We start from the raw sequence: 144179 nt of genomic DNA on the forward strand, positions 1-144179 counted from the left end.
CCACTCTGGTGACAAATCCAGGCCACTAGTTTCCTTCAATTCTTCAAACAAGTCATCAGACTCCATGAGCTCACCCTCTTCCATCTCTTCAACCTGGTACCTTTGCTCCTCCAGGACTCTGAGCTTCTCGCCTGGACCTAGTCCTCAGGACCGGCATCGGCAGTGCCGCAACCGACTCAGACGGCGCCGAACACAGATCCGGAGGAGCAGCCGGAGTCGAACGAGGTGGAGATGGAGCCGGAGAAGATGGAAGCGGCGTCGATGTCCTCGGCGCCGAGAAATGCCAAGACGGCGTCGCTGGGAAAAAAGGCATAAATGGAGCCTGAGCGTAGGCTTGAGGAACCCCCAGATTAAAAGCCATTGGACCCGAAGGTGCTCCAGAGGGGTACATCGCTCTCGTGAAGACGCCATACATTGCATTCAAATAATGCGATGGGTCTTGTCCCGGGCCTGGAAAGGGGGGGAATAGGGCTCAGATTGAGGCATAACTGGACTCGGGCCAATCGGCGCCGACGGTGGACCCAGCGGAGTGGAAGACTCATCAGGAGCCGGAGTTTCTTCAACTGGAGCCGGAGAATGTGTCCGCGTCGGAGATGGAGCCGGAGAGTGCTCCAGTGAAGCCGCTGGCGAGGTGAGGCAAACAGGAGAAGCAGGATTTGAGACAGGAGAGGGAGAAACATAGTCCTTACGACGTAGAGTAGGCGAAGTTGATCTTTGAGCCGCTTCCTTATCCGAACAGTGTCGAGAACCATGCCTCCTCTTCTTTATATGCTTCTTGGACTTAGAAGCATGTCCCGACGTCGACGCCGACCTCTATCTGGAGCGCCTTCAACCTCTTCTCTTTTTTCATCCTTGCTATAAACAACTTGGCTTCTCTTTCTTTTAAGGCCTTAGTACTCCTCTTTAGGCAGCAAGAGCATACCTAGACGTCGTGATCCGACGAGAGGCACCAAACAGTCCTCGTGCGGATCCGTGATGGACATGTGCTTACCGCACTATCTACATGGCTTGAATCCGGACTTTTTTTTGTCAACATCTTTAAACAAGAAGAAAGAGAAACACCAGCAGAAACATAAAGTAACTAGCCAAAGCTACGGAGAGTCCCAGAAAACAGTTAGCGCCGACGGCACGGAAAAAAGGGAACGGACGTCATCACGCCGATGAGGTCCTCTTATGGATGCAGTGACGTCAGATGAGCTGCGAGCGGAGCAGTGCTTCTGTGACGTCGTCCTCATCGGCGTGGAGAGCTACAAAAGATTTCGAATGTTGCTGGCGCAGGGGATATTTACAAGGTGAGGAATCCACTGGCAGATGTATCCATCAGAAATATAAAACAAAAATTTAAGTTTTGAACATGTGGACCCTTTCCAGTGTGTTGATGTTTCCTGAGCATTGCGTTGCAATTCGGCCCTGAAAATTTTGTGCTGATTAATTGCTCGTAGGTAGTGCCACATCTCCATTGTCCCATGGGTGTACTTGATGGGTGTCCCCCATGAAAAAATGTTGTTGCTTACATAAACATGCTTTGATTACACTTTTGTAACCTGGTAGCAGATTTGAAAAATTGCCACACCAGGGACTCTTTACCTGTAGGAAGAGTATCCTTTTCTCTGTCCTTTCTCTCCTCTCTAGCACCTCCTGATAACATTTCCCAATTATGAATTGGAAAATATAAGCAAATAAAAGACCCGCAACAGTAAAGGACAGAATAAAAATTACTTTCTGCATTGAACTGAACCACAGGTATGACAAAAGCTGTGGGGTCTTCCTGTAAATATATATTGACAGTCATTCCAACCAAACACAATGCAATGCGGATTCATGAGAGACACCCGCGGACAGCTTGCAGGGGTGCAAATTAGTACTACAGTTTGAATATTAGTAAAGAAAAGGGCAGAAAAAGTGTCTTGGTCGGATAACCTTTGAACTGATAGTGCAATTTAAAGCAGTTATATGAATTTCAAGAAAATAAAAGTTAAAAAAAACAAAAAACAAAAAAAAAAAAAAAGATCTTGCGAGTGTCCCTTGAGAGTTGAAACCACAAGTACAGCTCGCTCTCTGATCCCACAGAAGCCTGTCATTGGCTGTAAATGCTTGCGGGTCTCTCATGAAAGTACAGCGAGATCGGCGAAGTTCAGAAGCAATCAATTATTAACAAAACACACTTCAATTATCATAAGCCCATTGCTTTATAAAAGGTCAATCAAAGTTAAGCAGAAAACACTATTTCATAAAAAACTAAACGCTTACTAATTTTGCTTTTTTTTCCTCCTGCAAGTCACCTGTGAGAGTCTTGCGAGAGATGCTACCTACAACATACTGCCTTGGTGTTTGTATAATCTCCTACGAGGTTCCAGTGGGAGTTAATCAAATTAAAATAAATTAACTAATAGCTTCCGTAAAAAACAAATTTAAAAGACGACCACTACTTTGCCAAATCCTACTATGGAAACAGAGTGACCAGTGCAGAGGTCTTCGCACAGAGGCTACTCCCTGATCTAAACCTACTATGCAAAGAGTTCACCCACTGTAGTGGTGCTTATAGAGGGAACTTACTCACCAAACACTAGCAGAAAAAGCTTTCACCCAGTGCACTAGTCTTCATGGAGAGCAGTTTCTCTACACACTGAAGCTTTTTTACAATGTAATATTATCTTACTTTGTTACAAAAAGCATAACAGTTTAATGTTCTAGTTAGGTGTGTAGGTGTGCGAATAAGATGGTACTTTATGTTAGAAGAATCTTAGAAATTCACCCCCCTGACAGAAAAAGGTTAAAGTGATGTGTTGGCTGGGAAAATGATGGGAAGGTTATACTTTACTTTTTTTCTTTTTACTCAGAATTTCAGTGAAAAAAACTAAAGGGTACTGTGAAGTTATGGGTATGTAAACATTTTAGGTGAAAGGTCAGGCAAAATCTAACATTTGAAGCAAAGAAATCATTCATGTTTAGTTATCAGAGTTAACTAGAACGTATGCCCCTGCCATGCACAGCTTATGACCTTACATCCTCGTGACCTGTTCAAGTATTTCACTATTAACATACGAGCGTCTGCTGGGCCATATATTCCATAAATCAGTACAGAAATGCAGATATGAAAGTACTAAACTGCATTGATTTATATACAGAATATATTACCATTCACACAATCCCCCATTAGGTGAACCAAGCTGCTCTTATGCACAACCTTGGTGCTATACTGAACAAATTTATGAATAGGCAACCTTATGTGGGCAATCAACCACACTAAGATGAGTAAGCACCTGCTTCAGGTAGTATTCACAATGTGCACAACTCTTAGCGTTAATCTCCTTCCAGACACTGAAGCCTCATCAGGTGACCAAGCCCCTACTATGCAGACCTTCCCCCCTGTATGAAAATTAGAGGTCGGCTATCTGTGAGAGTTAAGTAATAAACCACACATGGATAGAAAAGTAGCTAACGGTGTTAAAGGATTTTGCACACTGTAAACAGAGAGCTCACTCACTCTAAACACCCAAGGCCTCTTAGGTGGTGATGGCCTCATTACCCACATCCTTCACCTTCTACTAAACCCTTTAAAAATAGCAAACCTTCTGTGGGCAATCAGGCATACATGAGTTGTCAAGTACCTGGTGTGTACTGTGTTAAGTCCTACACAGAAATGTTCATGCAAAGACCACTCCCTCAAGACATTCAAGGCCCCGATACAAGAGTAAGCATCTACAATATACAAACTTCTCCCTGTTGGAAAGATTTTACAAACAAACGTCTTGCAGGCAATCTATTAGACACAAGTCACTAAATGTCACTTGAACACATTGTTAGTCCTGTACATAACTTCATGAAGAGGTCACTCCCTCAAAACACCCAAGACCCATTAGGAGGGCAAGCATGTTGGAAAAGCTCATACTAATTAGCAGTAAAGACACTAAAGAAAATTAAGTGTAAATGTACCTTGATGTATACCTGCCACTCTAATAGTTTGTTAAACACTTATCAAATTAATTTATTGTCATCTGGGATGCCATCAATTATGCCATTTGAGAGGTCAGTGATGTCACTGAAGAGGCCATGAGTGATGCAATGGGAGGTCATAAGCAGTGCATGGTGGGGGCACAAGTTATAATGTGCTCTGATAACTATAGCTGGTAAAACATAGTTTTTTTAAAAATGTTATGTTTTAACTGACATTTTCCCCTAAATATAACACCACTTTAAACTTTTTATTCCGTGAATTTGAGGTTTTAACCCAATGTATAACCTTCCCATCATACCCAACGGTAATGTCACTTTAATCATGGTTTCTTTCAGTGAAGATAAAATCGATACATAAATAAAAGGCCTTTGGGTCATCCCTCTGTCAGTCCATTTGGTATCATTAACACTTCTATTGTCCCATGCAATATGGTCTCCTGAATGGAAGTGTTCAGTCCACATCAGTGACTGACTCTTGCTCTGTGAAAGTTGCTATTTTATGATCCCATGTGCACATCAACATGAAAATGAGTGCATTTCAGTGCCAGGGACGGTTTGACAGTCTATTAGTTTCCATTTATTTTTTATCCCCCCCCCTCTTCCATTCAGATTACTTTTTCTTAAAAGGATGCTACAGCCCCTGGCAATGTTAATGGTCCCCTTGCTTGTAGCCCATTTCATCTGCAGTGTGCCGCTTGCTACATTGACACTTCCACTAAACCAGCCAATCATTACAGAAAGCTGTTGTACGTACAGTCTCATTTTTTTACCATTCCAAGATGTCCAACACAGTGGAAGCCATGCTGGTACTATAAAATAACATACTATGTACTATACCATTACAAGACCGAAATCCACTCCAATGTTTAGCACAGTCGTTGTGTGTTGTAAATAGCAAGTTTTCTTTTTTCTACTTATATTTATTGTGCATATGCTGTGCCGTTTGTGTTCGTGGTTATGTCAGAGGGCTAATGCAAGAATGAGTCAGTGGCTGGATAAATGGGTGCAAGAGTGCAAAGAGGAGTGATTGGAAAATGATTTACTCAGTGCCTCAACCAATCAATAACAAAATACACTTTCATTCACTTCATCAATCTTTTGCCTGATGAATGTTGATCGATAAAAAGCCAATTCAGCTCGGGGCAAAATTTGCACTGCAGTCACTTGATAACATTTCTATTGGGGAAGTCTCTCCAGCTGATACATGGTGATTGGCACAATGATAGCTTTGATTCTAATGCAAAACAAGAGTTGGGCTGAATTAGAAAACTGACCACACACTCCCCCCCCCCCCCGCCAAATATTGACCTGCAGCAGGAGTCGAATAAATTCGTTTTGCGAAAGCCCAACCCAGCCAAAGAAATGCGAGTAAAGTCAATGCATAAGCCCATTCCTCTTCAAGCAGAGAAGGGACACGGTACCAGGCAGAAAGGCTGGGATCCGATACCAATTGGGCTGTTTATTGGAGGAAGCTTTCAAATTAACCTGTATGCTGTGCAAAATATACTTCCATCTACTTGCCTAGGACTATGGACTGTGCAAAAGTCTGAAGTAAGGAAAGTGTGCGGCCTAATTCATATCAACCCAAATAAGGAGACAATCTGAATTCCCTTTATCTCCCGCTAGACCTGTTTTAACTACACCGATGTAGCGGTTAGTGACGGGTTGTTATCCAAAATGCCATACTCAAGGCAGCTAGGCACAAAGTTTGTGCATAACATTGGATTTTAACTCCTTCCTGTAATGCCAGTTCCAAACAAGTTTTCAGACTTGAGGAGACACAATGAAATTCAATACTGTACTTCAAAGATTGAGACCCAGCCCAGAGAAATTAAGTCATCTTGGTTTCTATTTCCACCACATACAAACGTTCAACTTAATTCTTGGGCGTACAGTAAATAAGGAAAAAAAAAAGAACACGAACAATCGACACAGTATTGTTGTAGTGTACTTTATTTCCACACAGAATTTACCAGCCCTCCAAACAGAAAATATCCTGCAGTGCTGTTCATCCAAGCAGGACAGAGAATGTAGTTCCTAAAAAGAAGAAAACATACTACTCTAATAGGAAACTAATCAGTCTGTGGAAGCAGATAGAGACCTTTACACGTGTGTGCAATCTTGTGCAAAGTGGCAACAGAAGTCATCTGCAACAATTAGTTACATATGTATAACCTGTTAAAAATATCCCAAAAGTTAAATGCTACATTTCAACAGTTCTTATCGTGAATGGTGTATCCAACAGATTTAAAAAACCTGCAATATATGTATAACATCCCAGCTTCTGAATAGCAAGGAGTCTTAAAACATGCGAAAAAAGAACCACCAGGGCAGTTTTTTCCTACTACCAGTACCACAATGCAACAGGGTACTATTCGTGTCCTACAGAAGCAATAAAAACCTATTTTGAGAGAAATTAGTTTGACATTTTCCGATTGAGTAATTGTGTGGTGGAACGATTGTTAGAAGGGTGGTGAGTTCCATTGCAAGCAAAGTTCAAAACATGTGAGGCCTCTTTCACGGCGACATGCTGCAAGATGCTTCGGGAGAGTGCAGTGCCCCGCAGGACATTTCAGCCGTCCCCGTCATGAACTGCTCGGCCAAGGTGAAGGAAGCAAAGACGAACTGAACTGTGGGGCGAGAAATAAAGGTATTGCCATTACACAAAATCATAGTTGTTGCGGGTGTGACGTCACATGCTTTAAGTCCCACCTTTGGGGAGAACATAGCACCTTCAGCTCTCAATTTAGAATGCTAGACAGGTCTTTGTTTTTAAACAACTTAGGTTTTATAGTACATACTACATACTTTTAATTTGATGCACAACACAAATGAACTTACCAACTTGCATCTTCACTTACGAAGCTTAACTTTAAGGAGCATATATTCACGTTTTACATGAAGAAAGGTTTAACCTCTGATCCTGCCTCTTCCTCCTGTGTATTGTGCTATTCTGCCACAGATTCATCAAAGAGGCGCGAGAGATGGGCCACTTTCAGCATGAAATACAGGCCCTTTACAAGGGCTCCCTCCCTTTTTAGAGCGAGTCTTAAACGGCTGCCATGTTCTTCCAAATGTGTTCGGTCTATAAGGTACCCGTGCAGTAAGCCTCAACATGGCATAGAACTACTCCCTATTTAAACCCAGCTTTGACCCACGGGTGGCGGGTGCGGATAGCCCAATAATAAATGAGACCAATTTGTCTAATGATGTGGTCATTGGGTAATTGTGTTCCCGCACCTGGGGCTCTAAACAGTATTATGGTAGGATTGAGCAGCAACTCCACTCCAGTTATCTTTAATTCTGGCTAATACTTCTTTCCGACAAACTTGTATTTGATCTGAGCGCATGACCACCATATATGGATCATCGTTCCCACCTCTCCAGAGCCCCTTCAACACAGGTCCCAAATGCCAAACATAGCTGTCAGTCTCACTGGCGTGAAGCACCGTCGGGTCGTAAATTGGTATACATTCTTTTTATGCTGTGTACAAATTGACGAGCTGCAGCTGAGCCATCTGTTTAGTCAAACCATTGAGATTTTACTACATTGATCTCTTATCAAGCTTCTATGTTTGTGAGTTTCCTTATTAGTAGTGAGTCATGGATTCCATTATATAAACCTGAATGTCCCCTTCTTTGGTTATTATAAAAAAAAAAAAATCTCTCTTCATCATCTTTCAAACCGCTCTAGTTCCCAGCCCATGTGACCCAAATTAAGCTCCAAGTGGAAGCTGCTGTTTGTCTAAACATTGTTCCTTACCGAGTAGTTATCCTGCTTGAACATTTTTCCCCTTCTGGACGGAATGTTATTATTCCATTTTCTGAAGTCTCTATCAGCCATACCTGGCTTGAAGTAAAAGTTAAAAAATACTGGTGTCATAGGAGGAGATGTAAATGTTACTGCATCGTTCCATCCAAGCGACAGACCGATCTAAAAGAACCCTTGTGGCTGTTAGAATAGCAGGCTATGGTAGATTAGTGAATGGTAACCACATTTTGTATTGAAACGGAGTAGTTGAATAAGCCTGGTCCATCTTGGCCCACTGATTTGAAGGGGGCGGGGCTTGTGGTCTATTATACCAATCCAGAACCAGGCAGAGATGTGCCGCTAACTAATATCGACCTATGTTGGGAAACAGAAGACCCCCTCATTTTCGGATTTCATAAGCGTAGTTGTATGCAGTTGTGCCTTATTCCAAATAAACGTTTATAGTTGAAGTATTTGAATTTGTCTTTTTGGGACATTTCTCTGGCAACGTTAGAGTTTTATATAACAACTGAGGTAGGAAAGTGATTGAGAGTTAAGCCTGCAAGAGCATGCACTAGCGCCAGAGTCTCGTTTGGGAGACTCTGTAGTTAACAAAAAGGGCTTAGAGCCCGCCAGTTGCTTACTATTTGTGGGTTTTTACAGCCTTGTAGTTCATCAAGGCAGGCCTAACATCATTACTATTCCTATCAGTGGAGCAGGGTTTAAGCACTGATTGATTCAACTTAATCAGTGTCCGTCCACTGCTCCAAAGCACCTTTTTTTTTTTATAGGCCGAGCCCTGAAAACAGAAGGCGTATCACTAGTAAAAACATGTTCAGGTGAACAAACAAAATTGCTAATATTTTCTATCGTTAACTCTTATCTACCGGAAGAAGCCAAAGGATCAGACTCCCACCCTTCCTCTCTGACCCCATGAAAATCACCTGCGGAGTGCCACAGGGTTCATCCCTAAGTCCCACCCTCGTCTACACCTACATGCCCCCCCCCTCACCCAACAACACTGCCTCAACATCGTATCCTACGCCGACGACACCCAGCTCATCCTCTCCCTCACCAAAGACCCCACCACTGCCAAACTCAACTTCCAGAAAGGAATGCAAGACGTCGCAGTCTGGATGATCAACAGCTGCCTGAAGCTCAACACCGAGAAGACAAGTCCTTGTCACCACCACTTCTGCATAGGACAGCACCTGGTGGCCGACCGCCATCGGAAGCCCACCTACCCCCTCAGACCATGCCAAGAACCTCTGCATCGTACTCGACTCACTCACCATGAACAGACAGGTCAACGCCGTCACCACCAGCTGCTTCAACACCCTCCGCAAGACCTTTTTAGAGGATCTCCCCAGAGTCAAGGAAGACAGTCACCCACGCACTCATCAATAGCAGACTGGACTATGGAAACGCACTCTACGCCGGCATCAACAAGTCCCTACTCCGCTAACTCCAGACAATACAGAACACCGCCGCCAGACTCGTCCTCGGCATCCCCCGACACGAACACATCAGTCAACACCTACAAAGTCTCCCACTGGCTCCCCGTGGAGAAGAGAGTCACTTTCAAAATCCTCACTCACGCCTACAAATCCCTAAACAGACCCAAATACCTCAAACGACAGAATCGACTTCCACATACCCAAAAGAAACCTCTGATCTTCCAACCTCGCATTGGCCGAAACCCCGTGCATCCACAGAGCCAGAGCAGGCGGAAGATCCTTCTCTCACATTGCAGGCAAGACCTGGAACGAGCTACCGGCAGACATCAGACGCGTCCCCTCCCTGAACACCTTCAGGAAGGCCCTCAAGACCTGGCTCTTTGGCTAAACAGATCTGCGGACCTCCCCCCACCTCACCTTGAGACCCTCACGGGTGAGTAGCTCGCTTACAATTTCCCGATTCATTGATATTTTGCCAAGTCTTCTTCTTTTACTTTGCACCCACGTTTCCTATTGTTTTTACTTATGGCCACTGTTCTCAAAAGAGGAGGATTAGCTTATTGGAAAGCAAAATGGCTTATTTCTTCTGTGTAATTTCTTAAATGATGCATTTACACAATTGCTCAGTGCACCCAAATCCAATCCGACCCACTCCAATCCACCCAACCGCACCCCAATTCGCCCGCAGGTGAGACCTAATGGCTTTGTAAATGCTTGTCATACTTTTGAGCTTGCCAAGCTGGAAGATTCCTAGTGTGCCCAGTCCATACAAAGCCTTGCATAGAATATCTAGAATTTGTGGTAAATTCTGTTAAAAGATCTTTTATTGAAAGTGTGAGAAAGACTGCTAAATTATTTAATCAGCCCCATCGTCCATTCAAACCCCTTCTGTAATAGCAGGAGTTTTCCCTCTGTTGCTGTCCGTTACTTTCATCCCCTGTGACTTATTATACATTTTAAAGACTGAAACCTTCGGAAAGTGATAGAGTTCCTCAATTAATGCCAGAAGCGATATAAGGAAATTCCGCTTTCTGCAGGATCACCACCAAAGTTTTGGGCTGATGCTACTGGTATTTTGACACAGGGCACTGAGAAAGGCTAACCAGACCTCCAAGTCAGTATGATGACCTTTAGAAGTATGCATTTAATTGGGTTATACCCAATTCGTATAACTTGACTTACAAGTCCCTAGTATTTAGTACCTATGGTTCCCAGGGCCTGCAAGTCAAAGTGTACCACTAGGACTGCAGCCCTTCTAGTGCAACCCTCAGACAACGTGCAAACAGCTCCTAGTCTGCCACTGCAGACTGGCACAACAGCTTTAACACTGCTAACTCAACTTTTCCATTTAAACTAATGGCAAAGCCCAAATCTTCCTTTTTAATATATACAAGTTTCCCCTGATGGAACAAGAATTAAAGAAAACAAAACTTGCTCGGAGCAATCCCTCAACAGTACTAATCGTTTGAATTATAGATAAAACTAAAACTAATATACACGCAATATCGACATTTGAGGAGAAAAGCTTTATGCATGCGTAAGTACCGAAGAATAAAATGCAAAGCGACTAAAACCTGCTTTAAACTGGAAAAATATTTTGCGCATGTGCCAACTAGGATTGCATAGATCGTAACATGACTAACCCGTTTTGAGAGGGAAAACTCACGCGCAAGAACTATTAACATGAAGTCTTGAGGCACTGCATGCCCGGCACATGCTTGCCTGAATTTAAAGAGCTATTGCTGCGAATGCTTTTGCTTAAAGAAAGAAATAATAACATGGGATAGAGTAGAAGTGGGTGGTGAACAGTGAAAATCATGCGTTTGAGAAATTAACATTTGTTTACGATTCCTTTATTAATAGTGTACGTGTGGGCCCATTATTACACATAATGAAAGAAAGATGGCAGCGAGATGGAGGCAAGCTACGCATGCGCAGTGAAGCCATGATGTGACCCGATAACCGTGTGGCTGAACGGCTGCCAAGATTCAAGGACAAGAGTCGTGTGAAAAGTATTCGACTGTGGAACTGCACTTAAAAATGTTATTTGATTAGCAACATTAGATATATGGGAATGAAGAAGAATTAAGTTATGAATGAGCTAAAGAAGAAGGGTTTGTCAAACAAAAGAGGATTATTAAGAAAGAATGTCAGCATCAGGTGACGACAACTCCCCTGCCCAATCAAAGTCCGTATCCCATCGATATTTGCAACTTTTGAGGGTGGGACATGCAGAAATTAAGACTTTAACTAGAGTGGGAGACGAGGAAGGCATGTGAGCGAGCTAATAGAGATTGACATCGATGAGAGAGAAAGAGGCGAGAGTTGCTGCTGCTGAGGAAAGGAGAGAACAGACTGGGAAGATTCACTCCTGAAAGACAACCTGATTAGATTGAAGATTCCAGTAGAATAGCGAGGAGGGACAGAGTGTGAGAGGGATGCGCCCAGGTACGTCGGGTTTGTAGAGAAGTTTATTAAGTTTTGCCCTGTCCTGATCCTGTCCTATAGTCTGTCTCCCGATTCTTAATCAGGGGACCTCCACCAGTCCTTTGGCCAGAGGGTTGGTTTTCCGTTATCACCATTGGGTAACTATTATTGTGTCTTAAATTTGCATATCCTTTTCAAATGTATGATTTTGACTTTTGTCTCTTCATCTATCCACTCTTAATGCATTGATTTGTTGAATGAGTGTGAATTTGAACGTATTTGTGAAATTAATTTTCTCTCCCATGAAAGCTGGAGTTGGCACTGTGAATTTGTACTAATGAGCGTTCAATTACAACTGAGATTAGATAAAATTCATTGAATCTTACCTGGAGTCTGTGGTTATTTCACTTATGATTTGTAAATTAGTTAGTTGATTGTTAATATCACCATCAAGTACTCAACTAATGGTCCATCGACCAGAGGAAAGAGTGTTGATCGGTGAAGATTAGTTAGGTATTGAAATAATTTCCTTAAATGATTGAGGTTACAGTGAATTAACTAATCAGAGTTGAAGTGGAATTATAAAACTTGACCCCAGCGAAAACAGGCAGGATATTTGAATGTATATATGGGGCCACTGAAATTTTCCTTGACTGAACTGTTCATCCCTGGCCTTTCGCTGGATCACCCCATAAGCAAGCCTATCATCTCCTAAGTCAGGGTGCTATATATTATTAAGTAGTACAAATATTCACATCAATCATGACATGTTCTATAACATCATTGATGACATCATCCAATTAGTTAGTTTGTTTCATAGTTTACATAGTAGCAGGTGGGTACCATAATACTTCTCTACCTAATTATTTACAGCAGGTGTCCAGCTAATAGATGCATTTAGAAAACACATATGCTTCTAATGCGTCATATGTGTAGATATACTGAAAATGTTCTAAATCTTTATATTCAGGAGTAACTGTGTACAGGTGACATTTGACTTGTAACAAATATGTTCGCCACGTTTTTGGGTCTACAGAAAACGTTTAACAGGGCAAAGACATCATCCAATGAGTGTTAGTTTGTTTTATACTTTGCATAGGGCAAGCAGGTATCATCCTAGGTCTCTACCTAGTTTTGTACAGCCACTTTGCTGCCAACAGGTGCAAGTGCTTACAAAAGGTTTATGCTCCAAATGTGTCACAGGGATGAGAATGTATTGAGCACGTTATGAATGTCTGTGTACAGGACTAACCTTGTGTGTAGTTGACCGATGACTCGCACACAAGTCTTTTGCTTTTGAATTTCTTTTTGTAACAGTGCATTGAGTGTATGTAGTAAATACTAAGTATTGTAAACACCCTTGAGTATTTTGAGGGAATCATCACAGCATGATCATTTCTATATAGGAGAGACAACTGGTTGCACCAGGTACTTACACATTTACATAATCTTGCTAAGTCACCAAAGTGGATCTCTCTATAACGCTTTCCGCAGAGTATAAAGGGTGAGGGTAGTAGGACATTTAGCACCCTCAGTTTGGGTGTTTAAGGTGAGCAGTCTCTTCGATGGGGTTTTGCATAGAGTTAACACTGTTCTTAGTAGATACTGTTTAATAATCTGTGGTATATTCCTCATGAGAGTTTTGTTGCCTGCAAGCACTGTGGTACAGGGTAAACTGTCTGCAAAGTGCACACACGGTTTATCGTTCCCACTTTTCTACTCATGTCGGTTTCATTCCTCACGAGAGGTTCGTCAACTTTGAAGGGTTTGATAAACGCTAAAGGCTGTCCGTAATAGGGTATTAGTTATGTAACAAGACTTGAAAGTCTGGAGGAAGTTGGTTTTCTCTAAATAGTTGTATATAGATTGAACACTGTGTGGCATAGGGGTTACGCATCTAAATGTTGTTGCTTGTCACCATGAGCTTTGTTACCCATGAAGTGTACTGTGTAGTGCCAATGCAGCACATTGCAGGAATATGCTTCTCCTGAGGGGTTGTATGTGATATGGCATTAATTATGCTTCATATTATTGGGAGGTATTTTGTACTTCCTTTCATACCTCTAATGACAAACTCCTTTATGGAGTAATGTGTACAAAAGTAGTTTAGATGATTTAATCAGTAATATCATAGAACAGGTCATGTGTGATGTAATATCACAAGCAGTGCATGGTTGGGGTGCAAGTTAAAGTTAGCTCGAACTGTAACTTGTGAATTTGTATGGGGTTTTTTTTTTAGGTCCAAAATGTATTTTGGCACAGACGCTCACCTAATTAAAACGTCACTTTAACCTTTGTTTTTTCATTGATCTGAAAATAAGTTACTTACCTATAACTGTGTTCTCCAGTATTGGAATCTTTCATAAATTAAAATCCTTGAATCAATTCCCACTATTGACGTGGGAAACCCACAGTACATTAAAAGCAGTAAGTAATGACTAACATTGAAGTTCATGGAGAAAATGTTTTACTAATATCTCATCCAAGTCATTAGGAATGGTCCAAAGTCCAGCAAACCAGGCGACATCATCCTCTAGAACCCTCTCCACAGAGGCTCCAGACTGACTTTCTAGCACAAGTAAAATTTAAAGCGTATTTAGATAGCTAGGGGAGCCTCTATAGGGAGGAGGGTAGGTCGCATGTGAATCTATGAAAGATACCAATACTGGAGAACCACAGTTACAGGTAAGTAACTTATTTTCTTCTCCAGCACTGGATCTTTCAAAGATTCATATGCTTGAATCAGAATAGATGGCAGTTTTACTTTAGGAATATATTCATATACGAGCCAAAAAACATACTTAACCCATGTATGATATATATATCTATAGATTTATCCACATACCAACATCAATGCAAATTCATTTATATTATTTCACAAAATGTTAATTCTGTTGTAAACATAAAAAAACCATAAGTATAATTCAACCATATAGGAAGGTTGGAAGTAAAAGAGGCTCACCTTATTGAAAGATATTATGGGCAATTGCTCCTCCTACAGCTGCATCAGCGTTGCTTACGGCTTCCAAACAGTAAAGCAGTGTAAACGTGTGCCTGCCGGACAAGATTGCTGCTCTGCAGATCTGTTGTATGTGCACACCGGCAAAGAGGGCTGTTGAAGAGGAAACAGCTCTAGCTGAGTGGGCTTTACGCTGTAGAAGATAGTGGTTTGCCTGCTTGCAGATGGCATGACTGTATGGCTGCTGATTTCCAATCGCGCTAGTCTATTTAGTAACAGGGTATCCTTTCCTGACATTTCCAAATGCTACTAACAGTTGGTATGCTTTGCAAATGCTGACTGTCTTCTGTAAATAGAATTTAATAAATCTCTTGAGATCCAAGGAGTGTAATGATCTCTCTGCTGGTGTTTGCATATTTGGGAGAAAAAGTCTTTAAGATGACTGGCTCATTTAGATGAAAATCCGATGGGACCTTCGGGATGAAAATTGGATTGGTACTAAGTATTAGAGTCCCCAGTAAATTGAAAGAAAGGGCGACAGTGAAAGCTTGCAACTCACTAACTCGTCTAGCAGATGTAAGTGCCAGCAGAAGGGCCATTTTCCATGTGATACATTTTAGCTCCGCTCTATGTACGGGCAAATGGTCCTTTCATAAGTTGAGCAAGCACAATGTTGAGATGTCAAGGCGGATGTGGCCGCTTGATTGGTGGGAACATCCTAAATAATCCCCCTAGATTTTTTTTTATGATCCTTGAAGAGCAAAACGATTGAGAACCTTCATGCACTTGAAAACTGGATACTGTGGTAAGGTGGACTTTTATGGAAGAATAAAAGAGACCAGATTTTACCAACTGGAGGAAAAAAAGAAAGTAGCTGCTCTGGTGGTGACTGAATAGGATGCACCTTGGAGCTCGAACACCAGTGACAGAATCCTTTCCATTTGAGCTTGTATATTTGAACAGTGGACTGTGCCTTAGCATTAGCAAGGACTTACCGACAATCAGCTGGGATGGTTATACCAGCAAACTCCTAGTGTTCAGGAGCAAGGCCGACAATCTAAGATGTCGGATCTGGATGATGGACCTGGCCGTGATTCATCGTCAACGGATTCGGTATTCGTCGTAACTGAATGGGTTTGCATTCAGAGAGAAGGAGGAGCTACGTGAACCAGAACTGGCGGGGCCACCTCGTTGCTATGAGCAATATCCGACAAGGTTCTTTCTTCATTTTCCGGAGCACCCCTGGAATTAACTGAATCGGAGGAAAAGCTTAGGCATACATCTTTAACCATTTGATCAAAAACGCATTCCCCCACTATCCCAGTTGGGGTAGCCAACTGGTGAAGCACTGGCATTTGCGGGTCTGGCTGGTTTCAAACAGATCCAAACTTGGTTTGTCCCACAATTGAAAGAGGTGGTCCAACATTGGTTATTGCAGTCCACACTCGTGGCTGACAGAGCTTGCCCTGCTCAGGGAATCTGCAAGAATATTGGCCACTCCCGGAACATGTTCCGCTGTTCAGTTTCTCGTGTTGAATTGTCCATTTCCATATTTGCTGAGCTTACAGAGACAGCACAGTCGATCTTGTTCCTCCCGGTTTGATTATATAGTGCATACTTGTAGTATTGTCTGTCCAAAATAGCACTGATGCTCCTGAGATTTTTGAAAGAAAAGACTTAAGAGCCAGGAAAACAGCCTTGAGTTCCAACAGACTGATATGTAGGGACCGTTGTTGGCGGTCACATTTGCCGTGGACTGTTAAACTCTGCAGATGTGCTACCCAGCCTTCGAGGTAGGAGTCTGTCGTAATTACATATTGCGGAGAGTGTCAAGAAGGAGAGGTCTGTGGCTACGTTTGGGACGAGAGTCCACCATTGAAGCGCATCTTTCACCTGTGGTGTTATCTGAATAATAACCTCAAAGTACCCAGAGATCTGTAACCACTATCTAGTTCTTCCTGCAGAGGCCTCATGCACAAGCAGCAGTTGGGAATGAGGGGAATGCAGGAGGGAAGCATTCCCAGTAGCTATTTGTACCTTCGTACTGAAATGGACATTTTTCTTTTTACGAAGAGCAGAGCTGCCAGCCTGCATATCTTTTCTTGCCTTACCTGTGAGGCGAAGGCCTTTGCCTGCAGTGTGTCTATAGTTGCTCCTAAGAACGTTCTGACCTTTGAGGGAATTCGTTCAGACTTTGGAACGTTGATGGACAGCCCTTGAGGCTGGAAAAATGATAGGCACTCCTGTGTATGTCTGCTTGCCATTGTAGAGGAGTTTGCCTTTACAAAGCAATCGTCCAGTAGGGGAATATTTGAATCCCTGCTTGTTGAAGATGAGCCGCCACTAGTGCCAATACCTTGGTGAACACTCGAGGTGCCGAATGAAGGCCAAAGGGCAGAACCCGGATAAATTGATAGTCCGTGCCGGCCACTCTGAAGCGTAAAAATTTCCTGTGTTTGGGGTGAATGGGAATGTGGAAATAGGAGTCTTGATGATGCAAGGTAGTCATGTGATCTCCTTGATTCAAGAGCTGTAGCATCTCCTGAAGAGACAACATACAACATTTTTCAGGAATTTGTTGTGGTGACAGAGGTCCAAGATGGGTCTCCATTTCCCAGATTTTTCTTATGAGGCAAAATCTTGAATAAAATCCTGCCCCTCGTTGTGCACTTGGTACCATTTCGATCGATCCCTTGCGCAACATGCTGTTTATCTGAGACAGTAGTTCTGTTAGATGAGAAGGCAAAGGGATCCAAGGTGGACAATTTGGAGGAATCTGTTGAAATTCCACTGTGGGAACATTGTAAACTATATCTAGGATCCAACAGTCCATTGTTATCGTAGATGTAAAGAAAGGTGGGGACCAGGAGCTGTATTTAAACAGGTCCTGCACACTAGCTACAGTGTAGGACTGTATAACAAGGGTGTGCAGTTCCTAGAGGGGGAGGGGAGGTCTCTTCTTCATGATTCCCTCACACACCCTGAAGGATGTCATGCTTCATCATTAGGCCAAGCTCCTAGTCAGGCAGGCGCTGTAATGCCTGACCGGGTTCCCGTAAACGGGGCTCTTTGGCGGAGATCTTTTGAAGAAGTCGTAGGGTGAGTGGGAGGGCAGGGCAGTGCACAGGCTAGTGGGTTAAAATAAATCTAAAGTGGTCCTATTCTTTTATGTCCCCCTCTAGGAACTGCACACCCTTCTGTTATACGTTGTTATCGTAGACCATTTGGGGAGGAAACAGGAAATCTTCCTACCAACTTTTAGGGAAGTGGTGCGATTTGTGCCCGACACCAGGGATTCGTCACAGCTTCTTGGAGCGGTCTCTGCCTCTGAAGGACTTCTTTCCTCTATAGTGATTGCTGGAGCAAGCAGGCGGTTGTTTGCATGATTGTTGATGCTGTTCTGCTGATGAGTATCGGGATTGTGCCTGATACGGCTCAAAGTGCTTGTACTGGTTGTAACCTCCATGAAAGGAAGACTAGCTGCAGCCTCAAACTCCACGAAAAGATGGTCTTTTAAATTGCAGGGTGCCTAATGCCTTTGCTGTGTCCGTATCCTTTTTTTATTGCTTGCAGAGCACCAATGTGTTGGCCAAACAGGGATTTGCCATCGTAAGTTATTTCAATGTCCTTAGTTTGCACCTCCTGGCGAAAAGAAGTAGCTCTCAGCCATCCCCGTTGTCTTAGTACTGCAGCCCCAGCCAAATCACAGAAACCGGTCGATAGAAAAGTCTACAGCACAATCAATTATCCCCGCTGAGATCCTTTCTTCTTCCTGAAGGATCTTCCTTGCTTCTGCGTTTGACTCCTCAGGCAGATCAATAACCAGCAAAATGTCAAAGCACATTTGGCAGTCATATCTACCTAATATTGCAAGCTAGTTTGCTGCACTAACTGTGGTTGCTGTCATACTGAAGAATTTCTTGCCAACAGTGTCAAGACGTCTCCCATCCCGGTCAGGAGGGGCAGACAGGGGTGAAGCAGGATTTCTGACAACGTTGAGCCGCCTGGGAAGTCACTGAATCCAGTTTTGGCTGCCCGATTAGGCAGGCAGGCGAGTTGTTAGGTGCCTTGCATTTCTTTTCCAGCTTAGGTAAGACTGCTAGAATGAAAGCGGTGTTCACATTACCTTCATGCTTACTCCCATATGAAATCCACTATGGGGATTGACCCAACCTGTCTCTTAGCTTGTTCCTTGAAATCGTATAGGAAACAGATGGTTTAGTAATCACGGGGAGCTGAATTCTCTTTGCTACCCTTTCCATTAGAGTATGAAAGCCTCCTATGTCTTCCAGTGGCGAATCTACCAGAGGTGGGATTGCCGAAGATAGTTTCTGTATCTGGTAATCATTCCATTCGTTGGAAAGGGAAACTTCTTCCAGTTCTCCTTCCTCTTTCATTATCAGTAGTGTGATGTACCTCCACCTCTGGATGCGGTGTTGTATGTGGTGAAGATAGAGGAGGTGAGCCTGCGATCAAAGATGACTTGGTAATCTGAGTTTGAGGAAGCCGGTTCTGATGGTGGAAATCTGTGGTAGTAATCTTCAACCATATGTTGCAGATTTGACACTAGGGACACAGGCATCTGAATAGTTTTCCCCCTCGGACTATTATGTTGGTTGGGGTCATGAGAGTAATCATAATATTCAAAGTCATCCTCTTGATATTTTTTCGGAGATCTGAAGGGTTGTGTGCCACACCAAACATGCTCTCTTCATCAAAGTCCCCATCCTCTTCATCCCCATAATCAAAAAGTTCCTCTGGAGGACTGGGGGAAACCTTCGTAGGAGAGGTTTGAATAGGTCAAATGATTCTGTGAAGATCTTTGTTTAGGCTAGGAAACTGCAGATGAAAGAGCAGAGTCCTTGGCTGCCTGTACCTTCATTGACGTCAAATCAGATCAGTTACCTTGTGCCACACGAAGGAATGAAGGCCGTCGCCGACTGGATGAGAAACAGCAGACTGAAGCTGAACTCAGACAAGACGGAGGTCCTCATCCTCGGATCCACCCCCTCGGCCTGGGACGACTCCTGGTGGCCGACTGTACTAGGAGCACCCCCTACACCCACCGACCACGCACGCAATCTAGGGGTCAGCCCCAACTCCACCCTCTCCATGATGAAGCAGGTCAATGCCGTCTCATCCTCCTGCTTCAACACCCTCCGCATGCTTCACAGGATCTTCAAGTGGATCCCCACCTCACCCAGGCCCTCGTCAGCAGTAGACTGGACTACGGCAACGCACTCTACGTAGGAGCCCCGGCCAAACTCCTGAAATGGCTCCAACGCATCCAGAACGCATCCAGAACGCCTCCGCACGCGTGATCCTCGACATCCCTCGCCGCAGCCACATCACACCCCACCTGGGAGACCTGCACTGGCTCCCCATCAACAAGAGGATAACCTTCAAACTCCTCACCCACGCACACAAGGCACTCCACAACACCGGTCCAGCGTACCTCAACAGCCGACTCAGCCTCTACACCCCCACCCGCCAGCTCCTCTCCGCAGACCATGCCCTCGCCACCGTCACCCGCATCCGAAGAGTGACTGCCGGCGGCAGATCATTCTCCCACCGTGCCGCCAAGACATGGAACATCCTCCCCATTCGCCTGTGGCAGACCTTCTGACCTTCAGAAGACTCCTCAAGACCTGGCTCTTCGAACAGTAGTAGCATCCCCCCCCCCCCCCCAAGAGACCCTCACGGGTCTGTAGTGCACTTTATAAATGCTATAATTGATTGATTGATGCAAGATCGTCGACTAAGGGATCATAGAAGGAGTAACCGACGTCGGAATAGTCATTGCCAAGCAAACGGTCGACGAGGCTGTCGACGACGGAGTCTTCGCTGACAACTCTTCCGTCGACTACTTCTTTGACGTCAATGATGTTAGTCGATGCAAATCTGTGGTCACATGCCTTGTGTCTATTGACGGAGCAACAGTTGATGAAGTTGACCTCGATGAGAGATTCTTGTGTTTGAGGGCCATTGACAACCACAGCGGCGATGCTAGAGCAGTCGACAAATCTGTAGACTATGTTGCCGTCAATGTAGAAGAACTCACCTTTACAGGAACTATAGTCAACGGATACGAGGACATTGTAAGTTAAGCCTGAAAATGTGAGAAGGTTGATGTAGTCGTAGTAGTAGTGGCGACGGAAGCTTTTGCTGACGAGGGCGTCGTTGACGTGTTAGTTGACGGTACCTCTGCTGTGATGAAATAGTCTCTGGTTAAGACCTTGAAGTTGTTTTTACCTTACAGGTCGTAGATGGCACAGAATGACTCTTATGAGAGGCAGATTCATTTCTGGAGGAAGAGGGCTAATCTTCAGCTTTCGATGAATGATGCTGCCTTTTTTGCACCTCTGCAGCCTTTGGGGAGACAATTTCCACATCACTTATCCTCTTTTTTGAGGCAGTAGTTTTGAGGAAGAAATCACTGTTTTCATCAGCCAAGGGATTGTCCTTGGTTTTTAACTTCAGTAGACACAGAAGAAGCCCTCCCTCTCCATCTCTCAAAGTTTTTTGAGAGAACGTTATACAGATTTTTACAAATGCTCACCTGGTGGTACGGGTGAAGGCACAAAATACACTTTAAGGGGATCATCCGAGTGTAGTCTGAGCTTCCCACAGGTATCCCAGTGCCTAAACAGAGACCTCTTAGTTGAAGACCTGCTGTTCTGAAGACAATATCTAGTCAAGTAGTCCAAAAGAGAAAAGGACCGAGCAGACCTCAGGAAGACTCTTCACATGAAATGCGGTAGAACATCTGTGAGCCTGGAGCCTCTGTGGAAAAGGTTCTAAAGGGTTCTCTTGCCTAATCGGCTGGACTCTGGACCATCGCTAAGGACTAGGACGCGATATTAAAGTGAAAGTTTTTTTCTCCATTAAATTCAAGTGGTAAAGTCATTACTTACTGCTTTTAATGTACTGTGGGACAACCACTTCAACGAAGGAGAATAATTCAAGCATGTCAATCTATGAAAGATCCAATGCTGGAGAAATATATATATATATTCACTATAAAATCAAAATGTTTAAAGCTTAATTATAGTCAGAAAACCTTTTTTCCCCCTTTACCAACCAAACTTAAACTACACAAGCTTTAGACATTCTAAAGCTTTCATTTACAATTTATCCAACACCTTTAAATTGTTAAAAGTAGAGCACCTCCATACACACTCCTTACAGCTTCCTAACCAATCAACATCAACTATGCCTTCTCACTCTACCATGCACTGTGTTGTGACTGATGACATATTTTGAGATGCTATGATTTCACATGCTATAAGCAATGTTGTAAGCAAGAGTATAAGCAGTACATGGAAAAGGCAAGAGTTATAGTTTATGTAGAGTAGAGAGTGAGGTGACAAGACTGTTTGGAGGTGCACGACTTAACAGTAAGTTAAAGTTATAATTCTAACTTAACAATTTGTAATGTTTGTGTATTTTAAGTTGGGTTTGTAGAGAAAGAAAAAATACTATTTCCAAATATAAATGATCTTTAACCTTTGTTTTTTTTTTTTTCATTGTATGTTAATGGCTTCTATTTTTTAAATAACAAATTGTTTATAGTTGTAGTGTGGAGTGTCATTTACTGGAGTGTCGTTAAGTGGAGTTTTGTACAGTACAGTGAAGGAGAGTGTTGTACAATAGTAGGACATGGCATACAGTGGATTAAGTGTTAAGAGGCATGGTGTGTTGTATAGTGAAGTATTGCGGAGCAGAATGTTGTACAGTGTAGTGGGTGTCGAACAGTAGTATTGAGTGCTGTACAGTGGAGTGTCATGAAATGGAGTGTGATAGTGTGTTATGATGTAGCATGTCGCAGAGTGCCAAAGAGTGCAGTAGAGTCCAATGGCATAGAGTGGAGTTCAGTGGAGTATTGCGGTCAAGTGCAGTGTCGTACAGTGAAGTTTCATTTGTGAGAACAGCGCATAATAGAGTGGAGAACTGAAAAATGTTGCCATAATCATAATAAATTTGAAAGAGTTGGATGAATTGTGAATGAAAGTTATAACTATAGAATTTCTAAAGTTTGTGTACTTTGTTTAGTTTGCATGGGAGAAAAAAAAGTTTCCTTAACTGCAACTAAGTTTGAACCTTTGGTTTTTTCATTGAACTTCAATGTTTTTTAGCATGTAAAAAAAGGTTGCAAATCGTAGAGTCCAGTGTTGTTAAGTGGAGTGTCGTAGAGTGGAGAGGCATGGCACACAGTTTAGTTAAGTGCTTTTCAGTGTAGTGTCTTGGTGTCTCATATTGTAGAGTGGAGCGGCGAGTTGTACAGTGAATTGGCATGTTATTCAGTAAAGTAGGGTGTTGCAGACTGTCAGAGTGAAGTCTTGTGATTTAGAGTGGAGTAGGGTGAAGTAGTTGTAGTAGAGGGAGTATCAAAGAGTACAGTGGAGGTGAGTGGCGTATCGGAGAGGAGTGCCGTCTAGTGTCATACAGTGTAGTACAGTGGTGTAAAGTGGATGGGAGTGGAGTAGTATTATACAGTGGAATTGCATACAGTGAAGTAGTGTCGGAAAGGAGAGCGGCGCAGAGTGAACTATGGTACAGAGGCGTAGAATGGCATAAAGGTAAAGAGGAATACACAACTGAGTGGAGTGGCGTGTCGTTGACTATAGAAGAGTGTAGTGGCACAGCATGCAGTTGAGGAAAGTGTCAAATTGGAGTACCATGTTGTATAGTAGAGTGTAGTGGTGTGTTGTGCAGTATTGGAACGTGTTGTAGACTACAGTAGATTAACATACAGTCTAGTAGAGTTTTGTGGAGTGGCTTACAGTACAGTGTCGCAGAGACTGGTAAAGTGGATCGGCATACAGTGTTATAGAATACAAAAGCACAGAGTGGCATACGGTGGAGTACTGTGTCAGAGTAAAGTGGGGTGCTTTGGCATACAAAGAATTGTGTACAGTGTTGTGTATCGAAGAGTGGCATAGAGTGGAGTAGTAGTGTACAGTGACCTACTGTACAGAACAGCGTTGTACAGTGGAATGTATGGGTATAGACTTGAGTAAAGTGTTGGAGTAGCAGCATACAGTGTAGTGGAGTGGAGCTGCATAGAGTACAGTAGTGTGTCAATCAGTGGAACTTGTTAGAGTGGATTGTTGCACAGTAGTGTAAAGTGAGGTAAAGTCTTGTACAGCAGAGTAGAGTCAAGTGATGGAGTAGAGTCAAGTGATGTGTGGAGTACAGTATAATCGAGCGCACTGGTGTGTGAGAGTAGAGTGAAGTGTCTCAGCATAGGTAGTAACCAGTTATAAATTGGAGTGGGGTCTTGTACAGTAGAGTGGAGTGGATCGCTGTGTCAGAGTATACAAAAGTGTTGTATAGTGGAATAGTGTGTTGTAGAAGGAGAATGCTATAAAGTGTAACAGACTTTCGTTAAAGTGAAGACTGTGGGGTGAAGAGTGGCATAGCAAACAGTGGAGTGGCGTCCAATGGACTAGCACAGAATGGAGTGATGTTGAGTGGAGTGAAGTCTCTGGAGTGCCACAGAGTTGCTTATAGTGGAGTAGCATACAGTGGAGCACCATAAATTGAATAGTGTGTAATAGCATACAGTGTAGTGGCACATATTGGTATTGCGTCCAATGGGACAGCATAGAATGAAGTGGCGTAGACTGGAGTGACGTACACTGGAGTGGTGTAGAGTTTAGTTGCATACAGTGTAGTGGCATTCAGTGAAATAGCATACAGTGGAGTGTTCTAGATGGGATTGCCACATAGTGGAATAGCATACTGTGGAGTGGCGTATATTGTAGAGGCGTATAGGGTTTCCAATGTAATAGTGTAGAATGGCGTGGCATAAACTGGAGTGGCGTACAGTGGGGTAGCACCCTGTAGTAGCACAGTGGAATGGCATAGTGAATAGCATACAGTGGGGTGTTGTAGAGTGAAATGGAGTGGCATACAGTGGAATAGCAGAATGGAATGGTGCAGAGTGGACTAGGGTATAGTGGAGTAGTGTTCAGTGGAGGGACATACAGTTAAAAGAGCATACAGGCGTACAGTAGAGTTACATAGTGGAGCGACATGGCGTGTGATACAGTACACAGGAGTGGTGTATACTGGAATACCGCAGGGTGGAGTGGTGGATAGTGTATCGGCATACAGTGGAATACCATACAGATAGGTGTATATAAAATTTAGTAGCAATGCAGATTATGGCCTTCAGAGTAACGTAAAACAGAAATTTATAGCACATTGCTTTTCTCCAGATTTACCAAAGCAATGCAGGGCCACACAGGGCGGCCTGGAGTTGCTTTGTAAATCTGACTGGTACATTGGGGAGTCAGGGGTGAAGGGTGAGAGTTCTGAACAGAGAGGAGTGTACTTTTGAAAAGGGCTACTTGAAAAACGGTCACATGCACATGTACTGCACTTTTGATGGGAACCTCAATCTTCCATTTCAAGCTCCGATCAAGAAGTCTTCATTTTAGCTGAAGGGTAAATCTTCACTCCTATTTTAGCTACGGAATTAGGTTAATGTCCTGACACAGAAGACATTATAAAAATTATTTGTCCCGGCCACTGCTCTCATTTTCCAATTTTCATTCATCCGAGGTTTCTAAGCATGTGGGGATAATGGTTTGTCATCAAGAAGTTTGGGAAAATACTAATCATTTAGCCAATACAATAAACGGCACGATGATCATTTAATTGATGCAGGAGATAAAGCAGACCACAGGATGCACAATATACACTTCTTGGGTTTTTTCCAATAATCACCCTATTCTAGATTATGCCATTTGAATTACTATAAATTACTTGAGGGGTTTCATGACTAGATATTGGCACTACTGGTTTGTCTTTCAGTTCAGTTTAAGCTTTTGTAATCTCGTAGGGGTCATTTTCACCCTTTTTCAATGCCGCTTTTAAAATATGTTGTAGATAGACTCAAGGGTGTAAACTGGTAGCTTTATTTGCATGAAATTGAATATGCTACTTACCAGTATGCATCTGTTCTTGGCATGTAGGGCTGCTGACATTCATATCTGTGCATAGATTGCCGCCTAGTGTTGGGTCCGGATGATTGCACATTGTTGTCCTGGAAGAGTCTTCGAAGTATCCTGAGATGGGTGACTCCTCCCCTGGACCACAGTGCGCATGGGCATCCTCTCCATCCCCAGATTGTTTTTCGCCATTGTGGCAGTGATGGAGTAGATACAGGAAGTGATGACCATGCTATACAGTAATTCTAGAGCTGCAGCTGCGACAGGCGCCGGGGAGGAGGGTGGGCAATATGAATGTCAGCAGCCCTACATGCCAAGAACAGATGCATACTGGTAAGTAGCATATTCAGTTCGAGGCATGTGGGCTGCTGAATTCATATCTGTGCATAGAATACACAGCAGTACCTCCTATTAGCGGTGGCTACCCGTGCCAGCTGCAGCAGTCTGAAAAAGAGTTTTGAGAACAGCCTGTCCTACAGCTGCCTGCTGTTTTGAGTGTACATCTACACAGTAGTGTTTGGTAAATGTATGTATAGTGGACCATGTGGCTGCTCTACATATTTCTTGTAAAGGAATGTTTCCCAGGAAAGCCATGGACGCCCCTAACTTCCGCGTTGAGTGGGCTCGTGGTGGAATCGTGGTGGAATCGTTAATGTGCGTTTAGCTTTTTGATAACAAATTTGGATACATTTAACGATCCATCTGGCTATACCTGCCTTGGAAATGGCGTTGCCTTTGTGTTGTGGAGAGAAGGCAACAAATAGTTGTTTAGTTTTCCTAAAGTTTTTAGTTCTGTCAATATAGTACATGAGGGCCCTCTTTACAGCTAGTGTGTGGAGCATCCTCTCAGCGACATTTTGTGGGTTTTGAAAGAAAACAGGCAGTTCAATGGTTTGGTTCATGTGGAACTGCGATATTACTTTAGGCATGAATTTGGGGTTGGTACGTAGTACGACCCGGTTTGCGTGAACTTGTATAAATGGCTCCTGAATGGTTAGTGCCTGGAGTTCACCAACTCTTCTTAAGGAAGTGATGGCAACCAGGAAAGCCACTTTCCAGGTGAGGAATTGAATCTCACAAGAATGGAGATGTTCAAAGGGTGGACCCATTAGTCTGGTGAGGACCAAGTTGAGGTTCCACACCGGTGCTGGGGGTGCCTTGGGGGAATCACCCGTTTAAGTCCTTCCAAGAAGGCTTTGATGGCAGGCACCCTGAATAAAGAGAGGTGCTGCCTGTTTTGGAGGTAGGCTGCTATTGCTGTTAAATGGACACGTATTGAGGTGTACGCCAGATTGCATCGGTATAGGTGGAATAGATAGCAGATTATGTTCTGAATAGATGCGTCTAGCGGGTTAATGTGATTGTTGTTGCAATAAATGACAAACCTCTTCCATTTGGCTGCATAGCAAGCTCTGGTAGTGGGTCTCCTAGCTTCCTTAATGATCTCCATACAGTCAGGTGGCAGGTTTAGGTAGCCAAACTCTAAGACTTCAGGAGCCAGATTGCCAGGTTCAGCTGTTGCGGATCTGGGTGTTGAATTTCTCCATGGTTCTGCGTCAAAAGCGCGGGTGTGATCCGCAGCCTTTAAAGCGGCACCACGGAAAGTTCCAGAAAGGTGGTGTACCATGGCTGGCGTGCCCATGTTGGAGCAAGCAGGATGAGTGTCAGTGAGTGCTGTCGCAGTTTGCGTGCCACCTGCGGGATCAACGGCGCTGGGGGAAAAGCGTACGCAAATCTGCCGGACCAGTTCATCCATATCGCATTGCCCTGCGACTGTGGATGTGGGAACCTGGCGGCAAAGCTGGCATTTTGCGTTTTCCCTTGTGGCGAATAGCTCTATCTCTGGATGACCCCACTGCTGGAAGTACGGTTGGAGTACTGATGGGTGTAACTCCCACTCGTGCATCTGGTGGCTGTGTCTGCTGAGCAGATCCGCCATCTGGTTGTCTTTGCCTGGGAGGTGTTCCGCCATGAGGAATATATTCCTCTGAATGGCCCACTTCCACATGCTCTGAGCCAGATGAGACAACTGTGGAGAGTGTGTTCCTCCCTGCTTCTGTATGTAGTACATGGCAGTCATGTTGTCCGTCCGGATCAACACGACCTTGTTGCACAGGTGTACCTTGAATGCTTTCATTGCCAGGAAGATTGCCATCAGTTCCAGAAGGTTGATGTGCATCTTCTTTAGTTGTGTAGTCCATAGTCCCTGCACTGTGTAATTGAGTACATGAGCTCCCCATCCCTGGAGAGACGCGTCCGCTGTCAGTATTATTTGTGGAACAGGCTCTTGGAACGGTCGGCCCTTGCAAAGGTTTTGTGGATTCCACCAATGCAGAGAGTTTTATGCCCGACCGCTCACCAACACTAGGTCTTTCAACTGTCCTTGAGCCTGATTCCACTGACGTGCTAAGCACTCCTGAAGCGGGCGCATATGTAGTCTCGCGTGTGGGACTATGAAGATGCAGGAGGCCATCATGCCTATCAACTGCATGAACACTCGCGCCGGAAGGGAGTGTTGAGGCTTGAATTTTGAGATTAGCAGTTGCATGCTGTTGATTCTCACTAAAGTTGGCTGAGCTGTGGCAGCCAGAGTGTTGATTGTCGCGCCTAAGTACTGTTGTACGTGCGCAGGTTGGAGACTTGATTTTGGGTAATTTAGTGAGAATCCCAGATCGTGAAGAAGGTGAATGGTGTGGGACATGTGGGTGGCACATTGTTGTGCCGACTTGGCCTGAACTAGCCAGTCGTCCAAATAAGGGAAGACGTGAATATTTTGTCTTCGCAGATGCGCGGCCACTGTCGCCAGGCACTTGGTAAAGACCCTGGGTGCTGTGGTTACTCCGAAGGGGAGAACTTTGAACTGATAGTGATTCCCTTGAATGGTGAATCTGAGGTATTTCCTGTGTGAAGGGTGTATTGGTATGTGAAAGTATGCATCCTTCAGGTCTAGCGTAGCTAGGAAATCCCCCTGACTGAGTAGCGGGAGAACCTGTTGGAGGGTGAGCATATGGAAATGCTCCGATAGTATATATAGGTTTAGGGGTCGCAGGTCTAGGATAGGTCTGAGCGAGCCGTCCTTTTTTGGTATCAAGAAGTACAGAGAGTACACCCCTGTGCCCTGCTGGGCGGTGGGCACTACTTCTATGGCCCCTTTTGCGAGCATAGCAAGCACTTCTTGCTGGAGTAAATCTAAGTGTTCGGCTGACATAGGACGGTGCTTTGGTGGTATGTTGGGTGGAGTGGAAGTTAGTTATGTTACGACTATTTATTGTGCGCACAGATACTCCAGCCAAGGAGCGTCCTGGCGCAGAGACAAGGTAGCACGTAACACAACCACAGGCTAAAAACAGATGCTAAGAGACAGCTAAAACAAAAAGGTTTTTATGGCCCTCCGAAAAGTCAGAATGTCCTCCAGCAGGCGGATTTCAACAGGCAAGGAGTTCCATGCTGACGCAGCCATTACCCTAAACGAGCGTCCTCCCATGCGGCTAAGCCTGAATCTGGGAACCACCGCAAGGGCCAGACCCTGAGAGCGAAGGCTACGGGCAGGGACATAGAAAGACAAACAAGTCGACAGGATTTCCGGGCCAGTACCTCGCAAGATTTTAAAAGCAAGGCACAATACCTTGAAAAGGATGCGCTTCCTAACCGGAAGCCAGTGTAGGGAGCGAAGGACACTTGTAACTGAGCAGAATCTGGGCAAGCCAACGATCGCCCTCGCCGCAGCATTCTGAACCCGTTGTAAGCGGGTTAGTTCAGCCTGGTTAGCCCCAGCCAGGAGAGAGCTGGCATAATCCAGGCGGGAGATGATAGTAGCCTGGATCACCAGCTGCCTGGTCGGGGTGTCAAAGAACTTGAGAACAGGTCTCAAGCCCCTCAGGAGACCGAAACAACAGGCCGCGGTTCTTTTAGTATGGCCTACAAAGGAGAGGCCCGCATCCAGCCATACCCCCAGATTTTTCACTTCCGATACCGGGATCGGAGTAGGTCCCAACTCTGAGGGCCACCAGTGGTCACCCCACAGCTCCACTCCCTTCCCGACGACCATCACCTCTGTTTTAGTGGCGTTTAGCTGAAGGCAGTTGCCTGTCAGCCAACTAGCCACCGCCTTCAGTCCGGACTGAAACCTGGGGGCCTCAATCTCCGCATCCCCACTGAGAGTAACCGCCAGCTGAGTGTCGTCAGCATATGAGACCAAAGTAAGGCCCCACTGCCTAGCGACATCCGCCAGCGGTCTCACGTAAAGATTAAACAACGTGGGACTCAGCGAGGACCCTTGCGGAACCCCCATGGCCAGTGGTTGGTAGTTGGACTTGAAGGGAGGGATGGCAACACAGAAGGAGCGGTCATCTAAAAAGGAGCGGAACCATTGCAACACCTGACCGCCAATGCCAGTCTCCTCGAGCAGACGCAGGAGGATGCTGTGGTCTACCGTATCAAAGGCGGCGCTAAGATCTAACAAAATAAGCGCCGCCGTTTGACCAGCATCCAACCTTGCCCGGAGGTGTTCCACCATCACAAGTAGCGCAGTTTCCGTACTGTGCCCAGCACGGAATCCGTTTTGTGTGGGGTCGAGGGCATTGGTCCGAGTCAGATGTTCAGACAGGGCCAGGTTAACGTGGGCCTCCGTGATTTTGGCTGGCCAGGGTAACAACGAGATGGGGCGATAGCTCTCAGGCTTGGAAGGGTCCAGGGTGGGCTTTTTGATGATCGGGGACACCACAGCTTGTTTCCACTTAGATGGAACGGTTCCCGTTTCCAAGGAGAGGTTGACAAGGGAGCATACGGCTGTACGCCCCATAAAAGCCTGATCTCGGAAGAGAGCAGGCCTTACTGGATCGGATGGGGACCCAGATTTGACTTGCAGCGCAAGTTTGTCAAAACCATCCAAGGTAAGGGGGGGGAAAACAAGCAGTGTAGTCTGATGATGGACCCCATTTATACTTTCCTCAGTGAACCCTATGCTAGGGAATGTCCTATATATAGCTTGGACCTTCCCCAAGAAGTAAGATGCAAGGGATTCACAATGGGAAAGGGAGCTCACGGTCGTAGAGGTAGTCCGCTTCGCTGTGAGATCTTTTACGGCCTTAAAGATAGCTTTTGACGGATTCGGACTGTTCCGGAATTCGATGGCATAAAAAGCCGCACGGGCTCGGCAGATAGCTCGATGGTAAAGCTTAACGGACTTGGCGTATGCAGCTTTTAGATCAGCCCCATAGGTTTTCCTCCAAGCCCTCTCTGCTCGTCTACAGGCACCCTTTAGGGCCCGAAGAGTGCCATCGTACCAGGGACTCGACTCTCTGGAATTGATTTTAGTTGAAACGATGGGTATCAGAGAGTCCAAGGCCCTAGTTATCCATGAACAGAAGAGGTCATACCCCCTTTCCACATCCGTCAAAGGACCCAGCGGCTCCTCTAATAGAAGACGATGAAAGTCCTCTAGCCGAAGCTTTTTCCAAGCCCTCTTCTGGACCCTTCTAGCCGTAGAGATGGAAGGAGTGGCCGAGACCGGGCAGAGGATGGACACCAAAAAGTGGTCTGTCCATTCCACCGGAGAGACAGAGGTAATTTGAATCCCCAACAGATTGGTAAACAGGGGATCCAAAATATGCCCCCCCAGATGGGTAGGCTGGGAAACCATCTGGGGAAGTTGAAAGGCCTCCAGGTCAGAAGAGATGGAACGCACTGTCAGGCCGGAGAGGGTGTCGAAATGTAGGTTTAGGTCACCCATGATAGAGAAGTTGGCACAGTCAGCGACCAAAGGGCCAACAGTGTCAGGGAAAGCATTTCTAAACGCCACATCACTGCCGGGTGGGCGATAGACGACCATCCCGGACAGGGTAAACTCAGGGCTGACAGAGACCTTGAACATGGCGCTTTCACACCCGGAGATGTTTAGGGCACCCCAGACGCAAGGGTAGATAGATTTTACCACTAACGCGATACCTCCACCCCTAGACAGCCTATTCAGAGTATACATAGAATAGCCGGGTGGGCAGGCTAGATTAGTAATAGCGGTATCAGCGTCCTGTAGCCATGTTTCCGTCATGGCAAATACGTCTGGAGCTTCCTCCTTAATGAGGTCATAAATATGCTGATAGTGTTTCAGCGCAGACCTAACGTTTAAATTCAAGATCTTCAGAGTAGTGCGAGTGTCTGTAGTACGGCGGGTCTCCGAAGAAATAAACCTTGGAAGAGGATGCGGAGAATCGAGAGTCCACCCATTACAAGGGCAATGATATGGGCCACGCAATGGGTGTACCGGTAGAAGGGTGCAGCAGCGGCTTACCTGACCGATGGCAAACAGGCAATCCCGCGAGTACGTCAGCATGGTGGACCCAGGATGGTATGATAGTCCTTGCACAGAGTACCGCGGCGTCCAGCACGTCCTTAGCGCGTCCTTAGCGCGGACGGGCGCAGACGGGCAGGACTCTGGCACGACTCCGGCCACGCGAGGAAACGCCCGCTGCGCGATCCCGCTGCGCTAGGGGAGGAGCTTTAAGTAGGTGTTCCCAGGCTGCTCCTGCGCACTGAAGCGCTGGAGGGTAGAGACACCTCTATCCACACACCCCACTCCAAGATGGCTGCCAAAACGAACAGGTCACCCACCCCAGAGCCAAATCCGCCAAAACGGCAGTGCGGGGGCCAATTAAAGTGCAGGTAAGGGGCGCTATCTAAAAACAGATACACAGACAAATAAGACACAAAAGTTATTAAAAATCACAGAGGTAAGAGCACATGCGCGCAGAGCGCTCACGCAGCTACCTTGTCAGGGGTGGTTTCAGGAGGGACTCGCCTTAAGTAGGTGTTCCCAGGCTGCTCCTGCGCACTGAAGCGCTGGAGGGTAGAGACACCTCTATCCACACACCCCACTCCAAGATGGCTGCCAAAACGAACAGGTCACCCACCCCAGAGCCAAATCCGCCAAAACGGCAGTGCGGGGGCCAATTAAAGTGCAGGTAAGGGGCGCTATCTAAAAACAGATACACAGACAAATAAGACACAAAAGTTCCAGACAGTACCCATGTTGAATGATGTCCCTGACCCACCTGTCCGTGGTGATGTTCTTCCATGCGGGCAGGAACAGCTGAGTCGTCCCCCGACAGGTGTTAAGTGGTCGGGGGGTAGGGAGAGGGCGTCACGGTTTGTTTTTTGGGGAGGACCTGGTGTTGCCATATCCACGTCCCCTGCCCTTGGTGCTGGATCCACGATATCCACCCCTGTTTTTGTCGTAGGTGGTTTGTGTGCCACCTTTAGCATACTGTTGTTGTGACCCCTGGCCCCTTGACGTTCCCCTATTTCCAGTGCGACGAAAGGAGCCACTACGAAATTGTTGGGTTTGTAGCGCCCCCATAGATTTGGCAGTATCTGTGTCTTTTTTTATTTTCTCTAGGGTAGTGTCAACGTCTGGGCCAAATAAAAATTCTGTGTTAACCGGTAAGTTGAGGATATTGTTTTGGATCTCGGGTTTGAAGCCTGAGATGCGTAACCAGGCATGGCGTTGCAGCATGACACTTGTGTTTATTGCCCTGGCCGCTGTGTCAGCTGCGTCTAGGGCGCATTTTATGGACGCATTAGTGAGGAGTTGTCCTTCTCTAATGAGGAGTTCGGCTGACTCTTTATACTCCTCTGGTAGGTGTTGGAGCAGTGACTCCAGCGTGTCATAATGTGACCTGTCATAACGTGCCAGGAGTGCCTGTGTATTGGCAATGCGCAGGATATTGGCTGCTTGCGCTGCAACACGTTTGCCCGATGTTTCAAGGACCTTTGACTCTTTGTCTGGGGGAGGAGCATCACCAGTTGTCTGTGAGTGAGCTCTTTTGCGAGCGTTGGCAACCACCATAGAGTCCAATGGCAACTGACCCCTAATGTATTTAGGGTCACCAGGTGCAGGCTTATATTTCTTTTCAATCCTGGGGTTTAACACTCGGGCTCTTGTGGTGTCCTTGAAAATGTCTTTGGCAGGCTTCAGAACCCCTTTAAGCATGGGCAGAGTCTTGACAGTCCTTTCCGAAGATGCAAAAGTGTCTGTGAGAAGTTGGCCTGATGTATGATGTCACTAGTTCTAGTGTACACCTTATATCAGTCCAAATACCCTTATGGTGATTGGTTGTAAAGTCAACCTTATAGACCAGCTATCCTAGTGGTAGCATGGACAAGAGCAGTCTTAGGCTAAACTCTGAATGGCATGTGAAGCCAGCTGTGGTACCATATATAATCCCTTGAATACCAAATGAAAGGACACCACAACAGATATATATATATAAAATAAAGTGTATTTATTCTAGTCAAACCCTCAGCACTCTTTATGAGATTAGAGGTAAGTACAACACAGTCTTATTTAAGCATACATTAAGTCACACAGGTAAGTAATACAGTTAGGTCCTAGGGGCCACGCAAACCATATACTAAGTAAGTGGTATAAGAACCACTGTCACGGAAATAGAATAGGCCTAGGCCTAGGGAATCGCTGGGGCTACACTACACTAGCGTTAGTTAGGAAGTGGGAGGCCCACGGGATTCGTGTGCAGAGTGGAAACACTCACGCGTAATGCGTAAAAGTCAATAGCAATAGTACAGTTTAGAAAACGGTAGATTTAGGACACTTCCGGAGTAGCTAGGAAGTTGAGACTTGAAAACTAGACACTAGGATAGTCACTATCCTGATGAGCACCGGAGTACCCAAGTTACCTAGCCCACAGGCTGCGGGTGCATAGGGGTGAAGATGCGTCGTTTTCGTTGTCGACTCCTATGGATGCCTGAAGAAAGATGCTGACAGGCAGTCAGTGAAGAGTGTCCGGTGGATCCCAAGGCTGGGATCAAGAAGAGAGGAAACCTGCAAGCAGAAGGGACAGAGTCAAGGTCACTAGCCAGTGACCACGTGGAACCAGGAAGGAACCAGGCGATGTCGTGAAGATTGCAGGTGAAGGTGAAGCTTGTCGCTGCAGCCAGGAGGACCAGGAAGCGTCGAGGACGACCAGGACCAGGAGGCGAGCTGTCCCACGAAGGCTCTTGCTGTCGGCGGCGGCGAAGTTGGACTAGGACTCACCAAGCCTTGGCAAGCGGAACCCACGAAGAACGGAGGACTTGCTTCTGGTACAGACCAGGAAGGTCTGGGGTGCTTCTTCTTTGCAGAGAAGCGGGAGCCAGTCTGGAGGAGCCAAACCAGCGCAGAAGATTTCAGGGTGCGTCGTCACAAAGGCCACTAGCCAGCGGGCAAGCAACCGGACAGACGCGGCAAGCAGGAAAATGCAGAAGGGCCCCACGCAGGACTCGTGGAGTGTGGGGGGCTGATCTTCAGTGCAGATGGTGCTTGGGGTTGGGGCTTCTCAATCCCCGGTGCACAACTTCGAGGGTACCTCAGAAGCTGCGCTTTAAGTTACTAGCCACTTTTTCCAGGTAGCCGGTCCCACGTCGCTCGTCGCCTCCACGGATCTCAGCTTTGCTGTGGATGTGGATCAGGGTCGGAGAAGTCTGGAAGTCAAGGCTCTGGTCGGGCTCTGCAGTCGGTTCCTCGTAGAACGTGGGCAAAGCAAAGGGTAGTCTCTTGATGGTGCCTGTTTGCACAGGGTAGCCACTCCTTGGCTACAAGGGAGATTCTTCAGTCTTCTTTCGTCGAATGTCGAAGGTCCAGAGTTTCTGTTCAGTTTTGCAGGTTCAGGATAATCTAAAGTCTTGAGGCCCAACTCCCACTCTTATACTAATCTGGGGGGCTGGGATACCTGCTAGGTCACGCCTTATGGGTGGGACCTGGGAGGGGGTGGTTACACCCACTTCCCTTTGTCCAGTTTCGCGCCAGAGCTGGGGCTGGAGTGCCCCAGCGCCGGTTTGAACTGGACTATGCAAGGAACACCTTGTGTGCCCCAGGCATGTCTCATTCCTTTCAGCCCACCCTGCCCCAATACACTAAAGGCTGTCTGGGGAGGTGCTAGCACCTCCCCAAGCAGGAAACCTATTGTCCAGGCCTCCCTGGCTGGGATCACTCCCAGCTGCAGGAGGTCAGACTTGTGTCGTGGCAGCAGCATCCATTTTGTGATGCTGAGGCTTTGGTCAGAGGCTAACAGTTGAAGTATGATTTTAACATGTCTTTCCCTCTAGAAGGGGGGAATAATATTCTCATGTCCAGAAATGGCATGGGGGTATTATTCCACAGTGTTAGACACCTTACACGACATGTTTCGATAAAGCCAAACCATAGTTACCATAACCGTCTAAGATTATAAGGCACTTTAAGAGTATATGGTAGGCTATATCATAGAACAGCTATAAGGACAAGGTTCCGAAAGCTGCAGACAGGCTCAGCTCATGCTAGAGCACCATCTCACATGTTACCAAGCACTCTGCCTCCAGGATTGTTAAGGCCTGCCATAGGAGTGACTGATAGGTACACATGTGTCTATATGTAAGTTAGGTATAGGAATACTACACCTAAGCAAGGGGTGATTACACGACCTTGCCCCAGCTGAGTGATCAGCCAGTTGTGTCAGAATGGAAGGCCAGGCCAGAAGTGGCATAATACATGCTGCAGCCCCTGGTAGGCCTAGGGTACACCTATGCCCTGGGTACCTAGGGTACACTGTACAGGGGCCAATAAGGTGATCCTATCCAAATGGGTTATGCACCTAAAGTACATAGTATTAATTTAGAGAGAACAGCAGGGCTGTGGGTCTGATTAGCAGGCCCACAGCCACATCTAAGTCGAAAACCAGTAAAGCAAAAGCAAAAAGTGGGGGTGAACATAGAAAGCAGACCCTACTCTCCTACACAACCCCCCCCCCCCCAAACTTAGGGACATTAAACTAACCTTGACCAGTTGAGTCTTCATGTTCTAAGTGGAAATATCTGGAGAGTCCATCTGCATTGGCATGGTCAGTCCCAGGTCTATGTTCCACTGTGAAGTCCATCCCCTGTAGGGAAGTGGACCACCTAAGAAGTTTGGGATTTTCACCCTTCATCTGATTTAGCCACAAGAGGGGCTTATGGTCTGTCTGAATCTTGAAGTGAGTGCCAAACAAGTATGGCCTCAGCTTCTTCAAGGCCCAAACCACAGCAAAGGCCTCCCTCTCAATAGCTGACCAACGTTTCTCTCTAGGGGTCAGCCTTCTACTTATAAAAGCAATGGGCTGGGCTTGACCATCTACATTCAGTTGTGAAAGAACAGCTCCCACACCTAACTCAGAAGCATCTGTCTGGACAATGAACTCTTTGGAGTAGTCTGGACTTTTCAGAATAGGTGCACTGCACATGGCCTGCTTCAGGTCATCAAATGCTTTTTGACAGCTTACTGTCCACTGAACTTTCTTTGGCATCTTCTTGGAGGTCAAGTCATTAAGTGGTGTCACTATGGACCCATAATTCTTAACAAACTTTCTGTAGTACCCAGTCAGGCCCAAGAAAGCTCTGACCTGAGTCTGGGTAGTTGGAGGAGCCCAGTCCTTTATGGTCTGGATCTTGCTCTCCAGTGGTTGAACCTGACCCCCACCAACTAGGTGGCCCAGGTATACAACCTTGCTCTGCCCTATCTGGCACTTAGTGGCCCTGATAGTGAGGCCTGCCTTTTGCAGGGCCTCTAAAACATTCCTCAGGTGGACCAGGTGATCCTCCCAGGTGGAGCTAAAGACAGCAATATCATCAAGATAAGCTGCACAATAATCATCCAACCCAGTAAGGACTTGATTCACCAACCTTTGGAAAGTGGCAGGTGCATTCTTCAAACCAAAGGGCATTACCACAAATTGATAATGTCCTCCTGGGGTCGAGAAAGCAGTTTTGGCCTTTGCACTCTCAGCTAGTCTGATTTGCCAGTAGCCTGCTGTTAGGTCAAATGTGCTCAAAATCTTAGCAGCTGCCAGTCTGTCAATGAGCTCATCTGCCCTAGGTATTGGGTGGGCATCTGTCCTAGTGACAGCATTGAGACCTCTGTAATCCACGCAAAACCTCATCTCTCTCTTACCATCTTGGGTGTGAGGTTTTGGCACAAGAACTACAGGACTAGCCCAAGGGCTCTCTGAAGGTTCAATGACTCCCAGCTCCAACATCTTTTGTACCTCAACTTTTATGCAGTCCCTGACATGGTCAGGTTGCCTGTAGATTTTACTCTTCACAGGCAGACTGTCACCAGTGTCCACCTCATGGGTGCACCAGTTTGTCTGACTTGGGGTCAGAGAGAACATATGTCTGTAGGATTGCAGAACCTGTCTGCAGTCCTGTTGCTGATGGACAGTGAGGCTGTCAGAAAAGACCACACCATCAACTGAGCCATCATCAGGGTTCTGAGTCAACAGGTCTGGGAGAGGGTCACTCTCTTCCTCCTGCCCCTCATCTGTAGCCATGAGTAGCCCCACGTCTGCCCTGTCAACATATGCCTTCAATCTGTTGACATGAAGCACCCTGTGGGGGCTTCTGGGAGTCCCAAGGTCCACCAAGTAGGTGACTTCTCCCTTTTTCTCAAAAATAGTGTGGGGTCCAGACCATTTGTCTTGGAGTGCTGCTGGGGCCACTGGCTCCAACACCCACACTTTCTGTCCTGGCTGGTAAACAGTCAGTACAGCCTTTTGGTCATGCCAAGCTTTTTGGAGTTATTGGCTTGCCTCAAGGTTTTTAGAAGCCTTCTTCATATACTCTGCCATCCTGGAGCGGAGACCAAGTACATAATCCACTATGTCTAGTTTGGGTTGTCTGAGAGGTCTCTCCCATCCTTCCTTTACCAAACACAGGGGTCCTCTTACAGGATGCCCAAACAAAAGCTCAAAAGGGCTGTAGCCAACCCCCTTTTGTGGGACCTCTCTGTAAGCAAACAGAAGGCAGGGTAAAAGGATGTCCCATCTTCGCCTAAGCTTGTCTGGTAATCCTTTCATCATTCCCTTTAGGGTCTTGTTGAATCTCTCAACAAGCCCATTGCACTGTGGGTGATAGGGTGTGGTGAACTTGTAGTTAACACCACACTCCTTCCACATTGCAGTCAAGTATCCTGACATGAAGTTGGCACCTCTGTCAGAAATGACCTCCTTTGGAAAGCCCACTCTGGAGAATACTCCAAGCAGGGCCCTTGCCACAACAGGAGCTGTTGTGGTCCTCAGGGGAATTGCTTCTGGGTACCTGGTGGCATGGTCCACTATCACCAGTATGAATCTGTGCCCAGATGCTGTTTGTGGGTCCATTGGTCCTACAATATCTATGCCCACTCTTTCAAAGGGGACCCCCACCACAGGTAGTGGTATGAGGGGGGGCCTTTGTGGTGCCCCCTGATTTGCCACTGGCTTGGCAGGTGACACAGGAGCGACAAAACTCCTTAGTATCTTCTGACATATGGGGCCAGTGAAAGTGAGGGACAAGCCTGTCCCAAGTCTTGTTCTGGCCTAGATGTCCTGCAAGGGGAATATCATGAGCCAAGGTGAGAAGGAAGCCTCTGAACTTCAGTGGTATGACCAACCTCCTGGATGCACCAGGCTTGGGGTCTCTAGCCTCTGAATACAGTAGCCCTTCATCCCAATACACTCTATGGGTACCTTGAGCATTCCCTGCAGCCTCAGCAGCAGCCAGCTGTCTGAGGGGTTCAAGAGAGGGGCAGTCTAATTGAGCCTGCCTCAGATCTGCCCTTGAAGGTCCCCCTGTCCCAAGAAACTCAACCTGATCAGGTTCAAGTTCTTCTAGGACAGTTCCTTCAGGGCTCTCAGAATCATCCTCCTGGGAGGGCTGATCCACCACCTGAGGCAGGGGGGAAGGCACAGCCTTCACCCTACTGCTCTTTCTCTTGGGTTGTGACTGGTCCATAGTTTCAGGATCCAGCACTTGTTCAGTGGTGCACTTTTTGGCCTGTGACCTGGTCACAGCAAGGACATGTGCATCTATCCCCAGCATTTCTGCATGGGTCCTATACTCCACTTCAGACCAAACTGAAGTTTCAAGATCATTGCCCAGTAAACACTCTACAGGAAGGTCTGAACTAACAACAACTTTCTTGAGGCCAGTTACCCCTCCCCAGGAGAAGTTAACAATAGCCACACTATGGGAGGTAGTGGCATTGCTAGCGTTGGTCACTAGGTAATTCTCACCTAGTATGATCTGTCCAGGGTCCACAAAAGCAGGTGTCACCATTGTGACTCTAGCTCCAGTGTCCCTGTAGGCCTGAGCCATTCTTTGGTTGATAAAAGGAGTCTGTCTGTACTTGCCCAGGTTACTGGGGCCTACAGTAGAGGACAAAGCTAAGTCCCCATCACAGATCAGAACAGCCTGAGTAGGTACTCTGACTAGGCCAGAATCCTCCTCAGTTCCCAGGGTTAACCCTACTACACCCTTTTGCTGGGAACCACCACTTACAGCTGAACTAGGGGGTACAGTTGCCTTAGGGGCAATGGTGGCTGGGGGCTTATCCTTTTTGGTGCACTCACTAAACCAATGTGAGTTGGACTTCCACTAGTTGCACCATGGTTTCTTTTGGCCATCTTTCTTTTTATCCTTTTTGGGACCACCCTCCCCCTGAGCCTTTTGGGGGCCTGGTGAAGACTTCTGGTCTTTTTGTTTCTGCTCATTACCCTTCTGGTCTGCCTTTTTCTGATCACCGCCCTGGTTCTGGTTTTTCTGCTTAACTCTAGTCCTGACCCATCTATCTGCCTTCTTTCCCAATTCTTGGGGAGAAGTCAGATCAGAATCAATCAGGTGTTGATGCAATAGCTGGTTTTGACAGTTGTTAAGTATTTGCTCTCTCATGATCAAATTATACAATCCTGTATAGTCCTTAACCTTACTTCCCATTAGCCAGCCTTCCAGAGCCTTAGTGGCACAATCTACAAAGTCAGTCCAGTCCTGAGTCTGTGTCTTCTGGGTATCCCTGAACAACAACCTGTATTGTTCAGTGGTTAGGCCAAACCCATCAATCAGAGCACTCTTCAGGACAGTGTAATTATCTGCATCCTCATCACTAACTGTGAGGAGCTTGTCTCAGCCTTTCTCAGAGAAGGAGAGCCACAAGATAGCTGCCCACTGACTTTGGGGTACCTGCTGTACTTTGCAAGCTCTCTCCAAAGCAGTTATCCATTTGTGGATGTCATCCCCACACTTGTAGGGAGGGACAATCTTGCTCAGGTTTCTATTGTCATAGTGCCTGTCTCTATCGTTAGGGATATTGCTGCCACCAGTGGGTTCTGACCCACTCAACTTTTGTTCTCTAGCCAGAGCAAGCTTCTCTTTGGCAAGGGCAAGTTCTTCCCTCTGAATCCTCAGATTAGCTTCCCTCATTCTGGCTTCATGCTCCTTTCTCTCAGGGGAAGTCATTCCCCTGTGAGAGGAAGCATTAGAGATGTTAGAGACATGGGAGTGGATGGATTCCCTTGAAGGGGATCTGTCCCTCCTGCTTCTCTGTGTAAGCCTACTTGGGGGTCTGTAAGGGGGGACCCCATGCAAACTCCCATGTAAGCTTAGGTTAGCCTGGCTAAGTCTTCCTACTTGGCCCTGGCTGTCTACCTCTTCATCTGCAGTCTCCTCTGACTCCTCTGTGGTGGGTAGACCCTCCTCTGTACCTAGGGTACCTGCCTGAGATGCCCTAAGAAGGTCATACTCCTCTAGGAGTTGTCTTAACTGAAGGAGGGTAGGGTTTGCACCCTGTTTTATTCCTCTGGAGGTACACAAGTGTCTCATCTCCTAAAATGTTAAGGTATCATATCTAGAGGGGGTCTTTTGCAGACCTGATCCTCCTGAGAGAGCATCCACTTGATCTCCTCTCAGAGACATGATCTAGTGAGGGTGTGGTGTGTGCACCTACCTACACTAGTTGTATCTACTAAACCTCTCTAGTAGTTGTAGTCAGGGTGTGTTACTCCCTTCAACCTACAACTACAAAGTCCAGTAGGACTTACGTATTATAATCTATGTTATATGTACCTAGACAATATCTGTGTGATCTTTCAATTTAGTATCTCAAGATTACAATGGTATTACAACAGCAAGCTCAGATCCCAACCGCTGCTCACCAATGTGAGAAGTTGGCCTGATGTATGATGTCACTAGTTCTAGTGTACACCCTATATCAGTCCAAATACCCTTATGGTGATTGGTTGTAAAGTCAACCTTATAGACCAGCTATCCTAGTGGTAGCATGGACAAGAGCAGTCTTAGGCTAAACTCTGAATGGCATGTGAAGCCAGCTGTGATACCATATATAATCCCTTGAATACCAAATGAAAGGACACCACAACAGATATATATATAAAATAAAGTGTATTTATTCTAGTCAAACCCTCAGCACTCTTTATGAGATTAGAGGTAAGTACAACACAGTCTTATTTAAGCATACATTTAGTCACACAGGTAAGTAATACAGTTAGGCCCTAGGGGCCACGCAAACCATATACTAAGTAAGTGGTATAAGAACCACTGTCACGGAAATAGAATAGGCCTAGGCCTAGGGAATCGCTGGGGCTACACTACACTAGCGTTAGTTAGGAAGTGGGAGGCCCACGGGATTCGTGTGCAGAGTGGAAACACTCACGCGTAATGCGTAAAAGTCAATAGCAATAGTACAGTTTAGAAAACGGTAGATTTAGGACACTTCCGGAGTAGCTAGGAAGTTGAGACTTGAAAACTAGACACTAGGATAGTCACTATCCTGATGAGCACCGGAGTACCCAAGTTACCTAGCCCACAGGCTGCGGGTGCATAGGGGTGAAGATGCGTCGTTTTCGTCGTCGACTCCTATGGATGCCTGAAGAAAGATGCTGACAGGCAGTCAGTGAAGAGTGTCCGGTGGATCCCAAGGCTGGGATCAAGAAGAGAGGAAACCTGCAAGCAGAAGGGACAGAGTCAAGGTCACTAGCCAGTGACCACGTGGAACCAGGAAGGAACCAGGCGATGTCGTGAAGATTGCAGGTGAAGGTGAAGCTTGTCGCTGCAGCCAGGAGGACCAGGAAGCGTCGAGGACGACCAGGACCAGGAGGCGAGCTGTCCCACGAAGGCTCTTGCTGTCGGCGGCGTCGAAGTTGGACTAGGACTCACCAAGCCTTGGCAAGCGGAACCCACGAAGAACGGAGGACTTGCTTCTGGTGCAGACCAGGAAGGTCTGGGGTGCTTCTTCTTTGCAGAGAAGCGGGAGCCAGTCTGGAGGAGCCAAACCAGCGCAGAAGATTTCAGGGTGCGTCGTCACAAAGGCCACTAGCCAGCGGGCAAGCAACCGGACAGACGCGGCAAGCAGGAAAATGCAGAAGGGCCCCACGCAGGACTCGTGGAGTGTGGGGGGCTGATCTTCGGTGCAGATGGGGGTTGGGGCTTCTCAATCCCCGGTGCACAACTTCGAGGGTACCTCAGAAGCTGCGCTTTAAGTTACTAGCCACTTTTTCCAGGTAGCCGGTCCCACGTCGCTCGTCGCCTCCACGGATCTCAGCTTTGCTGTGGATGTGGATCAGGGTCGGAGAAGTCTGGAAGTCAAGGCTCTGGTCGGGCTCTGCAGTCGGTTCCTCGTAGAACGTGGGCAAAGCAAAGGGTAGTCTCTTGATGGTGCCTGTTTGCACAGGGTAGCCACTCCTTGGCTACAAGGGAGATTCTTCAGTCTTCTTCTTTCGTCGAATGTCGAAGGTCCAGAGTTTCTGTTCAGTTTTGCAGGTTCAGGATAATCTAAAGTCTTGAGGCCCAACTCCCACTCTTATACTAATCTGGGGGGCTGGGATACCTGCTAGGTCACGCCTTATGGGTGGGACCTGGGAGGGGGTGGTTACACCCACTTCCCTTTGTCCAGTTTCGCGCCAGAGCTGGGGCTGGAGTGCCCCAGCGCCGGTTTGAACTGGACTATGCAAGGAACACCTTGTGTGCCCCAGGCATGTCTCATTCCTTTCAGCCCACCCTGCCCCAATACACTAAAGGCTGTCTGGGGAGGTGCTAGCACCTCCCCAAGCAGGAAACCTATTGTCCAGGCCTCCCTGGCTGGGATCACTCCCAGCTGCAGGAGGTCAGACTTGTGTCGTGGCAGCAGCATCCATTTTGTGATGCTGAGGCTTTGGTCAGAGGCTAACAGTTGAAGTATGATTTTAACATGTCTTTCCCTCTAGAAGGGGGGAATAATATTCTCATGTCCAGAAATGGCTTGGGGGTATTATTCCACAGTGTTAGACACCCTACACGACATGTTTCGATAAAGCCAAACCATAGTTACCATAACCGTCTAAGATTATAAGGCACTTTAAGAGTATATGGTAGGCTATATCATAGAACAGCTATAAGGACAAGGTTCCGAAAGCTGCAGACAGGCTCAGCTCATGCTAGAGCACCATCTCACATGTTACCAAGCACTCTGCCTCCAGGATTGTTAAGGCCTGCCATAGGAGTGACTGATAGGTACACATGTGTCTATATGTAAGTTAGGTATAGGAATACTACACCTAAGCAAGGGGTGATTACACGACCTTGCCCCAGCTGAGTGATCAGCCAGTTGTGTCAGAATGGAAGGCCAGGCCAGGGGTGGCATAATACATGCTGCAGCCCCTGGTAGGCCTAGGGTACACCTATGCCCTGGCTACCTAGGGTACACTGTACAGGGGCCAATAAGGTGATCCTATCCAAATGGGTTATGCACCTAAAGTACATAGTATTAATTTAGAGAGAGAACAGCAGGGCTGTGGGTCTGATTAGCAGGCCCACAGCCACATCTAAGTCGAAAACCAGTAAAGCAAAAAGTGGGGGTGAACATAGAAAGCAGACCCTACTCTCCTACAGTGTCAAGCAGGAAGTCCTCCTCAATGGCGTCAGAGTGGAGCTCCACCCCATGATGAGCAGCAGCCCGTTCGATAAGGGCATTAAATGCGGCCGTGTCCTCTGTAGGAGACGTTTTAATATTGTAGATTTGCGCATCCTGAGTATATGGTGTGACACTTGGGTCTGTGGGGTCATCCCATGCCTGATCAGGATCTTGTGTTTCATCGGGATCTGCGTCCCCGGGGTAGATGGTATCGTCCCCACCATATTCCTGCATCGGGTCCGATTCAGAAGGGGTAGGAGAAAAGGACTGCAGATCTAGTTGGAGGGGATGGAAGTGTTCTTGTAGCACTGGTTCCTGCTCCGCCGGTAGCTTGCGTTTAAGAGGAATTTTGTATGGCACCTCTTCCCTGACTGGCGTGATCTTGCGCTTGTGGAGCATGAGCCTGCCAGTGTCGGCGTCGATAAATTGTGGCCCTGAAGAGACTTGTTCTGTTAGGCCAGAGGTGGTGGACTGTGTGTGGAGAACACGTGTCCGAATTTGAAAGAGTGTCGGTGCCGATGTCGGTGGCAGCCCAAAGGTAATGTTGGTGGGCTCCGAGTGCACTCTACAGGGTGAGGTAGTGTCGGGACCCGAGGTAGAGTGGAGGGCTACCCGGTCCCGGATACGTTGTAGAGATGCAGAGACCTGCTGCACAGCAAACTGAGATGGTGGTTTGGTGGGCATCTTGGTAGTAGGCGTGGAGGCCGACCCCGACTTTGTCGGAAGGGGGTCACTGGTTTGAAGGGATGCATCGATAGTCGACGTAGTCGAGGACTTCTTCGGCATCGGTGCTTTAGGCGTCGACGTAGCCGAGGCGGCCATTTTGACTGCGGAGGGTACAGGCTTCGGTGTCGGCGCCGAAGGTGTCGGTATCTTTTGGTGCCCGAGGGCGCGCTTCTTTTGTGCGTCGACCGCGTCTGCTGCGGTGAGCTCGGCGCCGAAGTCTTTCTGTACGCGTTCGGAGCCGACGACTTTTTTCGGCGTCGGGGTAGTGGACTGTTTCGACGCCTTTGATCCGACCACTACCAGTTTCGCTTTCGATTTTGAAGGGACTGGAGCGATGGATGTGTTTGGGTTTAACAACCCAGTCTTGGGTAATATTGGCTCTTGCATAGTGTTCGATGCCGGGCCGGAAGGCGGGGCCGAGGAACCATGGATTAGGTCTTGGGTAAGGCCCGAAGGCGATCCCTCGACCGGAGCCCGGCGACTAATTTCGGCCTCCGTTTCGACGGATTGGCCTAACTCCTCGGGAGAGCTGTCTTCTTCAGCCCCATAGGCTTCGTCGAAGTCCCCTACCTAGTCGACGGCTTCTTCACGTCGAAAGAGCTCTTCGTCATCGTCGTCCGATCGGGAACCATGCTCCGAAGCGGGGCTAGATAGTATTTCTTCCACACTCTCGGCGTCCTCGGTGCTGAATATGTTGGTGGGTGCGGGCGCTGCCTGCTGCGCCTCGAGCCTCGCTGCTCGTCGGTTCCGTAGAGTTTTCTTGGATCGGAACCGCGCGCAGGCCATGCATTTCGATTCGTCGTGATCCGGCGAGAGACATTTGTTACAGACTGGGTGGACGTCGATGTGAGGGTACTTGGCGTGGCACAACGGACACCTCTTGAACGGAGTTCTCGATTCCATCGTCGATCGAGCGTCGAAGTTTGGACCAATTCGGTCTTAAATTTGGAAGAGGGTGTGGATCACTAGAACTAGTAGTCGACACCGAACGGTAACTGTACCGACGAAAACTATAGGCCTTTTGGCCTAAAACTAAGTATTCCGAAGTTGAGCTAAGATAGTTGCATCCGAACCCAATGGCGGAAAAAAACAATCTGGGGATGGAGAGGATGCCCATGCGCACTGTGGTCCAGGGGAGGAGTCACCCATCTCAGGATACTTCGAAAACTGTTCCAGGACAGCAATGTGCAATCATCCGGACCCAACACTAGGCGGCGATCTATGCACAGATATGAATTCAGCAGCCCACATGCCTCGAACATAAAGCTTAAGCAGCCCCACCAAGAGCATGGAATTGGACTTCTGCACAGCCCTTAAGTGACACTCCTGACACTAATGCAATATTTTCACACTCACCATACACAATCATATACACTCATCAACACTCAGTGCAAGAATGCCACACTGACCTTTGTTTAAATGTCAGGCCTCCTATGGCCAGACGTTACATCTTCAGGGCTCGTTCAATAGCTGCTGTGATCTTCTGCATCTTTGAATCCCTGTCGACATACCCATCGCCATTCTAGCCAGGGACAGAAGAGATTACAACAAATTGTCATAACAGTAGCCATAAGGCACAAAAACACACCCGTTGGTCAAAATAATTCCTATTTCTCAAAAAAATGCTGCCAAATGTGCATATGGACGCAGACGTTTAGATCATTCTTAAAGCCAGGTGACTTGTATAAAAATATATAGATAGATAGATAGATATTTCTTCCCATGGCAATAATTGCCACAGACAAACGTCCCTTTCAAACAGTTTACTTCAAATACTTTTTCAGTTTCAATTGGGGACTTGTGGCCAGAAAGGAGTTTTAAACAACTGTAAATAGCTATATAGTTAAAATACATTGGCACCTTGCAAGTGATGTTACACTGACTCAAACGTTCAGTAGGTAGCCGAACAGGTGAAAGCCTGTTTACAGCCAGTTTCAAACGAATAATGAAAAATTACTTACTTGCAATCTTAGTACTCTAGGTATCTTTAAGTAATCAGATATCGCCACCTATGTGTGGACCACTTTGTTAGGGAAAATTATTTTTATGATCATTTTAAAGTGTTTATTTTTAATTGAATCTCACTCTAATTAAACATTGGCATAACAACTTGAACTAAAAACATTAATTTAGGCTTTTTATCCAAAAGTAATACAATATGAAATTAGGACAGATGAACTTCGCTCATTACACACGTGCTTTTAGGTAAATTCTACACTACTGCTTCAACCACTTAAGTGCCAAGGGTCCCTGCCACCTTTCCTCTTCACTGAACATCCTGAACCCTGTGCTCCTTCAGCTCAGCTCTTAGCACTTTTTGATATATGGGACAGTGGACATTTAAGGGTTCATAATATTTTCCAGGAAAATTATAGCCAGCCCTAATTATGTTACTCTAACACCCTCCACCCCGCCAGCAGACCAACGTTTAGTATTTGTCCCCTAAAAAGTGTTTTTAGTGAGACCTCATGTAGGAAATGACTATCTTTGTCATGGTCTTGCCTCGACTGTGCTGGCTGTAGAACTCTGCACTTTACTCCAGGTAATCAGAGGAAAAGTGCCTGTGCTCCCCCTTTCAATAGAATGGCATACCCATTATTGGTATATTTAGCTTACCTATGAGCTACTAGTATATGGTACAAAGTGTACCTGGGGCACGCAAGTTAGTTAATGTCATTAGTGGACTGCAGCACCCATTGTGCCACACACAAGCAGTGACAGTGCAAACAGGCCTGTAGGCTAGGCCTGGGCGGTAAATTCCGTTCCGCTCGTGGAATTTGCAGAATTTGGGTAATTTCGCGTTCTGCGGAGAACGCGGAATTGCCCAAAATTCAGCATTACGTGGTTTTGCGGAATTTGCTTGTTAGCGTTCTCAAAATGCGTGTTCACGAGATATTTACCCCCCCGAGCACGCAAACAGCGTTCACGAACAGGAAAAAAGCATCGCTAACAAGCAATTCCGCAAGTTCGCAGAATTTCTGCATGCTCGCGGAGATTTTACCGTTGGGTAGCTTTGCGTAGCGTGACTACGTAAATTCCGCCCACTCCTATTTTGAGCATGGCTATGCGGTTTTGAACTGTAAATTCGACTGTTCAAAATAACCCCTTTTGACAGTACAAAACCCTCCTTTTAAATATTAATAAGTCACCCCTTTTGGCCATAAAGCAGGGTGCACGTTATTTAAAAGTAAGACATGTAAAAGTTTAAGGTGACCTGTCCTTATTATGAAAAAGCTTGAAAAGCTATTTTTGCTGTGGCAAGGCTGGCCATTAATTGTATAGGGATGCAACATTACATTATAATAATGCTAATTCTGAAAGATTACTAGAAATAGAATTCAGAAAAATCTTTTTATAGTCATTTATCATATGTAATGGTAGAAATGAATTAGTAATAAACATTCTACAAAGCTACCTTTCCCCTGCCCTAATGCATCTGGAAGCACATTCGCATGAGCTCTATCACTTGGTAGCTGAATAGTCCCCTTGATGAGGTATGAACGTGCTCCAAGAGCAGAGACAAAAGGCCTTGGGTGTAGAAGATGTTCCCCCTAGAAGGATAGGCTGTGCTGAGCCAAACAACTTAAGTTCTGAGGCCTACCCTATCAATCAGAAGCAGCCAATATCTCAGCCTGCCCCCTTCCTTTGCCCCACCCTCAGCCAGGCACCATTCCGCGTGAGAGGGGAGCTGCCCCCAGAATTGGTTTAGAGTTACCACACAGGAGTGGATGCTCGCTTCCATGGCCACCTCTCTGGGTTGGATAACGGAGCTCTGCACAGGGTAAGAACAATCTGATATCTTAGTTTTAGAATGAGAGGGGCACTGTGGGATTGTTTGCAGTAGGGTACACAGGAAATGCCGCAAAAGTGGGTAGGGTTTTCCTTGGGAACTTTTACCCCAAAGGGTAGGGGGTGGCTAGGAGTTTCGCCCTACCACTTGCTGGTGCCAGGCACAAACGAAGCATCCCACAGTACCCTCCTTATAACACTTCCTGGGACTGTGGCGGAACAAAACAGGGCGTGGTGTCTGTAACCTAAGAAATCCCTAGAAGACTGGACTTACTCTCTAGAACAAAGACGTGCCCCAGGGGTCATAATACTGACTTCCTATTCAAGCTGCAGGAATACAATAAGATACAAGAGGCTTACTTCTGCATCTGTCCAGTTGAGCAGTTGCAAATAGACCTACCATGGACCCTGTTGCTGGCCTTTCCTTGAGTGAATCTTGCTCTGTTCAAGTAATGTTTCAAATGTTCTAGACCCTTGGTTGGTGTTAAAATGTACTACACGTATTATCTTTTGTAACCTAGGACTTAATGAACAAGTTACTTACCTTCGGTAATGATATATCTGTAAGAAACAGTTATCGATTTCTTACCTTAGAATTACCCCCAGGCGTCAGACTGGATCCGGAAAGTTTTGTCAGCAGTACTTCTGGGCATCGGAAGGTTGCGTCGGTTGGCTCTGGGCGGGACGTAGTGGGGCACCCCTTCCGTAGTCACGACAGAGGTGAAAGGCAGACTGCGCAGGGCGGGTGGAGAGGCCCAAGGACTTAGCCGTAGCCCTGGAGTCCTTGAAATGCTCTAGAGCGTTGTCTGCCTTGTCGCCAAAAAGGCGACGGCCATCAAAGGGCATGTCCATCAAGGTGTTCTGGACATCCCCTGAAAAGTCAGTCGATCTCCGAGGCGTAGCGATGAAGCGCTACAGACGTTGAAACGGTCCTGCGTAGACAGTCGGCAGTGTCCAGCCCACAACGGATGGTAAACTTTGCCGCATCCCTGCCAGCGGCGACAGTTTGGGAGAGCACTGTCCGGGCTTCCTCCGGACACTGAGACAGCACCTGCGCAACGGTATCCCACACAGAGTGGGAATAACAGCCCAGGAGACATGCGGTGTTTACCGACCGCAGTTCTAAGCTGGCAGAAGAGAAAATCTTCTTCCCAAGATGGTCCAGCTTCTTGGATTCCCTTTCCAGTGGAGCGCTAGGGAATGCACTCTTGGAAGTGGAGGCTTGGACCACCAAGCTCTCTGGGGCGGGGTGTTGGGAGGGGAGAGGAAAGTGGGGTCACCTGGAGCCGGGCGGTGGCGTTGGGTGATCATCCTGTCCACGGGAGCCCCCATGTTGGGTCTGGACCACATGCCCAAAAGGACATCGGTGAGGGCCTCATTAAACGGCAGCAGGGGCTCAGAAGAGCTTGCAGCCGGTTGAAGCACCTCTGTCAGGTGGTCCTGATCACCATTGTAGGAAGGTTGAGAGCCTTGGCCGCCCTATGCAACACCACTGCTTATGATGCTCCCTCCTCCGTAGCCACAGTAGGAGGAGACAACATGTCAAGGTCAGGGGAGGTGTCGAGACCATAGGCATCCCCCAGTTCCTCTCTCCAGTCCTGTTCATCTAACTGGTCGGTCAGAAGGTTACCTTACCCCTCTTAGTCCTCCTCCGGGTGCCATTCTGGTCGAAAAGGGACCCCAGGAGTGAACAGGGGCACTAAAACCCCTCTCACGTCTGATCTGGCGTCGCCAGTCCGGCTCTGGGTCCACGTCGGCCGGGGGGCCGAACTGTGTCAAAATCGGAATTGGTGCCGGAGGAAGGGGCGCCGGTGGAGGTGTAATCAGGTCAACCGACGCTGATCCGGATCCAGGCCTGGATCCAAGGGGGGCCTGCGGTGCAGGGGACATGGGCAGAGAAGGCCTAGGCGTCCCAACAGAGTCCGCGGGGCCCGAAGGCGTGCCAGCGGGTTCGGGCCACCCAAAGATGGCATGTATGGTCTCGTGGAATGTACGAAGCTAGGCGGGGGTCGCTCCGGGACCTGGAAAGGGAGGGAAACACAGTCGACTCTTCGGGCTACACGCGGAGCCGCGTGAGGGGCACCACCCGCATCCCTCGTCGGGTCGGCCGACCGTCAAGGAGAAGTCGAAGTGATACGATGCTTCTTCGACTTCGACTTACCTGACCCAGAGTGCGAAGACTCCGATGACTTGGATGAATGGTGGTGGCTCCACGACCGGTCCCTTGATCTCCCTCGCCACCGGGACCTCGAACGGCGCAGAGACTACTGCCGGCGCTCAAGCAGCTTTCGGGACCACTCCCGCAAAACCTTTGGTGCCATCGACCGGCAGTCGGAGCACGACTTGGGGTAGTGGTCGCGCTCCAGGCAAAAGGAGGCACAAGCGGTGCAAATCCGTCACCGACAGTCGGATACAGGAACCACATGCCTTGAAGCCGGGCATCCCTTGTGCCAGGAGTCGAAGACTCGAAAAAGAAGCCGAGAAAAAAAGTGAGTCAAACCGTGACAGGAGGTACCACTTTTCCCTGATCTGCACTGGCTGGTGCAGAAAAAGAAAGAACTGTCAGCGCGCGAGGGCGGTGTCTAAGTAGCTGCTGTGACGTCATCCCAGCCACACGACGCCAACGACGAACGCGGAGCAGACAGACGCCACCTTCCGACGCACAGAGGTACTGCTGACGAAAAACTTTCCGGATCCAGTCTGACGCCTGGGGGTAATTCGAAGGTAAGGAATCTATAACTAACGTGTTTCTTTCACATACATTTTGATTCAAGATCCTCCGGAGGACCAGAACCACCCTGCCAAGCAGATCAAATGATGCATTGCTGCTCGGCCAAAGATCCAGGTGGCTCCCGCTCAGAGCTTTTCCACAGAAGCAAATCTCCATTCAGTGGGAATTCGTGGGGAAGGTATCTGGACTTGCGGACCTACTTCAGCTATAACCAGCAGTTTTGCCCCGCTGGAAGTATCGGAGCTCCAAAAAATATGTTTGAAGGTAGAAATCTTCACTGGGTGAAGGTGCTAATAGGTGCTGTAGGTCAGCGGGGACCCTTACTTGGGCATGAAATTAAACTTTCTCCTCTGAGCTTTCCTACCAAAAAAAAGTCACAAGCTTCACTGGGGCCGCATCCAGAAGCTATCCAACACCAAGGAGCCCTCTTTGGTCACATTGTGCTGCCTCATAGAATTTTACTTCAAAGACTAAGCCCGAACGTAAAATGTCTGACCAGGTAGAACCTGGTTTCTGAATCCAACCTACTCTTCATTAGTCAGCCTTACCTTGCGCCTAAGGTGTCAAGTGCAACCAGATGACTGCGGTTAACGCCCAATGCTTTTTGGCGCTATTTTTATATTTAACTTTAAAAAAATCATAACTCTGGTTTCCCTATTGGACTTTTATCATTCTAGTATGATATTTATTACATTTGACTTTTTTCTAACCTGGTTTGCAATTTTTCTTGCGTGGTCTTAATTACAATTTTGGTACTGCATAAATATTTCACACATTGCCTTCAAATTGAGCCGGTATGCTCTGTGCCATAGCTACAATGGGATTGAGCTCAGGCTTATTCAGTGACTTTAGCAGTTCACCTTGACAAGGATTGTGGTCATTACTTGAGGTGGTTAGTCATCCACCTCAACTATTACCTCGGTTTCTTACACCTCACTTAAAATAAGAACTCAAAAATGTGGTGAAAACATCACCTTTCAGCATCCTGCATAGCGAAACCTCCTGCAATAAAAAAAAAAAAAAAACATACAAATGATGGTGGTCATATAGTAGAAGAAAAAAAAATATTTGTTTTTCTTCCTCAAAATGTCAGTTTACATGGTCTGATTTTGCTCCATCAACTGCAATGGAGAACTGCTGCAATATAATGGCACTGTCTTGAGGCATCTGTAGCTTTTATGAATCCTACTACTCTGGAAGCCAAGTATCCTGCACACAATTCACAATCAACCCCCCTCCATTCCCCCCAAAAACAAAGTAACCACATTTTAATGCTAGAAAAACACAGGCAATTGTGGCAAACGGCAAGGGTCCTACAATTTTGTGTTTCCACACTTTACTTGGTACCACCGAGTAGGTTGTATGACTTTACCACACATGCCTTTACAATGCATCCATTACAATACTATGCATTTAACACACGCTTTTACAACACAAATATATACACACACCACATACACACACACACAGGGACGTTATGGTTTTGCTCAGATTTCATTCATACAAATCCAGCAGTTAAGGTTACCTTAGCTAATTATAACTTCCGCCCCGCAATGCACTGCTTATGACCTCACATATTACGTCACTCACACATGGTAAATGACATCACTGGCGACATCTACAAGGACATCACTGATGACATCATTCAGTAAGTGTATTCGAAGAGTTTGATTGTTACACATATATACTAACCTACTACTAAAGTTAGATTAGTATACTAGGTGCACTACTACGGAGTAATACTACTAACATTATGAGAGTGGCTGTGTGACTATGAATCTGTGTGTATCGGTGTGGGAGTGGCTGTACTGGTTAGTGGGTGTGACAGTGAGTGTATGGGTGAATGATTGGGTGTCTGAATGACTGTATGAGTGACTGAGTGTGTAACTGGCTGTCTAGGGGAGTGAGAGCCTGTGAGTGGGTGCTTGGTTAGGTGAGTTGGTGTGCGAGTGGCTGTATTCGAGATGAGGGTCTGTGTGAAATGATGTATGTGCGAGTGAGCAGATGGGGGAGTGCTTGTATGGATGAGTGAATGGTTATGTAAGTGGTTGGGTGAGTGGGTGTGTGAGTGACTGTAGGTAAATAAGAGGGTGTGTGAGTGGCTATATGACTAGCTGTGCGGTTGAGTGACTGGCTGTATGAGTGGCTTTAGGGGTGAGGGAATGGTTGTATGGGTGAGTAAATGGTTGTATGGGTGAGTAAATGGTTGTATGGGTGAGTAAATGGTTGTATGGGTGAGTCGTGTATGAAAAGCTGTACGAGTGGGTGTGTGAATAGCTTTATGGAGGATTGAGTGGGTGTGTGAGTGAGTACTGGTATGAGTCTGAGTGGTTGTGCGGGTGTGTGAGTGTGCATATGAGAGGTTATATGGGGGTATGAGTGGTTTCTGTGCATGGTGTCATTTGAGATGTCACTGACCATGTCATGAGTGTTGTAATATGTGAGGTCATAAGAAGTGCATTGTGGGGGCCCAAGTTACAGCTAGCTCAAGTAACTAACTGCTGAATTCCTATGGTTTTCTACGAGTGAAATCTGAGCCCAAGTAAAGTTTTTATTAAATTCTATTTCTTAACTATAACGGTCCTGTAACCTTTGTTTTCAGTGAATTTCAACAGTTTTAACTAGTAGTCATTTGTGCAGAGCGGTGGAGAAAAGAGGGAGGGGCCTCCAACCATCTCTCAGGAATCTGCCATGTCGGACTTACTGGAGGTAACAGGAGGGCTTCTTGCCCCCTCCCCTCCCCCCCCCCCAGGACTATTAGCATACAAGACTTCATCCCACAACCAGCAGTGCCCCAGGAGGCATGTTTGCAGAGTGGTGTAGAAAGGGGGTTTGGCCTCCGACGACCTCTCAGTAATCCCGCTGTGTGGGACTTACTGTTGGCAACAGGAGGGGTAGTTGGTCCCCAAGGACCCTTGGGAGCCCACAGGACTTCACCCCATGCCCCCTGGTCCCTTTCTTGGGCCGATTTGGGACCCCAGGATCACATCCCCAGGAGCCAGGCCTTTTTTTTTTTTTTTTTTTTTTATTTAGGGGAGGAGGGTCAAGAGGGCCCGCTCGCCGAGCTGAATTCAGCACCAAGATTGCAAACCCCTGGCTTTTTTTTTTTTAGAAATTGTAATCTTATTTTATTATTATTTTTTACATTGGAACTGAGAGGCACCCCAATTCTATATATATAGCCTTGGGGAGGTGGCGGTCCCTGGGGCTACATGTCTTCCCTCCATCTGTTTGTACATAGCCCCGGGGAGGTGGCGGTCCATGGGGTTGCAGGAGGTCCATATTCCATCTGCATAATTTGTTAATACTCTGCGGTGGTGGTGGTCCCCAGGGTTTTGTAAACCCTAAGAGGGAAGCCCCATGCACCCTCAATTTTTTTACATGCCCCCAGGATTTGGAACACCCAGGGGCTTCCTGAAAGACACGCGGAAGACCACGCACCTCCCCCTCCCACCATGTTGTGGCAGATCCACCTGCGAATTCGAGGCAAACTTAAATTTTAAAAATTGCTTTAAAGACCCGGCAGGGTCCCTGTGGTACCCTGCAACCACTCAAAGAAAGTCAGGGTATTCCTACACCACCCACCCTTTATTTTGTACATTTTGTTTTTAGGACTCTGCTTCAAGCCAAGTCCCAAAATGGCGGCAAACACATCCTGTTGAAGTTTTGGCTGCCAATCAGATTACAGCAGGAGGACTGTCGGATCTGTGGGTAATCTGGGTCCCAGTTAATATCTCCAAAACTATTGGACGGATTTACACCATAACACAGAATGTACGAACTGCGTGCCAACACTAGCTTCCTGATAAATTTGGTGTAATCACTTCCAGCGGATTGGGCTGTAAACTTGTTCAAAGGTTCTATGGGAATTAACAGGGAAAACACACCTTTTTGAACCCCCCCTTTTTTTCTCGCGCCCGCTACACGAAACACATGGAATCTTTCCCAGACTCCATCTGAAGTACCAGACACATTTTTGGTGAAAATTTAAAGGCGATCCATCAAGTGGCTCCACAAATATAAACACCTGTAAATGGCCTTTTTGATAGAATCACTGCCCTAAATATAACTACCAATTGGCGACTGCCAGTAGGTATAAAAAATAATAAATTATATTACATATATATGTATAAACGCAGTTAATTACCTTCAGTAACGCCTTATCTGGAAGAGACTATCTAGCTACACATTCTTTACCTCAGACTAATCTCAAGGCATCAGAGTGGATCGGCAAATTTTTGAGCAGTCTCCTTGCGTGCTGGTAGAAGGCGCCCCGTTTGGCTCCACGTGGTGTTGCCTGCACCATAAGCAACATGTGGGGTGCTATATAGGTACCAGCCCATAGTCCTCAGTTTGCAACTATTCTGCGGCAGAAGCACAAAGCCATACTGAGCTGGATTACCAGTGTGCCAACATGAAGTCCTGAAGGATCTCACGCAGATGCTCAGTTCATGGGGTGGGGGGGGGGGGGGGGGGGGTAATCCAGTAAGGAAGCTGCGACTAGATAGAGTCTCTTAGATAAGGTGTTACCAAAAGTTGAGTAACTTGTTCAGCTGAGAGATTGCTAGCCGCAGATTCCTCACTTTAGAATACATACCAAATCAATCCTTCCTTGAAGGTGGGTCTGCAAATCTGTTAGACCAAAAAGTCAGAACGGGCAAAATGCCCATCTCAAAACAGACTGCCCAGACAGTAATGCTTGGCAAATGTGTGCAGTGCTTTCCATGTAGTTAGCTGGCTGACATCCAGGACTGGGACTTCTAGCTAACGCAGTGGTTGCTACTTTGGTTCTGGTGGAATGAGCGTGCAAGCCCTCAGGGGACATTCCTTTGCCACTGCGTGCAGATTTTTATACAGAGGACAATCCACCTGGGGATTGCTCTTGTGGCCGGACTCTCCTTTCTTCCCACCCGCAAATCCAATAGAGTGGATAGTCCACCCCTGTGTTAATTTGTACATCAGTATGTGCCAAGCACTACTTGGAGGCCACTGCAGCCTGCTCTGCCCTCTGCCCTTGCCAGCGCTGCCAATGACTTTACAAACACAACTTCTAACCATCGCACTCCTACAGGTGTGACAATTCAGACTATTCCAGGCCACCCAAAGCTATATTAATGGTGTGAGTGGCAGATATTATTCATTTAAATATATTTCAACTTCAACACAGATGTCTCATCTCACAATCTGACAGACAGTGCCACCATGTGATGGACTGTCTGTAGAGACAGTGATGACAATGAAGTGCCAGTGCAGAGCACCGGAAACCACTGGCTCAAATAAAACACTAGTCCCCCCGAAAGTCTATGGATACAATTTTTATAGAACAGGTACGCTCTTTTTAGAATCCAGGAGGTGGAAGTCTCTCCTATTCCTTGCGTAGGCCCCCCCAAATGCTACCAACCTGATGCAATGCTCGACATGAAAATGTCGATCCACCTTGGGTAAGGAGGCGGCACGGATACTAACCTTTTTCCAGATAAGCTGTTCCTTGGTGTGAGTGTGGGCGGGGAGCGTGGTAGGGCTGGGGGTTAAGAGAGCCAATTAATTTCACTAACCTTCCAGGCAGAAGGAGTAGTTTCTTACCTGTAAATCCAGTTCTGTAGTAGGGGTATCTCTGTTATAGTCATAATCTGTGAATAGTCCCACCCATGTGCGTGGACCCCGGAGCAATAGAAATAGTCTCTTAAGTTGTCCTCTTCTGCAGTCCTGCATAGACGCTTAAGAGAAAATCAAAGACAAATAATGCAGCCCGACATTAACAAGGCTACACTGGCCAGCACTTCACCCTGAAGTGACAAAAAAGATAGCCAAATAATATTTAAGTGTACACATTTTGCTAAGTTTCACACCAAGAGAAACTCCCCTTCACAAAAATCCTTTGTCATGATCGAGAGGAAGGGTTGGACAGACAAGCCCCATAGGCTGCCATTATGTGTCTGGAAAAGGGATACTGTGCCTTTAAGGAACCCTCTAGAGATCCTCTGTATCCCATGATGCACAGCCAAAGGCAAGTTACTTTCAGTTCTTTTTGAAGGTGTATAAAGCCAGGCCTGTAGCATTCATGATGTCGTCGTTTCATCAACCAGGGAGGAGGGCGGGTCGCTTACGACTATAACAGAGATACCCCTACTACAGAACTGGAATTACAGGTAAGAAACTACTCCTTCTGTAGTAGGGGATCTCTGTGTATAGTCATAATCTGTGAATAGAATGGCAAGCCCATCCCAAACAATCCAAACCCAGCGGTGGAAGAAACATAGAATCACTACTGTGCAAATAAATTCCTCAGCGAAGCCTGCACAACCTGCGCATCTGCCCTGGCATCAGAGTCCAAGCAGTAATGCTAAGGTATGGACGGCTTTCCAAGTGGCAGCCCTACAGATGTCTGCAATGGGAACATTACACAGCAAAGGCGCAGTTGCCGCTTTGCTCCTCGTAGAGTGAGCCTTAGGCTTACCCCCTAGAGTCTTTTTAGTTTTCTGGTAAAACAATTGGATACAGGACACAATTCCCCTAGAAATGGACTGTTTAGAGGTAGCAAGACCAGTCCTGACCGATCCATAATTAACAAATAACTGGTCCGATCTACGAATCTCCTTGGTCTTACCTAAGTAGAATTTTAATACCCGTATCACATCAAGTGAATGAAGGGACCTCCCTGCCGGAGAGGAAGGATGTGGAAAAAACAGTGGTAAAGTGATCGTTTGATTGACATGGAAATCAGATATCACTTTAGGGAGAAACTACGGGCGAGTCCTCATGACAACCTTAGATGCATGAAATACAGTATAGGGCTCTTGGCAACACAGGGCCTGGATCTCTCACCCTGCGAGCCGATGTTATAGCTACAAGGAAAGCTGCCTTCCAGGATAAATGCTCTAAAGAAGCCTTATGAATAGGCTCAAAAGGCTCCTTCATCAATCTAGACCGCACCACATTAAGCTCCCACGGAGGCGAAGGACGCCTAATGGGAGGAAACACCTTCAAACCTTCCAGAAAATCTTTGATGACAGGGATTTGGAAAAAGGAAGTTTGTGAAGGGCATTTCCTATACGCAGTTAAAGCTGCGAGGTGAACCTTAATAGAATGAAAATTAAGGCCAGATTGAGCCAAATGCAGCAAGTACGGAAGGATGACATCCTCCGTGCAGGATGTAGGATCAGCATCTTTAGAGTAGCACCAAATGCAGAATCTCTTCCATTTGTATGCGTAGGAAGTCCTCGTAGACGGTCTCTTTGCCTCTTTTAGTATCTCCATGCAGCTCTCTGGAAGATTTAAATGTCCATCCTGCACTAGTTCAGGAGCCATGCTGCCAAACTCAACGATGAGGTTGGGATGCACCATCTGCCCTCTGAACTTCGTGAGAAGGTCTGGCCGACATGGAAGCCGAAGATGCGGCAGGAGAGACCGGTGTAGTAGGTCGGTGAACCACCACTGCTGAGGCCATTCCAGAGCAATGAGGATCATTCTGGCCCGTGACTGGGACAGCTTGATCAACACTGTCGGGATTAGGGGAATGGGTGGAAAAGCGTAGAGAAAGCTGTTCGACCAGTTGATGCACAGTGCATTCCCCAGCGTGCCCGGTTGGCAAATCCTGGAGGCGAAGTCTCGGCATTTGCTGTTTTCTGCGGTGGCGAACAGATCGATGTCTGGAGTGCCCCATCTTGCGAAAATATCTCTTAACACCTAGTCGTTTAAGACCCACTCGTGGTTTTCTTGAACAAGCTTGCTAAGAGCGTCTGCCTGAGCATTCTGCACACCTGACAGATGGGTCGCCGTTATCGTCAGTCCCCTGGCCAAGAGCCATTTCCAGATCGCTTGCGCTTCCAGAGACAGTGAGCAAGATCTTGATTGAGGTAATACATCGTTGTTGTGTTGTCCGTCTGTACAAGCAGGGAATTGGTCTGAAAGGACGGGTGGAAGGCTTTCAGCGCCAGATGAACAGCTCTGAGTTCCAGAAAATTGATGTGTTACGTGGATTCTGTCTGAGACCACATGCCTTGGATCTGAAGTTGGTCCGAATGCACTCCCCAGCCCTGGAGAGACGCATCTGTCACAATGGTCTGAGTCGGTATCTCCTTGTTGAATGGAATCCCTTTGAGGAGATTCTCCGGTGAACACTATCACTTCAGGGATTGTAGAGTGTGTTGAGACAGTAGGATCCTGTCCTCCCAGCTCCCTCGTCTCTGGTCCCACCGATCCTCCAGACATTCCTGCAACGGCCTCATGTGGAGGTGTGCATGTAGAGTGAGAAAGATACAAGAGGCCATCGACCCCAAGAGAGAGGACACCGTCCTCACAGTCAGTGATGGAATAGACGAGAGTCTGAGCTTTCTGAAGGATCGATAAGCGTCGCTCCTCCGAAGGACACACGCTTGCCTTGAGAGCATCGATGGAGGCTTCCAAGTACTGCAGACACTGAACAGGAGTTGGGACAGATTTGGATATGTTGATGTGCAGACCAAATTGGTTCAACAGAGCAGCCGTCCTGTTGAAATGTAGCTGCGCCTCCTGGAACGTGGATGCTTTGATCAGCCAGTCGTCCAGGTACGGGTAAACAAACACCTTGTTCTCTCATTTGCGCTGCCACCACCGCCATGCACTTTGAAAAAGTCCTGGGAGCAGACTTCAGGCTGAACGGAAGTACTGTATACCGATAGTGGTTGGTGCCGACCAGGAAACGCAGGAACTTCCGATGCTTCTGGGCAATGGGGACATGGAAGTGCGCGTCCTGCAGATCTATGGCGCAGAGCCAGTCTCCTCGATGCAGCTGAGGATAAATCTGGTGCAGGGACAGCATACGGAACTTTTCTCTGCGAATCCATTGGTTTGCTTTCCGCAAATCCAGAATGGGCCTGAACTTGTTTTTGTCCTTTTTCCGCACAAGAAAGAACCTGGAGAATAGACCCTTTCCTCTCAGAGATGGAGGAACAAGCTCTATCGCCCTTTTTCTTAACAGGGTATCGGCCTCCGCTTGGAGTTCGCGTAGTAGGTATTGTGAGCGAACTGGTGGAATAGCTGGAGGAGGGCTGATAAAGCGTAGACTGTATCCATTGCAAACAATATTCAGCACCCACTTGTCCGGAGTCATTTTTCTCCACTCTGTTGGGCAATTCTCAATGCTTCCCCCCACCGGCTTGGGTAACAGAAGTGTGGGGGGGGGGGGGGGGGGGAGGGGAGAGTAATCCCTCAAGGCTTAGACCCATCCGGGCCTTTGTTCCCTGATGTGGACTGTTGGTTGCCTCTGCCCCTTTGTCGTCTCTGAAAAGGCTGCCACTGAAACTGCTGCTGCTGTCCAGCCCGACGACCCGGCCGGTGTTGGAACCGCTGGGAATAGCGTTGTTGGTAGGGGCAGAAAGTTTTACGCTGTGCTCTGGGCTTCTCCAAGCCAACAGCCTTGAGTGTCTCAACTTCCGCCTTCATGCAAACCATTTCCTCGTCTGCATGGGCACCGAAGAGCATGGAACCCGAAAGGGGCAGATTAGCAATCCGCTGCTGTGCCTCCGGTTTCAGGGAGGTAAGCCGCAACCAGGAGTGCCGTCACAGAGTCACACCGTGACAGTATCCATGGGCTGCCAGGAGAGAGGTATCTGCTGCCGCACTGATGATCTGATTTGACACCATCATGCCCTCATTAAGAATCTCCTGAAAGTACTCACGTTTGTCACTAGGGAGGAGTTCAAGAAATTGCTGGGGAGACTCCCATAAGGAGCGGTCATAGCGGCCCAAGAGGGCAGTCAAGCTTGCTGCCTTCATGGAAGTGGCTGCTGTACTGCAGACCTTCCTCCCCGCCAAATACAGTCTGCAGCTTTCTTTGTCCAGTGGTACAGTGGACAATGGAGTCATAGAGTGCCATTTCTTAACCGCCACCACCACTGTAACCGAATCCGGAGGAGGATCCGTTCGCAGGAATGCGGGGTTAGAGTCCGGGGCCTGTACTTCTTTTGAAGCCATGATGGAGCAGACTTCACAGAGGCAGGCGTCAGGAACAGTTCCATAGCCGGTTCCTCCAAACCGGGCACCAGAGGAAGCAGAGGACGATCCCCAGTTTAGCCGCTCCTCTCAACAGCACGGTGTGAAACTTTGCCAAATAATATTTAAATTTACACATTTTGCTATCTTTTTTGTCACTTCAGGGTGAAGTGCTGGCCAGTGTAGCCTTGTTAATGTCAGATTGCATTATTTGTCTTTGATTTTCTCTTCAGTGTCTATGCAGGACTGCAGAAGAGGACAACTTAAGAGACTATTTCTATTGCTCCGGGGTCCACGCACATGGGCGGGACTATTCACAGATTAGGACTATACACAGAGATCCAGATGTTAAACCGCCCAAGAAAATGCCCTGGCAATCCGGTCATGTCTCGAGACACAAGGCCTCTCGACACAGGGCCCGTGATCCCACCCAGTCAAGTTTGTTGCAATACAACATAGTAGTGGTGTGGTCCGTGAACAGTTGAATCAGCCTGGTCTTGAAGGAAGGAACAATGGCTTTCAATGCCAAGCAAATCACCCTAATTTCCTACAGAATGATGTGGAGCGGATACTGCGCATGAGACCAGAGTCCGCTGATCACCACCTGCCAAAGATGTCCCTCCTTAAACTCAGAACTGATACATCTGTCACTACGGTGAGCTCTGGGTGGTGAAGGAAGGGGGGTTTGCCGGTGACCTGATAGGTATCTGAGTCACCACTGCAGAATCTTTACAGTTTACTCAGATATATGGACTAGGTCGGAGAGATTCCCCTGATGGGGTGCCCACTGGGAGTTTAGATCCCAATGAACAGCCCGCGTATGCCAATGGGCATGCTTTACCATCAAGATGCAGGGAGCCAATGAGATTTAGATGTCAGTCATTCTCACTGAAATCCAGGATAAAGCCAGAGGAAAGGCTTGTAACTGCACTGCAGCCAGACAGCTCCGATGAAAAAGAGCTTCGGAGAGACAGTCAGGTGTGACCAGCATGTTGATGGCGAACCCCAGCAAATGCAGAAGGTCTGCCATAATCTGGTGCTGGGAGAACTGCCTGGGGCGATCCTTCCTTAAACAACCAGTCATCAAGGTAGGGAGAAGACAAACTCTTGACTACCATAGATGGGCTGCTGGTAAGGCCAAAAAGGTAGCACAGCAAACAAAGTGCTCTTGGCTAACTGGCGGAAGGCGGAATGTGGCTGTCATGGGGCCATGGTGAGCAGATGACCTAGCAGTGCCAATACTTTCTTTGAAGTGTTCAATTGCCAAATCCACCCGGTCACCAACACATGTGCTGTTGAAGGGCATTTCCATAAGAGATGCCTGGAGATCCCCCAAAAAGCGAATAGTCCTCAGCCAGGCATGCCATTGGACTCCCACCGTGGAAGCAATGATTCTGCCCAGTGAATTGGTCGTATCCAATCCGCACCAGATTATTAACTTTCCTGCAGCTCTCTCCCAACAGCAATAGATTGAGAGAGCATGGCTCGCGCCTCCTCCGAGACAAAAGGCAGCACTTGCACAAATTCTCTCATATAGTACAGATTATTGGCCCAATAAGCATGCAGTGTACACAGCCCACAGTGCAAGGCTGGTGGAAAAAGAAAGGAAAATGCTACTTACCAGTATGCATCTGTTCTTGGCATGTAGAGCTGCAGATCCACACACTGAGCATAGATCGACATCTGGTGTTGGGCCCGGATATGTGCACTTGTTTTTGTCTTGGAAAAGTCTTTGGAAGTCACAGGATAGGAGACTCCTCCTTTGGATCATAGTGCGCATGGGCATCGGCTCCATCCTCAGATTGTTTTTTGCCAGCAGGGAAATTATGGAGTTGTGTCAGAAAGAGAAAAGATGTCCATGTTGCCGCATCTAAAAAACAGAATACTGGAACAGATAAAGGTAGCCGGGGAGGCGGGTGGGCGTGTGTGGATCTGCAGCTCTACATGCCAAGAACAGATGCATACTGGTAAGTAGCATTTTACGTTCAAGGCATATGAGCTGCAGATCACACACCGAGCATAGATTGCATAGCAGTACCAATCTCTAGCGGCGACCACCAGTATCTGTTGCAGTAGTTTGAAATAGTGCTTTGAGTACAGCCTGGCCCACAATAGCTTGTTGTTTTGTTTGCACATCTACACAATAGTGTTTAGTGAATGTGTGCTGTGTAGACCATGTGGCTGCTTTGCAGATGTCATCTAGGGGAATGTTCCCTAAAAATGCCATTGAAGCCCCTATCTTTCGAGTAGAGTGGGCTTTAGGAGGAACAGATAAGGTGCGTTTAGCTTTGTGAAAGCAAATCTGTATACATTTGACAAACCACCTGCTATGCCAGATATGGGTTTGCCCTTATGTGGTGGCGAGAAGGACACGAAAAGCTGTTTGGTCTTACGAAAAGATTTTGTTCTTTCAATGTAATAAAGCAGTGCTCTTTTAACATCTAGAGTGTTTAGAGCTCTTTCTGCAACGGTCTGGGGTTGCGAGAAGAATACTGGCAACTCAGACTGGTTGAGGTGGAAGAGAGAAATAACTTTAGGCAGGAATTTTGGATCGGTTCTGAGAACAACTTTATTATGATGGAGTTGTAAGAACGGTTCTTGAATAGTTAGTGCTTGTAGCTCACTGACTCTAAGGGAAGTAATGGCTACTAGGAAAGCAACTTTCCATGTTAGAAACTGTAGTTCGCATTTGTGCAGAGGTTCAAAAGGTGGACTCATTAGTCTTGTGAGGACACTATTTAAGTTCCACACAGGGGAGGGGGGTACCCTGGGTGGAATTATTCTTTTGAGGCCTTCCATAAATGCTTTGATGGCAAGTACCCTGAAGAGTGATAAGTGTTGTCTATTTTGTAAATCGGCTGCAATGGCAGCGAGGTGTGATCTAATAGATGTATAGGCTAAGTTACACCTTTTAAGATGCAGTAGGTAACCTATGATGTGTTGAATTGACACATCTAAAGGATTGATAGTGTTGTTGTGGCAATATATCACAAATCTTTTCCACTTGGCTGCATAGCCGGCTCTAGTGGTGGGGCGTCTAGCTTCTCGGATAATGTTCATACAGTCAAGGGGAAGGTTAAGGTAACCGAACTCTTAATACCTCAGGAGCCAGATCGCTAGGTTGAGCTGTGCTGGGTCCGGGTGTCTGATCTCTCCATGGTTCTGGGTTAAGAGGCGTGGGGAGAGGTGTAGGTTTTGGTGCGGGACTAGAGACAGTTCCAGTAACGTGGTGAACCATGGTTGTCTGGCCCATGTTGGAGCAACTAGGATGAATGTTGCTGCAGTTTGCGCACTACCAGTGGGATGAGTCGGAGAGGCGGAAAAGCGTACACAAATCTGCCTGACCAATTCATCCATATCGCATTGCCTTTGGACAATGGGTGTGGATGTCTGGTGGCGGACTTTGGGCATTTGGCGTTTGTGTGTGGCGAAGAGGTCTATCTCTGGCTGCCCCCACAACTGGAAAAAGGGTTGAAGAACTTGTGGATGAAGTTCCCACTCGTGAATCTGTTGCGTTTGATGACTTAACAGATCGGCGATGCGGTTCTGGACTCCTGGAACATGTTGGGTTGGAGAAAAAGGTTTTGAGGAACAGCCCATCTCCAAATGCTTTGCGCTAATTTCGGAGAGCTGTAGGGAATTTGTCACGCTCTGTTTCTGTATGTAGTACATGGCTGTCATGTTGTTGGTGCGGACTAGGACAGCTATGCCTGATATTTGCTTTTGGAATGCCTTTAGGGCTAGAAAAATCACAAGTAACTCCAGGTGATAGATGTGGAGTAACTTTTGTTGTGGAGTCCACTTGCCCTGCGTGGTGTGATGTAATAGATGAGCTCCACAGCCGGAGAGCGATGCGTCCGCTGTGAACATATTCTGTGGAACCGGCTCGAGGAACGGTTGCCCTATGGAAAGGTTTTTGGTGTTCCACCACTGCAGAGAGCGATAAGTGCGGCCTTCCACCAACACCAGATCTGTTAGCTGACCTGAAGCTTGGTTCCACTGACGTGCTAAGCACTCCTGCAGAGGACGCATTTGGAGTCTTGCGTGAGGTACTATGAATATGCAAGAGGCCATCATCCCCATGAGCTGCATGAACACTTGAGCTGGAAGAGAGTGTTGCGGCTGAAATTGTTAGGAGTTTCTGTATACTTGCTATCCTGGCCGGACTGGGGTAAGCAAGTGCTTTGGAGGGGTCTATTGTGGCACCTAGGTACTGGTGTATGTTGGACGGTTGTAGATGAGACTTTGAGTGGTTTGCTGTGAACCCTAAGTCGTGGAGTAGCTGCATTGTTGCATGGGTGTGACGTACACTGATTGTATGAGTTGGCTTTTATGACACAATCGTCCAAACATGGGAAGACGTGAATGTGTTGTCTTCTCAGGTAAGCTGCAACTACCGCCAGACACTTGGTGAATACTCTGGGTGCTGTGGTGACTCCAAAAGGCAGTACTTTGAATTGGTAGTGCTGGCCTTCCACTACAAACCTGAGATTTTCTGTGAGAGGGGTGAATGGGAATTTGAAAGTAGGCGTCCCTGAGATCTAGAGTGGCAAGGAAGTCGCCTTGGGACAGGAGAGGAAGGACTTGTTGAAGCGTGACCATGTAAAAGTGGTCTGAGTGTATGTAGAGATTTAGGGGTCTGAGGTCTAGGATAGGTCTCAGAGATCTGTCCTCCTTTGGGATGAGGAAATACAGAGAGTAGACTCCTGTGTTTTGATAATGCAGGGGGACTGGTTCTATTGCATGTTTTTGTAGGAGGGAGATTACCTCCTGCTTTAGAAGTGATAAATGTTCTAATGACATTGGGTACTGTCTGGGTGGTATGGTTGAGGGAGTAGAGGTGAATTCCAGACAGTAACCTGTTTGAACGATTTGCCTCACCCACCTGTCTGTGGTGATTGTGTTCCAGACAGGAAGGAACTGTAGTAATCTTCCCGACAGGTGTAGGATGGTCGGGGGGGGGGGGGGGGGGGGGGGGGAGCGGAGGAAGTCATTGGGTAAGGGTGGAGGCCGAGCGGGTGTGGTTAGTTCTGCCTCTACCGTTATTATTGCCTCTGTTTCCGCCTCCGATAACCCTTGCTGAATGTGGTTTGGGTGGGAGTCTTGTAAGACGTGGAGGGGTTGTCTGAGGAATAACCTCTGGAGTTGCCTCTGTAAGACGAAAGGAGCGTCTGGGAGCTTGCGATTGCAAGGCTCCCATTGATTTAGCCGTGTCAGTGTTTTTCTTCGTCGTCGAGAGATGAATCCACGGTAGGTCTGAACAAGTGTTCCTGGTCAAATGGCTGATCGAGAATGGAAGTTTGTACTTCAGGTTTAAAACCGGAAATGCGTAGCCAAGCGTGTCTAGGACACTTGTGTTTATGGCTCGGGAGGCGGTGTCTGCCACGTCTAGAGCGCAGCGAATGGAGGTGTTCGTGATGAGCTTACCCTCTTGTATAAGGTAGTTAGCCCGGTGTTTATATTTGTCAGGCAGGTGCTGCACTAGGGTCTCCAACTGGTCGTAGTGCGCCCTATCATACCTAGCTAACAAGGCTTGAGTGTTGGCGATACGCCATAGGTTAGCTGCTTGAGATGCTGTGCGTTTACCTGAAGCATCCAAGAGTTTGGATTCCTTGTCGGGAGGTGGAGCATCCCCTGATGTTTGAGAGTTAGCCCTCTACCTGGCATTGGAGACTACTAACGAATCCAACGGAACGTGGCCTTTAATGTCTGCTGGGGCAGCTTTACATTTCTTTTCTATCCTTGGGTTGATAACCCTAGCACTAACGGGGTCTTTAAACACGTCAGGTGCATGGTTAATAACCGCTTTTAGCATTTGTAGAATGGAGGTTGTCTTTTGCGAGATATCAAAAGTATCCGTTAAAAAATCCTCATCCACGGGGTCTGTGTGTAAGTCAACCCTGAACGAGCTGGTTGAAGCCCATGGGATCCTCTGGAGGGGAAGGTCTAGAGGGATAGATGCCATCCTGTGGCACGTTAGTGACATCTGGTGTATTGTAATCGTCCCATAGGTCTGGGGTATGAGGTGGACTAGGATCCCCTAGTGGCTCATTATCTGCACCCTCCCCTGTGTCATCAGAAGTGTCATCATCGTCCATTGGTGGAGAAAATGGTGTAGGAGTGTGGTGTGGTGGAGAAGGGATCCCGAGAGGAGATGTGGCAATGTCCTTTTTAGGTGCTGGAGCCGGTGTAGGCGAGTCCAGTGGTCTCTTTTTAGAACTGAGAATCAGTTGACCAGTCTTTGGATCTTTAAGAAGAGTCTTATGAGTGGGATTCGGTTTAAAAAGCTCTTCTGTGGGAGGCATGTCCTTCAGTGCCGATTTTTTCGGTTCCGAATACTTGCGCTGCACCGAAGGTAGAGTGGTTTTGTGCTCTTTGGTCTTAAACGTGAGGTTTTGAGGTGTCTGTAGAGACCTGTGGAACCGGGTGTTTTTTTAGCTCCGAAGTTTGTCTGTAGTCTTCGGTAGCGTCTTTTTTAGCAGTTCCGATAGTTTTTTCGGAGTCAAGGGATTGGCGCCGGTAGGTTTGGGTATAGAGTGCGTCGATGTGGAGGCAGTAGTGGGCACCGAGGAGGAGGACGGTGTCTTCTTTTTCGGTGTCGGGTCTGAGTTTCGGTACCGACGGCAGGCTGACTCGAACCAGAGTGGCCTGAAGACTTTGTTGGCTTCTTGGCCAGGCCCGGAGGCGGGGCATGAGAAGTACTTTCTCGGTATGCACCTGGGCCCGAAGGTGAAGGTGTGACCAACGCCTTTTTTGGTGGTAGGGGGGAGGGGATCGGGGGGGGGGGGGGGGCGTGGTCGACGGAATTACTTACGACCCGTTGCCCAGGAGTGATGTCTTCGATGTCGGAGTCTGCTTCGGAGGCGCTGACGAGGCCTTCTTTGACCCCGCTTCTGTTCGGGTACATAGACTCCCTCTTGGAAGATGTCGTCAGGAATGGAAGTCGACGAGCGAGCCTTTCTTCTTCGGGCTAGACTATCCCGAATGGTTTTTTTTGGAGCGGAAAGAGGCACAAGCTGGACAGTCTCTGGCCTCGTGCTCCGGCGAAAGGCAGAGGTTACACACCTCATGCAGATCTGTGTGTGGGAATTTCGACCCACATTGAGGACACTTCTTGAATGGAGTCCTTTCCATGAGCCAGATGTAGAGGCCCAGGTAGGCCCGAAGGCCTTCGTCGACGACCGGAATCGAGGACTTCGATGTGGGTGAAATGCGCGAGGATCGGGATCGCGATATAAAACAATACCGTAGAAAAAAGGTGAATGATTGCGCGTTGAAAGTGGGATCGGTAACGGTACCGAGCTGGAGCGCGATAAACACATCAGAGCCCAATGGCGGAAAAAAGCAATCGGAGGATGGAGCCAATGCCCATGCACACTATGATTCAAAGGAGGAGTCACCTATCCCGTGACTTCCAAAGACTTTTCCAAGACAAAAACAAGTGCACATATCCGGGCCCAACACCAGATGGCGATCTATGCTCAGTGTGTGATCTGTAGCTCATATGCCTCGAACATCCTCTTTCCTAAGCTAGCCACCTCTTGGATTTCCTATCCAGTTGTGGTAGGGAACACCCCAGGATTTGTTTTGGAGGTAGAAGCCTGGACCATCAGTGTAGGAAAGTAGGCTTTCATGGTTACCCCCACTTCTTGCCTGATGTTTTTGACCTAGTCTGCTGGGATTCTGCTAATCAGGACCCCAGCAACTGTGCTGTCCCCCAGTCTTGAGGGCCACCGTAGGAAGATCGAGGTTGATGAACTCAGCTGTCCGACGGAGCACCATCATGTAGGAGGCACCTACCTCCATGGTAGGCGGGGAGAGGCAAACCCCGGGTCAGAAGAGACAAAGGTCGCCGGCGTCCTCCAAGTCGTCCACCCAGTCCTGCTCGGAGTCACACTGATGGCCAAGAGGGTCCTCGGACCCCTCCCAGTCATCCTCCACCTCTTTTGCATGGGGAACAGACCGCGGCGCCAGAGCTGGAGCCAGAGAAGGAACATATGGCGTCGGAAACGGTGCCGTGAACGGCACCGGCCGGGGCCGAGCCGGCGCCGCGTCCCAATGTGGATCCCAGGTAGGAACGAAATGGTCCTGGAACCGGGGCAAGGGCGTGACAAACGGCACCCACTGCGGCACCGGAGGCAGAGCCGAGGGTGGCGCTGGGGCCGGCAGCGCTGGACCACGTGGTGCCGGGGCCGGAACCAACAGCGCAGGCTCCTGTGGCGCTGAAGCTGGATCCGCCGACGGCCCAACAGGATCTAGACATGTGACCGCGGGGCCCGAAGGCGAGCCAGAGCCCTAAAAGGGCGGTCCATGGTGGCAAGAAATTCTTGCTCCTGTTCGGGAGTCGCCAACGGATCCGGGTAAGGCGGGTAGGCCGCGGGACTCCCAGGCTCCAAAGGAGCCGCAGGAGCAGAACCCCTGTCCCCCTCGTCTGCATCAGAGGACCGACAAGGGGGGGGGGGGGGGGGGGGGAACGGGACATCGGAGAGCGAACACGCTTTGACTTCTTTTATGTCGTCGCTTACTGGAATCCGAGGGCTAAGACTTGGAGCTCGAGGAGCGACGACTGTGGCCCCGCGAGCGTTCCCGGGAACGGTCCCTGGAACGGCGTTGGGACGAGTGCCCGACCTCCAGCAGCTGCCGGCGCCGCTCCCTCAAGGCCATGGCCCGACAGTCCCAGCAGGACCGGGAGTCGCGGTCGGTCCCCAGGCAGTAGAGGCAAACATCGTGGGGTCCGCCACCGACATATTGCGACGGCAGGCCCCACAAGACTTAAATCCAGGCAGCCCTACGTGCACCAAGGAAAAAAGGGAGACAAAAAGTCTCAAAAGTGTAGTCAAAAAGTGACTAAGGTACGTAGTCTAACCGGATCTGCACTTGCTGGCGCGGAAAAAGAAAGAACTGACGTTAGTGCGCATGGGTGGCGCCCAAGTAGTCTCTGTGACATCATCTCGGCGCATACGACGCCAGTGACGGACGTGGAGCCGCACGACGCCACCTACTGACGCATAGGGGTACTGCTACGAAAAGACTTTCCGGATCCAGTCCGACGCCTGGGGATATTCTAATGTAAGGAATCTATCACTATCATGTCTCTTTCAGATGTCCAACTATATAATGGCTCCAGCGAACTTGGTCCTGTTTGGTATCTAACATGTTGGAATCATACCCAAACACCGATTCCAGTGTTGGAAGTATGATCCATGTACTGGGAGGCCCCTTAGGGAACCATCCCCCTGTACTCCTGGTAACATACCTGCCAGCAAACTAGAGTGTTGCTGTTTACCACAGACACAATTATGACCTCCTGCTGCAGAGCCAGGCTCGAGAAGGTAGAATAGGCTTCCTGTCACAGGGAGATATGACCACTTCCCAGACAGGACTTGGTGCATTGTGCTGGGGTGGGGGCGCTTGCCAGCGCCACCAGACTGCTTTGAATGGCCCAGATGGTGCCCCACTTGCATACTCCAGTTTGAGTCAGTTCAGGAACCCTTAGATCGCGCTCTGGCATGAAACTGGACAAAGGACAAGGGAGTACCCCCCCCACCTTCTGTCCAGCCCCTCCTCTGGGAGGGAACCCCAATTGGTTTCAACCCTTTCCATAGGGTTTTTAAGAGCTCTCCTGTTTTGGGTCCCCAGATTAATCGTGGGACCAAACTCAACCCTGACTCTACATCATTCTTCATCCGTCTGGACACTTGGACTTCGACTAGAACAGACTGCAACAAGGAAGACTCCTGCTGCTCCTGGTCTCGTTGTTCTTCAAGTCTTCTGCGTCATCCAGGTTATCCAGTAGAGCTGTGTGCATCAAGGATATCCAAAGAAATCTCCCATTGAATGAAAGTCACTCCCCTGCATCTGCAGGCACTGCAACAAAGCTGACCAGTCTGCTGCTTCTGGCGTCCTACAGACTTTGAGGCTCAGCAACACAGGTTGCGCTTCTGAAACGGAGGCTAGACCTGTTCTCCCTGCAATTTTGAGGACCGTATCCCTCGTCTGAACTGCAGGCACCAAACCCATGTGCACCCTGTTGACTTGCCGTTGCCAAGGCTTTTTGGCTCTGCATTCAGGAGATCTTCGGGCTACAAGAATCTCTAGCCTCTGGCACCTCACTTCCTGAAGATCAGTGTCCTCCCTGCAGATCTTGAATTGTGGGCTTCCATTTTTGGAGAGCTGCCTGAGGTCCTCCTGTGACTTTAGCAGGCGAGTACTCGAGGGTCTTCATTTGCTTCAGTGGGTATCCCTGCTTGCTCGAGCCTGCTCGGACTCTCCCGATGCTGGAAAGTTTGCTTCTCTTTAATCTCCATGCCAGTTGTAGCTACCAAGGCTTGTTGGTGCTCAAGCCAGACACTGACCACCTAGTCACAGACATCCGATGCAGGACAAATCGTACACGGCTCCTGGTCTTCCCCAGCATCACTTGGTCCTCACAGCTGCAGCAACAAGCTCACAGTTGACTCTTCTGAACCTCCTGAAATCAGTGGGCATTGTGTCTTCGTGCCTCCTGGTCACCTCCTAATGGCAGACTCTGTCCCCTATGCTTGTAGGTTCTTCACTTCCAGAATCCACCTTTGGATTCTTCCAGACTTCAAGGACTCCTCCAGAGGCATTTTCTTCAAAGTCTCCCATTGTCGTCAATGGCAGGTTCTAATGTCTCTTCACCCCTACGCACCTGGCTTCCCTAGTGTAGGTAACCTTGTTTCTGGGGCATCCATGGGTGGGGTAACTCTCCAACCTTCAGCCCTCCAAGGGAGTTTTTCTAGGCCCTCTATGAAGGGTCCTTTATCTTCAAAACTGCAACCGCGACTTCACCATTGACCTCCATAAGGCACGCAACTGTTTCCACTCTGCACACAGCCTCCATGGGGTTCTTGGGTAAATACCTTGGGTGGGTCCTTGTGTCTCTAGCTCCTCTGAGTCTTCTGGTCCATGTTCCATTCTCCTTTGCAGTTCGTATTTCACTTTATTAGTATATGGTTTGTGCTCTATATTGTGATACTTTGCTTTAAGTATTCTTGTGTATTGTGTGGATATCTCTTGGTAGGAAATACCAACGTGTTAGTGATTGTGTGTGTAATAAATATTCTTATTTTTGCAAATCACTGAGTGGTTTCTTTTCATACAACTTCCACTAAGGATTAAACAGGTAAAAAGATGCTTAACACTCCTTCAAGATAATCCTGAAGGCTGCTCTCCACAGCTACCACTTTGAGAGCGTTCTTTGGTCAAAGATCACTAAAATACCATAAGGGTTGCTTGGATTACTGAAGGTGCACTACTTGAATAAGTGTGCACCATATACTAAGCCAGCCTCCTACAACCAGACTCTCCAGGGTAGAATGCTGGGTGAGGGTGGCTGGGTCCCTGGGAGCAGGGCAATGGCAGCAGGAGATAGTCCTGTGCACAGGAGTGCCTGTGCAGGGCTTGTCGCAGGCCCTGAGCAGGACACCAGTGAGGGCTTAATTGTAGGGGAGTAAGGGCTCTGAGGGGTATACCCTGGGTTGAAGCACCTCTGTCAAGGCATTGGCCCTGACCTTAACCATGGGCAACTGAAGGTCCAGGACCTCAGCTGCCTGAAGGTCCAGGACCTCAGCCGCCCTCCGGACCACTTTCGGAAAAGAAGTCCCTTCGCTGTAGCCAATGCGGGAGGAGAGGAGGCCAGTGTCTTGTGAAGTGTCCAAGCCACCTGCATTGGCCAAGTCCTCATGCCAGGTGTCACAGGCCATGGCCTCCAATGAGGATGGAAAGAGGCGGGATGTGGAGGGTTTGTACAGCCATTAAGATTCTTCGATCCCATTTGTGTTCTTCTAGGGGGCCTTCAGGGAACTAGGACTCCAAATTCTCTTCAGGCTGTGTGAGCCTGGTCAGTGCCAGAACAGACGTCAAGCGACACTGGTCCGGCCTTTGTCAGAGTCGGCAATCACAGTGGCATGATCCGGATCCACCAACAGATCCGGAGGGCCCAACTGATGCAGAGGTTAGACACGCAGGCAGAGCCCTAGTCAGTTCCTTCCGAACCCATGGGTGCTCCAGAGGAATCCAGCCACCCAACAAGATGGCCCATGGCTTATAAAACTAAGTTGGGAGGAGGGATGTGTCAGACATGGTAGGAGTAGTCACTCCACAAACTCAGGGAAGCACAGAGCAGACCAAAGGTCAGGCGTGGTTCCAAAGGGACAACCTGGGAGCTTGGCCTGGAGGCCTTTCTCTCAGGCCTTGTCCAATGAATGAACCAGTGCATAGAAGTCGAAGAATCCTTCAACTTCTTGCTGTACTTACCTGAAATCCGGATTCGTGGATATGACTGCTGCCAGTGATCAGAGCAGTTTTAGTCTCATGGATAGTGGCCATAAGCTTCATGGTCTGCTCGCGAATGGGTATTGGATTCATGGTCCTGCAATTCTGGCAGGCCTTGGAGTCGTGGTTCTACTCCAGCAGCACAGACACACCAAGTGTGGGTCTGTCACAGACATTTGCCAGCGACAGGCACAAGGTGTGAAACCATATGGTTTTTTTCCCCAGACGCATACTCCAAATAAGGTGAAGGTCGACAAAATGGTCAAAAAAAGGGCAGTCAAAATACGACTGAGGGGAGGTAGTCTGGAACCGCACTGATGGCATGGAAAACAAAGAAACGAGGTCAGCATGCTGGGGCACAACTTCTATAGGTAAAATGCACATAACTGAAGGTGCAGGCGACAGCACGGAGCCAACTGAGGTCCCATACCAGTGCGCAAGAGGACTGCAAAAACATTTACAGATCCAGTCTGGCACTCGGGGAATATTCCAAAGTAAGCAATCTGCAACTAGAAGTAGTCAGATAAATATATATACTTTTAATCCGATAAATATAACATAGCTAGGATTAAAATCTAGTACATATAACCATGTAGGAACATGTATTGCAAAACAAAAAAGGAAGAATTATCAGAACAAACAGTGTGTCTTGACAAGTGCACTTCTACTTTACATGTGACTGGGCACATCAAGCTTATTTCTCCCAAGAATGACCAGTGGATAGAAGATGTCCAACATATGAGCTCCTACCCATTTGGAAAACATATCATCCAACTTCTGTGGTATTTTCAGACCAGGTGAGAGGAGGTGAAAATAGAGAATATTTACCACTATTGTTATATGACGTGATATAGAGCCCTTATTCATAGGACCATGGTTATATTTTCTCAATATAAAAAGTCCTGAGGTAGAGTGCCACGTTTTTAATTTATTGGATCATAATTTAGTGATTCCTATATGGTGGGACAGGATTTAGGAGGGTGTAGAATTTTAGATACTGACTCAGTCTGGTTGGTAAGGTGAAAAAGGTGTGTGTGTTGTGGGGTGCTGCAGCAGCTATAGATGTATGAGAAGGATGAACGAAGGTATACTCCCTGAAAAAGATGGGATGAAAAATTCAAGATTAGCACCAGAATGTCAACGGATGCCAGATAAATGACTATTTTATCTGTGTGTATATAAACTGTGCACATAGTAATAATGTACATAACTGTTTGCATACCATTGCAGGGCTACGAATTGAGTTTTTTTTCTTAATATAAAAAGAAACCGTCTGCTTTAGTTGATGTATCTGGAAGTTGTTCATGTTATTAATGATGGACTTAATTGTTTTTGTTTTGCAGATATTGTAATGTTTTCTAACTGCAAGGAAGATATTTTAGTCCTGAAGTATGTGGAGCCCATATAATTTACCCACCAAAACGTAATGAAACACTGGCATTATCTGCTGGCACTGGTAATTCTTATTAGAAATAAGGTTCGTAAGTGCCCGATGAAGAGTAGAAGTGTATATGTCAAAAAGACTCATTTGGTCTGATAGAATTCTTCCTTTTGGTGTTGTGCAAAATAGGTTTTCATGGTTGTATGTACCAGATTTTAATCATTGCTATATATTAGATTTTTATCAGGTTAAAAGAATACATTTAAAACTATATTTTTCTAGTATTTTGACATTAATTTCTGCTATTCTTTTGAGTTGAGGAATCTACTTTAAAATGTGTGAGATAGTGTTTGTGCAAGTGTGTTTTTAAAAATATAGAAGATGTGTTTTTTCTTTTTTAAATATACTGAGGGGAGCATACTTTGGTTTGGCTTAGGTAACCCTGTCCCCTTAGTTTGAGGGCTTCCTCTTATCTGGATGGTAAGCAAGTTATCTAGCAACTGCTTTCTGAATACTGATGAAACGCATTCTGCCTGAATGCTCAGTTTGAAAAACCAAGAAAGGAAACAGGGGAGGGGGGAGGGTGCAGGGTTTAACTCTACCATAAGATTTTTAATCAAGAGTGGTCAATCCCTACGCTCCAGCTCCAAATCGCCCTTACAAGTCCCCAAGATTAGGAAAGCAAGAACAGGAGGAAAATGCTTCTCCTACCAGGCCCCTCGCATTTGGAACCAGCTACAGCTGGCCTTAAGACAATGCCCTGACCACTGGAAATTTAGGAAAGTTCTCATAACCGCCCTGTTCCTAGTCTGATAACCTCGAGCGCTGAGATACCCTCCCGGGGGTGATTCAATACGCTATATAAAATAAAAAGTCAAAATCAATGCATTAATAGTGTCTATTTGTAGTAATTCAAAGGGTTATGTTATGAATCAAGCTCAGCTGCCACCATGTTCATTTATTGTAAGCAAGTTATTTTAAAGGCAGGGCTGTCCGTAGGTCTTGCATTTGCAGACAAACAAGCAAACCATTTTAGTTCAGTGTTCACCCAATCAGAAGGCAAATTAAATACATGCATTTGACACTTTGCGCCTTACGGTATCAGAGTTCATCCTGCACATTCGCAACAAAAGTATACCACAACAAGAAAAAACAAGTCTTCGTGTGTAGCAGGCCAAACTTACCTTTTTGGAATGTACCAGTTGACCTTCAACTGTGACCTCCAACCACCCTGTTGATGTTGGAGTACCCTCTCCAGTCTGAGCAAAAGAAAAGCAAATGGTCATTACGCATTTGAATGTTGCTTCCATTTACCTCCCCATACACCGGAATACACAAACATAATAGCGGCATATGTGCGATTCAAAAGACTTTCATATAATAGTCTGATAAATAGGAGTGCTCGAAAGGGGTAAACGGATTAGATAAAACCTAATCTATCTAGTTATTTCAATTAAACCAATTTGCAATACATATCATCAGAAATACGTAGTAGGTTCATCTTTATTAAAATAAACATTGGTAGACCTCAATAATATTCACCTGGGGCCGTATACCAAAGAGTGCCCCGGGGACGTAATGGGCATTTGCGCCCGCTACGAGCGCCCCCGGGGCACTATGGTATTACAGAAGTGGCCACAGATGTTTGTGCAGCCCCTTCAGTAATAACGATAGCACTTGCAAACAAAGCGCCAGTGTAATCTGCAGAAGGCATTGCCTCATTTGCATGGGGGCGTGCCTCATGCAAATGAAGGAATCCCTTTGCCTCTGCGCCCGCGTCGTATTACAGACATGGGCGCAGAAGTAAAGCAGCAGTCAGGAGGCGCACTGACAGTGCACCACCTAAAAAGTGGCGCACTGTCAGTGCACCCTCTGAGAGCAGCCCCTGGAGGCAGGAAAGGGGGTCCTATGGACCATCCAAACATAAGCTTCGAGGCGGATGCAGTCACTGACTGCACCCGCCTGCAATGGGATCTCCAATCCCCTTTGAAAGTGCAGCTTTAAAGCAGCCGCTCAGTTTTTCACAGGAATGTGCTGCCCCCAGGGCAGCACAAGTTCACGGCTGCCCTGGGGGCAGCGCACTCCCCATAATGCAGCACATTTGCATTGGGCGCACCTTTTAAAAGGTGCGCTTGGCACAACAATTAAAATGCGCATTTAATGCAAACAGACACCCCTGTTGTGTCCACGCCACATTGCTAAGCTACAGAACCTGCATCGTCTACACAGACACCAGATTATGTACTTTCTAACTTTCATTGAGAAATTGGCAGATTTATTCCTTTCATAAAGTGAAGGGAGTTGGTGAAATGTTTGGCATTAGACTGGAGAACAAAGATAACTTTAAAGAAGAATGAACCACCACTTTTGGTGAGAGACTATGAAGATTGTGTAATTAAGCATATAGGTACATGCATTATAAAATAATGCATTTTTAAGACTTGTGGCAATCTTGAGTTTGGTTCCACCTATGGAGTTCTACATGACTCCATGGGCTGACGGATACAGCCACAATCTTTTTTTCAAGCACTTATCAGTCTTCCTCCTGTGTGTACCTTCCCTCCAAAAAGCACTCACCATTTTCAAAATATCCTTTTGAGGGGCTCAGTTTTTGCAGTTAAGAATACACAAGTGGTCTCAAATCTAAACACAATCAATGAAATTATAACGCAGCCCATTAAATACCAGGAGCACGTAGAATTCACTCAAGACCTGAAAACTGAAGACCTCTGTAGAAAGCATACATTTAAGATAGTCCAACATAAATTCCCACTAGTAAACGCATGCACCAAAATCCTAAATAGTCTAAAATTATCCATTTTAAATCTGCTTCAATATGCATCAGAAAATGTTCATAATCTATATTATCTCCCCCAAGGCCACCTATGCATTGTCCCCTCACCCCATCCAATTCACTTCCATATTAAAAAAAAAAAAAAAAAAAAAAAAGAAGGTCTTCAAGTTAATCTGATGAACAGCTTTACAATAAATCTTGCCTTTAAGAGCTGCTTGCGCAGAAAATAATACTTACTATCGCCAGCTTGCCTGGGAACATTTCTTCCAGTTCCGCCTTGAGCCGTTGATACTGAAAAAAAGCAAAAACAAGGTTCATGCGCCAGAGCTCCAGTTGAGTAACCTACATATTCCCCAAGTCATGTATGACAACAAAACAGACCGCTGTGAGAAGTAATTAATGGTGCCAGATTGCAGCACCATGAAGGGACAACACCATAGACCTGGTGGATTTAATACCCATCCTTTTCATGTTCTTTCTTCTGCCGTTTCCATATGTATTGAGATTTTTCTTATCATTGATGACCTCCAAGAAGACCTTGGATACTGCAACCCCTGACCCGTTTATCATTCTCTGGTACTCTTGCCGAGCGACCTGCACCGACATTCTCATGCCGTGCAAGTTTGGAATTCATTTGTACCTTGCAATACCTAGATCTCTTCATACTACTGATGGGAGATGTTACCCCTACTGCTTGGATCGGTTCCGTTGATTAAAGTATTGCCTCAGTTCTTTTGGCGGATTTATTAATCCTTCACACGGGGGCTCAGATTGGGGGTGGCAGCAGCATTCATTTATTCCCGAAGACCACCCCATCAACTTGCGCAGCTGAGGTGGAAAAACCTTCAACCATTAGTTACCCTTTGTTAGTAAAGAAGCCCTACTGAACGTTTTACTAACAACTATAATGTTGGTTTTTGTTAATATTGTTTGGGAGTAGTATATATTTTAACTACCCCCGTCGCTTAGGCATTGATCATTGCACGCTCCAGCCACCACTGTAGATTTGTTTTTTAAAGTGAGGTGAAGCAAACTGTTGCAGATTTTTTTTATGTTGTTTTATTTTGCGCAAGCTCAACCCCAAGTATTACAGCACTTTATATGAGCACCAGTTGCATTGCACAAATACACAATTTGTTTTTTATTTAGTTTTTTTACACACTGGGAAATTAAGTGATTTCCCCAGAGATGTTTGACCGATGCAGGGACTGTTTACCTAGTTTCAAAGTCGGCAGATCATATCTTTACATACACACAAATTACCTTTATATTTCACTATACTAATTCATCACTAATCCTTCATGGGTTCTGGAGTAGCATAGTACTCGCCGAGAAAGTGCTTATTCGCCTCGCCAGGGGTAGTAAGCGCTACATAAATGCAATAAATATACATACACACACTATATATATATATATATATCATCAAAATGTTGCCCCCTGCTTGGAGACGCACTCAATGATCAAGCAGGACCCCGTTTTTTTAGTGTCAGAGTCCTTTATTCGAGCACAACCGGCATGCATTTTCCAGACTTCAATGAAAAGCCCGACGCGTTTCGCGGCTCCTTGCCGCTTGTTCACGGACTAGCACAGGCGGTTCTGGCAGGTGTTGCGAGAGAGTTCAAATGCCCTAATTAAGTACTTGGTTACCGCCCCCTAGTGGGTCCGCTCTGGTGCTTTGGTCCCAAGGGTTTGTGGGATTTGTAGTACTCACTCTCAAATATTCTCGCACCAGAGCGGACCCACTAGGGGGCGGTAACCAAGTACTTAATTAGGGCATTTGAACTCTCTCGCAACACCTGCCAGAACCGCCTGTGCTAGTCCGTGAACAAGCGGCAAGGAGCCGCGAAACGCGTCGGGCTTTTCATTGAAGTCTGGAAAATGCATGCCGGTTGTGCTCGAATAAAGGACTCTGACACTAAAAAAACGGGGTCCTGCTTGATCATTGAGTGCGTCTCCAAGCAGGGGGCAACATTTTGATGAAATTATACGGCCAGTCCAGGTCGTGGAGACTGCACCACCTTTGAAAATTAAAGGACTGCTGCGAGGTACTGGAACCTGCGCGCCAGCAGAATGACAAGTTTCAATGCCATTAGAAACCGGGTGCCAATCCAGAGACCCACTGGAGGGTAAATAAGTATGCACTGAACGACGGGAATGGCAGAACCCACCGAAGGGAGAGAATATTTGAGAGTGAGTACTACAAATCCCACAAACCCTTGGGACCAAAGCACCAGAGCGGACCCACTAGGGGGCGGTAACCAAGTACTTAATTAGGGCATTTGAACTCTCTCGCAACACCTGCCAGAACCGCCTGTGCTAGTCCGTGAACAAGCGGCAAGGAGCCGCGAAACGCGTCGGGCTTTTCATTGAAGTCTGGAAAATGCATGCCGGTTGTGCTCGAATAAAGGACTCTGACACTAAAAAAACGGGGTCCTGCTTGATCATTGAGTGCGTCTCCAAGCAGGGGGCAACATTTTGATGAAATTATACGGCCAGTCCAGGTCGTGGAGACTGCACCACCTTTGAAAATTAAAGGACTGCTGCGAGGTACTGGAACCTGCGCGCCAGCAGAATGACAAGTTTCAATGCCATTAGAAACCGGGTGCCAATTCAGAGACCCACTGGAGGGTAAATAAGTATGCACTGAACGACGGGAATGGCAGAACCCACCGAAGGGAGAGAATATTTGAGAGTGAGTACTACAAATCCCACAAACCCTTGGGACCAAAGCACCAGAGCGGACCCACTAGGGGGCGGTAACCAAGTACTTAATTAGGGCATTTGAACTCTCTCGCAACACCTGCCAGAACCGCCTGTGCTAGTCCGTGAACAAGCGGCAAGGAGCCGCGAAACGCGTCGGGCTTTTCATTGAAGTCTGGAAAATGCATGCCGGTTGTGCTCGAATAAAGGACTCCGACACTAAAAAAACGGGGTCCTGCTTGATCATTGAGTGCGTCTCCAAGCAGGGGGCAACATTTTGATGATATATATATATATATATATATATATATATAACCTACTGGCGGTCGCCAGTAGGTAGTTATAGTTAGGACCACGTTTCCATAGGAAATCCGCAACATTCTATTTTGAATAACTTTGGCGCCGGTTGACGAATCCTCGCGAATTTTTCAAAATAGGTGGGGCGCTACGCTCCGCTCCTACCCTGAAAGTCTCGGGGGGATTCGTCGAGCGGGGGCTGAGATAAAAGGGGGGTCCCAAAACGCGTTTTTCCCATGCATTTTTCCATAGGACCTTTAGACACAGCTACAGCCCGAACGGCTGAACAGAATTACTTGAAATTTGGCAGAGAGGTAGTCCTCAGGTCAAGGAAGTGCCTTTTGTAGGTTTGGTGTAAATCTGTTCAGTAGATTCTGAGAAAATAGCCTTTAAATCAATATATATATCTGAGCCAGCGTACGGTGCGCTTACGGTGCGCTTACCGTACGCGTACGGTGGCGTGCGCGCGATTCTGATTGGCCCTTAGATCTTAGTAAACATTCGAATCGGTCGAAACCAGGAAGCGGCGGCCGCCATTTTCTCTCTCGCACTCTGACAGGGGGTTGAAAAACCAAGTGCAAAAACATGTAAAGGGGCTGTTTACACAGCTCCCAAGCACCTAGCCATGTCGAGGGAGTCCCCAACGATCCCCCAAGTGAAAAAAGTCAATTTTAATTTTTTCGAAAAATTTGCCGATTACGCTTACCGTACGCGTACGGTAAGAAATAATAAAAAAAAAAAATATCCACATTCTCCCCACCCCGTGTGCCAAAGGTGCCCGAAGGGCACCTTTTGTGCATGGCTTATTAGAGCTAAACAAAACATATATTTTACCTGTCATAACGATGCTCATCATATGTCCTCCATGTGCGCACGGTGCGTGAAGCGCATCGTGCGTTCATGGCCCATCTAGCGTAACGTGGGCACGCGGTGCGCGAAGCGCACCGCGTGCTCACACTGCGCGCACGGTGCGCGAAGCGCACCGTGCGCGCACGGAACGAACTGCGTTAAGTGGGCGCGCACGCCACAAATGGCGTAAAGTAACTTAGCATTTAAAAAACCGTACAAAAATTCACTGAAAAAAACCATAGGTTTCACACACGTTATAGTTAGGAATTGGCATTTAAAAAAACCTTGCAAATTCACTGAAAAAACCATAGGTTTCACACATGTTATAGTTAGCTGGACATTTTACTGATAAAAAACCAATGAAATTCCCCCGGCAACTATAACTCACGCGACCGTAATCCTCTGCTGATGACATATGTGTCTTTATGAAAAAAAAATATTTGTAATATATGTATAGCTAAAATTTAATGGAAGAAGACATGGGCAAATAAGTGTCTAAATACAGTATTAGCATCAGCAGAGGATTGCGGTCGCGTGAGTTATAGTTGCCTACAGTAACTATAACGGGGGAATTTCATTGGTTTTTTATCAGTAAAATGTCCAGCTAACTATAACATGTGTGAAACCTATGGTTTTTTCAGTGAATTTGCAAGGTTTTTTAAATGCCAATTCCTAACTATAACGTGTGTGAAACCTATGGTTTTTTCAGTGAATATATATCTATACATACTATAGAATATATATATATATATATATATATATATATATATATATATATATATATATATATATATATATATATATTACCTACTGGCGGTCATCAGCAGGTAGTTATAGTTAGGACCTATTATCCATAGGAAAATCTTAACATTCTATTCCCAATAACCTTGCTGCCAGTTGACGAATCTTCGCAAAATTTTCAAAACTAATGGCCCGTTCCGGTCAGCTCCTATCCTGAAAGTTTGGGGGCGATTCGTCAAGCGGGGGCCAAGAAAAAAGGGGGTCCCAAAACACGTTTTCCCCATAGGAAATTTTAGACCCAGCTACCGCCTGAACTGCTGAACGGAATTCAACCAAATTTTGCAAAAAAGGTAGCTCTTGGTTCAGAAATGGTGTAAATCCGTTCAGTAGTTCCAGAGAAATTAAAAAAAATAGGAGGTCAAAAATCAATTTCCCATAGGAAACTTTAGACAGTTATAGCAAAAATTGCTGAACGGAATTACACCAAATTTAGCAAAAAGGTACTGCTTGGCTCAGAAAGCGTCTTTTAAAAAAATGGTGTAAATCCATTCAGTAGTTTGAGAAATTAAGAACTGAAGATAGTGATATCTAGAGCTACAGAGGATCCGCGCAACCTCCCGATCACGAGCTTCATGCTAATTGGCTCTCAACACTTCAAACCAGGAAGTGTTGGCAGCCATCTTGTGCCTCGAACCGAGGCACAAGAAAAGTGAAAAACAAACACGCAAAACACAAAAAGGGGGCAGGGTAGAAAACACCCTGACCCCCAAGGCCTGCTCAGGGGGTCCCACAAGTCACCCTAGGGCCCCAAATAAAAAAAAAAAAAAAAAAAAAGAAAAAAAAGAGTCAAAAACGCGGGATGCGCAAAGGATCCGGCGGCGAAAACGATAAAAAACGAAACACGGGCTCCCGCGGTTTGATTTTAATTAGCCCCCGGGTGGGCCAAGTCCAGAGAGCAATGTTTACATTATAATGGGTGGCCCAAAGGGGCTTCCCAGCACCGGGGACCGCCACTCCCCGGGGCTTTTCAAAAGTATTTGTGGGGGGGCTCATGGCCCTCCCGCAGCCCCGGGGACCGCCACCCCCTGGGGCTTCAATAGTAAATGGGTGGGGGACTCTAAGGCCCCCCCCCCCAAGCCCCGGCGACTGGCACCCCCCCCGGGCTTTTATAAAATATTGGCGGGGGCACATGGTCCCCCCGCAGCCCCAGGGACTGCCACCCCAGGCTAGTTAAAAAAAAAAATTAACTACCTGTGTGGGGGAGCTCGAACCCCCCACACGCCGCGGAGACCGCCACCTCCCCGGGGCTCTAATTATTAAAATTTGGGTGCCCGTTACAGACGCCCGAGCCCCAGGGACCACCACCTCTCCGGGGCTTTGCACATGTTGGGAGGGGGCTGTGCGGTCCCCCTCCTGGAGCCCTGTGATGGTCCTGGGGACCGCCACCCCCCAAGGCTGGCTCCTGCAGTGTCCCGGGGTGCCCACCCCCGGGACACTGCTGTTTGCTATGGCAGGGCGGGAGCCTCCCTGCCTCCCATAGCAAACTGCTTTGGTTTTTGGAAGAGAGGTACCCAGGTACCTCCAGTATGCACAAGGGAGCTGCGTTGCAGAGGTGTTGAGGCCACGCTCCTTTTTTACACCTCTCTGCAACGCAGCTCTGTGGCGCTTACTGGAGATACCTAGTGGGCTAGTTGGATCCTAGGGACCCTCAGGATTCAAGGGGTCTTAATCTCCCAACTTAATATGGCCACAGGGCGTGTTTACACAGTGGTGAAGAGAGGGGACGGGGCCTGAGGTGATGTGTGCAAACACGTCCTATGGCACGTTTTCAGTTGGGGGAAATAATTCCCCTTCAATCCTGAGGATTCCTGGGGGGCAACTAGCCCACCAGGTGCTTCCAGTAAGCGCCACTGTGCTGCGTGGCAGAGAGGTGGGCTACGCCGAGCCCCTTTTTACACCGCTCTGTGACGCTTACTGGAGGTACCTAGCGGGCTAGTTGGACCCCAGGGACCCTCAGGATTCAAGGGGACTTTATCCCCCAACATGAAACACCCACAGGGCATGTTTGCACACGTCCCCGGAGGCTCCCCCCCCTCCCTTCACCAGTGTGCAAACGCACCCCGTGGCACGTTTTAAGAGGCAGTTTTAATCCCCCTGCCCTATTATGTACTAGGGGCTTACAGAGGAGGTCATGCTAATCACAGGGGTACCCCAACGCACAGTGATCCCTAGGGTATGTAGGTGTTTTCACTGTATTCTAAGTGTTGTTTAGCATACCACTGGCTCTAGGCCTGGTTAGTCAGTCAGTTAACACCAGTACCAGTCTGAAAAAGTTGTGGGCACAGGATGATTTTGTAACAAGGCCCGTTTCTGCTCCTCTGTTGGTTCTTTCTGCACAGGTCTTGCTTCTTCCTGCACTTTTCTTAGTCTTTGAGGACTTCTGTTGCTTCTTTCCGCTTTTGTTTTGCTTCTTTCTGTGCTTTTTTCTTCTTTCTTCACGTCCTACCTCTGTAGGCATAGTTAGAAACTAGCATTTAAAACACCTTAAAAATTAACTGAAAAATACAATAGGTTTTAGGTAAGGTTAGTTAGTTGGACATTTCACTCGTACAAAACCATAGAAATTCCCCCGTTATAGTTAGTTCAGCTAACTATAACTCGCGCCCCCGCAATGCACTGCTGATGATGTCACACATTACATCACTGATGACAGTCAGTGACATCACAGATGACATCTATGTGATAAATTGATGTATCTTCTCACACCCTCATATAACCTTTGATACACCCACTCTAAATTACAGACTGCCATTCTCAAAACCATAGACACTCCAACATCAATAACTACATACCCATTCACCGATTCTTCGGATTACACACACATCCACTCACTCACCCGTACGGTCACTCATACTTATGGTCACTCAGTACAGGATTATCATATGCACTCATACACCTATATAGAAACTCACACACTGCCACTCATACATAGAGGTACTCACACACTTAAGTCATGCAAATAATTAATCACACTGCAAAGTAATCACCTATACAGTTATACACACACCAGCTCACTTACTCGTACAAATACTAGCACATACTTACGCTCTTATACAATCACTGATACAATCACAGACTCATCCATACAGTCACTCTCACAATCACACTCAGTTATAGCCATTTATATACTCCAACACACATATACTGCCTTTCACATATGTAGTTACTCACACATATGAAACAGATATGAATTCACTCACTAACACACCCACACACACTCACCGACCCATACAGTCCATCACAGATGCACTCTTGAAACCATGCACCCAGTGAATCACCCACTCACATATCTATGTACAGAGTCACACACACCCCACCCACACAAACACTCAGGCACCCATACAGATACTTAGACAACCAATCAATAACCCATATAGACACTCATGTTGCTATTCGCAAACCCATGCAGCCGCTCACACACCAACAGACAGACTGATACAGACATTCACACAGTTTACTCACTAACCCATGCATTCAGTAAGATAAGTTTAATCACTCACTTGGAGTCAGTCACGCACCTACTAAATCATCCATTCAGACTCTTATACACCCGCTCATTCTTCAATACGCCTTTCCCTATATATATTTTAAACTTATTTAAACTTTACAGAAACACACAGTCACTGGATGATGTCATCAGTGATGACACTGACCATGTCATGAGTGATGTAATATGTGAAGTCATCAGCAGTGCATTGCGGGGGCGCGAGTTATAGTTAGCTGAACTAACTATAATAGGGGAATTTCTATGGTTTTGCACGAGTGAAATGTCCAACTAACTATAATTTTCCTTAAAACCTATGTTATTTTCAGTGAATATATACAAGTTTGGCAAATAAATGTAGTTTCATTTCTAAAAGACGGAGTAATATGCAGTTTGCAAATATATCATTTTCTACTTTTTTCTCTCCAATGCACGCTCTTTGTGGGTGCAAAACAGTGCTTCATTTGAGGTCACCAATTGCCTATTCTAGATTCGGTTTGCTGTACTTGCGCAGCTCCCACAAATCAAGATAAGTACTAAGAACAATGCCATTTGCTTGCCATTATTTCTAACCATTCATAATTTCTAACCTGTCACAAGTGGTTATGAAGCAGGTCACTTTACTTAAAGGAAGATGTGTTGTAGCAAGTTATTTAAACTTACCTTGGGGCGGTACCCTCAGGCTCCACTGAAAGAACAGCAGTAAGGGGGGGGGGGGGGAGAAAGAAAGAATCAAAACAATTAATATAATGACCATAATTGGAAATATTTAGAAACATGGTCATGATCACAGTAAAACAAAGGTCGCAAAATGAAACTTTTCCAACCTTACACTAGATCTGGCATAAATCAGATTTCTATTGAATTTAAAACAAAGCAGCATTGTTGCAACCTTCACTCGGTTACAAGTATAGCTCCATTTTATCCCATTTCAAGGAGGCTACATTAAACAAATGTTACAATTCAGTTAAATCGCTGCTCAAGTCTTGGACAGCTATCCGGGCCTCGGGCAGATAAAAATCAATGCGGGATTGTAACTTCATTGCAACCATGAAAAGCGCAATTACTGTAAAACTAACAAAACCCAAGGCCGCTGGACTGCGCTTTTTTGACGTGGTGCCTACATTTTATGCAGAGATGTGTTGCTTCGGGATTAAGAACAGGCCCTAAAAACCTCATGAAAGCTGGAGGGTCCGTCTGTCCAGGCTCATGAAAAGTAACAGCGTAACGTTACACATTTTAAAAGCAGACAGATTACTTTTATCTTTCTTAATAACAAAAATCTGTTAAAATTCTATGTTTTGAGCGCGTTTGTGACCTTTTATTTGTTTCACGTGTCATTGAGTGGCACGCTATCGGAAGCATTTGTATAAGTAAAATGCAAAAATCTCGAGTCATTTTAATTTTGAGACCTTGAGTCTCATTTTAATTCTCTTGAACACCCATATTTGTACTAAGAACAGCATAATAAGATCATAATAAGTAGTAACAATTCATATTAAAATTATCTCCTTAAATAACTTGGAATAACTAAAATATCCAGTTGTCACAGGTCAACCTCCTTTTCCGGTTTTGGCTTAGTGCAGAGCCCTCAGAGTCATCATTGGAGCACAGTTTAGTCTACAATGTCAATGAAGGTGGTTACCGTCTTCCTTACTTAAAATACATGATCAAAATGGTCACCAAATAGATGGAAACCTACTTTTCACATTTATTTATTTTCTAACAGGTAAAGATCACCCCTGCATCGTTACATAAAATACATGTCTTACACAATAGTCACTAGATTTCTTACACACCTATTTTAGCCCGTATTATCTACTGGCGGTCGCCAGTAGATAGTTATAGTTAGGACAGAGTTCCCATAGGAAATCTGAAAATTCTATTTTGAATAACTTTTGCGCCGGTTGACTTATCTTCGTGAAATTTTCAAAACTAACGGGGCGCTCCGCTCAGCTCCTACCCTGAAAGTCTCGGGGTGATTCGTCAAGCGGGGGCTGAGAAAAAAGGGGGGTCCCAAAACACGTTTTCCCCATGCATTTTCCCATAGGACCTTTAGTCGAAGGTACAGCCCGAACGGCTGAACAGAATTACTTGAAATTTGGCAAAGAGGTAGTCCTCAGGTCAGGCATGTGCCTTTTGCATATATTTTGTCAATTTGTTCAGTAGTTCCTGAGAAAATCATAAGTAAAATCACATATATATCTGGGCGGAGCCGAACTACACATCTCATCATGAGATCTGATTGGCTGTCAGCACTTCATCCAAGAAGTGTTGGCAGCCATCTTGGGACCAATATATATGATAGCACCTCATTAACAAGCATTTGCAATGCAATAGGTCTCGCATTATTAAAGTTTGAGCTATTGGAATTGCTAAATAATGCAACACCAATAGCTCAAACTTTAATTATGCTTGAAAATGCACAATTTGTGCACTCTTTTTTCCAAAACTTTTTGCTCGCTCGCCGCGGTGCACTACGACAATAATTTTACGCTCACCGCTTTCAAATGTCACCAGCCGCCACTGGCCACTTAGCTGGGGATGCCTTACAGCAGGGTGAATATACCAACAGGGGGAGTAAGCAGAGCATGGCACTCGCAGCCCAGACTCACCAGACGGCAGGGCTCAAAATGGACTGAAAAGGTAGTGAGTTGGGCCGAACAGTGATGAGTCTACCCCCCGAACGCGATCAGAGAAAAATCCACAAGAAACTTTATGACCCCAACAACTAAAGGCATCATAAATATGACAAGCAAATGACAGGACTGGATTGATATATGGCAAAGGTGATTTATGACCTGTCATCTACTTGTGACATATGGCCTGTCATGCATATGGTCCCTGTCAGATAAAGTTTTATGGCCTGCAGAATGATTTATGGGCCTGTCATAATGATTTAGGACTGGCCATTGTGAGTTATGAAGGCATCACGCAAAGTATATCATACATGTTAAATACAAACCGCGACTAAGATTTATCACAAGAAAAACAAATGCACACATCTGATGTAACTTTATTAAAAAAATTATGCAAGTTATGACATGCGTGTACAGGTTGGAGTGGGCCTAATACGGGGGTTATAATGCAGGCAGGCCTGGCCCTGGGCCCAGCTCGTCCATGCCTAGTCTACATTTTTTCCTAGAAACTATTATTTCTAATATATGTCCTTTACTGTAGTAATATTCTAATGTCCTAAAGTAAAATGATACTTTTTCTTTTTTTTTTTTGAAGAGTTGTTATCGTATTTTTAGCCTTGTTGTTCTCGCACGATGCACATGCCAGGTAGCTGGATGGCGCGGCCCGTTCTCAGGCTCCTAGAACAAAGACTCTTGGCTCTGCTCGACCTGTTAACTTGCTGGCTTGCCCGTCCCTAATATTTTCAAGTCCTGCGGCACTCCGGACCTCATGAATGTCTCAATGTCAAGGTCCCACGGAGATCCCACGTGGAGAATCAGCTCTCCAATTCTGGAGTTCAGGAAATACACTTTTCATTCATAATCTTTCTGACATGCTTGCCTTTGCAAGACACCGGATGCCAACGGCATCTGCTGTTTTACACCTTGGAGCACAGACATCTGACTCTTTGGTAGTCCGATCACACGTCGTTAATGAAAAAAAGGAAAACAAAATCCTTCCTGTACAATGTTCGCTGTCTGTAATTCATTTTATTAAAGTTTTTTTTCCAGGCTGATGGAATTCTGACATGCAGACTGAAACATGCACTTTGAATACCAGCAGCAGACTTCCCTGGTGAGCAGTAGCTTGACTACAGTGATCTAATGAGCAACTAGAGTGCTAACATTCAGAATTTATGCCAAATGTGTGACACATCTGAATGCCTTCTTGATGGAACCAAAGTAAAAAACTGAAAGCATTTCCTACTGAGGAGACTGCAGTAAATGAAGAAATTAGGAAACTTCATAACAAATAAATCTCCCAAGATGGCCACCAGAGACAAAAGAGCCCAAATGTAGCCCAAAGATCACCCAGATGTAGCCCACATGTAGCCCACTGACAGAAGTGTGCAAAACACTTATTTTTTGTGTATTTGCAGTTTTATATACTGCAGACTTGTCAGGTATTGGAGTGCTTTACATGAGCATTGGTTACATCACACAAGATCAAATTCATTTTGGTTGTAGAGATGGGAAGATCAAGTGATTTGACCAGAATCACAGAATGTTGAGCTGAAGCAGAAACTCCAACCTGGTTCCGCAGTTGCAAAGTCTGCAGCTCTGGAAGTAACACCACATCCTCTCCCCTAGGTGCAACATTTAATCAAGTGGTCAACTGGATAAAAAAAAACCAAAGATTACAAATAATTTAAAAGTTCTTTGTTGCTATTTGAAAACTCAGAAAATATGTCCTCATTTTAGTTTTTTAGAGCACTAACCATAATTTTGATGCAAATAAGACCCTCGCATATATGTGATTTTTAAAGGAAATACTCTAGGTATTACAGTTTTGATTACATCAAGATGACGTCAGGCGTTCCACACTTTTGTAATAAATAGAGAATGTTAGCAATCTAGTTGTTCATTGGGATACTGTTGAGAGGCAGAGGCCAAGGGCACGGACTCTGAAAATTGAAGGCAGGTAGGAGGGTGCAGAGGCAACAATTTGACCACACTGGGCAGGCAGGAAGGGCAGTGGCAGCACAACAGACTATGGAGGGCAGTGGAAAGGGGGGCAGGAGCAACAAACCAACAATACAGGACTGGCAAGAGAGGCTGTGGCAATATAATAGACCATTGTGGGCAGAATGAAGAGGCAGTGGTAGTACAACCATACATGCCAACAGACCCGTTTCAGCCAGGAAACGTCCAATGTTTTTAAGCTCAAATGGGCTTTACTTGATCTGTTTCCTGTCTACAATCTTCTCTTTTTTAATGTAACTCAAAGGGGAAAATCAATACCCCAGTTTTTTTCAAAATCTCCCTATTACCAAGTTCAAAATGTTCGCAAGTATGGTACATTGGATCATGGTAGGCAGGAGGAGTTGGGGTAGGGAGATGGACTTGGATAACAGAGGACAGGAGGGACATGGAGAGGTGCACCAAACTGACCCTACAGGGCAGGCATCAGGGTTTTCAGCAGCACAATACAGCACACAGCGCATGCGGGCTGGGAGTGCAGCACAACAATCCATAGAAAGCAATAGGGAGAGGACAGGACCATGCACATGGACAACAGAGAACAGAGGGGAAAGAGGCAATGGTAGCTTGCTGACAATAATGGACAGACAGGAGAGAAAGCTGCAGCATAACAGACCATAAATGGCGGAGGGACGGACCAGGGGCATTACAATGGAACAGACAAGCCAGGAGGGAGGGAATAGGGGTCTGCACATGGAAACAGAGGGCTGGGGGCAAGGGGGCAGGGCAGGGCAGGAGCAGCAAGATGACCATGGAGGTCAGGCAGGATGGGCACTAGAAACAAGACACCATGGAGAGCAACAATGAGACTATGATGGCATACACACAGACCATGGAGGGAAGGTGGGAGGGGGTCAGGGACAGCTAGCTGACCACACAGGGAAGGTGGGAGGGGCCATGACAGCACAGAAGACCATGCATGGCAAGCGGGAGGGTTAGTGGCAGCACAATGGCTATGATGGGCAGGAAGGAGGGTGCAGGGGCATGCACAAAGGACCATGGAGGATAGAAGGGAGGGTCAGGACCTGGCACAGACAAGAGAGTTCAGAGGAAGGGGCTTCTCAGCAGACCGCGCGGGGCAGGCAGGAGGAGCAGTTGCAGCACAACAGACCAGGGAGGGCAGAAGGGTGTGGCAGTAAAATGGACCTTGGAGGACAGGAGGAAGGGGATAGGGGCATGGCATGTGGACAGGCAGGGTGGAGGTCGCAGGGGCAAGTTACAGTCATCTGACAATGCTAGGCAGGTGGGAGGGGAGTGGCAGCTCAACAGAACACTCAGAGTAGATAGGAGTGGCAGGTCCATGGTACATGGTGGGCAAAAAGAATGGAGCAGGGGCATAAACAAAGACATCAGAGGGCAGGGGGAAGGAGAATAGGGGCGGCAAGCTAAGCACAGAGGCTAAGCAGGAGGTCAATGATGGGCCATAGAATTGGGCAATGGAGGGCAGGTGGAGTGGACTGGTGCATCATGCTAAATGGAGGGCAGTGGCAGCACATCAGACCATGCATGGCAGGAGGGAGGAGGCTAGTCCATGGATTCAGACAACAGAGGATAGGGAGGAGGTGGATGGGGCAGCAAGCTAACTGTTCAGAGAAGGTGGGTATTCGGAACTTTATTGTTTCAAAATGTGTGTCTGTGCGAACTACTTAAAATATGAAGTATGCAGCATAATCTCACTTTTATTCAGGAAGATGAGGACGTTTGTGACTGACTCCGGGCTCACTTGGCAGAAACAGCCCCTGACCCTCCACCCCCCATCGCAAAATGTAATGCCCGTGAAAAGGGTAGGTGGACGCAGTGTTATATAGAACATAGTCCTGAGAGCACGATTGAAAATGAAAACTAGATATAGTAAATGGTATAAACTATGCACCAAAAAGTGTGATACAAGATGAACCGGGGCTTGAAATATAATATGCAATACATTGTGCGCAATGACATTGGAGAGCGCGAGATGGCACAGGCACTAGCGTGTGCTATGCAATATGCGCCTTGGAGTTTAATATGCACAGGGCAGTGTTGTGTAACCTAACTAGTCTCTAAAGTTGTAATATAAAATATGTGCTGGGGAGTGTAACGTTGCATATGCACTGTGACAAAGATATGGATCCCAGATTATAATATGTATGGCATAGCGCTGTGCGTTATAACATAGGCATCGAGGAAGGCACGTTAGATGGGGCAATATAACCCGTGCGAAGGCAAGTGTGGCATGACATTCACGGGGTGGTGTTACAGTGCACATGGGCTAGAGTGTGTCATAGTATACGCACTAGCTGGTGGAATACAACACAGAGGTGTGAGGCACTCGGCAGGCACTGGTGGGTGTAACACAGCATTGGGCTCAGCCCGGAGCACGCTGTGACTCTCCAGTGAGATTCATCTCCTTTCCAGAGAGTAAAATAAAAAGTATTACACATCCGGCGGTGGATGTGTGTTTTATTAACCGTGAGGGGGGTTTCTTGCATAGTTTGGTCGAATTTTTGTCGAATCCCCTTTGAATGACTTGGTGTGCGTGTATATTAAATGTGCCCGTCAATAGCTATCCATGTTTGTATAAATAAACGACAAGGGTGTCTACTTGGAGAGTACCCACCAGCGGGGGTGCCGGGATTAGGCACGGTAGAGCGTCAGACACGTCAGAGCTTCACTAGCGGTGTAAATACATTCCACGTGGATTCATTCTATGCATAGTCGCCTTTTAATGAACATCACGCAAATAGTCATGGTGATATGTACATACGGTTTGTCCAGCATGTCCTAGGTGTTTCTATAAATATATATTTTTTTTTAAATAACAAAAAACAAAGGCCGGCCCCGGGGGATGGGGTCCCCGGGGCCATAAGTGGCCTGAGGAGGGGGGCCACGCAGCCCCCTCAAAGAAATTAAAAAAAAATAAAAAAGGCCATGACCCGGGGGTTGGGATCCCCGGGGCCGATTAAGAACTTGGGAGGGCCAAATTAATTTTTTTTCAACAACAAAAAATTAGGGTGCAGACCCTGGGGGATGGGGTCCCCAGGGCCAGTAAATTAGAAAAAGAAGCGGGGGCCACAAAGCCCTCCTTCTTAAAAAATAAAATAAATAAAAGACCGGTATCGCGCCGGAGGCCACGCCCCCTCCTTGCAGCACTCTGCAAACGCGCCCCCTGGCCAGTTGTAAGTTGGGGAATTAATTCCCCTTCAATACTGAGGGCCAACTAGCCCAACAGGTATCTCCAGTGTGAGCAAGGGAGCTGCGTTGCAGACAGGTGTTCTGAGGCCACGCCCCTTTTTACACCTCTATGCAACGCAGCTCTGTGGCGCTTACTGGAGGTACCTAGTGGGCTAGTTTGACCCTAGGGACCCTTAGGATTCAAAGGGACTTCATCTCTCAACTTAGAACGGCCACAGGGCGCGTTTACACAGTGGTGAAGGGAGGGGACGGGGCCTGAGGTGACGTGTGCAAACACGCCCTGTGGCGCGTTTTAAGAGGTAGTTTTAATCCCCTACCTTATTATATACTAGGGGCTTAGAGGAGGTCATGCTGATCACACGGTGATCCCAACGCATAGTGTTCCCTAGTGTATGTAGGTGGTTTCACTGTATTCTGAGTGTCTTTTAACATAGCACTGGCTCTAGGACTGGTTAGTCAGACTCCGTTACCACCAGTATCCGTCTGAAAAAAAGTTGAGGGTACAGGATGATTTTGCAACAAGGCTTCTTTCTGCTCTTCTGTTTGTTCTTTCTGCACGTTATCCTTCTTCCTGCACTTTTCTTCGTCTTTGAGGACTGCTGTTGCTTCTTTCTGCATTTCTTTTTTTTCTTTCTGTGCGTTTTTTCTTCTTTCTTCACATGTCCTATCTCTGGAGGCATAGTTAGAAATTAGCATTTGAAAAACCTTTGAAATTCACTGAAAAAACCATAGGTTTCAGGGGCGTTATAGTTAGCTGGACTTTTCACTCGTACAAAACCATTGAAATTCCCCCGTTATAGTTAGTTCAGCTAACTATAACTCGCGCGCCCGCAATGCACTGCTGATGACGTCACATATTACATCACTCATGACATGGTCAGTGACATCACTCATGACATCACTGATGATATCTCAAATGACATCACTGATGACATGATCCTTGTGATAGTGTGGCAGACCTCCTCTCCCCCGAATATAACCTTTGATACACATTCAAAAATAGAAACTAAAATGTTCAAAACAATTGACATACCAATATCAGTTACAACAACCTATTCAGTAATTCTAAGATCCACATACACATCCACTCATTCACCAACAGTCCTATACAGTCACTCATACATGTACTCACTAATCATATGTACTCATACACCTATACATCCAGTTACACAACGCCACTCATCCATAGAGTTACTCACACACATAGTCACTCATGCTAATAAAGAAGCAAACATCCATTTACTTGCATATACAGTTACACACACCACCACACTTACTTTTACAGAAACTTACACATACTTAGTCTTTTAAACAATCACTTATAGGAACACATACTTATTCATACAGGAACTCTTTCAATCTCACTCTCACATATACTCACTTATATACACCAATAGTCACATATACTAGTTTAAAACATATGTAGTTACTCATAAAGACACTATTGAGACAGTCATTCACTCACTAACACACCCATGCACACACTCATCCACCCATACAGTCCTGCACACATGCGGTCTGCAACACATACAAACAGTGAGTCACTCATTCATACACCTATGCACTACGTAATACCCCCCACCGAACCATACAGACATTCAGCCACTTATACGGATACTCAAAAAACCAACTAATAACCTATATTGACACTCATGTAGCTACTTACCAACCCATGCAGCCACTATAAGTGAGAGACTGATACAGATATTTACATATTTAAACATTATTCACCAAGCCATGTATTCACTAAGATACACTTAATCAGTCAGTTATACAATCAATTTTTCAAAAACAAATCATCCATTTAGACAATTATATACCCACTTCTTCCATCGACCTTGAGATATACATATATAAAACATATGTAATTTTCAGAAAAACACACATTCACTGGATGATGTCATCAGTGATGTCATTTGAGAGGTCACTGACCATGTCATGAGTGATGTAATATGTGACGTCATCAGCAGTGCATTGCGGGGGCGCGAGTTATAGTTGGCTGAACTAACTATAACGGGGGAATTTCTAGGGTTTTCTACGAGGGAAATGTCCAGCTAACTATAATGCCCCTGAAACCTATGGTTTTTTCAGTGAATATAAGTAAGTCTGTAATCCACTTTAGACACTTCCGCCAAAGAGACGTAGGTGTGAATTTCGATCAGACCAAACCTAACATTTAATCCTTTTCCAAACAAAGACGCTACACAAATGAGCATCACAAAACATCATTTCATAATACTTTAAGGCTTCAAATTGATCAATTCAATTCTTAGAATTCCAGATACTATTCTGCGGCAAGGTAGAATATTCAAATGAAATTTCAAGTTTTAGAAGTGATCCTGCAAAAGTTTGCGAAGTGAACTCAGTAGATTACGGTTATTCTGGATCGAGAAATTAAATGGAATTCATCCCATTGGCATAACAGAAAGTATTGACTCTTTGAATTTCCTACATACATGGTGGGGGATGTTTTTAGCATGGCGAGCAGAGACCCAATGGAACTAACTCTGATAAGGGCCAGCATTGGTGTGTAGAATATATTTTTGGTTCTCCAACGTAATCGTGTGTTAGGTTATGGCACTACTCTACTTAGAGGACGGCAGTTAAACGAAATGAGATATTTGGAAATATGGTGTGATCATTCTATAAGCGGCGGAGGCTTTTTGATAACCATTTGTGCAGTGTTCTGGTGTGGGGAAGCATTAACTTAGTTCTTTTCTAACCGGATCTCATCAGTAGTCTCTCCCAGAACTGGATATGCAAAGCACACAAGTTATATGCCTCTTTGGGGCAATTTTCCACAGGCCACAATCTGCAGAAAGGGCACAAAGCATGCAGTCAGCCATCTAAGCTGCAATTGGAATCATCCATTCGTCGCACACATTATATATTAGCGTATCTTGACAGCAATGACATGCATCATTGGTTCCAGACAGAACATGAAGCAATTGTCAAAGGGCCTCCTTATAATGTCAGGCAGAAAGTCTCCAACCAGTGGTCGGAGGCTTTCCACCAGACATGCTGGGTTTACAGTTCGATCTAAGTATTAGGATGATGGTGGTTGGAGAGAAACCTGCGGGGGAATTCCAACATGGTTCCAATTGGCTCAAGGAGCCAGCCAGTGAGTCAGACAGACCACATAATCCCTCAATGACGTCAGCTCCGCTGTCGGAATTATGTCGGTTTCCGACAGCCATTCCATGTTGGCCTTTCCGACATGGTAAAGCTGTCAGAAAGCAACATTGGGGGCACCTAGCAGGGCCCCGACCCTCCACAGTGGGGCACCTATGGTGCCCCCTAAAAATCCCTCCGTGTGGAAGGCACCATGAGGCACCTGACACAGTGTGAAGGGATGTTTACAAACCACCATGTGTCAATGGAAGCTTGTGCTGCGGGCCTTTTCTGCCCACTGCACAAGCTTCCATTGACAAATGAAGGTCTGTGGCCACCCTATGGACAGTGGCATCGTAATGCTGCGGTCAGAACAGCCAACCTAAGGTCAGGCTGTTGCTTTCTGCAATGGTGTGGTTGCGTAGGACCAACATCTTAATTAGGGCCTTAGCCTTATATGTTCTAGTCCTGCATTAACTGCCCCATGCAGAAGCTAAGATCACGAAGTAAATGAAGCCATGTGCATGTATAATTAATGGCCAAAACATGATGAAAGCATGGTCAGATAGTACTAATCTTTAGTCCAATCAACCCCAACCCACAGTGGCCACCTCGTACCAGCCCATCTATATTCACCAACATCAGTCCACCTGGCCCTCAGACTAACTAAAGCAGCAGCACTTACCAATGGCAGAAATCCTGAAGTCTGTCAGTCATTGTCTGTGCATGGTGGGACACTGCAGTATCAGTTTTAAGTTGCACAGGTATCATGCACTCTTGGCTTAACAACAACCTGTGAGTGCCAGCCCAGAGCTCTTGCACATCTGCCTGCTGATCTCCTGGTGCCAACTCAGCAACATGAGTAGAGATGGTGCAGAGGTACACAGTCCACACCCACTCAAATTCTCAGCATCAATCCTCCACAATACTTTAAGGTGTGCCATCTCATTGCAAGCTCCCATGAGCCGCTTTTTAATGGGGCAGTAGCTACACCAAGGATAATCATCTAAGAGACTGTGCTGAGAGTCATCACCAATCACATTGCCTGTCACAGAGGAAGTCTAGTCTGAGATCCAAGAGTGTTTTAGGAATATGTGAGGCCGACCCATCAACTGGATCCAGAAACACTCTTCATTCGCTGCATGTGGCACGAAGAATTGGGGCAAAATCCAAGAAGCTGCAGTGAAAGGAGAAGAAGCATGCAGTCTGATCAGTCACACGATTTGCGTGACAATTTTAGCACCCTGCAGTAACGCATAAATGTTCCCAAAACGAAGTCCAGCAAAAGTAATGTCGGTAGTGTTATGCACTTATGGTGAAATAGAGGAAATAATGTCGAGGGACCCGTGAACTGGAAGTAGTTAGGCAGGCTCTTAGGCAGCCGTTGCTCAATGGTGCAAAAGTAGGGCTGTCAGCAATGCAACACCAGATCTATGAATTTGGCAACAAATCTAGGAAGCTCATCTACTGGCTAGCCAACCGCAGACCGGGTCTAGATTGGTGCTGATGCCAAGAGATGCCAGTGGAAGAGTGGTACGGAATGGTCAGGGAATTGCAGATGCTTTTGCAGTTTAATACAGGGCACTGTATATAATGCATCTGCCCCCACCCCCACAGAGGGACCGCTCACAGCAGAGAGAAAAGCGTAATTATGTTTGCATTGTTTGGGGTCAGAGGGCATGGAAGTATTTGAGCTCTTGCCTGATCTAGATGACAAGGATGACCCAAAGTTAGAAGAATTTTGGTGGTTGCCAAGTGAGTCAATCTATTACCTGTATAGAGGTTAGAAAACGGGACAACTTCTCTGAGGCTACCAATAATGTTGTGTCTGTCTCTAAGAACTAGTCTAATCGGTCTGGGAAATTGCCTGTTGAAAAAGCATATAGATTGCTCCGGCAATTGTAATAAGTCCACTGATTCATATCACAGGAAGCCTTTTAAGGGAAGGTGTTTCAGATGAGACATCATTGAACATCTAGCTAACGACAAATCTTGTTCTGTCATTTTGGTCAAATGTCATATGTGAGGTAAGCAGGGTCCTCTGGCTAAGTGCTGCAATTCCAAGAAAGATCAACCGTGTGGAAGAAGTGAAGTATGCTGCATTGTGGTGAAACTGTACTTCAGGTAGAGCATTTTAAGGAAAGTGTTTCACCGATGATGTTCTCGTAAATGGTAAGTGTGAGAATGCTGTTTGACTCCGGGGCAAAAATCACACTTGTACCAAAACAGTTCTACTTAAATACTTTGAAGGACAACATTAAGCTTTTTAAACCAAAACACAAGACCTTTAGAATATGGGGGTCAGCCTATCAAGTTGCTGGGCTATTTCTAGGTTGATTTAGAGAACACGAGTCATTTAACAGCTGGGAAGGTGTACGTTTCATGCAAGGGAGAGAGCATTGTTAGCTGGTTACTCCAGAAAGGCTTAAACGTGATGCTTTACCCCAACAGCGACCAGTGTAATGTGTTGAGACGTTTCATCTGTTTGCGAGGTGACACCAAATGTAACGGCATATGGTGGTGCCAAGTTCCGGAATGGGTGTTAATGTGGTTTGGAGGAGTGTTGGCATGATGAGTTCAAAGATGTATTCAATGAGAAGTTAGGGTGTCTCACCAATTACACACACAAAGGGGCAAATGCAGAAAGCCTTTTACAGTTCGCAAATGGGCAGATTTGCAGAAATGGCCCGTTTGAGAATGAAAAAGGTATTTTCAGATGCATGTACCTTTTGTCATTTGCAATTTAGGTGATCGCAATTTTTTCTAATTATCTAAATACCGAATGCATTTAGGGAATCGCAATTTGCGAATCCCTATTTGCCGATGAATGTAGCCTTTCCTAAATGCGAACTGTGCATTTAGGAAATGCTAATTACCATCAACTTGATACTAATTTGTGCAGGCTTTGAAAAATGCACAAAAATGCATTTTTCAAAGTGCCATGTGGCACACACATGTGCACACTTACCTTTTTGGGGGGTGATGCATTAGGGGGCTCTTAGGCCCCCAGGCAGCCTTGGATTTGCATTTGCGATTACCAATTTGGTAATTGCAATTTGCAAATGCATTACCATTCATTCCTATGGGCTTGTAGGCCCATAGGAATGAATGGAGTCAAATTAGCCAATAGCAATTCACAACTTCCAAATTGCTATTAGCTAATATTAAGGAATTGCAAAATGTATTGCGACTCCTACATGCATAGGCATTTGCGATTACCAAATATAGATTCCTTAAAATTCTCTATTTGGTAATCGCAAATGAGGAGTTTGAGCATGTGCCCCAAAATGCTGAAAGAACTGTCTGAGCCAATTGCTTGTAAAACGAGAGGAGTATGTTTAGCAAAATGGGAGGCGATGAGCTCAGAACTTAAACTTAAGAAAGAAGGAATAATTGTAGAGACCGAAGTAATTGAATGGTCTGTGCCCTTTGTGATGGCTAGCAAACCATACAGTGAGATTAGGCTCAGTGTGGACTTCAAGGGCCTTAAAAGAAAATTAGTCATGGATAAATACCCTCTACCTAATGTCTCAGAGATGTTGGCTCTGCTGAAGGGAGCTGCAGTAGTCAACACTAGACCTGCAGCCCGCTTATCACCAGACAAAACTCTATAGCGCTTTCTCAAAGTGGACCTCATTCATAACTCTGTTCGGAGTGTTTAGATATCTAAGGCTACCTTTCAGGTTGAATTCTGCAGTCTCTGTATGTCAGTAGGCCATGGAGGAGGTTTTGCAAGGCATTTCTGGGGTAAAGATGTATCTGGACAACATCCTGGTATAGGGTTTGTCTCAGGAGGAACATGATTTGTTAGCGAGACAGGTTTTGACAAGGTTTAAAGAGGGGGTTCCCACCCAAAGAGAAAAGTGAATATTTAGAGTCTCAGAAAATAATTATTTGGGCCACAGGTTAACCACCGCCGGGGTCAAACCTAGAGTGTCTGGTCAGCCCCCTCGTCAATCTTCCAGCTCCACAGAATATGGAAGACTTGGTCACTTTCTTTGGACTAGCAGAGTATTATAACAATTTTTTCCCAAACTTGGCTGCTCGCACTAATGCCATGAGGGATCTTTTGAAGTAAAGGGTCAGATTTTCATGGACCTCGCAGTCTAATTCTGAGTGCCATGATGTCAAGGAAGGCTTGACTTGTGCCCCGTCCTTACAAAGTTTCGATACAACAGGTGCCTTTTTTCTTGTAACAGATGCCAGTGCAAAAAGGCTTGGGTGCAGTTCTTAAGCAAATAATAAATGGCAAAGAGGTAACTGTTTTCAACCCAAGGGCCTTTTTTGGTTCTGAAAATCATTACTCTGATTGAGAAAGGGGCCCTATGTATTTACTATCCAATAAGAAAATGTTTAAAAAAATACAAAAATGGGGAGATACTTTTGTCGTGAATTCGGACCATAAATCCCTGAAGGACATGTTTGCAAAGAAAAATCTGGATGCGGTTTCTTCCAAGAATTTGTAGATGGGTGGTGGCCATTCACGATGTCGATTTCAAAGTCTTACACATTCCGGGTACAGAAAATAAGGGAGCCGATTGCTTGTCCGTATTGGTATCCATGTCCATGGAGGCTGAAGTGGAATAAGAAGCTGATCATTGGGATTTGGATGAACTTAGTCTGTAACAAATCACAGAGGGAGTGGTAAATAAACATGAGTGGAATGTTGAGCTCACATCTGGGAACATGAAGGATGAACCCTTAGTCAAGAATGAGCTGCTGTGGAGAGGAACCAGGCTGGTACAGCCCACGGTGCTCAGAGAAAGACTGATCCATTTCAGGCATCAGGGTGTCCAAAAAACAAAGGAGAGGATTAGTGTAGGAAAGTGGCTCTATATATACTGTTCCCAAATAGGTACAGTGTGCATAGAGTCCACAGTCCCCAGAGGTTTGGCAGAGGCTAAAGTTATATACAACCTTACTCTCTAAAGTGGTAGCTTGGTCGAGCAGTAAGGCAGTATCAGAGGACAGTGTAAAGCATTTGTTGTACACAGTCAGCAAATGGTCTCACACACTCAACAAGAGCTATCAAAATATACTTTCTCAGAAGGAGATGCTTTAGTTAAATACTTTGCCAAAGACAATTGATTTGGAATGCAATAGTTACCGTTTGTTGCAATAGGCAACGCAATTTCAAACACAATAATACATTGAGCTCAATGGGAATTTTAAGTTCTATGCAATTGATTACTTTTCTAACTCCAGGACTGGATCCTAGATTCAGTCCTGGGACAGTTCTTAGAAACAAGTGAGTAAATACTTTCTAGTTATGGTTTTTAAGCAATATTTTGCTATTTTAAAAGTTGACACTTAGAAACTTTTTCTGATCAAATTACCAATGTTATCCTATGGAAATTCACTTAGCAGGTAAGTGGGGTTCTGGTTACTTTTTCTAGGTCAGTGTTGGATCCTGGATCCAGCACTAGTGTACCACCTGTAAGCAGTTGAGAAACTGCGTTTAAGTTATACAGGCGATTAAGAAATATTTAGAAGTTTGCAAAATCGACACTTAGAAGAAATTTCACAGAAAAACAGTCAATGGAAGAAAATTCAAGTTACGGGTAAAGTATGTTCTTGTTACATTTGTAATCCAGTGCTGGGCTCCTTGGTTGGTGACTGCTGACTAGCAGGCCACGCGGCTGTGGGAGCTGGGTTCCTGGTCACTTGCTCAGGGCAAATGGGGGAAGTAGGTAGGAGTAGAAGTTACACTGCCAGGGCCACTCGGGCGGCTGGGCGCAGGGTGCTTTTGTTTGAGCCTTCGGACCCTCCATGGATTTCTATGGAAAAAGCTCAAGGACAAACAAAGGCTGCAAGCTCGGGGACGAAGATTCTTCAGGTGCCACCACCACTTTGAGAGGTAAGTTGGGTAGTTGGAGGATAGGTAGGTACGCAGGAATCTGGCACAGGGGGCCGCGGTGCCTGGTGTTGGGAAATCTTACCCTCTGTTGATCGCAGTAGGGGGGGGGGGGGGTCCCTGGTTCTGAGGCTGCAGGCATCGTCGGGAGTGTCGCGGCAGGTCCTTGGGTGCCGGATTCAGGGTCACAGTCGCCGGGGGGGGGGGGGGGGTTGGGGATGTCCTCGGGGTCTTTGTCCACTCCAGCACAGGCCAGGCTTGGGGGGTGCAGAGTGTGCAGGGTTCGCGGTTCCGGGCTGGTGCCAGGGGTTAGATACTTACTTTGAGCAGAGCCACTGCTCGTGGGAGTCCCAGGTGCTCAGAGTCACAAGGCAGCCAGGTCCTCTGGGGTTTGTGAGGTTGCTGGCCACAGAAGGTGCCGGGATTTAGCAGGAGCAGGTTCAAGGGTCGACAGGCCGGTTGGGCTGGGGCCAAAGCAGTTGGTGTCTTCCTCTTCTTAGAAGCTGCACAGCAGGTCTTGTTTCTTGCTGTTTTAGAATCTGGAATCTAAGAAAGGAAGGTTCAGGGTGCCCCTAAATACTAAATTTAGGGGAGTTACAGGTAGTTAAAGGGCAGGAACCACCCCCTATCCTGCCACTCTCCTGTGGGAGGGGGCAGTGGCCTAGTCCTGATTGGGTAGGGCTCCCCATCTTCAAGATGGCGAGGGCCCGGAGATGTACTTCACTTCACCTCGCCTCCCCCACCTGAGGGATGGGGTTGGCAGGGCAGGCACATCCCCTGTCCTTACTTGGAGTTTCCGGCCAGTCTTCCCGTCAGAGTGGGGGTTAGAACCGGTGGGGGCCAGTTGCTGAGTACAGCAAGTGGCCTGGAGAAGCCCACAAAGGCGGCATGCCTTTGAAGCTTCCCCCTGCCCATCCTGGGGGAGGAGACCTTGCACCTCGCCCAGGATGTGCATTGTTGCAGGCCCAGGAGAGCAGGGGTCCAGCAACATGTCTGCTGTGTGGCAACCTAGGCAGCCTCTCAGGCAAGACGTGGATTGTAGGTTAGGTTTCAGATGCCCTCTGTAGTGTATTGAACATTAAACCCCACTCTGGCATCAGTGCGGGTTTAATGTGCTGAGAAGTTTGATACCAAACTTCTTAGTCTTCAGTGTTGCCATCATGGTGCTGTGGAGTTAATGTTTGACGAGCTCCCAGCTCCATATACTCTTAAATGGCAGCACTGCACTTACAGTGCCCAGGAATGGACCTGGGTACTGTAGGGGCACAGGGCTCATGCTCCTGTGCCCACACCACTGGCATAGGGCACCCAGCTAGAGGGGTGGCTGATGTATGCCAGGGGGGTGTAGGTGGTGGGCATGGCACACAGGGATGTGTGCCGTGTCGACTCAGTTTTGTCTTGTACCGAGACACTCAGCCTGCAAGGGCAGTGTGTTTGTGTTAGGGTACAGGGCCTCTAAGGGTGGCACATTAAGTGCTGCAGCCCTTAGAGGCCTTCACTTGTCACAAGGCCCTGGGTACCTAAGGTACCATTTACCAGGGGCTGACATGTGGCCAGGGTTTGCGAATTTGGGTTTTAGGTAAGGAACATAGGCCCTGGGCACTTGATTGGCAGGAGTCCAGGGCACACTCAGTCAAAATACATTCAGCAAAAGGTGGGGGCATACCATGCAAGAAAGATGGCACTTTCTCACAATTAGGCTATATTTTTAGTGGCCGTGTTTGGATTTTCAAGTAAAACGAGTGGTGCGAGACTGCGTGGAATGTGCTTCCAGTGATGAGAACTGTAAGACTAGTTCAACCCATGGTTATTCAAGAAATGTCAGAAAGGGTTTGGCAGGAAGATCGCTTAAGATCTTCTGGGGCCTATCGCCTGCAAGTTTTGGCTATTTTATGGTATGGTACTGATTCATTTGTTTTCATGTTGGCCTGAAATTTGCATTACTCAAAATAACAAAACATGCAAGGGGATTGAATTTCTAAATAAGATTTTTGGCAGGGAAGGTTTACCCGATTGCATTCTGACCAATAAGGTGCAACTGATCTCCAAAGAGATGGAGGAGTTCCTGGTGTTGAGAAGTATAAACGCATAAACGTGGTTCTCTCCATCATCCTGAAACAAATAGTATGCTAGAGAGTTTTAATAGAGTCTTCAAAGAGACTATACAAATTGCAAGGTCACAGAAGAAAGACTGGAGGTCAGAGATCATACAAAGGGTACACCTCATTCCACTTCCAAAATAATGCAATTTGAGGTGTTAAGGAGAAGAAGACCTAACACTGAAATGTATCTTGTGGGGAGGAATTGTAAGGAAGTGGGATTAACCCCGGTGGTAGAGAGGAGAATGGAGATGAAAAAAGAAATGATCAGGAAGAGAAGTGTAATTTTGACATTAAATTCGCCACTGCCACAACTAAAGTAGCAGTGGGTGACACGAAGTGTAAAGTTTCCTCTGAAGAATGGGACTTCAATGTTCTACCCTCCTACAAAAGGTTTTCAAAGTATTTCGCAGTGCAGTGAGGGTGAGCGATAATCGCATTTGGAATCTAAACAGGATAACTCTTGTTGCTGCTGGCACAGCACATCACGATGGCCCCATGTTTGAAAACGCAATGTTACAGGTCTTAAGCAGGTTCCTGTGATGAGAAAGCTCAAGTGTTGTGACTCGTCCAAAACATTTGGGTGACTGTGTGAATGGTCTTTTAACGAAAAATAAGTATAGTTTATGACTTGCACCTCTTGTACCATATCTTAAGAACTTGTGTGTTGCAGTTTTTGTTTTACTTTTGTTTTGGGTTGGGTTTTATTGGAGGGAGGGAGGGAGGGAGGGGGAGGGGGGGGGGGGGGGGGGGGGGGGGAGTTGTGGAATCCTGTTGCTCTCGTGGGATTGTAGAACGTTAATAGAGAGTAGAACACTATGGGTCAGCTGCCTGCCTTTGGGGCTGGGACGTTTCTAGGATTACTCCCTTCACAATAAATTACTATTCAAGAACTGACATCTACTGTGAGTGGTGCTTTTCCACATACTTATTTCGCCCAGGACGACCCAGCTTTTAGTCTGAAACTGGCAGGTTTTCCGGCACCATTCCAATGATCATGGCCCACCCGCAAATACCCGAGATCACCACTATCCCAATTCAATGCTGGCATAAGGCACTGAAACAAATGGGGTGGGCACAAGGTTTCAAGGAAACACTCGCTGTGAATGGGCACGTGCTTAAAGTCGTTTGCATTGATAAAGGGGTTCCAGAGGTGGGACAAGCTGGACAGCTCCATAATGGGGCATGTTTGGAGCCACAAATATGCTCTCCTTTGCACAACTGAGCCAGAAGTACAATTTACAAGTTTCAGTTCATCCTCTATTTATTGATACAGCATGCTTTGGTATACAGGGAAAAAACTCTGCCCTACTTTCCGATCATAACCTACTGGAAGCAAAGATCACCATGGTGGAGATTGGCAGGAATGTGTATCACAGTTGTATAGAATTCTAGCCATTAATAGCCAAACCCTATAACTATCCGGCGGGACCGCCAGGAAGCAGACATAGGAGAGCTGGATGAGTAAAACTGGGCCGAGGCAAAGATGGCAGCCTGACAGTTGGTAATTCCCGACAGATTGCAAACCATACAATTCAAAAACATTTTAGGTGTATACGATACACCAGATAAGCTTTGGAGGATGGGGAGGGCCTTGGCGCTGGGATGCTTCTGATGCAGAAGGCACCTGGAGTCACACGGTGTGGTGGTGCCCAGTTATTTCCACTCATTGGACCAGAATCTTTTCAATATTCCTGGGGTAGGATGGGCAGATCGAGTTTTGGCTGGTATTGCTTCTGCGCTGCTTAAGCGCGACAGACACGCACTGGTAATTCAAAGCATTCCACCCACACTGGCTCCTTTTGGGTTATGGTTGCAGGGTATGGATTACAGCTCAATAGCAGAGGAGGTTTGTAGATCCAGTGGTGGTCTGCATAAGTATGTTTAAAATATGGAGTTTTTGGAAAGACTACCATCACATCCTTTGACCAGGGCAGGGGATGTTTGCTCCGTAACCCACAGGCTACATATCGTGAAGTCCTTATTGGGGTTGAGGCAGGTGTGACTATATTGACATAGTGTACCTGTATAACCAATGGTATGTCTGGCCCTGGCGAAGTTTATATGTAATGCTGCAGATGTCTTATTCGCATTTCCATTTTGTTACGAATACAAAAATTACAAAAGAAAGGAAAAAACAAAATAAATTGCTGTTCAGGAGTTGCACTGTATTTGTGTACGGTTCCAAAAGACACGTGGGTTGGTGGTCAAACAAAAATTAAGGACACCAGTCCCACTGTGCCTTAACCAGTTCTGGAAGGGACTGGAACCAAATTCCTACAGTTAATTCGCCCTGACCTAATCATGTACATGACAAGACTCCAAGCTGTACAACTGTCTCATTGCCATCCACCTCTGCCACAGATTCATATCAAGTTGCAATTCCTAGTACCACTATGCACATTGTTCGATGCCATCTAGTTGTCCATGCATCTGGTTTTTTGACACATGCAGGTACAGCTCTACTCCATCACCCTATAATCATTGCAGAAACGCATTATGCAAATTCAATTGTCAAATGTACAAGGTCTGTGTACAAGTTCCTAAGCTTAGCATAGTTTTTCTGTAATAAACTAGGAGTTCTTCCTCCAGCTATCACTTATTGAAGACGTTCTCCAAAACTGGCAATTATTTAGCAATGGTCAGTTCATAATATGTTATGTGTTTCCAATTCACTTTAGACTGCCTAGCATTCTCCATTCGTGAAAAAAAAAAAAAAAAAAAAAAACCACACATGACATGTCCTATCACTTGCAAGTGAGAGGACCTAATCTCAGCTCTCAGTAAAGTGTTTAACTGCAACGGAGTGTTATAGCTACACAGTGTTAATTCCACATAAAATAAACACAAGTGAACACTCAAACAAGCATTAGTAAGGTGAATGCTGTGCACCTGCTATAAATTGGGCAACATAGGTGGCAGTGCCGACACAGCAGTGGAGTGAGATAAGAGATCACCTCAGTAGGAGGGCAGAATGAGGGGACAGCATTGTCAGGGCATGGCAGCCAGTGTGCCTAGAGCAGGTGTCCTACTAACAGGATTATACGGATAGGAGTGTTTGATGTACGTTTACAGGCCTAAAAAGAATCTATGCCAGTCGAGTTAATTATAGGACCTACTCCTCCGTGCTGGTGACTGAACTTAAACTGAAAAGAACAGGTGGTCTGTTCATTTATAAAATAAATAAGCAATAAAGACGCCTTTAAATCTGGTGTTAATCTCGACACATTTGCTGTCTGTTCAAGGACAGAGGGCAAATGTTGGTTTGGCTTTTCCCTAATTGATGCTTATTTTATCCAGGCAAATGGTGTTTACTTTTCCCCCCTTATTAAAGTTAGAGGTTTTTATGAAATTATCCGATAATTATTATGAAACAAAAGGCGAAGGTATCAGTTTTTTTCTAACTGAACATTTAAACAGTTTGTACATGTATAGTACACATTTTTTTAAATATATCAGGAATTACAATAGGACAGTTTTGTCATTCAGAAACGTGATGCAAAGATTTAAATAGGAGCAAAACAAATCAGAACACTTTACATGGTGATGTGTAAATGCCAATTTTAGAAACTCAATTTCTAAACATGGTTTGTACACTATACAGTTTTATCAGTAGGTAGCATGTTAGTGGATAATTGTGGCCATTTCAATGGAAAATCTGCGGATTGCAAATAAGGTTGCTACCACTTCATGCTTGAGGAATGCATTTGTTGAAAGTGATAGTTTCTAAGCATGATTTAAGAAACATTCCTGTCCCCGCCCTGCAGTCAGTGGTCACGTGTAGCCCATGTGGCTAGGTTTGTAATATATGGAGCAAATGTTTAGTCTATTAAATCAAATATAAATGTGTGTACAGCAGACATTCTGAACTCGTGTATTTTAAGGTGCTCTCTCAAAATGTGAATAAGAAAATTATACTCAATGAATTAAAATATTTGCCCAGGATCACATAATCTGAAAGCAGTTTATGGGTCTACAGATTTATAATTAGGTTGACCAGATTACTTAAATCATATATTCTTGGAGAAGGCAGTTTGTCAGATAAAACGTAGACAGTATGGAACCATCTAAAGTCTGATGCTCACATCTCCAGGAATGCTCCCTGGCGGGCAGGTCTCCTCAGGTTCTGGTACAGTACCCAGGAGTTACCAAGAACAAGCATTGGCATAGCCAATAGGTCTCGCCTTTGGGGCCTTATTAGAGTGTTTAGCCAGAGCTATTGACTTTGCCAATGTCTTTAAGCTGTGCTGTAGAGAAATGTGGCTGCTGTACAGCTTGCTGAAGATTTTAAAAGTGTCAAGAAGCATTTTTGTTACCTTATATATGACCAAGAAGGCATTATGTACAACTGAACGACCATATTAAAAAAAGTATTTACATTAAAAAATGTCCTCAGTTTTTTGTTCTTGCAATGCTGGCAACTTGTTTCTGCCTATTCCAATGGTTGTTTGTTAAAGCTTTTTTTTGAGGGGGCATAAACAATCGGAGGGTGAAGGTTGGGAACTAGTACCTGTATTATAACACTAGTAGCGGCCAGACGCTAGGGGAGAATCAACAGATGCCAGATTCCGAGAGCAGGCTGAGGTGGTGCCGAGGGATGCTGAGGTGGTAGTGGTGGTGACTGGTGACTGGTGCGGAGACTATGCTGAATGATACTCAGGTCTTGCTGAGTGATGGTGTGGTGGTGTACTAGGGCAAAGGCAATGCAGAGTGATACTGCGGCGACGGCCCCAGAGTGATACTGCGGCGACGGCCCCAGAGTGATACTGCGGCGACGGCCCCAGAGTGATACTGCGGCGACGGCCCCAGAGTGATACTGCGGCGACGGCCCCAGAGTGATACTGCGGCGACGGCCCCAGAGTGATACTGCGGCGACGGCCCCAGAGTGATACTGCGGCGACGGCCCCAGAGTGATACTGCGGCGACGGCCCCAGAGTGATACTGCGGCGACGGCCCCAGAGAGATACTGCGGCGACGGCCCCAGAGAGATACTGCGGCGACGGCCCCAAGAGAGATACTGCGGCGACGGCCCCAAGAGAGATACTGCGGCGACGGCCCCAAGAGAGATACTGCGGCGACGGCCCCAAGAGAGATACTGCGGCGACGGCCCCAAGAGAGATACTGCGGCGACGGCCCCAAGAGAGATACTGCGGCGACGGCCCCAAGAGAGATACTGCGGCGACGGCCCCAAGAGATACTGCGGCGACGGCCCCAAGAGATACTGCGGCGACGGCCCCAAGAGATACTGCGGCGACGGCCCCAAGAGATACTGCGGCGACGGCCCCAAGAGATACTGCGGCGACGGCCCCAAGAGATACTGCGGCGACGGCCCCAAGAGATACTGCGGCGACGGCCCCAAGAGATACTGCGGCGACGGCCCCAAGAGATACTGCGGCGACGGCCCCAAGAGATACTGCGGCGACGGCCCCAAGAGATACTGCGGCGACGGCCCCAAGAGATACTGCGGCGACGGCCCCAAGAGATACTGCGGCGACGGCCCCAAGAGATACTGCGGCGACGGCCCCAAGAGATACTGCGGCGACGGCCCCAAGAGATACTGCGGCGACGGCCCCAAGAGATACTGCGGCGACGGCCCCAAGAGATACTGCGGCGACGGCCCCAAGAGATACTGCGGCGACGGCCCCAAGAGATACTGCGGCGACGGCCCCAAGAGATACTGCGGCGACGGCCCCAAGAGATACTGCGGCGACGGCCCCAAGAGATACTGCGGCGACGGCCCCAAGAGATACTGCGGCGACGGCCCCAAGAGATACTGCGGCGACGGCCCCAAGAGATACTGCGGCGACGGCCCCAAGAGATACTGCGGCGACGGCCCCAAGAGATACTGCGGTGGGGCGTTCGTTACAGTGTGCTTAAAAACTGTTGTGTAAGGGGAGGCGATTTCCGTGTGAAGCGCTATAATGCCCTTTATTCAAGTTTGCGCTACAATTATGCGGGACAGGCAAGCGGTGTGGCCTAATGTAATGTCAGACAATATCAGGTGAAAGCACTACGTATTCACAGCTCAGGGAGTGCTTCTTCTTATGACAAATCTCCTAATATCACACCCGTTGCGGCTAGGGCTGCGGATGTTAAAACTGGGTAACTAGGTTAGAATCTCGGCTCAGGCGCAGCATCTTGTGATTCCGTGCAAATCGCTTTGTTACACTGTGCTTAAAAACTGTTCTGTAAGGGGAGCTGATTTCCGGGTGAAGCGCTATAATGCCCTTGGTTCAAGTTTGCGCTATAATTATGCGGGACAGGCAAGCAGGTGTGGCCTAATGTAATCGGACAATATCAGGTGAAAGCACTAAGCCCGGGAGTTGTGTGCGCGCGCGCTAAAAAGAAATTTAAAAAAAAACACGAGTGGTGCACGCGTGGCAGCAAAAGTGAAAGCAGCTGCAGCGTCCAGATGGCGGTTGTGCACGTAACCACAAGCTTTAGGCCACAAGTGAAAGCTTGTGGTCAGATTTCTGAAGCCCACTCACTAAATGTCTCGCCAGACCAGCGCATGCGCTGGCTCAGGCGAGACCTAAAAATAAGGGTGAACACTACACCCATCCAGTGGTGTAGCATGGTACCTCTATGAGGACAGTATAGTCCTCCATACATTCAGATAGACAGTGGCCTGGGACCCAATAGAGAAGAGCTTTCAACTCTAGAAGGGAGAATAGAAACCCTGCCAGAGCACTGCATCTCAGTTGAACACCACCGCCATTTGTAGGTCTTAAACTTGCACAGCTCATTAATGTTTCTGATGGGTTTTGTCCTATATATCTGCAGTCCGCTAGGTGATCTGTGGGGAATGTATCCTGATTTATAAATCCATACAGCTGGCTCAACTAAAGTTCTTAATAAAGTAATGGAGGTCACTCCCACTCCCCCCACCCCCATGCAGAACTATAGGCCCTGCTTCTGCAACTAACCTTTACACTACTTTAAGAATCAACTGTAGTTGCCGTGAGAAACCAAGTCCCTGGTAACACATTCACCTCACAACACAAAAACATGTACGCTGGCGAAATACATGACATAGATAAAGAATCCATGGTAACTTACTTGGAGGCCTATAACACATGCTCTTAAAGTAAGGGTGGCAGCTATGTTCTACGGCATTCTCTGTCACTATTGTTAAGGCTGACTTGTTTCATTCATTTGGTACAAGACAAGTTCTGGAAAAAGGGAGGGGGGGGGGGGCTGTATAATTCCCAACTCCCAACCCTAATTTACAAAAGTAGTAGGCAAGGCTTAGATTTCTGGATTCCTACAACTTAAACTGGATTCTGCTCCTTGCAAATCTGAAGATGCGGACTCATGCCCAGTCATTGAGCTCATATCTGGACCAGTACAAAGCATACTGTCACATCCCTGCCTGGATGGGCTGCAGACAAATCCTCAACAGCACCATCAGGAACTAGTGCAACAAGTTACAAACACTGGAATTTCGTTCTGGAAAAAGCATTTATCAGCTACAATAGGCCTGCTATCACCCCTACCTGAATGACTGTCTTGTCAGGAATTGAGTCAGATGGTTACAAGCTGCACTCTAATACCCTAAAGCTTTATGATCTTCTGATAAGCGTCAAGTGAAATCTCATCATGGAGTGCCTTTCTGTGATCGTCAGGTGGTTCACAAAGACTAGCAGTTGGGAGGCAGCATGCAAGGGGGATTGTTGCCCATGCCCAGAAGCTTATGATACATACAACTTAACCAAGCAGAATACTTAAATCACCAGCTGGAAAGCCAACCCTAAATTCTTCATGTAGGAATACTACAGGAATCATGAGTAAGTAGACCAGCAGAATAACTTGCAACATCAGGGGAATCCATGTGTATTTCTGATCCAGCTGTACTATATTCCTCACCACCCTCTCCCTTCTACCAACTGCACTTAAAATAGAATACAATAATGGAGAACAACAAAACAGTGTCTGAAGTTTGTAAAACATCAGCCTAGATGGTAAGTTGCTCAGGTATCTGCACATGAAGAGGTCCATCACCATCAAGGCTGCTTATTATAGCTGGATGCAAAACAATCTGGAAACCAAGATCTGAGACTAGGGAATTAGAACAGCCCCAATATTTTTAATTAAGAGCACAGGCCTTTCCTTGGTTACCAAATTGTAATGAAGTAAAGATTGTGACAGACGCAATTTGTTTTCACCATTGGGCCTTGGTGCAATGGCTACATTAAGGCGGTTTGATCAATTTTAATCAAATTTTCAAAGTCCAAACTTCTTCACTCAAGAACCATTGTGGTGAATTCCATTAAAGGCCAGCTCGAAAAGCTCAGGTTCCAAAAGGTTTGATGAACCACAGGTGGATAAGCTTGGATCTTAGGTGTGGATTAAGGGAGCTAGATCTTTGTTCATGTACGCCCAGATATCTTCTTCCTACTTTTATCCTACTGAATGAACATTAGTTGATATGATGGACATGCTCTGGGAGAAGAGGGAAGGAGAGTAGGGGGAGTGAAGTGCTAGTTTCTCTGATAAGGAGAGTCTTTCGCCCACTTTACAGTCTTAACAGTACATAGTCACGAATTTGATCCTAGCATCTACTGGAGCAAATACGTCTTTAATGGTAGGCTTTATGTCATCCTGCCTGCAACTGTAAGGATGCTTTTGGTTGGCGATTTAAGCCTTGCCAGCAATAAGCTTGAGAAAGCCAGAGTTGATATTAAAATAGCCAAAGCATGCCAGAAAGAAGGGCTTGTCAGTCTGAGTGAACTGAATGTAGGAGAAGGATAACTTTTCCCATTGGAAAGAGATCGAAGTTCAGAGTGAAGGACTCTGTTGACAAGTTTGAAAAGGCGAAATCACCATGGAAATATAGAGAAATACTAAAGTTGCTTATTTGGTGATAATAAAGTGTTTGGGGTCCTGGAGGGGGGCGTGAGGTCAAACACAGGCCCCTACAGTGGACATTTTGGTCCACTAAGCCACAGACCGGTATATGGTCTAAGCAGGAGGTATTTTGGTTGGGTTCTATAGGACGCTTTCTAGGAGAGAGTGGATTTCTAAACTATTCTCTCTTAACCTCCAAACCACAGGTAAACAGTGTGATTAAATTTATCTTCCACCACCTGAACCCAACAGGATATTTTACCCCCACTGGCCTTAAACAACCAGTCTGCACCAAGCCACCTGGTGACATACTTCAAACTGGATAACTCAAACCCCAAAATAAATATACCAATATAAATCAATGGCAAAGTGCAAGGACTCAGAACCACTCTGCCTGCCATGTCCCCAGCTTTGTCACACATACCCTATCGAATTATTGTTTTCCCTAAAGTGGCTAATACTAAAAACAGCATACACAGTTTAAAATCTTATTTAAAAAGGAGGTTGCGAAATAAGCAATTCTGAGGCAGCTCTCTCCACTCCTCATTTTGAATTCAGTTTTCCCATCCTAGATTAGAAAATGTCCTGATCTTCAGTAGAGAGTCAAAACATTTTGGTTCTGAAGGCATCTAGCCACTGCACAAGTTAATGTCATTCGTATAATCTTCTGACTGCAACTCCATCTTCTGACTTTTCTGCTCCCCACTAAACAGACTGCAAGGTCTATGTTTCAGAGACTGCAAAAGTACACCCTCTAGACCATCGCCTTCTCAGAAGTATGAGAGGACTGTAAGGTAGTAACTGCTATACATAATCCAAAAGCAAAACATACTACATAAGTGGTGCAAGTTTACAGTACCCCTTGTCATTGGTAAAAATCTATGGAACCCTTTTTTTGGTGGGGGTGGGGGGGGGGGGGGGGGTAATGCAATATAAATCAGTTTCACAAAACATATAGATTATCTATAGCCCAAACTCGGACACCAGAGGTGATTCTTACACCTGTGAATACTTCCTAGTTCGGTTCCAACAGGAACCTACTCAAACTTTACTGAGAAGGACAAGGCAACAGCTTTCTTATATCACAGAAAACGTAGGACTCTATGGTCCAAGACAATGTCTTTCATACACTTAGTAGCGGACGTTGGAGTGCCAACACCTTCAAGGCACAGCTACAATGAAAATATGTTTGTTGCAGGTATCACAGATCTGCAATGTTGACGACTGGCTGTGGGCAAAAGTATTTTTTTTCCAACTTAACAGTCACAATGAAGATCAACAGCATAACACCCAAACTTGTAGCAACCAATTTCACTGCACATTCCTCAAAATGCCATGTCACCGTGAGCAAGCTGACTACACAAACAAGTGGACAGCCTTTTACTGAACTGTGAAAGCAGGCAAAACATTCTTTTCTAAATGCTACCTTCCTTAAAAATGACACCTTGCGTGCTCTGATAATGCGTTTCATAACCCACCTAACCTGTAGCACCACTTTAGGAATAAACAGCAGTTACCATGAGAAACCACGCCCCTGGTAACACAAGCACCTCAAAACACAAAGACATGTACGCTGGAGAAATACAGAACAGATAAAGTATCCATTGTAACTAACTTGGAGGCCTTTAACATATGCTCTGAAGGAAAGGGTGGCAGCTATGTTCTACAGCATTCTCTGACACCATTAAGGCTGACTCTGTTTCATCCATTCGGTACAAGACACGTTCTGGAAGAAAGTTGGGGGGGGGGGGGGGATTGTACAATTCCCAGCTTCTCCACCCCTCCCAATTTACAAAAGTAGGAGGCAAGGCTTAGATGTTTTGACAACCTAAACTAGATTTTCCTCCTTGCATATCTGAAGATGCAGACTCATGCCCAGTCATTGGCCTCTATTGAGCTCATGACTGGACCTGTACAGAAGCATACCGTCATATCCCTGCCTGGATAGGCTACAGACAAATCCTGAACAGCATCATGAACTAGTGCAACAAGTTCCAAACACCGCAATTTTGTTCTGGAAAAAAAAACTCTCAGCTATAGTAGGCCCGCTATCACACCTGCCTGAATGACTATTGTTAGGGTATCCCCCCAGAGTGCTGCTTGAAACAATTGGACTCTGCAATTCCTAACGCTTTAAGATCTTCTGATATCAGTTGAGAGAAATCTAATCATGAAGTGCCTTTCTAGGATTGTCAAATGGTTCAAAAAGGCTTACAGTTGGAGGCAGCAGGCAAGATGGGATTGAGACCCATACATAGAATCCTTTCACCTGTACTGTGGACAGACTCATTTCTTTCATCAGTACCCGTCAGAATCAGTTACCTGCCAAACTAATCAAGTAGCAGCTGAAGACTACAGAAATAGACAATCTTTCTGCATTCCTACAAAGTTTGGCCGACTGGTAACTTATTTTTCCCCCTCACGCCTCCTAAACTAAAGTAACCATATGTAGTTACACTAGGCATGCTCTTCTCTAATGCCACATTTTCTCCTTCTCTTGCTGCAAAAACTACCCAGGGTGGAAGCGCAAAAGACTGACAAGATGAGTAGGATAGTATTAGCTTGAGTGGTCTTTCCGGCACGTAGGCAAAGGCTTTCCTACAAAAAAAAAAAAACATCACTCAACACCTCTCCCATTGTCTGGAATTGTCCACATCAACCGGGTACATTTCAAAAGGAAGGGAACTAGCAAAAACGTACAACTACATGGCGAGTGTTAGACTTGGCATCTTTGGCGTTGTTTCCCCTGGCTTTCGTCCTCTACCCCCTGTATTTTTTATGCTGTGCTGGATTTCGTTTTTGCTGGCTGAGATACTTTGGGCACTTTGCCACTGACGATCATTGTCAAAGGGCAAGTGCTTCCTGTGTGAATTGTGTTTTACAACTGATTCTCCCTGATTGGCTTATCTGATTTACTGCGAAGTCCCTAGTAAAGTGCATTGAGTGTGACAGGGCCTGTAAATCAAATGCTACTAGTGGGCCTGCAGCACTGATTGTGCCACCCATATGAGTAGCCCTGAATAGGCTTTTTTAGACCTGCCACTGCAGTGTCTGTGCACAGTTTTAAACTGCCATGTCGACCTGGCAAGTGCACCCACTATCCAGGCCCTAACCTTAGCTTTTCTTACATCCATGACACCTCTCTGGTAGGCCCAAGGTACACCCATGGTCAGGGCACGGTGTATGTAAAAGGTAGGACATGTGCTGGTGTGTGTGAGACATATCCTGAAAGTGAAATACTGCCAATGTTGTTTTTCACTATTGAAAGGCTATATGTTCCACAGGATACAATGGGAGATACTTCACAACATCTTATAAGTTGTAGTTCAAGATGAAAGAATAATGTTTAGGCTCTCTCCTCAGAATTTATTCATGCATCTTTTAGTAAAGATGGTTTTTAAATTGTGTGTTGGAAAATGAAATTGTTAGAAAGTAGGCATTTTCTAGTTGAACCATTCTGTGTGCCTCTGCCGGTTTGTGGATTGACTGTCTGGTTTTTAGGTGACGGGGATGTGCATTCACTGTAGACAGCCACTGAGAGGGTTGAGGTGTGCCTGGGAATTCCTGGATGACTCTGATCGAAGTTAAATAGACCTTGGCTACATTTAGAGTAGTGGGAGGAGTTTTCCTTGCACCTGAATAGGGCTGGCCTCCCTTGCACAATGCTGCACCAGTGAGGAAAGAACTGGTTTGGACTTGGCTCAGAAACTCTTGCACAAAGAGGAACAAAGACAAAATGCGGTATAAGTAGTTGACCTTAAACCCCAGAATTTCGATCACTTCTGGACTCAAGAGGAACCTTTGCCAAGGAGAAGAGCTGGAGAGCTGTGAGGAGGATTACTGCCCCTTTGCTGTGCGGGGTTGGCTAGCAGTTGCTGTTTCTGCCAAGGAAAGGACAAAGACTAACATTTTTGAGGAACCTGCTAGAAGAAGTATCTCCAGGGTCCTGTGTGTGCTGGCCTCCTGTTCTGAAGTCTCAGGGTCACAAAAGACTGCAGCCCCAGCTCCCCTGAACTCTACTGCTGAGAGTTCTGACCTGCCAGGAGGTGTCTGCTTCAGTTTTGGGCCTCTGGAGGTTGTTACTGCTGTTGGGAGCTGGATGAAACTGGAGAAACTAAGAAAATCATTGCATCGCCTTTCTTCCAGTTGAGTTTACCATGCAGTACCGCCGTGCAGGAAGAATCTCCAAGACAAGTGTCCAGACGTTTAATTTCCACAGCTGAGATGCCTTGGCTGAAATGGAAGGGAGGGAGGGTCTCCTGTGCTGTGAAGCAGAGGGAGGAACAGACGGCTAAACAAAAAAATAATAATAATATCGAGTTTGTAGAGCGCACAGTAACGCCATCACGGCGTGTCCCCGCGCTAACACTAACCAAGAACTCAGCATACAGACCGACCGGATTAAGATGAGTAAAGATGAGTTTTGAGCAGGGACCTAAACCGCGTTTCGTTGCTCTCCAGTCTCATTGCACAGGGGAGTTTATTCCACTGTTGGGCTGCTTGGAGTGCAAATGAGCGTCCGCCCATTCTAGCCTTCTTAGTTCTAGGTACTTTCAGCAGTCCGGCGCCCTCTGATCGAAGGGACCTGGTAGGTTCATATCTGCTGATTAAGTCTCTGAGATATGTCGGTGATCTGTCCCAGACGATGCGGTGACAGAAGAGGAGACACTTGTAGCGCACCCGTTTCTTTACAGGTAACCAATGAAGCGCATCCAGTGCTTTTTTTGAGTTGGCTCTCCTGGGTCTTCTTAGCACCAGTCTGGCAGCGGAGTTTTGTATGACTTGTAGGCGACCTATGCTGCCTTCGGTGGACCCTAGGAACAAGACGTTACCATAGTCTAAACGCGAGGTTACTAGTGCCTGCATTAGCGTTCTTCTGGCCGATAGAGGGAGGAGGTCTAACGTTTTGTTTAGAGTCTTTAGCACTCCAAAACATTTGCCTACAAGACGCCTAATGTGGCCATCATAAGAGAGAGCAGGGTTCATCCAGATCCCTAGATTCTTTGCCTCCTGACAAGGTATGGGGGTAGGACCCAGACAAGTAGGCCACCATTCATCCGACCAGTCTTCCCTTTTTCCCCCTACCACCAACACCTCCGTTTTAGAGCCATTGAGTTTTAAACAGTGGGCGTCCATCCATTCAGCTAGGGCCTGCATACATGCTTTGAAATTGTAGGGGGTGTTGGAGGTGTTTTGTGATAGGGAGATGAGCAGTTGGGTGTCGTCAGCGTACGACACCAACTCCACCCCATAGGACTGTACCACTTTTGCTAGTGAGGCCATATATAGATTAAAAAGAGTAGGGCTAAGAGCCGAGCCCTGAGGCACTCCCTGGTCTAGTGACACCTCCGCTGAAACACGCCTTCTTGACAGGGTGCCTGAAAGAAAAGCAAACCTGTGCAACTGGTTAATCTGCAAATGCAAAGGATGCCTAGAAGACGGAATTAGCTTCAACGGCGTCACATGAAGTTTAGTGATGACAAGGGTATTTTTTTTTTTTTTTTAAGGTTATGCTGTGTCACATGCTGAACAATAAATAAGTTTGTACTTTTAATGGATGCATATAAAAACAAGCATTGGCATAGCCAATAGGAATCACTTTTGGGACCTTATAAGTATTTAGTTATGCAACTGTTGCATGGCTAAACACTTATAAGGTCCCAAAGGCAAGACCTATTGGCTATGCCAATGCTTGTTTTCTTTCTAATCGCGGCACCGATGCTTTACTTTTAACATTAAAAGTAAAGCGTGGGTGCCGCGATTATAGCAAAAGTAAAGAAATAGATGTTTGTTTCTATTCCTTTACTTTTGCTATAATCGCGGCACCGGCGCTTTACTTTTAATGTTAAAAGTAAAGCACCGGTGCCGCGATTAGCAAGCTAAAAATGCTACCGCCAGCCACAGCTTGCAGTGCATGTGCGCGAGTGGTGCGCGCGCAGCAGTAATCACGCCATATGGCGCCTCTGCTGAAGCGCACGCCCGTGCACATGCACTGCAAGCTGTAGCATTTTTTAAAGCCCTTACTAAAGTCTCTCCAAGGAGCGCAAGCGCGCTGACTCAGCGAGACCTAAAAATTGCACTAAATACAGTTTAATTGTGTTATCAAAGTCTATATTTTGAAATCGCTTTTTTAGTTTCATCTTAAACCTAAAAAAAATTGTGCTTTTTGTTGCAGCCCGTTTTATACGATTTAAAATAAATAAACCGTTTAAAGTTTAAAATAAAGACTGACCTATTTAGAGTGCTTTCACAGGCTGGAACCTCGTAGCACTAAAAATACACCAGTCATACTTCCCCACTGCACCAACCAAGATTGATTTTTGTGGTTCTCTGTTCCACATAGACTGCAGGGATCATATTACCAACATAACGTAAAATAATGAAGTTCCCACTGATAAGATTCACTTGCATTTATTTTTCATGTGAGGGGGCATGTGGAAGGCTAACAAAATAGTTCTAGAATAGTTTGTTCTTTGTAATCACATATTTGACCCTGCCCCACGATCACTGACCCCAGACCCCTTTGCACGGAGGAACAACGTTATAGTATTTTCTTCACTAAGTCCTCGACAGCTGATTAAAGTGTAGAACACTACAAGGCAGAACAGTATCTTGCTTAGATTAGGTATTCTCTCAGAAGGCTAACAAGTTCTGAAAACATAAAATGCAAATCATATTCCTAAATTATCTACTAAACTGCCACATGCAGAATTTTGTGCGTTCGATTTGGAATATCAGATAAATGTTCGTTGCCTACATGAGACACAGCGAGTAAGTAATACTCTCGCTCTCGAATGAGCCGCCACGTTTCACACCCCCATCTTGGCGCAGTTCCACCCAAAACCGCGCCGTCTTACCAGTAGATAACGTGTATTTTCACCGGCATGGCTACAGGACAGTTTCACCGACTACAGAACAGACGGAAGAAGCTCCACTTCCAGCAGCAACACAATTCGTTACGTGAACAACTTCGCGCATGCTCCGTACACGAATTTAAAAGGCCATGCCTGTCCGCCCATGCAAGGGCCGACGAATCCATTTACATAAGCTAAGAGGAGGGGTAGGAAGGGATATAAGAGTAACCAATTCAACGCTGGGGTGGGGGGCTGTCGATCAGGAGGCAAGCCTTAAAACAATGGTATTTCTGACATTTTTGAAGAACATAGAAATAGAAATTTGATTTACTTGGTGCCATCTCCTCAACCGCCCACCCCCATACTGCGATGGTAGATTCGGAAGGGAGTTGTGAGTCGTATTTTAACAGGAGCTGGAGTAGGCAACAGAACAATTTAAAGCTTTATTTCGAGGGCTTGGATGTTGGTTGAGGTGATAAAAGCAAGCATTAGCCAATAGGTCTTGCCTATGCGAGGTCTATCGTGTTTGTAATCTTTTTTAGCCATATTGTGCGTGGCTGCTGTGGAGCATGGTTGAAAGTCAAACAAGCATTTTTAATGCAATAGGTCTCGCTTTTGCGAGCGTTTAAGTGATTGGCATTGTAAATGACACTGCCTTTTATATATGTGTTTTAAACCCAAAACTTATATAAAAGGCATTGTTATTTTTAATGCCAATAGCTCAAACACCCACAAATTCGAGGGCACTTTAATGTTGGCCGCTCCCATTTATTTTAGACGCTGCTCATGGTATTCAGGTTACAGTGAGCAGAGTCTAAAGAAAGGGGCACGAACAATGTTAAAGTGAAAGCGCATATGGTGCGCTTTCACACAAAGTTAAAATAAAATAATTAGAAAGCGTTCCGCGCAGCTGCCAAAGTGAAAGTGGCAAGCACTATTAATTAATAAAATAAATAAGCGCAGCCGCTAATGTGAAAGTGGCCGCCTGTGAAATAAATAATTAACCCCTTCCATGCGGGGCGGATTCCCCCGCTGTGCTGAGCGCTGCTTGCGCGGGCGTGGTCATGACGGAACGGTTCCGTCATGAGCACAGCTCAACCGACGCTCATGACGGAACCGTTCCGTCATGAGCACCGAAGGGGTTAAATAAGTGCGGCTGCTAAACTGAAATCAGACCGCCCTGTAAATTAAATAAGTGCATAAGTGTGGCCGCTATTGTTAAATGGGACCGCACAGTATTTTAAATAAATACAGTAGTAAGCGTGTGGTGTGCTGCGATGTCGTGGGTGGAATAGGGGAAGAGCATTAAGGAAAATAGTGGTCACCGACTTATAATGCAGAACATGTAAAAACACCAGTAAAAGGTCCAGTCCTTATGGGCAATAACAAAAGGAGACAAGGCGTTACCAAGGAGGGCCTAAAAGCCTCATAATGAGAGCTCAAACTCTTGCAAATACGAGACCTATTGCATTGCAAATGCTTGTGATCCTTTGTCCTCCAGTTTATACGCATCGCTCTGTAACGTGCAGGTACCCGCTGACCTATCAACATAACTTACTAAAATTTGACCCATAGCTCCTGCGAAAAAATATTGTTAGCAAGACAATGATATGGAATGTATACACTATATGCATTTACTGTTTATGCAGCTTTCGAAAAGACGTCACAAATAACATGACTGGGCGAAATCCTAGACCTTTCCTTACAAATATTGGTACAGCTGATCGAAGTGCTTGCACTGTTCCTAGGCACTTTAACAATGAAAACTGCAGTGCAGGAAATACATGTGTGTATAAATAACCTATATTTGTGTATACCGATGTGTTGTATTGCATTGCAACAATCGTGCAGAGTTTCAGTGCCCTGACAGGGCCGCACAGTGCTCATTATAATGTGTTGGTTTGATTTACATGTATGACAAACAACTGAATAAAGCTCATTATAATGGGTTGGTTTGATTTACATGTATGACAAACAACCGAATAAAGGCAAGCTGCGTTATTCAGCCACGAGCCACCGGAGCGGTACACAGGAGGAGATGAGATCTAGGCACTGGGTTGCTAATCTTGGGTCAAAACATTACCAATCTTGGTTTTCCAGCTTTGCCACAATGAGTGACCCTGGACAAACACTTTCATCTGCCCAGGACTCAATAACTCAGCTAAGAGCAAGACTGCGCTGTCCGCAGAGAGGTTGTCAGGGATGGGGAGGGAGAGTTGGTGGTTGTACGGTGTGTGTGTGCATGGTGGGGGTGTTAAAAGCATGTACATGTCATTTCTACATTTCTAAAATGGCAGCCACTACTCTGGTTATGTTGTGCTAGCCCGCTCCAGTCCATCTCCAGGATCTGGTCATTTCTGGTTCCCCACCCCGTGCATTATGGGAATGGACATCAGAGAGCATGCCAAACAGGTGGGAGGGTATCTATAATACAGCCTTTTCAAACACGTCTGACCTCCTGTTTGTAATTCTGGGATATGCCAATGAATACAAAAACCCAATGCTTTTCACAGCACTATAAAGGTACAGCTGGAGACTGAAGTGGAGGAAGGGTTTCCGCTATTCCGTTTGTTTACTGAGGGGGAGAGGCCAGCCTCAGCTCTTGTAGGGCTCCAGGCTCCAAGCTCAGGGACCTCAAGTTGAGACAGAGCCAGACCCTGTAAGGGCTTGCCCACCTTTAAGGCACAATCTGTGTATTTCAGCTGATGGACAGTTCTCTGTTTGAGGCAGACGATAAAAGTGACTCACGCTTCTCTGATGGAGCACTGTCAGGTAGCCTTAATCACCAAAGGTAGGACCGGTATAAAAGATAAACAAGAGCTGCCTTCCCACTGCTTGGCTGCTCCTCCCTCTGAAGTAGCCATAGGCAAGCCCCACCAGTGCCTTGCTCAAAGCTTGTATTGATTAATGTACCCTGCGGAAAGGCACGAGAATGCGCTTAATAGCGAAAGTTTAGGGGGTGGGAGGCGGCGAGGACAACAAGTGTAAACACGTTACCGTACCAAGGTTTGTCGACTGCAGCTATCAGGGTATTTTGAAATGTTTTACTTATGCAGGGCATTGTAATGCATGTGCGCCCATGTGTGGTGAGTGACCTTGTATTCTGGTGGTCAGCGAACAGTGCTAATGATTCAGAATAAAAGAAATGCACAGCACAATTGTTGACCCAGCTTGGCCCGCTGTTGAAAAAAAAAGCGCATCTTAAAAAAAAACCTCAAGAAAGCCAGAAGTGTTCGCTGCTTTAAATCGAATAGTGCTCACCGACTACATAACGCAGACCGTGTGCCAACACAAGTTAAAGGTCCAGTCGTTATGGGAGGTTACAAATGCAGACAAGGCGGTACCAAAGAGGGACTAATAAGCCTAATAACGACTCGGAAGCCAGCATTTACGAAGGACAACGACACAAGCCAATGAAAAATATAGGCGGAGAGTGGGCGGGCCTTCAAGTGCATTCGCCAATACTGTATGCCACACAGCAGCGCATGCGCTGCTCAGGCTCGACTTAAAAACAAAACAAAAACTGCTGTGGCCAGCATTTTACCGGTCATGGCGAAACATTTTCTTTTTTTACTTTCATTCATGCTGGATAGCAGCCGTGCAGCCATACAACATAGCTAAAAGAAAAATGACAAAGCCAGTAGAGCTCTCATAAGCGTGACCTGTTGGCTTTGACAGTGCTTATTGGATATTGAAGGAGCACCGTGGTTGCAATGGTTATTCAGGGCCAGAGTTAGCCTCTGGTGAAGCCAGCCCTTCTCTTGATAGAGAATGCACAGGGAAATTTGCAGGCATCCTACATTCAACTTTTTAGAAGTGGTAAGTGGGCGATTTAGAAAAATGAATTGGGAGAATGTCTTTCCCCCATTGACATCTATTGAAGCAGAGGCGGTTTCAGGTGGGAGGCAGCCAAAAATAAAGCCATTTTTGGCTTAAAAAATCGTCAGTCTTCTGCCTGAATCAGGTATTTTGGCAAGGATGAGGCTTATCAATGGCATTGTGGCACTTTGAGCCGATTGTTGTAATCTCAGTGCACGCACCACAAACCACACACACAAATTCATAAACGCAGCATCTAGAAAGGGGGCATTTACATGTATGAGAAGGCATCGGTTGCATGCTGGTGCCTTTCCAAGAAGACCAGGGCGTATTAATCCTTGTACAAAGAAGCCAATGTTGGAACTCTTAAAGTATTTTTACACGGACGCTATTTAGGGGGTCGTCTGGCTTTCCGCCTGAGACCCCTGGCACTACCTTTTTCAGACCGTGGCCTCAGAGGTGGCAAACTCCATGCCCAGTGGCTCTGCATTCTTCATTATCTGCCTGCCTTTCATTATACTAATAGTGAATAATATTCTGTTATTCACTATTAGTGTAATAAAACATGGACAACACTTAGCTGGAAAGAGACCTTTGGTGTCAGCTATGGCAAGTAAAAATGCTTTTAAATGTATGTTGTGTGAGTGCTTGCGGGGTAAGAGTGTGTGTAAGTGAGAGTATGTATGTGTGCATGTATGAGCAAGTACATCTTTATGAGCAAGCAGTACTTTAAATGGCCCCTGACTTAGTACCGGCACTTTACATTTTCTTCTCTTGAGTACCATAGCTAGTGACCACACCGTCATCCGCTCCACTCAACACGTATGCACAGACGTCACCCAAAGATTACACTGACACATTCGTTATGGGTGAAGAACTGCTGAAGGTTTATTTCATACAACATAAGTATGACGATAGAGTGGGTTATCTTACAGGCGATCCAGGGCAAGCAGCCCCTCGCTGCTCCGCCCGCCTTGCGAGCCAGCACGCACGGTGGGTCGATGCCCGGCAGTGCGGCACATTCTTTTCAGATCCTCCTTTGGATCACGTGATCTGTCTAATACTCCCGCCCCTTTTACGGGGGCGGAGCGTGTTATGGCACACCCCCGGTTGGTCAGGCCCCCCAACCGCCCGAAGGACTAACGGGGCGCTGTCGCGGTCTTCCCAGAACCTCCTTCGGCTCCCGGACCTTGGCTCGGGCACCCTTACTGTGCCGGACAGGGGTACCCTTACTGTACCGACTGTCGCAGAGGTACCCTTACTGTACCCTTCTGCCTCCAGATCGCCCTGTAACTCCGCCACAGCTCTGGGGAGGCTCCCGTCGCTGCCAGAGCCCCCCCTTCCTCCCTTCGCTGTTATAGGTGCCCTGTCCCTGCGAGCTGGCTTTAGTGGGCTAAATTATGGGTTCTGTTCTGTAACCCGTAAATAACAGCAATAATTTGCAACTTACTCAGAAGCACAGGGCAGACTCACAAAGGAGATTTCTACAAGAAGCGAATTGACTTCAATCCATCTGTGCCCTTCATTCCTTGAACATAATTTTATAAACAATGGAAGAATATGTTCTCTGCAGGTAAAGGTGGATGATTTTTGGAAAACAGAGTTTCTTTCCTAGCACGAAGCAGGTTTCCTTTTCCACTTTGTCTGAAAAAGGTGCTGTATTGATAGTGTTTATGGTCCCCGAATTCTGCTGCTTCGATGTTTGCATGATTTCTAAGCAGGGCCAAATATTTAAAGCTGACTGCTTATATGGACGCCTTTTTCATGACTCCGGATAAAGCCAATATGACTGGCTGATTAAAAGTAGAGAATTTGCTTCTGAAGGATACATATCTTTCAGCTCGGGGACCAGAATTTGTGAACGTTTCAAACTCCCTAGGCTACAAGGAAAGACTGAGCGAAACAGAGCAACACCTAAATCTGTTTTTTAGGCTGGAAAATATGGCATGGGTAACAAAGCATTGGTGAAATTGGCGTTCATGGACATGAAATCCTATTGTGATTTTTCAATTGGGCCACATTAGGGTCCTTTCTGGCTTAGAAGTGTGTTTCCAACAGATACAGCACAATAACAAGGTGAAGGTACATGTGAGTTAACTGCCGTCCCTGCGTTTCTTTTTTGTTTTGTTTCCAAAACAAAATTACTTTCGAGATTTTCACCATAACCACTTGATGTGCCATTGGCTTGACTATTTGGCAATGTCCTTTTCGAAGGAGCACAGCTCTCAGATATCATTCACCCAACACAGGGCATCTATGAGCGACACAAATATTTACAGCTCCTTGTGTGTACTAAAATGGACCCGATCCTTAGTTTCCAGAACACAATGCACTTAAATGTCATCTGGCCCTGGTGCCTATCAAACAATTGTGATCCCATCTGTCACCGTCATAAAATAAATACACGAACTTCAAAAGGTCGCCGAAGAGGCAAGCCAGGCTAAGTCTCGGTAGACCATGTCACTCTGGGCTTTACCTTGCCTCCCTGTGGAACAGGGAGAATAACCTTAAAGATGTTATGTATGACACACAAACCCAGGCCTTCCGCTTGTCTCCAAACAGCTCAGGCTGATGACTTTCCTGTATAGACTAGCTGCCACTATGACTGTGAGTTGAAGAAAACATTACACCAGCTGTTTCCGAATAGCAAGGCTAAAGATGAAAGGCAGCAGCATCTCTTGACTTAAGCGTGGAACTCACAATAATAAATACCTTCAAGATGTTCTGTATGACCCACAAACCCGGGCCTTCAGCTTGTCTCAAAACAGCGCAGGCTGCTGACTTTTCTGTATAGACAGAGCTGCCACTATGACTGTGATTTGAAAGAAACATTACACCAGCTGTTTTTGAATTGGAAGGCAAAGGAACGACTTACACAAGAGGCTGGTAAAGCAGTGGACACTGATAGATGTTGCACTTGGCCACACAAGAACTCACACAATAGGTCAGCCTGCCTGGCCCAACGCAGGCAATAACCGAGAAATCACACCTCCTTCCCGGCCAAGAGCCATTGACGGATCTCTAATAGTGTGGGAGAGCTGAAGATTGTCCTTGGATAAGAGTGAAACCCATCAAGTTTAACAATGTATATGTAGACTCTATGAGTCACACACTGCACAAAAAGTCAACAAATTGTGACACCTAACAAAACTTCACCGCACTTTAACAATAAGTGAACCATGGCCACCAGAAGCGGCTTCCGTGAGATGGCCTTCTCAGTAGAGGGCGTGGAGCAAGCACCTCCACAGCAAAGTGCACCACCCTTCGCGCAAAAACAGGCCCGAGAATCTCGCAGAGCATATTCCAAATAGGCAAATCATACTGCGTGAAAATGCAGGATTCGGCAGCATATTCATTTGCTCCTTTGTGCCCCCTGCCACAAACTTCCCTGTGCAAGAGTGACAGCACCATCAAAATCCAGCGAGAGGAAAAGGGTGCGCCTGGGTGGAAGCATCTGCATACTGAAAAGAAAGGCCAAAGGACTGAAAACAAACAAGCACCTTTGCCAGGTGTAACACCCACTCTGATCTACACGCATTGCCGCCAAATAGACAAGAACAAGTATAATACCTATAAAATCTGTTTCCAAAATAGCAACATTGCCAGAGTCGCAATGTTAGGGGTGACCCCCCAGCAACATAGCGCTGCCTGCTTTAAGAAACTAATTAGCCCGCAAAAAACGCCCTAAACTCGCTGCGAAGGCTGCATCATCCTGGTGTTCCCCTTTGGGCCTCCCATCCAAGTACTAACCAGGCCTGACCCTGCGTAACTTTCAAGATGACCCATGAACGTGCAAATTCCAGAGAAGCCGGTTGCGTGCGAGGTTGCCTGACTACAGCCTAATCACAATCCTCAGCAAGCGCAAAGGGCCCAAAGAGCAACACTAACAAGCCTCGCAGATTTCCCTGAGCCGACGCGTAACATCGTCCCCCCCCCAATGGTCGATGAGGGGTAATCACATTAGAAATTGAAGGAGGGAGCTAAATAGAAGATTGAGTCATTTGAGGAGTTATAAGCGGGCCCCCGCTGACACTTTCCAGCAGTCTATTTAGTCTGAAGACTACAACCCGACACTGCCTCAGATATACTTCACTGAGGATGCAATTACAAGGGAGTTCATGTTTCAGGCTTATATATAGCGCAAGCGCCGAGCGCTTTACATGGGCACCAGTTACATTACCCAGGATATATTCCTTTGAATAAACGAACATCGGGCTCAAACAGGTCATCTCAGATTGAAAGGTCGGCTGCCCTAGACTTACGCCGCCCTCGCCCACTAAACAAGCTACTGTTTAAGTTGCCTGCTGCAACGGACGTGTCCCAAACAGACTACAGAGTGCGCCTGATGTAAATAGGTCAGTAGGTCACTGTTCCCTACAAGAGGCATCCCTTTGTTACTTCCCATTTGGAACTTAAAGTCGTAATATTCAACAGTGAGCTATAACGTTCATCCTAGACTGCATACACACCGCAAAGCATACACCACTAGAACATTGATTAATGTTGCAAAAGGGTTAGCTTGGCATGAAATTGACTCTGAGCTTGTGCATTACCACACCAAGCAACCCTAAACTACACTGCCCACCAGTAGGGACGACACGAGACTCCCACACTTCGAGTCCTCCGGCCCAGGCAACACCTACTATACACCGATTCACACGCGCACTCACCCAATAATTCGCAAGGGCTCAAGGAAACCAACAATAGCGCCACACAATAGACACAGAAAGGAGGCATACCACAAGTCTCCTCCGCTGCCCCACCAAGCGGTCGCGCATTCGGGGGCAGTCAACAGCGCCTTTGAGAGAGGACGCGCCGGCATCCCAGCGATGGAAACTCATTAAATTGTTTAACGGTGAAACGTACCATGCGACAAGCAATACGGCATTATGTCCACGTTTAACATCGGTAAGCGCATGCGTTGGATTATGAAGACGAAATGCAGCATGAAAGAGGATGGTATGGGATCGTTACAAAAAGGGGGGAACTGCTTGGGTTTATTTCATGGTAAGAACACACTCACACACAACCTACCCATGCCAAATTTCATGAGGCAACTGATGGTCGTTACAGCGGGCCCATGAAAACTATTCATTTACCGCTGCATATTCAACAGCTATCTATCTTAGCATTTAACTTCGAACAAGAGTTTCGTACTTGATGAGATCTTGAACAGTTATAAATGTATCACAGTATCCAAGTTAAACTCTAAAGTCACAGCTGTTCCTACACTCTCAAAACTTCTGACAGTAATCCTGTTTACCAGCGCTAGCATCCAAGGAAAACAATTAGCATAAGAACACATTCTTCAACCAACTGCGATTCTGAAAGTCGTCGCGCACCACTATTCATTTATGGAAGTCACTGGTGCCCGGAACCTCTCTACCTTGTTAGCATTTGCGTTTCCACAATGACCCTCGCTATGTAAAACCTTATTAGCCCCATTGGAGCCCGCATCTAACGCCTCAAATCAGGGTGGGCCCAACAACACTCGCTGTTGGACAGTGAACCCACTTCCGCCTGAAATAACATTGCATGCATGCGCACATCCTACAATTGAATCGCAGACCACTGTCGCCTACAGCGATGGTGCCGTTCCCTGCGCCATAGGCGTACACATCAACACCTGATATTTAATCTTTGTTAGCATCATTGTAGCCAGAATGTCCCCGCTCAAGTCCATGTGTGCACCCAAAACTTCGCTGTTGTACTCGGTGCACCCACTAATGACCAAATCACAAAATTGACTGCTGGCCATCCCCGCTTATTCTTCACAAATAACCAAGGCAAACGTGGAGATGCTTAGCTAGAGGAAGACAGAACTATCCTCGCTGAGTATCCATAGTAGGGCCTATGCTCGCCAACTCAGGCCAGCAACTACTCGCCAAGCAATCTGGTACCAACATTCACCGGTTCCCGCACCGGTTTCCCAATGCGGTCCCCCCCACGCTTATCAGGCTACCCCTGACCATGCTTGCGGAACGCACTCACCGATCAACCTTGACAAAAAAGGGGACACCCTGCCCCCGCATGGAACCGCCGCCGGGCACTTCACTAATCACTCAAGCTGGGCGAGTAGCACTCAAGCCCCATGCGGCCCTCAGGTGTGGCGGCGCGCCCCAACGGATTCTCGCTGCAGTGAACACCGCAACTCCACTCCTGCCAATACAAACAGCTGCCTCCGAGACTGTAGTTGTTTGTTTGCAGCACCCCTCCTTGCGCCATGCCGCCGATCGCGCTCCGGGACTGACTACGACCACCACCACGACTACGACGGCGGCGGCGGCGGTGGTGGTGGCGGCGGCGCTGTGGACCGGTCGGAAATCTTGCGCGGCCAGCGTACAGGAAGCAGAGGGCGAACTGCAGGGGCAGGAGGCATAAATAGGGCCTGGCCCCGCCCAGCCCGGTGGCCCGCCTCCCCCAGCAGTGCCCATTGGGGCCTCCCCTCCCCACAGGCGCGGCCTCAGGGAGCGATGGACCGGGGGGGGGGGGGAGGCTCCGACGGGTGGCCACTAGAGGGATGCCCTGCTGATGTCCCCCTGCGTGGGACGCGGGCAGCGGCATTCTCCCTAGCAAGCAGAGTACCAGTACGTTCAAGCGGCCCAGCAGCAGTGCAGTTGTTTACTCCTCCCAGACTCTGAATAAACCTGAGGTCACCTGATTGGCTTGCTGCAGCCTGTGATCGGCAGCAGAGCTTGAGCTGCTATTAGCAAACAGAAAGTAGTGTATTCACGTACTAGTATGATAGACTAGCTTGTGCACATGGTTAACCATGACTTGCATTGCCATTCTGCTGACAAATACTACATCCCACTGGCTGATTATGTTGAGCTGAGGTGGGATTTACAGGCTGTTGCATGCACAATATGTCTGCCTATCCTGATCCGTGTTTTTTCGTGTTTTGCAATTGTATATTGCATGAACTCGACCGACTTATTGGAGCACTTTACATGAGCACCAGTTATATCACACAAGGACATATTCATTTAAAAAAAAATTATTTAGGCATGTGGAGATTAAGTGGTTTACACAGGATGTTGCACCGAGACTGGAACCTGGTTCCTCAGCTCCGCAGTTGGCAGCTCTGGCCGTTACACCGAGGGTTGCAATTAGACCGGAACTTTGTGGGGGAAGGGGGAGGCTGACACACCAAGCAATGGAGGCAGAGTTAATACTTCAAACAATTGGGAGCAGACTTATCCTCAGAGCCAATACAACAAAATAGTGACAATATGTGTACTTTAACATATTGGACTAACCCAATACTATTAGAACAAACATGATTGTGTGGATTTGAAGTTTATAGACTACTTACACAGAACATTAAAGGAGGAGTTGAGAGAAATGAAGTAACAGGCAGATTGGACAGATTTTAGTACTAAGCACATTAAGCAAGTTTTCGTAAAGTTATTTCAAAATGTTGACTCTTTTTGCCAATGCTCGGACAATTCCTTACTGGCAGGATAATGTGCCCATGATGTATTTATTATTGCATGTAAAGAAAAGCGCTTTTGCCCGATTGTTGGCCAAAGGTATGTTTAAAGTCTGCTCATCAGGATGTTGCAACATATGCTTGTTAGAGGCTGCACTCATGCATATGTCTAAAAAAAACTGAGCTCAGTGGGATAGCACACCTGGTTGAGGTGTATGACTAGCAAGTGAAAGGTTTGATTCCTGATTCAGCAATTATTCCTGCTGAAATAGATGTAATAGAACTCAATTGGCAGTATTATAACATGTTGTAGGAGAGTAGGATCTGCACTTATGTTGCCCCCACTTTTGTGCTGATGTTTACACTGGTTTCTGGCTATAGTCTGGCTGGGACCCTGCTAATCAGGGCCCCAGCCTCTCTTTTCTCTCTAAACAACTTGGAGTGCATATTAGATGCACTAGTGATTGGATACTGTGGTACCTTATGAGCCCCTAGTATATGGTACCTTAGGTACCAAGGGCATAGGTACTTCACAGGCCTACCATGGGCTGAAGCATGTATTATGCCACCCCTGGGAAGCAAATTAAATCTGACACCACGGGGGGGCGGAGCTTGGCTCGCATTGAGAATGGCTGCCTGAGCCTAGAGCTCCGCTGCGCAGCGCCACTATCCGGCAAATTATCCTGCCCCTCTAACGCCGGGATCCTGAAGTAAACGCTGGGGCCCGAGAGCGGATGCCAGTACGCGTGATGCGGCTCGGAAGCGGGACTCCGGGAGATGCTGTAGCGGCTGCTCGTCGGCTGAAAGAGCTGAGGGCGGACGCAGGCCGCCTATCCCCGGGCTCTAGTTGCGGAGGTGGCTTGGCGACATAGCTGAGCGTGCGGCCTGATTGTGTGCGGAGTCCCGGCCCCCCGCAACGCCCTCGGACCAACAAAAAAAACAAAAAAACAATACATCAAAAATAATAATAACAAAAGGACTCGCAGACGGTGGCCCATCGGCAGCGAAACAACGGAGACTCTGAAAGAGCTGCAGAACCGCTGTTGTAAGTAGCGGATGTGGAGTGCTTGAGCGGCGAATCGGGCTGCTGCCGGCCTGGGCGCGTGCCCGACATTACAAGGCAACGACGAGGGGGTGCTACGGACTATACTTCACTGGCGTGATGGGTCGCTGTGCTCGCTAACTTACCTGATTGGATACCTCGTTGTAGCTCCGGCGGGCTGAGCGGTTGGGGCCCCCCCCGCAGTCAAACTCGGCTGCATGGCGAGCCTGGGTGACGCCATCCACGGTGCGAGGCCGGCACGGAGCGCGCCACGGTTGGCGTGGCCGGAGTTCTTGGAGGTTGCGGCCTCGTGGGTGCCATTCTGGCTCAAGACAGTGTGCAGATGACTGTCGACCCGCAGGGGTGCGTTTAGTGCCGCTCGACGGACAGCCATCGGTGTCAGATTGGGCCACAGATGAGCGGACCTAGCCATTAAGTGGTAGCGATTGGTCCACGGCTGCCGGTCTGCTGCGACGTGTCATTCCTTGGTTACAGCGCGGCAACTGCGATTAGAGGTGCCGTGTCGCGGCGAAGCGCACGATGGGCAAGACCGATAAGACACAGCCGAAACTAACTTTTGAGCAGAAACACCCCAAGACCCAGGCTGTTACTGAGGGGGCGGCCTGCAATGCGCCGGGGGAAGAACAGGATATCCGGAGCTTGTTGCTCTCTATGGAGAAGGGGCTGCAGACTGGCATAAACTCCTTGGGGGCCAAGATGGACGCCCTTTCGTATCGTATGGACCGCATGGCGGAGCGTCTGGACAAGCACGTGGATCGCCTGGACCAAACGGAGCAGCGGCTGGTGGAAGTGGAGAAAGTGCAGACTGCGTCGGAGGCAGACCGCGTGAAGATGGGGCGACTCATGCAGGTGCTGCAGGATAAAATGGAGGATGTTGAGGCCCGCTCGCGACGCTGTAACCTGCGCATCACGGGCCTGCCAGAGACGACGCCTACCGGACGGATGGAGTGCTACGTGGAGACGTTGCTGGTCGAGCTGTTGGGTCCGGGAATATTCTCTACCATGTTCGTGGTGAAACGAGCGCACAGGTCCCTGGGGCCTCGGCCCCCTCCGGGTGCACCACCACGACCGATTATAGCAAAATTACTGAACTACCGCGACAGAGACGCGGCCCTGCGTGCAGCCAGGGAAAAGAAGACGCTGTCTTACGAGGGGTCGACAATTGCTCTCTACCCGGATTTTACGGCTCGTGTCCAAGAGGCTAGGCGGCAGTTCATTCCGGCCAAAAAGCAAATGCGGGATATGGGACTGGACTACGCGATGCTTTACCCTGCCAAGCTGAGAGTTAATCGGCAGGGGAAAACCCATATTTTCCTCGATCCTAGAACACTGCAAAAGGCTCTGAATGACTGGAGCAAGGAGAGGCGACGAAGTCCAGAGAAGTCGCCGCAGGGGGACGAGGCGGAGAGCGCACTTGATCACCAGGACTAAAGTTTGTTACTGAGAGTAATATGTGGTGGTTCCCTTGGGTTGCCGGGTTCTGGCGCTTGGGTAGTGGCTGTGGGGGATTCTGTGTCTTTTTGTGGCCGTTTTGTGGGGTGTACATCATTAGGAAAGCCCTGAGGTGCGGGCAGCAGCCGATTGTCTGTTATGGTTGCGTGAGTCCGAGGCGACCTAGAGTGCTAGCTTACGGGACCTTGGTGGGGTGACTGAAGCACATAGAGCATGGCTGGTTTACTTGGGGTGCGCTGGGCGGCGGAGCCTAGGCCCAGCGTTGCTATCTCTGGAGTTAGTCTTTGAACCGGCGAGGGAGAGAGGGCCAGATATTAGCACGCGGAGGCTTGGGCGCGGTGCAGGGTGAATACCCGCTATAGACTTAGCACTGAGCGACCTCCGCCCACGAGTGTATATCACAGTATTCAGGAGTTATTTGGTTGAGGGAGGGCAGGGGGAGGAGTGGGTTTTCCCTAGATAGGGAGCGGCATGGTCGAGTTTGGGGAGGTCTGCTGTGGGTGGGGTGTGTGGGAGGGGTGTAGTTTCGTTTTTGAGCCGTATGTAGTCATACTAGGTCTGTTTTTGTTTCTTGCCTGCTCTGGACACTATGTGAAGCACTACATGAGCGATGTAATAATGTATAGACAGGAGAGTAATGACGAGTGATGCCGCGCGTGGGGGCCCGTTGGGCTCCTTTAGAGTTGTGACATGGAACGTCAGGGGCCTCAACGATCACCGGAAGCTGCGCAAGGTTCTGCACTACCTTAAAAGGCATAATATAGATGTGGCCTTCCTGCAGGAGATGCATCTCCCTAACCAGAGTCCCATGTTGCGCGCGAAGGGGGTACTGGGGAATGCGCTAGCGGCTGGCTTCACAACGCACGCTAGAGGTGTCATGACTTGGACAAACCCTAAATCGGCTTATAAGTTGCAGTTGCTGTCGGCGGATAGTGGGGGTAGGTTCGTGATAACGCGCTGTCAGGGCAGAGGCCTTGATATCTTGTTAGTAAATGTTTACGGACCAAACTATGACTGCCCGGAATTTTATGAATCCCTAGTCAACGTAATCAGGAGCTGTGGAGTACCTAATATTTTGTGGGGCGGAGACTTTAATATGGTCAGACATCCGGGCCTAGATAGATCGGGGGTCGGGGCAGAGGGCCGGGAACTGCAGTCAAGGTAGTTGATAGAGCTCTGATGAGTGTGGCATTGGTTGACGTCTGGAGAACGCTTAACCCGACGGAGGGGGGCTTTACACACTTTTCAGCATATCATGACCTACATACGCGGATTGACTACTGGCTGGTGTCGGTGTCTCTTCTGCCGCAGATACAGGCTTGTCAGGTTCTGCCGCGTACTCTGTCGGACCACTCCCCTGTACTGCTGACCCTCTCTATACCGAAGAAGACTATTCCGCCCTTTACTTGGCGGTTCCCCCCGTATTCGCTGCTTGACCCCCTCTTCAGGGAGGAAATAGCGGAAGCGATCACAGGGTATTTTGACATCAATGCTGGCACGGTGGATAGTTTCCAAACTGTCTGGGAAGCCTTTAAGGTTTGCATCAGAGGGGTGGCCATGGCAAAGCACTCTGGGGTGCTTCGCGATATCTGGCGAAGGCTGGCGGCCCTAGAGTGTAAGCTGGGGGAATTGGAGGTTCGGCAGCAGAGAGAGGCAGGGGGAGATATTGCAGAAGAGCTGAAGAAAGTGCTGGCGGATTATCATGAGGTGGCATATGCGGAGGTGAAACATTTGGGGAAGTACGCTACTGCCAGGGTGTATGGGGAGGGAGAGAGACCCAGTTCTGTTCTCGCTAACATGCTGCGGGTTCGGAGAGGTAAGGCCAACATCACTAAGATCAGATCGGAAGGAGGGGAATTGCTAATCGACGACTCGGACATAGTCGAGCGCTTTAAGTCATACTACACTACGCTTTATGCCTCGAGACAGACTGACATGGATGATAGTATACGAGACTACCTGGATCATATAAAACTGCCCTTCCTAACCAACTTGCACAGGGAATTTCTGGCCCTCCCCATAGAGAAGGATGAAATATTAGACGCGCTAGCAGGCATGAAGGCAAACAGCGCGCCGGGAGCGGATGGCCTCTAGGTCCTGTTTTACAAAACTTTTATAGACTTGCTGCTCCCGCATATCTCGACTCTGTTCGATTATATATGTGCCAAGGGCCAGATGCCGAGCTCAATGTGCGAGGCTATCCTTGTGGCTATCCCGAAACCGGGGAAACCCCCTGAGGAGTGCAGTTCATATCGTCCGCTCTCCCTGCTTAATATAGATGACAAGCTGTTTGCGAAGGTCTTAGCCAAACGTCTGGCGCTGCTCACTCCGGAGCTGGTAGCTCCGGAGCAGGCGGGGTTTGTTCCGGGCAGGAATCTAACTTATAATTTGCGCACAGTGTTTGGCACGATTCAACATGTTCGGCCGGACTCGAAGGCGCTCGCGGCCTTCCTAGATATGGAGAAGGCGTTCGATTCTGTTGAGTGGGCCTTCATGAGCCAGGTTTTGACCAGAATGGGGCTGGGGCCGGTCTTCTTGCAGATGATGGGGGCGCTCTATAGGAGCCCTACTGCGAGAATACGGCTTGGCGATAGGGTCTCTGCTACGATCCCGATCACCAGAGGGACGTGGCAGGGGTGTCCCCTGTCGCCCATCCTATATGCCATAGTTGCGGAGCCTTTGGCGTGCGCGTTACGGGAGTATCACTCCCTCCGGGGAGTGAGTTTCCCAACCTACAAGATTGTGGTCTCGACGTATGCAGACGATACCCTGCTATATGTACGTGACCCGGAGAATAATTTGTCGGCTGTCCTGCACGAGGTTGTGCTCTATGGAGCGCTGTCTGGCTTACGTGTTAATTGGTCCAAGTCTGTAGCTTTCCCATTGACTCCATCCACCACAATCTTTTAAATGGATTATCCGCTCCAGTGGTCTGACGACCCTGTTAGGTACCTGGGTATACAGTTGCATACAGACTCTGAAATAGTACTGCGGGAAAATTATGGTAGGGCAATTGATAAGCTGGAAGACGACGTGGAGAATTGGATCGGGCTTCCTCTGTCACTGATAGGTAGAATATCAATCGTGAAGATGGTGGTATTGCCCCGCTTCCTATTTTTGTTCGCTAATATCCCCATTGTGCTTCTGCGCTCCTTTTTCGCTCGGCTTAATAAGTCCTTGTTGCGATTAGCTTGGGCGGGTAAGCAGGCGCGGGTCAGTTGGCGCGTGCTTACATTGCCTTATTGTATGGGTGGTCTGGGTGCGCCGGACCTGGAGCTGTACTACAGAGTGGCACAGGGTGCACAGGCGCATAGCTGGTTACACGGGGAGGATTCGGTCCCATACCGAAGGCTGGAGAGATTGTTCGCTGACCCGCTACCCCTCCCGGCGATAATATGTGAGCTGTTGGACCATAGGGTGGGTTTCCTGGACTCGCTCAACTCTACTAGGCATGCTTGGCATTGTATATTACAGCAAACGGCTGGGGCATTATTATATTCACCATTGATGTCCTTGGAATGGGCGATGTGGCTTCCTCCTTGTAGGGATAAGGGGGTGACGCGAGCCCTTCGTGAGCTTGGAGTCAATACGATGGGGGAGCTGTTTGTAGATGGCACGGCTAAGACTTGGAATGAGGTGGCGGCAACGACGGAGGCTCCTACTCAAATGCAATACTTCCAGTTTCACAGGGTGAGGGGAGCGTTGAGACAGCACCTGGGTGATGACCTGGCTGAGCCCCCTGAGGTCCTGGAATTAACTTACCTTATTAAGCACAAAAGCCCTCGCAAGCTGATATCTCAACTATACAACATTGCGATGTCACAGAGATCCCAGCAATACACTAAGGCTAGATTGGCGAGGCAGAGGGACTTGGACACTGTCATAGATGACGCCATGTGGTCGTACTGCTGCGTTGGCACTCGTAGGATATCGCTTCATGGCAGGCATAGGTTGATGCACTTCAAATACATAAACAGAATGTATTACACGCCGGAGAGGCTGCATAGGTATGGCCTGAGAGAGGAGGCGTCATGCGACAGGTGTGGCTATTCAGTAGCAGACTTTTACCATTTAGCGTGGGTTTGCCCGGGCATCTACAAATTCTGGGAAGCTGTTTTTCAGGAGATAGGTAGAATAGCTACACTGGAGCTCCCCCCTGACCCTGCTATTGCACTTTTGGGCTACTCTAGGGGACTGCCTAAGGCGGCGCGGAGGCTTGTTGACATGGGACTTTTGGTGGCAAAACGCAGGGTTGCGATGTGTTGGATGCGGGGACCCCTCCCAACAGTGCCACAGTGGGAGCGGGATGTACTTTACTGCTGCACGCAATCAGATACTTTCAGCGAACTACTCTCACCGCGAAGTAGGCCAAAAAATTACTGGGGCCTGTATACGGAGTACCTTAGGAGAGACCGCACCGCAGCGGATACTGAGCTGGGGGCGGAAACCGAGGAAGATGCCGGGGGAGCTATTGCCTAGCCAGCTCTTACGGCAAATGTTATAAATGTGGGGTTGCACCGGGATTGGGGAGTGGAGGTACTATCGGTGCAGAGGGGGTGTACAGATTTGGGTCTTCACTGCGGTAATTGTTGACATACTGCTAAGCGTAAAGTGTGTTGCAGGAGGGGAGGCGGCTTTCTGTAGGGGGACACAACTCTGGATGGTGTATAGGAGTAGGAATTACTGGCGGGTCGCTGATCAGATGATACTACAGGCTCGGGTGCGGGAGGGGAGGGAGTTGGGTGTGTTGTATAGTTAAGTTAACTTAAAAAATTGTGATCTCTGGTAGTGAATACCTCTATAGAAATGTTGTACGGTGCTGCTCTATCAGCCGCTCATAACACATTGCATATTAGACAACTGTGCTTTCAGGATTGCCGGGAGGTGGGATGAGTGGCGATACAATATATCTCGTGATGTTTTGTCCGCCGGCCTCCGGGTTGTAGACGCGAAGCACTGTAGATCACTGTGAGTTATCAGTAAATAAATAAATAAATAAAAATTAAAAAATCTGACACCACAGACCTGCTACTGCAGCCTGGGTGAGGGAGTGTTAGCACTCCTCACTGAGATATAGGTACACTATATCTCTACCTGCACACACATATAAACCTATCAGTCACCCCTAAGGCAGGCCCTATCAATCCTGAGGGCAGGGTGCTTGGTTTCCATGTGAGGGGGTGCCTCTGCTTGAGCAGGGCCCCTCTGCAGCTCTCAGAGTCCATTCTCTGTGGCTGTTTGTGGATGCGGTTAAACCATATACTCTTAAGTGCATTATAACCTAGCGGTAAATGCTAACTTTGGGATGGCTGCATCAAAACATGTTGTGTTTGGTGTCAAACGCTTTGGAATCATACCCCCACACCAGTAACTGGTGTGGGAGTATGATCCCACCCTTCTAGAGGGATAGACATGTACCCACTGTGGAAACACGGTAGGATCCTGAAGAGCCCTGGCATCACAAAATGGATGCCACCAGCACAGACACTGGGCTGCCATCCTGCTGCTGACCGAAACTCGCAGTGGAGGAGGCCCAACAATAGGCATCCTGTCACAGGGAGGTGTAACCAACTTCCAGACAGGATTTAGTGTATTGGGGCTGGGTGGGTGCACTCCTAGAGTGCTTTGAAGTCCTGCACTGGGGGAGCAGTAGGCTCCTCTGTGCATATGCCAGCTAAACCCGTTCAGGGGCTACCTGCCCCTGCTCTGGCGCGAAACTGGACAAAGGGAAGTGGGTGTAGCCACCCACTCCCCTGACCCTCCCATAGGGGTGGTCATAGAGCTAGTCCCTCCCTTCCTTGTAGTATAAGTAAGGGAACCCTTGCCATTGCAAACTAGATATCCCTGGACGACGCTCTGAAGAAGAATCCTGGACCTTCAATGTTCCACTACCTCTGGAAGACTGAAGAATCTCCCTTGGAGTCAAGGAGTGACTCCCTTGCTTGGCAGGCACCAAAACTTTGAATCAACAGTCGCAAAATTTCCCGCTCCCGCCGGAGTCCGAAGTCCCTGTAGCCCTGGAAGTGGATTTCCTGACTTCTCCAAGGCCATCGTGAGTCCCTAGCGACGCTGAGGCAAGTGGACCCCACGAGTAACGAGGAACAGCAATACCCAGGTCCCGTGCACTATTGTCCAGTGCAACCCCTTCACGACATTCTACAAACTTGTGCATTGGACCACGTGTGGTCCAAGCCTCCAGCAGGATTTCCTCCAAAGATCAGAGGCCTACCTCGTTCCGAGTGACCGTGGGCTCCTGGTGAGTGAATCCTGCCAAGACGTCTTCGCGATCCCATGCCAGTTGGCTTGTGGGTCCCCAGAAGGCTTTTCTACAGAACCAAAGGGCTCCCCTGGTTGCTCCAGGCCTGCCCTGACTTACCCTCGCTGGGTGAGTCCCTCAGACCTTGCTGGTTTGCACCGCTGACTTTTTACACTTTCCACGAGACTTGCTGTTGCCAAGGCTTGTTGGCTCCAATCCGGTTGGCGACACTTCAGTAAGCTGCAGACTTCGTGGGACACAATGAATCCAGCTCCTGGTCATCATCAACACTTCCCGGATCTTGTGGCTGAAGAGTCAAGACACCCATGATCACCTGAAATCACCCGACGACTGTGGGCATCCAGCTTCCTTGCCCCGGGTCACTGCCAAGTGACTTTGAACACTGTCTCTTCTGCTTTCAGGTCTTCTTTCTTCTGAATCGAGCTTTGGATTCCACCAGACACTTCTCCTGTCTTCACAAGCAGCAAGTCTTCTTTGGCTCCCATTGAAAACGATGCCGCGACCCGACACCAAAAGACACCTATGCACCCGGCTTCCCTGGGTGAGGTAACTCCAGAACTACGGTGCGCCTGTGGGTGTTGGCTCTAGAACTACTTACCCTGTAAGTGACTTGCTTGTAGACTGTCCCGAAGTATCCTAAAACTTTAAAATTCCAACTGCGACTCGCTCCATTGAAGTCTATTGGGATCCGCGACTGTGTTCTCACACTGCATGCGTCTCCCGCGGGTCCTTTACTTACCTGCCTTGGGTGGATTAGTGAGGCCCTAGCGCTTCTACATGCCCTAGGCCTTGTCCCCTCGCAAGCTGTTTTACATTCCTCTAAAGACTTAGCCTGAAGGCTGCTCTCCACAGCTACCACTAGGATAGCTTTCTTAAAAAGGTTGTCTTAAACCTATCTACCATAAGAGTCGAATTGTACTGGTGCAAGGTGGCCACTTTAACTAGTGACCAGCATATGCCAGGCCAACTTCTCACATTGGTGGGCAGCGTGTGGGATTACAGCTTGCCATTGTTTTGCCAGAAAATCTCTATTTGAATTACTAACTGAAAACCACTATAGGTACTCAAGGTACATATAAAGTCAAGCTTAGCATCAATAAGTTCTACTGAACTTAGAGCTGTGTGTCAAGGGATAGCACATCCTTTCTACAGCTCAAGATAGGATCAGTAGGCCACAAACTAGTGTAGGTAGTACAACACTGCACAACACTAGAATGTCCTTAAGGGCTGGAACCAGTGGGTCCACCCAACCTCAGTATAAGGACATGGCCTTCTTTGACTTGAAAGCCATATGTGCTGCAAGGCACCTGAGGATAGGACAGAGTCCCTCCACACTTCGCCTGATAGATCTGCTGACAGCAGAATATCTTAGATTAGCTCTAGGAGCTAAGGGGTCTGAATCAGGGGGTGGGTCAATTATAGTCTCTGGGTCAGATGATGAAAATCAAGATGACCTGGACTCTGTGGTTGAAGGGCCAGATCCACAAGGGTCTGAAAAGGACAGAGGCATTCTCCCTATGAGAACTGACAGAGTGGAGGAGAGGCCTAGGTCCCTTTCTAGGGAATCTGACCACTCCTATCACTCTGGCAGGGAATCTGTCCAGCAGAGGAACTCCTACCTTCCTAGAAGGGAGACCTCCTCTGACAGAATGTACAAACTGCTGCAGTATGAGGAAACAAGATTTGCCCTCAAGGCCAAGCAGTTGGCATTAGATAGAGAAGCCTTTGAGCTCCAGAGAGCTTCTAGACGAGAGGGTTTAGAATCCCCTGGTGGCAGCAACAGTGTCCCTAGAGTTAGAGAATACATTCCAGACCATAGGAACCTGTCCATGGTTGTTCCTCCCTACCAGAGTGGGGATGATATCCATAAATGGAAAGGGCCAGTAGAGTACAACAGGTCCCCCAAAAGCAGTGGGCAGCAATCTTGTGGCTCTCCTTTTCGGATAAGGCAGAGACAAGCTCCTCACTGTTAGAGAAGAGGATGCTGATGATTATGAAGTCCTGAAGAGTGCATTGATAGATGGGTTTGGCTTAACCACTGAACAGTACAGGTTGAAGTTCAGAAACACCCAGAAAGCACAGACTCAGGACTGGACTGACTTTGTAGATTGTGCAACCAAGGCTCTGGAGGGTTGGCTGGTTGGTAGTAGAGTTACTGATTTTAAGGGATTGTATAATCTTATAATGAGAGAACAGATCCTTAATAATTGCCAGAACCAGTTGTTGCATCAGTACCTGGTGGGCTCTGATCTGACCTCTCCCCATGAATTGGGAAAGAAGGCAGACAAATGGGTCAGAACCAGGGTGAGGCAGAAAACCCAGAAACAAGGGGGTGACACTAAGAAGCAGGATTCTAAGGGCTCTGAGAAAGGTGGGGATAAGTCAAAAGTCCAGAAGTCTTCACAAGGGACCCACAAATCTGCATCTGGTGGGGATTCACAGTACAACAAAGGGAAAGGCCAAAAGAATCCCTGGTGCAAATTATGTAAACAGAAAGGGCACTGGACTTCTGATTGTACCAAGTCCAAAGACCAAACCACCACCACTCCTGCCCCTAAGGCAACTATTCCCCCCAGTTCAGCAACTGGTGGAGGTGGTAATCAGAATAAGGGTGTAGTAGGGTTGACCCTGGGTTCTGAAGTGGACTCTGGCCTAGTCAGAGTACCCACTCAGGCATTGCTGATTTGTGATGGAGACATTGATATGTCCTTCCTAGTGAGCCCCAGTAATCTGGGCAAATACAAACAGCAGCCTGTAATAAATGGCAAACAGGCTTTGGCATTCAGGGATACAGGTGCTAGTGTCACCATGGTAGCAGAGGATCGTGTGGACCCTGGGCAGATCATCCTGGGTGAAATGTACCAGGTTACCAAAGCAAGCAATGTCAGGACCAACCATAGTCTGGCAGTTGTGAATTTCTCCTGGGGAGGGGTAACTGGCCTCAAGAAAGTAGTAGTCAGTGCAGACCTCCCTGTTGAATGTCTATTGGGAAATGATCTAGAGACTTCAGCCTGGTCTGAATTAGAGTTATGGACTCATGCTGAGATGTTGGGCATACCTGCAGAGGTAATTGCTGTGACCAGGTCACAGGCCAAAATGCATCAAACTGAACCAGCTCTGGATCCTGAAACTATAGACCAGGTGCTACCCAAGAAGAGGAGCAGTAGGGTTAAGGCAGTGCCTTCCCCTCTGTCTCAGATCACAGATTCACCTCTTGAGGGAGGAGAAGCAGATCCTGAAGAAGGAACTGCCCCAGAGGGACTTGAGCCTGATCAGGTTGTGTTCTTGGGGGCAGGGGGACATTCTAGGGAAGATCTGAGTAAGGAGCAACAGTGCTGCCCCTCTCTTGAACCCCTCAGACAGCAGGCTGCTGCTCAGGCTGCTGGGAGTGCTAGTGGGTCCCAGAAAGTTTTTTTGGGATGAGGGACTCCTATATTCTGAGGCTATAGATCCAACCCCTGGAGCCACCAGGAGGTTGGTAATACCTCATA

The 144179-nt window shown here is 47.0% G+C and overlaps 1 long non-coding RNA gene across 1 annotated transcript; it reads right to left on the reverse strand.

Annotated features, from left to right (window-relative positions):
* Window positions 1-5892: 5892 nt before the first annotated feature.
* Window positions 5893-120804, reverse strand: LOC146798009 (uncharacterized). The gene is made up of 6 exons (XR_014968586.1): window positions 120649-120804; window positions 86715-86739; window positions 78158-78211; window positions 76311-76385; window positions 46366-46478; window positions 5893-6587 (listed from the first exon to the last, which is right to left on the reverse strand). It is a non-coding gene; the product is annotated as an uncharacterized LOC146798009 (long non-coding RNA).
* Window positions 120805-144179: the final 23375 nt, after the last annotated feature.

Source organism: Triturus cristatus, chromosome 9 (genome assembly GCF_964204655.1).
Source record: "Triturus cristatus chromosome 9, aTriCri1.1, whole genome shotgun sequence".
NCBI classification, from domain to species: domain Eukaryota; kingdom Metazoa; phylum Chordata; class Amphibia; order Caudata; family Salamandridae; genus Triturus; species Triturus cristatus.